This window comes from Rana temporaria, chromosome 4, assembly GCF_905171775.1.
Source record: "Rana temporaria chromosome 4, aRanTem1.1, whole genome shotgun sequence".
NCBI classification, from domain to species: Eukaryota; Metazoa; Chordata; class Amphibia; order Anura; family Ranidae; genus Rana; species Rana temporaria.
Genome location: NC_053492.1, coordinates 453,900,811 through 454,044,989, shown reverse-complemented (window position 1 = coordinate 454,044,989; position 144,179 = coordinate 453,900,811). Strand labels below are relative to the sequence as shown.

At 45.0% G+C, this 144,179-nt stretch overlaps 1 protein-coding gene across 1 annotated transcript; it reads right to left on the bottom strand.

Annotated features, from left to right (window-relative positions):
- Positions 1–25,629: 25,629 nt before the first annotated feature.
- STON1 (stonin 1) lies at positions 25,630–131,254 on the bottom strand. Its single transcript, XM_040351594.1, is given in 5 exon segments — positions 25,630–26,056; positions 33,848–34,050; positions 40,338–41,406; positions 41,408–42,267; positions 130,972–131,254. Coding segments are annotated over 5 exon segments (2,316 nt in total). The 5' UTR covers positions 131,081–131,254; the 3' UTR covers positions 25,630–25,981.
- Between the last annotated feature and the right edge of the window lie 12,925 nt (positions 131,255–144,179).

Here is a 144,179-nt window from a genome sequence, read left to right as displayed (position 1 = left end):
TTGCGCATGTGCAAATCACGCTGCGCTTTCTAAATAGTGCTGCTACTTCTGGGACCTGTGTTTGTCTCAAAAGCCAGCAGGGTGAAGGAGGGGCCAGAAATGCACATAGATCTCCAATTGGCAATCTTACCCAGAAGTGGCAGCGGGTACCTGGTTTTGACCCCTCCCCCCAAAAAAAGTGCCAAATATGGCAGTGGAGAGGGGGGGTGTGAACAAATGGAGCTTCCCCTTTTGGATAGAGCTCCGCTTTAAGCAGGAGTATCTATTGTGACAGTGAGAGGCCTGTCATTGTGAGAATGTAGGAAAATGTGACACGGAATTTGCATTTAGTTGCAAAGTTCCGGATTGTTGTTTCTGAGCAGAGAAAGCTGTGTTTTTGACTTTCCCTGGATTCTGTAGTTCTGGATCAGAACTTTCAATCCTGTGTCCAGAGTTTATCAGGTGCCTGCAATCTTTATGAGTACACAGGTGTCCTGGGTCGTTATATACTCAGATCTGAGCACAGGGATCAGAGGAGCCCCAGCCAGAAGAAAAGAGACAGATGGCCTCAGCCAGGAGACACAGGGTTTCATTGAGGGGCAGAAGGCCCCAGCCAGAAGCCAGAAGTCAGAGGGTTTCACAGAGGGGTCAGAGGGCCTCAGCCAGGAGACAGAGGGTCTCACCGAGGGGTCAGAGGTGCCCCAGCCAGAAGCCAGGAGACAGGGGGTCTCACGAGGGGTCAGAGGTGCCCCAGCCAGAAGCCAGGAGACAGAGGGTCTCACGAGGGGTCAGAGGAGCCCTAGACACATGCCAAGAGACAGAGGGTCTCACGATAGGTTAAAGGAGCCCTAGCCAGAAGCCAATAGACAGAGGGTCTTACTGAGCGGTCAGAGGGCCCCAACCAGAAGCCAGGAGACAGAGGGACTCGCCGAGGGGTCAGAGGTGCCCCAGTCAGAGGCCAAGAAACAGAGGGTCTCATCGAGGGGTCAGAGGTGCCCCAGCCAGAGGCCAAGAGACAGAGGGTCTCATCAAGGGGTCAGAGGTGCCCCAGCCAGAAGCCAAGAGACAGAGGGTCTCATCAAGGGGTCAGAGGTGCCCCAGCCAGAAGCCAAGAGACAGAGGGTCTAGCGAGGGGTCAGAGGAGCCCCAGCCACAAGCCAAGAGACAGGGGTCTTACGATGGGTCAAAGGAGCCCTAGCCAGAAGCCAGGAGACAGAGGGTCTCACAGAGGGGTCAGAAGTGCCCCAGCCAGAGGCCAAGAGACAGAGGGTCTCATCGAGGGGTCAGAGGTGCCCCAGCCAGAGGCCAAGAGACAGAGGGTCTCATCGAGGGGGTCAGAGGTGTCCCAGTTAGCAGCCAAGAGACAGGAGGTCTAGTTCCAAGAATCAAGACAGCTCAAGACTCAAGGCCAGCCCATATTTTGCTATTTGGCACTGTGCTACTTTAACTGGCAATTGCGCGGTCATGCAACTCTGTACCCAAACAAAATTTATATAATTTTTCTCACACAAATAGAGCTTTTTTTTGGTGGTAATTGAAGGAAAGGGTAAGTGAACCAACAATGCACTAGCTTAAAGTAACTTATTTAGAAAATAAAAAACAAACCTTTACAACCCCTATGCATCAGCATACCAAGACATTTTGGACAATTTCATGCTCCCAACTTTGTGGGAACAGTTGTGGGACGGCCCCTTCCTGTTCCAACATGACTGCACACCAGTGCACAAAACAAGGTCCATAAAGACATGGATGAAAAAGTTTGGGGTGAAGTTACTTGACTGTCCTGCATAGCAACCCAATAGAACACTGCAAGCCAGGCCTTCTAGTCCACATCTCAACCCAGTCTGCCCCATAAGACTGGTGCTACACTAATAGTGTAGAGCAAGCCGGGAGGGACTCTTTCCATGCTGCCCCCCTGCAAAGTGCTGCCCTAGGCCTGGGCTTTGTTGGCCTAGGCCAGGAAACAGTGTTGCAGTACCCACCAGGGATACCCACCAGCAGTGCCAGCAGTACCCACCAGGGATATCCACCAGCAGTGCCAGCAGTACCATCCAGCCAGGGATACTCACCAGCCATACTATCCATCAGGAATACCAACCAGCAGTGCCAGAAGTACCCACCAGAGATTACCCACCAGCAGTACCATGCACCAGTTACAGTCTAAATTTATTTTTTTTAAATCAGCAGCTACAAATACTGTAGCTGCTAAAAAGGACACAGTCGCTCCATTTTTGGGGGGGGGGGGGACAAACAACCCCCCCCCCCTGTTGCTCAATTGGTCGGGAGGAGAGCAGGAAGACAATAGTGAATATTGATTTGTTAATGATCCACAAGTGGGTGGACTCGGGGGGCGTAGTGCTCTGCGCCTCGAGCCCACCCTTTTTTAAGCCAATTAGAGCCAATCAGGCTCTAATCATGTGCATCAAAAAAAATAACACCCCATTGAAACCCATGCGTCCGGCTCCCTGCATGAAGATTAGGGGGCCTGCGCCTCTACATTAGACACGCTGTAGTTCTGTGCTATTTGGAATAGAGATATAACGCACAGCTGAAGACCCCCTCCCCCCATACCTCTTCTCAAAACACCATGATCTCATTAGAGGGTGTCTGTTCGCAGCGCTAGTGATAAGTGGTGCGCTGCTCCTTTTTTGAACAGCTTCTGAAAATGGAACAGAGATCTGCCTGAGAGCTTCTAACACTAAATGTATCCTGTTTTGGTAGAATTTACTCCATGTTATTGTGCGTTTTGTTGATCGGTCAGGTTGTACTTTACAGCTGGGCAATCAAAAACCGCAGATCAATGAATATAAAGCAGTTGCCGCGTTGGTAAGAATTCCAGGCTGGCCTCTGTTAGTTGTGCACAATGGCGGTATTCTGTAGTCAGGTTTATTTAAAGCGGAACCCGAGGCACAAATCAATGCAGCTCTGTTATCATTGATACCTCCTTAAATGTATTTTTTAACCACTTGCTGTCCATTGAATGTAGAGATGGGGTTATAACAAGCTCATGGTCAGCTGGGGAACTGACTTTTCTCTGCTACGTTGCCTACTGGGCACTAGTACCCCCTTCCTGCCCAGGCCAATTTGCAGCTTTTAGCGTTGTCGTACTTTGAATGACAATTGCGCGGTCATGCTACACTGTACCCATATTAAGGGCCAGATTCACAGTGGAGATACGACGGCGTATCTCCTGACACGCCGTCGTATCTCTGTTTCTATCTATGCGACTGATTCATAGAATCAGTTACGCATAGATAGCCAGAAGATCCGACAGGTGTAATTGTTTTACACTGTCGGGTCTTAAGATGCAGTACCGCGGCCGCCGCTGGGGGGAGTTTGCGTCGTAAACCAGCGTCGGGTATGCAAATTAGGAGTTACGGCGATTCCCGACGGATTTTCACGTTCGCTACGTCGCCGCTAGTCTAGTTTCCCGTCGCAAAGTTAGTCGTTTTTTTTGGTGCCTTAACTTTACACAGCAATCGTTCCCGCGTCGAAATTTTAAAAATAACGTCGTTTGCGTAAGCCGTCCGGGAATACGGAATTACGCTACACGTGTCGCCGTTTGAAAAAATGACGTCACGGCGCGCAATGCACGACGGGAGTTCGGAAACGGAGCATGCGCGGTAGGTCCAGCGCGGGAGCGCGCCTAATTTAAATGGCACACGCCCATTTAAATTGGCCCGCCTTGCGCCGGAGGCCGCCGGCGTAGGTTTTCATCGCAAGTGCTTGGTGAATCAGGCACTTGCGATGAAAAATTGCGGCGGTGTAACGTATCTACGATACGTTACGCCGCCGCTCTTCTATGTGAATCTGACCCTAAATTTTTATCATTTTTTTTCACACAAATATAACTTTTTTTTTGGTGGTATTTAATCACCACTGGGTTTCATATTTTTTTGCTAAATAAATGAAAAAAAGATTGGGGGGAAAAAACATTTTGCATAGTAGTTTTGCAAACGGGTAATTTTTCTCCTTCACTGATGGGCACTCATGAGGCTGCACTGATGGACACTGATAGGCAGCACTAATGGGCACTGATAGGCTGCACTGATGGGCACTGATGAGGTGCCACTGGTGGGCACTGATGAGGAGGCACTGATGAGGCTGCACTGATGAGGCTGCACTGATGAGGCTGCACTGATAGGCAGCACTGATAGGTGGAACTAGGGTTGCCACCTCATCCATTTAAAACAGAACACATATGAATTACACAGGTTCTGTGGCTAATTAAGGTGGTAATTAGACTCATTTGGTGCCGTACCTGCATTAAATCAGCCACAGAACCTGTGTAATTCATATGTGTTCTGTTTTAAAGGGATGAGGTGGCAACCCTAGGTGGAACTGATGGCCTCTGATTAATGGCACTGGTAGGCAGCACTGATGGACACTGATAGGCAGCACTGATAGGTAACACTGATGAGGAGGAACTGATTGGCTGCACTGGTGGGCACTGAAAGGCAGCACTGTTGGGACTGCACTGATAATCAGGACCCTGATAATCAGTGCCCTAATTATCAGTGTAGTTCTTTCACACAGTTATTGGCTCTCCTCTCCTTGGTCATTCGGCTATAGAGAGGCCAGGAAGTGGTTTAGATAGTTATTTCATGAATAAGGGCTGCCATAGCCGGGACTTTTTTGAAAATACAAGTTTGCTAACTACGTCTGGCTTCAGTTCTTTTAAGTCAAAGTGGTTATAACCCTAAAAAAATAAAAAATAAATGCACCTGTCCCTTTAAGGCACGATACACATCATAGTGCTTTTGTAGTGTCATTTATCCCTGTCCATGTTGTACAATACCTGGTTGATCTTGCCCGTTCCTGTCTTCCCCTCTGTAATCTGACCACCCTTGTAATGGCTGCTGATCCATGATAGCATGATCAGTTTACATCTACATAGAATACCAACCAGTCCTTTGGCTAATAGAAATGTGCATGCGCGCATGAATCTCTGCAGAGCGGCTATCAGGAATGTGAATGGGCATACGCAGTTACGCACGCCTGTGATATTTAGTGCTCGTGCTCAAAAATATTAGATTCCGCGCTCCTTAGTGCTCAGACAAGGTGTCCCCACATGGATGTGCACTCACTCCTCGGTATGGACCAACTATCTCTAGTTTGGTCAAATAAGCGTGTTGGGAGACCCTTGAAGAATCTTTTTGCTGACGGTTCCTGGGATGGAAATACCCTTTTTAAGGTTAGGGGGTTAGGGTTAGAACTTAGGGTTAGTGTTAGGGTTGATTTTCCGACAAATCGAGCAGGATCTTGGAAAGGTAGGGGTTTTAGGGTAAGTCACTAAGTGGAGATGGACTTAGGGTTAGGTTTAAAGTTCATAGGTCAAAGGTCAGTTAGGGGTTTCCCTTGAAGACTAAGGTTAGGACTCAGGAATTGGAATAGGGACCTCCCCCAGAGGTCAAAGGTCAGAAGGCAGGTTCCCAGAGGTCAATGGTCACGAGGCTTGGCTGACCCACCCCCACCAAAGTGTACCGCCTACCCCAACTAAGCCCGGGGAATAAACAAGTCGGGGAAAGGGCTTCATTGCGCAATAACATTTAAAAACTTTATTTTAAGACCATAAAAAACAAAAATAGGGGTGTCTGTAGCCTGGCACCCAGTGTGAATAGCAGGTGATTAATTTGGGAAATCGGCCCATAGGCAGTAGTAGACCGCTGCTGCGGTTCTGACTCTAATTTCGTTTGAAAATGGTGGGTGGAAGTGGGTCTCGATGACGCGATCAAGCCTCTACATATTGGCCTTAAAGGGGTTGTAAAGGTACAATTTTTTTTCCTAAATAGCTTCCTTTACCTTAGTGCAGTCCTCCTTCACTTACCTCATTCTTCCATTTTGCTTTTAAATGTCCTTATTTCTTCTGAGAAATCCTCACTTCCTGTTCTTCTGTCTAACTCCACACAGTAATGTGAGGCTTTTTCCCTGGTGTGGAGTGTCGTGCTCGCCCCCTCCCTTGGACTACAGGAGAGTCAGGACGCTCTCTACATTGCAGATAGAGAAAGGAGCTGTGTGTTAGTGGGCGTCCTGACTCACCTGTAGTCCAAGGGAGGGGGCGAGCACGACACACCACACCAGGGAGAAAGCCTCGCATTACTGTGTGGAGTTACAGACAGAAGAACAGGAAGTGAGGATTTCTCAGAAGAAATAAGGACATTTAAAAGCAAAATGGAAGGATGAGGTAAGTGAAGGAGGACTGCACTAAGGTAAAGGAAGCTTTTTAGGAAAAAAAATTACCTTTACAACCCCTTTAAATTTATGAAGAAATGTGATTGTATTTGTAATTTTTTTTCTGGATATGTTTTATAGCCAATAGTAAAAAATATTTACATATTTTTTTTTTAAATTGTCTGTCTTTTTTTGTTTATAGCGCAAAATAAAAAAATTTAAATAAACTGCAGAAGTACCGTATTTATCGGGGTATTGCGCGCTCCGGCGTATAGCGCGCACCCCTAATGTGGACCCGCATTCCTGTAAAAAAAAACATTTTAGTACTTACAGTTTTAGTGTCTTGCGCGGCGTCCATCGGCGGCCTCGTCGGGTCCGGCGTCAGTCTGCGGCTTCGGTGGTGTCCTCCTCGTCGGGTCCGGTGTCCTGCGGCCATCGTGGTGACCTCCCCGCTCGATCCCCACTTCCCGCGCCGAGTTTGAACCACTGCGCCGGCATATACCGAGCGCAGTACACTCGGGTATAGTCGGGCAGGCTCGGCTCCTCTCGCAAAGGACGTACAGGACGTGACCGCGAGAGGAGCCGAGCCTGCCCGACTATACCCAAGTGTACTGCGCTCGGTATATGCCGGCGCAGTGGTTCAAACTCGGCGCGGGAAGCGGGTATCGGCGTATATCGCGCACCCACGATTTTGCCCTGATTTTCAGGGCAAAAAAGTGCACGGTATACGCCGATAAATACGGTAATCGAATACCATGAAAAAATGCTGTATTTTTGGGAAAAAAATTAGATACATTTTATTTGTGTACAGTGTCACAGAGTTAGATGTTCTGGAGGTCATGTGGTTAGGGGGTGAGCAGTTGGGGGCAGTAATTGCCCCGAACCACAAATGCCCGAAACAGCTGGCGTATTCCATGCATGAAGAATTGTTTCGATTTTCCACTACTATCCTGTGATTTGTGTCGGTAATATTTCCCCATCTTACCTTCCTTCACATTTATTCTCTGATGAATACAGGCATTGGTTAACACCCATATATCTTTTTTAATTAAGGGAATAAAAGGAAGCTGCTCAAAGTTCCTCGCCCACCCCACCACTTACCCTGGCGCTGGACTCATTTGCATGTAACAAAGTCGGGTTATTATAACATCGTTTGTGCCAATCGCTTATTGTTTGCTTGATAAAGTGCCTACTTTTACTTTGATAGATTTTCTCACCAACCATCTAACATGCACTTGATCAAGCAAAAATGTGAATACTAAATACATCCCACTCCTTCATAAGCACGCTGGAGCTAAATGAAGCTGGCAGGAAAGTGCGTACTTCAGGTCCCGAGTTCCTTCAATTAGCCGGTCTGAAGGAGAGGCAGACCTGGTCAGCGGTCAGGTACACTTCTTATTACTTGAGACATTGAAGTCTCTCCAGGGAAGTGGGAAAGGAGTTTCTGGAAATGACTAAATACAACCTGTTGGGGTCAATTTACTAAGAGTTAAATAAAAATAACCGTTAATAAAATGGGGTAAAATATCACTTGCGGTATATTAGTTGTAAAAGTGTAATTCACTAAGGGCCAGATTCTGGTAGATCCGGCGTATCTCTGCGGCGGCGTAACGTATCTCATTTACGTTACGCCGCCGCAAGTTTTACAGGCAAGTGCTTTATTCACAAAGCACTTGCCTGCAAAGTTGCGGCGGCGTAGCGTAAATCACCCGGCGCAAGCCCGCCTAATTCAAATTAGGCGGGTAGGGGGCGTATAGCATTTAAATTAGGCGCGTTCCCGCGCCGAACGTAATGCGCATGTGCCGTCCCTAAAATTTCCCGACGTGTATTGCGCTAAATGACGTCGCAAGGACGTCATTGGTTTCGACGTGAACGTAAATGGCGTCCAGCCCCATTCACGGACGACTTACGCAAATGACGTAAATTTTTAAATTTCGACACGGGAACGGAGGCCATACTTAACATTGATTGCGCCTCATATAGCAGGGGCAACTTTACGCCGGGACAAGCCTAACGTAAATGTCGTAACTTCACTGCGCCGGCCGCGCGTACGTTCGGGAATTCGCGTATCTAGCTAATTTGCATACTTGACGGGGAAAACGACGGCGGCGACACCTAGCGGACAAAAAAAAAATGCAGTTTCGATCCGACGGCGTAAGAGCCTTACGCCTGTCGGATCTAATGGTTATCTATGCGTAACTGATTCTTAGAATCAGTCACATTGATACGACAGCTCGGATTAGGACTTACGACGGCGTACATGGCGCTGCGCCGTCGTAAGTCCTCTGAGAATCCGGGCCTAAGAATTTTGCGTTAAATAACGAATGCAGTATTTTTTTAGGTAATTACTGCATTTTTTCATGCAGTAATTTACCGCATTGAGCTGTTTACTAAGGAGTGGGCCGGGAAGCCGGTCGTCGAGTCCCTAACAACGGATGACTCATCAGCTGTCAGCGGGTTGCCCACTGACAGGTGAATGTTAACTACTTGCCAACCAGCCGCTGTATAACGATCGTTATGCGGTGGCGGTTTGGCTCCCATGCGCGAATCACCGTTTTAGGGCTATCGGGGGCGCGCCGGAGCCAATGCAAACATGTATGTAAACAGACAGATCCCTGTTCTGTCAGGGGAGTAGAGATCTAGTGATCAGGAACAGCGATCTATCTCTACTCCCAGTCAGTCCATTCCCCCCACAGTTAGAAACACCTCCCAGGGAACACACTTAACCCCTTGATCGCCCCCTAGTGTTAACCCCTTCCCTGCTAGTGAAATTTATGACCTGTGTGAAAGAAGCATAATGCCGAGTACACATGACCGTTATTCATGTCATGGAAAAAAAATATGTTTTTCTCGACGTGATTCCTCTCAAGCCTGCCTTGCATACACACGATCGTGATAAAAAATGCTCGAGGAAAGCGCAGTGACGTACAACACGTACGATGGCACTATAAAGTTCCATTCGAATGGCGCCACCCTTTGGGCTGTTTATGCTAATTTCCCCATCTCATAACTTGCTTCTGAGCATGCATGTTTTTTCCCCCCGTCGTTAAAGCCTACACACGACCGTTCTTCACGACGAGAAAAACAACAACGTGAAAAACGACGAGAAAAAATAGATCAGGTTCTAAAATTTTAATGCCCATTTTTCTCATCGCAAAAAATGCTCTGGAGCCTACACACGATCCGTTTTTCACTAGCAATTAAAAAAAATTGCATTTTTCTCGTCATGAAAAACGGTCGTGTGTACGCGGCATAATTCTTGTGAGCTTTTTCTGACAACTTCATGCAATGTACAAATGGGCAGATCCCTAAATAAATTCTTTGCCCTCAAATGTATAAGGATCTTTCCTGGATAACAGTGAATATTCCTTACCAAGCTTCAGTAACTCTGTGATGAGCCAATCAGGTGGACCTTTCTTCCCCATGGTTCCCAGCATGGGGTAACTGCATTCCTTTTTTTCTTAAAGGGGTTGTAAAGGAAACATTTTTTTTCATAATAAGCATCCTTTACCTGCAGACATTCCTCTTTTCACTTCCTCATTGTTCGTTTTTGCTCAGAAGTTGCTCTATTTCTTCTCTGTTCTGTTCACTTCCTGCTTGTCTGATTGTTACTCACCATCGTGAAGGGAACCGCTGAATAGTTTGGGATCGGCGTATTAAGTTACCAAATTCGCTTGTCTAGGGGTATAACTTGTGAGTGTGGATAAGGAGCGAATGTCCAGACAACAGCGTGGATTTTCCAATGCTTTATTCCAAGGCTAACATAGCCAACATCAATGTAACACACAGTAGAGAAAGGGTTGATGAGCAAGAGGAAACTGTGGTATCAGGCCTTGGATATCAAAGCATGGAGAGCCTGCTCTCAGTACAGATAGCTCAAACGTCGCCACTCCCGCCGGAGTGGGTAAAGTGTCCCCGGACAGGTAGTTAACTTTAGCCTGGCAGCCGGTGGGTCACTTGCAAATAAAGTCACTGGGAGGAAACAGGGCCTCTGGACAGGCCTGATAGGTATTTGGCAATGGTTAAAGATTAGAACTGGCGAATCCTCCCAGAAAGCACAATTTAGGGTCACCCATGGACAGTTGCAATGTACCTGTCGTGTGGCGTGGTAACCGGATCCCCGATGGTACGTCCCAACCTCGCAGACAACCTCTGTTTCTAGGTTCTCCCGAGCAGACTCCTCATTGTACAGCTGCCAGCTTAGGATCTGGAACCCAGCAAGCCGCTGGGGTCCCTCTCAGCATCAAGGTGAGACTCTGCCTGGTATGCAGCTCCGGTCAGGCGAGCCTCGATGGCGGGGCCCTGAAGGTGGATGTGTGAAGGAAAGAAGATGCGCTAATTAAATAAATAAATAAATAAATGTGTTATGAAATTCAGTGAATCAACCTCAAATTTCTAAATAAAAATATAAAATAAGTAATAGTGGGATAGAGGTGAATATATATACAATAATAAATAAGTGTCCAACAAATAAATAAGACTCCTATTAAAGGAGATCAAACAAATTATTGTGCATGAACAGTCCAAATAATAGTGAAAAGAATTTTGCAGGATAAGTCCATAAATCTGTGTAGACTTCCTCCTCCACCAAGGAATAGAAATAAATCACCGCAAACAAGTGCTCATGGATGGCACCTTACCACAAAATGTTGATCTCTTTAATCAAAAGGAGATCGTAATAAGCATGGGTTCATATAACATCAGAATCCTTTTAGGTCGATATCAGCAGATCCAGCATCCAGCCTCACATAAAATAAGCCAAAAGAGGAGATCGCCATAGTATAATAACGTTTAATAAAATCAAAGTTAAAAGACAGGCAACGCCAAATGGCCCCTTACTTGCAAGGTGCCTTAACCCGGCACTGAGGCTGGTCTGCGTTGGATGATTTGGGGGAGAGGTCCACGCTGCAGGAAGGGTGCAGCGGCGTGCGTTCCACCTGTGTGTGAGCGAGGACCAGCAGAGCCGGAACCGGAAGTCCGTCCGTAGGAGATAGCGTGACCAATGCGCCTCGACGTACGTTTCGAGATTGACTCGTCGTCAGGAAGCGTCATTGGTCACGCGTATGGGCCATTAATATAGGCCGTCCAATCAAATTGAAGTGGGAGGGACAGAAAGATAATGACAGCCTCAGTCCCGCGCCAAGCAACAGATGCATACAGCGATGCAATGGCCAATCAAATTCTATATCTACAAACAGATATAGACTAATACAATTATGTCACAACAATCCTAGGCTAACAAAAAATATTATAAGAAATTAAATAAATAAATAATGCCTATGATCGGAAATATGTCGGACAGTAATATACATAAAAATCACATTTAATTATGTTATTATAAAATCACATAAGATAAAATTAAGGAATAAAATGTAATAAAACCAGACAATAAATTCTATTCATTGGTTATAAAACAATTTAGATCAAGATCAATGTTTAAACCCAAAGGTCGCATGGTGCGCAGCCGATGCAACCATTTGGTTTCATTCTGGGACACTGTCTTTTTGAGATCTGTACCTCTCCAATGGCTAATTACCCTATCAATACCGTAAAATGTTAAAAATCGTGGGTCTCTATTGTGACACTCATCTGCTGGTCCTCGCTCACACACAGGTGGAACGCACGCCGCTGCACCCTTCCTGCAGCGTGGACCTCTCCCCCAAATCATCCAACGCAGACCAGCCTCAGTGCCGGGTTAAGGCACCTTGCAAGTAAGGGGCCATTTGGCGTTGCCTGTCTTTTAACTTTGATTTTATTAAACGTTATTATACTATGGCGATCTCCTCTTTTGGCTTATTTTATGTGAGGCTGGATGCTGGATCTGCTGATATCGACCTAAAAGGATTCTGATGTTATATGAACCCATGCTTATTACGATCTCCTTTTGATTAAAGAGATCAACATTTTGTGGTAAGGTGCCATCCATGAGGACCGTTTCCAGCGGATAATCCTCTCATGTGTACGAGGCCTTACATCTCCCATTCCACTAACTTTAGCATAGCTCCCCACTAACTAAGAAAAAAGGGGGGCGCTACATAAGGAAATAATTATATTACAAAAAATAAGGTGATTTTTTATTGCAGCTGTGCAAAGTTATGTCACGTTCATACAGCAAATGTTGTCAGAAATAGACCACCCCCCCCCCCCCCCACAGGGGGAGGTTCTTTTAGCATATTTAAGTTTAAGGGAGACGGGTGGGCTGGGGGACATTATTTTTTTATGTGATGTGTTTGTCACATTCCTACAGGGATTATTTTTTTCATAAATAGACCCCATAGTGAAACACGCTGCTTTGGCTGCCATAACCAGGTATTTATTGATGTATTCTCTGCTGGATAGACTGGTTAATTACGATCAGAGATCGGAGATCAGGTGACTAAAAGCCTCGGCATCTCCTGAACATCTTTTGTCCGAGACCCCTGAATGGTGATGCACTTTTATAAAGCTCTGCCCTCTGTGCCTTGTGTTTATTTTAATAAAACGTATGCTAGAATGTGCTATTAGAGTCAGCATGAGTCTGCTTTATATGCGGAATTACTTTTCAACAAACAAGAGAAAGGAGAGACGCTTCCTAAAATACAGTAAAACCTTGGTTTGAGAGTAACTTGGTTTGAGAGCGTTTTGCAAGACAAGCTAAATATTTTAATACATTTTGACTTGATATACAAGCGATGTCTTGATATAAGAGTAGCGTCATGTCACAACTGGGTATAAAAGAGAAGAGAGGCGCCTCTAAGTGTAGCAATATGGTTACATTTAATGAAGGTACAACATTTAGAAACTCACATGGTTGATGATTAAAATAGGCACATCTAACTATGCATGGATCCAGGGTAAAGCATTGACCATTGACGTCATCTCTTCCATGCTGCACTCCACAAGCGCTTCAAGCCTCGCTTTCAGATTGCTCTACTGCAGGGTAGTCTTCCCAATCACGATTGCAGACTGACTGTGGACAGCTTTACCCCGGATGCCTGCATACTTAGATGTGCCTCTTTTAATCATCAACCATGTGAGTTGCTAAATGTTAGACCGTCATTAAATGTACCCATATTGCTACACTTAGCGGCGCCTCTCTTCTCTTTTATACTCTGTGGCTCCTGCTGGATTTTGCTTCTAATCCCCTTGTGGAGGCTTCCATTTGTGGACGGATATTTTATGGTTACACAACCAATCACATTGTTATAATCTTTTTATATGGACTATAAACTGAAGGATTTATGAATAAATGGTTGTGGAACGAATCATTTGAGCTTCCATTATTTCTTATAGGGAATTTCGCTTTGATATACAAGTGCTTTGGATTACAAGCATGCTTCCGGAACGAATTATGCTCGCAATCCAAGGATTTACTTGTATTAACATTCTTTTAACTCATCCTAAAGCATCCCTCCACCCAATAAATAATTTATAGTATTAATTTAAAATAATAAAGTTATCAAAACTCAGCGTACCGCACAGGTGTATAACACGCACCTTCGTTTTAGAGGGAAGTTTCAGGAAAAAAAATTAAAGTGTTCGTTAACCCCCCCCCCCCCCAAAAAAAAATGTTTTTAGACTCTGGTCCCTCAAAGCAGGTTAATCTGCCCCCCCCCCCACCCCCCATCTAAACTGTAAAAAAAAATGAACTTTGCACTTCCTGTATGCCCCCTCTCTAAATAGACCACGAAAACCAGGGTTGCCCCGCCCTGATCACTGTGGTCAAAGTGCGTCCCTCTGTCATACGCTGCCCTGCTCTCTGCTCTCCTCTCTCTCTTCCCCCCTCACCTGCCTCTGTGTATGTCTCCGGCCCGCCCCCCGCCGCTAATGCTTGTAAAATAAAATCATAACATTTTCCCTGCCAGCCTCTCTAATATAAAAATTGGGGTGTATATTATTTTTTTTTGCAAATCAAATAACCAAAAAATGATTAAGTGTTGCAGATTGTGTTAAAAAAATAAGTGACACCCAAGGAAAAAACAGTACTGTACTTCTCCCAGATAGAAACACTCCGCACTTACCAGAACAATATGACCTCTTTTCTCAAAATTGGACGGTCAAAATTGCTCATGGTAAGTATATTCCCAGCTAGATATCATGTACTTGGTCCACCATCGATATGCTAAGCATCTGGACAGTTGAATATCATCATCCTTTCCTCTAAAGTGCTCCTGTGCCTTTAGGAGATCCTGTGTATATCTCATTCACAAGGGGAAGATGTGAAGGAACTCTCATAGTGTAGTATATTCGATTTTTATTAAAAAACAATTACAATTGCACTTACATCCATCAAATCAAAATCAGGCATGGAATAGAAACTAAAAATGGCAGTCTGTGTTCCAGCTGTGCTCCAAAGGCCAGAAATGACTTGTGTCAGAAAGTCCCACCCAATGTGTTTCGTCTGCACCTGGTGTCTGATGACGTTAGACATTGCTGATGGAATGCATTGGTCACCTTTTCGTTATTGGATTTGCAGCAAGCACTTTATTGGAACTTTCATGAAATCTTTAATGTGATTTTTATCATTTAAGAAGTTTGTTTGAGTTTTCACCTTAATAATGAAAAAAGTTCTCAGCCTGACCTATAGCAGAATGACAGCCGGGGCGGTGGCTTTACCATGCTGATTGAATGTCATATGACGTCCTTTACATTCCGCCGCTCATGTGCGACCCGGGGGCGTGCATCTTGGTGATAGCTAGTGAGCCGTGTCCTTTAAACACAGCACATCACCAATCAGGGTAAAGAGCCGATGATGTAGGCACTTTAACATGTGATCAGCTGTGTCCAATCACAGTTGATCACATGTAAACAAATGCCAGTTATCTGCATTTCTTTTCCTCAGCGCTATCAGTGTCTAAGGAAAGGAAAGCCGATAACCGGCTTTCCAGTTACAGGGGGCATTTACACTAATAATCAGGGCACTGATCAGTGCAGCATATCAGTGCCCATCACTGCAGCTAATTAGTGCCCATCAGTGCCACCTCATTAGTGCCCATCAAGTCAGCCTTATCAGTGCCCAACAGTGCATTATTAATATTGAATCAATTAGTATTGCACCTTTCAATAATATAGTTTGTGGTTTATTATTGTTTTTAGGATATCATCTAAGGCCGGTAATTTTTTGGGGGTATATGTAAGGGTTTACAACCACTTTAAAGCGGATGTTCCACCCCAAAAATATATTAAAAGCCAGCAGCCGTCCGCAGCAGAGCACGAGCGATCGCTCGTCACCCTGCTGCTCCCCCTCCATCCACGCTGAGGGAACCAGGAAGTGAAGCGCTGCGGCTTCACTGCCTGGTTCCCTACGGCGCATGCGCGAGTCGCGCCGCGCCCGCCGATTGGCTCCCGCTGTGTGCTGGGAGCCGAGTGTTCCCAGCACACAACGGGGGGGGGGGGCGCGATGGGATGTGACGCAATGCCCGTCTTTTGCCCGTGAATGCCGGGCCGGAAGTGGGTGCAAATACCTGTCTTTAGACAGGTATCTGCACCCCCCTCCCCCTGAAAGGTGTCAAATGTGACACCGGAGGGGGGGAGGGTTCCGATCAGCGGGACTTCACTTTAGGGTGGAGAACCGCTTTAAGTACCCGGGCTGAGAGCGGGCACCCAGTTTTCCTTTCCCTCATTTGTCAGAACAGACTTTGTGGGAAATTTAGACCTTCTCATACATTGAATATGTCTGACTTGTTCTCAGAGGTTTAAAGCACCTGCAGCTTTAGAAGTTTATTGTTCTACGTGACACTTTTGTAGACCTGTCACAATACAACTTTGGCTTCACTAATGAATCACACCTGTGGTTACTAATTGCTACAAGAATAGAAGGGAACATTTTTAGCTTATCTAGAAAAGTGACAGTAATGACTCTGCATTGATATACACAATCAGAGGACTGGTACAAAGCTCCAGGAACAAAAGTGGACCTGTCTTGGAAGACATTTTGGTGTTGCCATTTGTAAGCTTATCCATGATCTGATTTTATTAGTTAACCACTTGACCTCCGCAAGGTTTACCCCCCTTTATGACCAGGTTATGTTTTGCGATACGGCACTACATTATTTTAACTGACAATTGCACAGGCGTGCGACGATGTACCCAAATAAAATTGATCTCCTTTTTTCCCCACAAATAGAGCTTTCTTTTGGTGGTATTTGATCACCTCTGCATTTTTTATTTCTTGCGCTATAAACAAAAGAAGACTGAGGGCCAGATTCAGAAAGAGATATGACGGCGTATCTCCTGATACGCCGTCGTATCTCTGAGTCCGGCCGTCGTATCTATGCGCCTGATTCATAGAATTAGTTACGCATAGATCTCCCTAAGATCCGACAGGTGTAAGTGACTTACACCGTCGGATCTTATGCCGGATACACACGAGAGGATTTATCCGCGTAAACGGTCCTCCTGGTTGTTAGTACAACCAGGAGATCAAAATCCCTGCGGAATTCCGTCCGCGGTGACGCGTCGCGCCGTCGCCGCGATGGTGACGCGGCGACGCTGTGATAAAAGGACTTCCACGCATGCGTTGAATCATTACAACGCATGCGAGGGATGGGTTCGGACGGATCGATCCGGTGAGTCTGTACAGACCACCGGATCGATCCGCTGGAGCCGATTCCAGCGGATAGATTTCTTAGCATGTCAAGAAATTTTTATCCGCTGGAAATCGGTCGGCCCGAAATATATCCGCGGATAAATATCCGCTGGATCGTACACACCAGCGGATCTATCCGCTGAAACCGATCCGCGGATCAATTTCAGCGGATCGATCCTCTCGTGTGTACGGGGCCTTAGGCTGCAATTCCAGGCCGGCCGCTAGGTGGCGCTTTCGTATTATTACGCGAGGAATATGCGTTCGGCTTTTTCCGGCGTATAGTTACCCCATGGTCTATGAGGCGCAGCCAATGTTAAGTATGGGCGTCGTTCCCGCGACGAAATTTGAATTTTTTACGTCGTTTGCGTAAGTCGTTCGCGAATACGGATGGACGTAATTTACGTACACGTCGAAAGCATGACGAATTGCTGACGTCATTTGGAGCATGCGCACTGGGATTCAGTCGCGGCCGGCGCATGCGCAGTTCGTTTGGCGCGGGGACGCGCATCATTTAAATGATACACGCCCCCTACCCGCCGAATTTGAATTCCGACGGGCGATTTACGCTACGCCGCCGCAACTTTACAGGCAAGTGCTTTGTGAATAAGGCACTTGCCTGAAAAACTTGCGGCGGCGTAACGTAAATAAGATACGTTACGCCAGCAGAAAGATCCGCTGATCTTTCTGAATCTGGCCCTGAGAATTAAAAATTTTTTTTTTTTTAATTTACTTTTTGCTATAAAATATTCCTAATACAAAATTCATTAATTTAGGCCAAATGTTTTCTGCTACATATATTTGGTGATGATGTGAAATGTAGCGCTAGAAGTGATGTACAGTGAGAGTGTACCAATGATATATGAATGAGGATTGGTTGATAAAAATCTATCTCAAATAAAATAATCATACATAAGTGAATAAACACAAATAAAAATCAAGTCCAAAAGGTAAATCAATCCTGAAGTGAGCATAAACAGTCCACCACAAAAAAAGTGGTCATTCCCAAGCAAGTACTGGTGATGTAAACAAGCATATGGAACATCCGGAATAATATGTCATCCAATCAATGAGAGGAGTATGTACTCTTACCGGAAATGGTGGACTCGAGTGTCAGCGACAATCAACGAGTCAATCAAGCAAGGGTGACTGGATCGGCAGGTCTCCAAAGTGATCAAAGAAGCCTGAGGATCCTGTGGGTAACTAATGCCTGTGCCTCATTGTTACTTGCCATGTCACCTGCCACCTTTTGCAAATTGTCCCTTGCCACGTCACCTGCCACCATTTGCAAACTGCAAATGATGGCAGGTGACGTGGCAAGTGACAATCTTCAAATGGTGGCAGGTGACGTGGCAAGTGACAATCTGAACATTGTGGCAGGCGACGTGGCAAGTGACAATCTGAACATTGTGGCAGGTGACATGGCAAGTGACAATCCACATTTAGTGGTAGGTGATGGTGACAAGTGACAATCCACATCTAGTGGCAGGTGATGGTGGCAAGTGACACTCCACATCTAATGGCAAATGACGGTGGCAAGTGCCAATCCGCATTAGGTGGCAGGCGACGTGGCAAGTGACACTCCACTTTAGTAGTGGGTAATGGCGGCAAGTAACAATCCACATCAGGTGGCAGGTGATGTGGCAAGTGACACGCCACATCAGGTGGCAGGTGACAGTGGCAAGTGACAATCCACATAAAGTTTCAGGTGATGTGGCAAGTGACAAGCCACATCTGGTGGTAGGTGACATGGCAAGTGACAATCCACATCTAGTCACAGGTGACGGTGGCAAGTAACAAGCTGCATCTGATGAGAGGCAATGGTGAGTGACACACGTGACACACTGCATCTAGTGACAGGAGATGTGGCAAGTGACACGCCCAGGGCTCTCACTAAGGCTGCTTTCACATTGGGCAGTGGAGGTGCGGTGACGGTATAGCCACGCTATTTGTAGCGCCGCTATACCGTCGTATTTACCGCGATATTCGTGCGCTAGTGGTGCGGTTTTAACCCCCGCTAGCGGCCGGAAAAGGGTTAATACCGCCAGCAATGCGCCTCAATGGGAAGGGGCGGTATAGGAGCGGTAAACACCCCGCTCCTATACTGCTCCAAAGATGCGGCTAGCAGGACTTTTGGAGCGGTCCTGCTACTGCACTGCCTCAGTGTGAAAGCCTTCGGGCTTTCACATTGAAGTCTGCAGGCACGATTTTTTCATGCGGTATCGCAGCGCTATTTGAAAACGCCTCAATGTGAAAGGGGCCTGACTCTGCATTATGATGATTTGAACCACTTCATTATATATTAGAATGTAACCATAGAAACAATGCGCTTCAATCACCATAACACCATATCAACCATGGTGCCATGATGATTGAAGCGCCAACACCAGCCATTGCCTGCGAAAAATTGCTTACCACCAGTGTGCCCCCCACCCGGCCTGCGAAAAGGTTGGTGACCGCTGCTATGGGCTACCTGAGATCCCAGGGAACCATAAAGTTAAACAAGTTTCCTGTGTTCCTCTCCTTACATCACCTGCAAACCAGATCTGTCTTATGTCAAGCCTTCCAAGGTTCCGCGTTGGTATTAGGTTTGTAAGTGATTATAAACACTACACTAAGATAGCTGTGAACGTCTCATTTATCTTTTATCTCTGAAGTTTCCAATCTGCTTTCAAATCATGTCTTCTAGCAGAGACTACAATCTATCCACTCAGCCAGACAATTCATGCATCAAGAGGAGAGATAACGATTATTTCTTCAAGATATTTAAGAGCTCTGGTACCAAGGAGCTCATGGTGTGCCTAAGTACTGCCGGCTCCGGCTCCTGTTTGAAGTAAGAGAGGAATTGTCTAAGGTTCCTTCTGAGGGGCACTCTACCCACTGAGTACATGGGCACCACGAAATACGGAGGTTGCAAGAGAATGGGATTGGGGAGGGGAAGGTTCACAATACACAGCCTTAAATGGAATGTACTGTGGTGATGTATATATTTAGTCAGGACGTAAAAAACAAGAAGCAAAAGGTAGAATTTATTCTCTATTTAACTAAAGTGACCTTTCCCAACTTTTTCAATACAGAAGAAATAACTTGAAATACCGTATATACTCGAGTATAAGCCGGCCCGAATATAAGCCGAGGCACCTAATTTTACCACAAAAACTGGGAAAACGTATTGACTCAAGTATAAGCCTAGGGTGTCCACCTGCATGCCTCACTGTGCCTCACTTTGCCTCACTGTGTCCATGTGCATGCCTCACTGTGTCCATGCCTCACTGTGTCCATGCCTCACTGTGCCCATGCCTCACTATGCCCATGCCTCACTGTGTCCAATGTCCATGACTAGACATGGGAGTCTATGGAAGGGGTGGCCGGCTTTGAAAAATCGGTGCACTCCTGCCGTAGGTTCCCCAGACAACAAACTTTGCACACTTGTAGAGGAGAAATGGGGCTATATGTGTGCCAAGATCCAGGTCAAGGGGACCTACGACCAGCTGGTACCGGTCCCCAAAGTCACCAGAGAAATGACCGTTTAACATGGGAATCTATGGAAGGGGTGCCCGGATTTGAAAAATCGGTGCTCCCCAGTCGTAGGTCCCCCGGACAACAAACTTTGTTCACTTGTAGAGAAAGATTGGGGCTACATGTGTGCCAGGTTTGGGGTCCAGGGGACCTACGGCCGGCCGGTACTGGGTCCCCAAAGTCCAGGAGATCAGGCACATAAAGGTGACCAGAGTACAAGCTGAGGGGGGCATTTTCAGCACTGTGCTGAAAAATTCGGTTTATACTCGAGTATATACAGTAACTTTCCAGTCTCAGGGAACCCCTGCTAATATTACTGTATCTACAACTCATTCTACATTAGTGTGATGGTCAGTGGGAAGAATGCTCCTTACACTTGTGGACATTGGAAATAATTATCCCCTTACAGATAGCTAAAAAGATCAATAGTGTCAGTAGGAACTTACCCAAGAGGCAGAAATTATTCATTGCTCAAGGAACACCTAGCAACCTTTGGTGGAACCCAAGGGTTCTGTGGAATCCTGATTGAGAAACCCCGATCTAAAATATATCTCTAGCCAATTTTTTTTTTTTTTTGGGGGATAGAATGGGGATGGGTTAGACCTTCTGTCAAGGTTTAATTTCCGTCTTTGTCCCCATTAGGGATATTCACCCTTTTATTTATACTAATGATCATTTTTATTGTAGCACTGTCCCTGTAGGGTTTGCTGAGTGTTGACTTCATAGGTCTCTCTCTGGTTACTAATAGTTCCCACTTAGTGGTCCCCACTTGGTTGTGGAGGGTTCCAACTTGATTGCTGAGGGTCCCCACTTGATTGCGGAGGGTTTCCACTTGATTGCTGAGGGTTTACCACTTGGTTGCTAGGAGGCTTCCGCTGTTGCTAGGGGTTCCGTTTGCTCGTTACTCAATGACCAGTCCAGGTTATTTGTGTTTTGTATTTTATTTGGAACTTGGTTAGGAGAAGGAATGAGTGGGATACTCCAACTGGAATTATTCACAATGGATAAGGACAACTCTCACTTGACCTCACCGGATTACTTGCTGAAGCAGTCTCACTGCTTAAACCATAAAGCTACATGTATGGAGGAATTAAGTCTTCTTGCTCTCACTAGCAGCAGACTTGATGCACTACATTATCTTCAGGATACTCTCTAGCATCCCCTTTACTGACACCCGTCCACTGACTCTTCTAGCTGAAGGGGGCGGCCCTCGCTTAAAAGGCCCCAAAGACACAGATATGTCCTCGAAGTAGACAGAATCAGATCCTTCATGTTGTCTCCCATCCAGTCAGCTCTGCTGGACCTGAGCTTAAATCCCGCTTAGATTCGGCATTCCTCAATGATAGTGGTCTGGATGGTCTGGATGAGGGATGTGCACTACCCTGCCTTCCGCACTTATGATACTGAGAGACCAAGTTTAGCCTCTCAAATCTGGGCGATTGATCTCTACTCGGTCAATGCGTATCGACCGCCTCAGATTACAATTCTCTTTGATGGAAAGGAAGGTGTCCCATAAAAGTCATCTGGATGAATTCTAGTGTGGCTTGGGGACATATAGGAAGTCCCAAAGGACTTCATCACACCAGGCATCCCTGTTACTCCCAATCTCCTCCATGGTCTTCCTTGGGACATATGGATAGTTCTATCCATATTCTATGGCCACCTTCCTCTGAACCAGCCGTTGAAAATAGGAGAACCTGGGGAGTTTCTGCCTATGACTTCTCCCAAGTGGGGCATATGGGTCTCCACTTTGTTGATCAGTTTTTCGTAGGCATCATTCTGTGCTTGAGCCCGAACATAGCTGCGATGTGGGGATAGATCTGGAACCCTTGTGGCATAGGCCTTGCAGAACCCCAGATTCCTTGCACGCCTCATGCAATCGATTAGTGCTGGTGTCAGTGCTCTTTATTTCATTGTTGCTCTCAGTGACCTCTCTCTCTCAGTGCTGGTGTCAATGACCACTCTGTTAGTGCTAGAGTCAGTGCTCTCTATCTCAGTGCTGGAATCAGTGCTCTCTATCTCGGTGCTGGTGTCAGTGTTCTCCACTACTCTCCGTACACTTCCACCACTCTAGCCTTACCACTCCCCATACACTTCCACCACTCTCCATACACTTCCTCCACCACTCTCCGTACACTTCCCCCCACTCAGACATGTACGGAGCTGGAAAGTAATGTAATGACGGAGGGGAATAGGTTTAAGAAGGGATGGGGATGGCTGTTGGTGAAATTAACTGGCCCTTACCTGATTGGTGTAGTTTTGGTGCAGGATGGGGAGGAGCTGAATAAGTAGTTGTGGGTGGAGTACTCAGGCATGCAGGGGAAGTCGGTAGTCTAGCGTCCCGCCCTCCCACCCTATTCATAAAATTGGAAGTGTGTGCGGTCGCCAATTGGGGTCCTTGACGAGGGTTAAAATACATGAGGTATTTGATCAAATGTGGGGGGACCTGTCCCAGGTATGGAGTCCTCCAGGTTTGTCTAGTTCAGTCTAGACTACCTGTTATTAAGGTGGTAGGGGTCTGTGGTCAAATAGTAGTCCTCGAGGCGGTGTTGCGGCTGGGGACAGAGTCTAACCTAGGTACCACAGATTCCAAAAAGTTGAAAACGTCAAGGATCTGCAATCTTTTGTTTAACTAGAGATGGAGCATTACAAAAGTTTATTTCAAAATGTGTTTTGTGTTAATAAAAGGCCTGACGGCCATTTAAATCCAACATGGTGTCAGTGTGCTTACTGGGGGGTAAGTAGGTTGTGGGGTAAGTACATACTTGTGTTGGGGTGGTAAGTTATCTGAACTACCCTAGTCATGCATACCTTCACCACTCTCCATACACTTCCACCACTTTCCTTCACCACTCTGAGTACCTTCACTACTCTCTGTACACTTCCCCCACTCTGTGTTCCTCGGCCACTCTCCTTACACTTCCACTCTCCGTACACTTCCACTCTCCGTACACTTCCACCACTCTGCATACCTTCACCACTCTCCATACACTTTCACCACCACCAAAATTCGAAATGAAAACAAACTAATAATAACTAACTATTAAATTATAGGTATTGGAATTTCCTTTCAAATTTGTCTGGTAGTTAACGTAATAAATACGAATTTATCTGAAGTTAAAACTTATCCAAAATAACGAATGCCGCATCTAAACAAATGGAACGGAATGCATTAACCACTTACCCCCCCGGACCATATTGCTGGTCAAAGACCAGAGCACTTTTTGCGATTCGGGACTGCGTCGCTTTAATTTTACAATTGCGCGGTCGTGCGACATGGCTCCCAAACAAAATTGCCGTCCTTTTTTTCCCACAAATAGAGCTTTCTTTTGGTGGTATTTGATCACCTCTGCGGTTTTTATTGTTTGCGCTATAAACAAAAATAGAGCGACAATTTTGAAAAAAATGAATATTTTTTACTTTTTGCTGTAATAAATATCCCCCAAAAATATATAAAAAAAAAATTTTCCTCAGTTTAGGCCGAGACGTATTCTTCTACGTATTTTTCGTAAAAAAAAATCGCAATAAGCGTTTGATTGGTTTGCGCAAAAGTTATAGCGTTTACAAAATAGGGGGTATTTTTATGTAATTTTTATTAATATATTTTTTTTACTAGTAATGGCGGCGATCAGCGATTTTTTTTCGGTACTGCGACATTATGGCGGACACTTTTGACACATTTTTGGGACCAGTGGCATTTTTATAGCGATCAGTGCTATAAAAATGCATTGGTTTACTATAAAAATGCCACTGGCAGTGAAGGGGTTAAGTATGTCCCTGGGTGTGTTCTTACTGTGGGGGGGGGGGGGTGGCCTCACTAGGGGAAACACTGATCCTCTGTTCATACATTGTATGAACAGAAGATCAGCATTTCCCCCCCTGACAGGACCGAGAGCTGTGTGTTTACACACACAGCTCCTGGTCCCCGCTCTGTAACGAGCGATCGCGTGTGCCCGGCGGCGATCGCGCCCGCCGGGCACACGCACGGGAGTCGGGGGCGAGCGGGGGGCGCGCACGCGCCCCTAGTGGCCGCTCTAAGAGCTGACGTTATACTACGTGCTCTCGCCCAGGAGAGCCGACCTGCCGCCGTAGAATGACGGGGGCTGGTCGGCAAGTAGTTAATAATAATAAAAAGTTTTTATTATTATTTTTGTTATTTACTATTAATAATTCCTTACGTTCCATTCGTTTAGATACGGCATTTGTTATTTTCGGATAATTTGTAACTTCGGATGAATTTGTATTCGTTACGTTCGCCAACAGCCAAATTTAAAAGCAAACTCCAATACCTAAAATGTAATAGTTAGTAATAATTAAGTTATTAGTTAGTTATTTCAGATTTTCTAATTTTCGGGTTTTCGAATATCTGTTTTTTTTTTTAAACTTCGTTCTTAATTTTCAGATTTTCGTTCTTTTGAATTATCGTTCTTATTTTTGAACTTCCGAATTTTCCGAAATTTGGGATTTCCGAGTTTTTGAATATTCGAACTTACGAATATTTGAAAAAAAATTGTTAAATGGGTTTTTTCGTTAATTTTGATATTTCCGAATTAATAAATTTGTCGAAATTTGTTAAAAAACTAATTTGGAACAAAACGAATTGCACATTTCTAATATACAGTACATGCATATGTGTGTTTGTGCTCTGGGGTGCACACCCTAATGCAAAAGGCTGCGCACCCCAATGATATTAGATAGGGCAACACGTTTTTTAGGAGTTCACTTTGTATTGTTATGTGCAGGGCTGGACTGGGACAGAAATTTGACCCTGGACTTCATCCAGACTGGCCCACTTTGACAGGTCTCTCCCGGCCAGACAACTCCCGCACTCCCCCCCGGCCACCCAAGCCCCCTCTCCTCCTTCACTAGCCACTAGCCATTCTACGTTATTAGAGTAGAACGGTTGGTACTGGCTGTACCAGTGGGGAAGCTAGACATTATTTTTACCCCGGGACAAAGAATCAGTTCAGTGCTCTCCCTTATGGGACAAGATTAGGCAGAAGTGAGAAACTCCCAGGCCATAGCTGTTGAGTCAGTTGTCTGTCCCCTCCCCCATGCTCCTCTGTCGTCGTCCCTGCTCCTCTGGTCCTCCCCCTGCTTCTCTGTTCCCCCCAGGTGAGCGCTGCGGGAAGGGAGAGACAGAGGAGCGAAGGGGGCGGCGGTCCGCTGTCACTGAAGCCGGCCCACTGAGCCATCGGCCCACCGGGAAACTCCCTGTAGTCCCAATGGCCAGTCCATCCCTGGTTATGTGTAGATACAGTGAGTGCTGCTGTCTTTTGTTTATTTTTTTATTTTGTTTTGTTTTTTTCACACAAAAAATTTCCTTCATTATCTGGATTTGTGACACAATTAGCGGCACGGGATATTTCTATTGTTATAATTAAAATACAGACAAATTTTAGTTTCTCAATATACGGCTGTAATTATTGCTATGAATTGTACATTTAATGTTGAAACGTAGTAATGTGCACCATCAATCATCAAACCCCAGTACAGCACATTTGGATAAATACATAAACAATGCAGTGTGTCGTATATAATAAAAATAGAAAGAATTACGTTTCAAACTGTCATATAGATGACAATCGTTCGTGTGTGCGATCACTGTCATCTGTGTATTGGAGGGTAAGTCACATTTATAAGTCTCTACACCTGTACAGAGTACCCAGCAATGGAAGTCCTGTGCATTGTACAGGTCACCATGACATGTTTATAGGGAATTCAATGTATCAACAGGTTCCTCCGCTATCACTGTGTTATACAATCTCCAGCTCTGTCCAGATCTTCTCCACTCACTGGAATACGTTTCCTCTCAATCTCCACCTGCAAGAAAAGAAAACAGAAATGTTCATCAATGTAAACCACATTACAAAGAGGTTTGTACAGGGAGTCGAATTTTAGGGGCAGATCCACAGTGAGAGTACGCCGGCGTATCTACTGATACTCCGGCGTACTTTCAAATTTCCCGCGTCGTATCTTTAGTTTGAATCCTCAAACCAAGATACGACGGCATCTGGGTTCGATCCGACAGGCGTACGCCTTCGGATCGTAGATGCAATACTTCGGCGTCCGCTGGGTGGAGTTCGCGTCGTTTTCCCGCGTCGGGTATGCAAATGAGCTTTTTCCGACGATCCACGAACGTACGCGCGGCCGTCGCATTCTCTTACGTCGTCTCTAGTCGGCTTTTTCCGGCGTATAGTTAAAGCTGCTATTTTGCGTCGTATATATAGACTTGCCATGTTAAAGTATGGCCGTCGTTCCCGCGTCGAAATTTGAATTTTTTTTATTTTTTGCGTAAGTCGTCCGTGAATAGGGATGGACGTAAGTCACGTCTAAGTTCAAAAAATTACGTTGTTGCGACGTCATTTCGCGCTAAGCACGGTGGGAAATTTCGAAACGGAGCATGCGCAGTTCAATCGGCGCGGGGACAAGCTTCATTTAAATTAATCACGCCCCCTAATCGCCGATTTAAATTCCACCGCCAGACATACACTACGCCGCCGTAACTTACGGCGCAAAATCTTCCTGGATTCGACTTAAAGCCAGGTAAGATACGGCGGCGTAGCGTATCTCTGATACGCTGCGCCTATCCATTTCTATGTGGATCTGGCCCTCATTTTTTATCCAGTTCAACTCCAGAGCAATTTTTTTTTCGCAAACATGTAAAAAACGTAAAAAAAAACGTAATTTCTGGCAATAAAATGACTTAAACCCCCAGAATATTGTATATTTTCTGAAAGCAGAGGCCCCCGTAGAATAAACAAGTGACAGTGGCACATTTTTTGTTTCACATGATATTTGAGCAACTGTTTATTAAATGGAAAATTTTCAGGAAAAAAAAAATATAATGAAATTAATTTTAATGTAAAACCACAAAATATAATACACATTTTTGTTTAAAAAAGTAAAAAAAATATGAGGTTGCATTGACTAAATAGATATTAATAATTTCATGGCTTAAAATTGCGTGCGCCCGCGATTTTGCCAAAAATGATGGTGCCCAAAAATCCCCATAGGTGACGCTTTAACAGCTCATTAGTTTAGCGTTAACTAGGAGTTCTTGTGCTAGAATTATCACTTTGACATTTGCGGCGATATGTCACACGTGTGGCACGACTGCGGTTTACATGCGTGTACACACCCTGGGCTTGCCTTTGCATTTGCAGGGCTTTTTGGCAACTTTTTTTTTTCTTTTTAATATATATATTTTTGTAATATTAAATATATATATTTTTTTTTCATTTTAATAAATACAATTTTTTCCTATTTAAAGCATATATATATATATATAAAAAAAAGGGCGTCCTTTTTTTCCCACAAATACAGCTTTCTTTTGGTGGTATTTGATCACCTCTGCGTTTTTTATTTTTTGCGCTATAAACAAAAATAGAGCGGCAATTTTGAAAAAAATGCAATATTTTTGACTTTTTGCTATAATAAATATCCCCCAAAAACATATATAACATTTTTTTTTCCTCAGTTTAGACCGATACGTATTCTTCTACCTATTTTTGGTAAAAAAAAATCGCAATAAGCGTTTATCGATTGGTTTGCGCAAAATTTATAGCGTTTAAAAAATAGGGGATAATTTTATTATTTTTATTTTTTTTACTACTAAAAATCGCGATCAGCGATTTTTTCCGTGACTGCGACATTATGGCGGACACTTCGGACAATTTTGACACATTTTTGGGACCATTGTCATTTTCACAGCAAAAAATGCATTTAAATTGCATTGTTTATTGTGAAAATGACAGTTGCAGTTTGGGAGTTAACCACAGGTGGCGCTGTAGGAGTTAGGGTTCACCTAGTGTGTGTTTACAACTGTAGGGGGGTGTGGCTGTAGGTCTGACGTCATCGATCGAGTCTCCCTATAAAAGGGATCACTCGATCGATGCAGCCGCCACAGTGAAGCACGGGGAAGCCGCGTTTACATACGGCTCTCCCCGTTCTTCATCTCCGGGGAGCGATCGGGAGGGGGCGGCTAGAAACGACTAGCCGCGCCCTCGTCCCGGATCGCTCCTGAAGCCACGGGAACCACCGCATGTACCGGGGAGGTCCCGATCGGACCCCCGACCCACGTCTAGGCAGGGACGTACAGGTACGCCAATGTGCCTGTCCGTGCCATTCTGCCGATGTATATGTACATGCGGCGGTCCGGAAGTGGTTAAGTGGTTAAGCCCACACACGATAATTTTTTACAACCCGAAAAACGACATAGTTTAAAACGTCGTTAAAAAATGCAGCATGTTCGGATTTTGTCGTTTTTCAGAACCCGAAAAATGATGTGAAGCCCACACACGATCATTTTAAATTACATTTTTTAAAAACTTTGTTTTTTGACATGCCGAAGAAATGATGGTGTGTACGCGGCATAACTCAGCTCTTTTTAAATCTAAATGATCATTTGCAGGTGAAGCATCTTATGATAATCATTTGTGACTATGACGCCTCCATGCAGACAACGCAGGATTTCCACGGATATATAATGAGTAAGTGAACCCTGAGATAAAACCAGCGAGTCATTTCGTGTCGGTGAAGAGAATTCCATAGTTGTAGCTGAATGAAAACTTTCCTCCCAATAAGGCACAAGGGGTTAGACATTAACATTTAATCAGATTTTGGGTCATCGTCAAGCAGCGTCGGCCGAATACTCCAACGCAAGCAGTTTTGCTGAATGAGATCATCTTTCAAAAAATGATGACTCAAGCAACTTTCTAGTTACCGTTTCATTACGGGAAGAATGTCCTCCTCGCACTCCCACTGTTACAATTTTTGTCTGGCTGGACATTCGCTCCTCTACCCGTCTGCGCACCATCTATTAATGCGTTCTGGAAGCATTACCTTATACGACACCTGCAAGCTTCCTAGATCACACTCTCATGCCGCGTACACACGATCATTTTTCGGCATGAAAAAAACGTTGTTTTTCAAAAACGTCATTTAAAATGATCGTGTGTGGGCTTCACATCATTTTTCAGGTTCTGCAAAACAACAACAAAAATATTCGAACATGCTGCATTTTTTAACGTAGTTTTAAACTATGTAGTTTTTCGGGTTGTAAAAAATGATCGTGTGTGGGCTAAAACCTGCGCATGCTCAGAAGCAAGTTATGAGACAGGAGCGCTCGTTCTGGTAAAACTAGCGTTCATAATGGAGTAAGCACATCCATCACGCTGTAACAGACAGAAAAGCGCGAATCGTCTTTTACTAACACAGAATCAGCTAAAGCAGCCCAAAGGCGAATGGAACTTCCCCTTCAGAGTGCCGTTGTACGTGTTGTACGTCACCGCGCTTTGCTAGAGCATTTTATAAAAACGATGGTGTGTGGGCAACAACGTTTTAATGATGAAGTTGGGAAAACGTCGTTTTTTCGACATGCTGAAAAAGAACGTTTTTTTTTCATGCTGAAAAATGATCGTGTGTACGCTGCATTACAGACATTTCTTTAATACAGGAGGCAACTATAGAACAATGAGCCTTGTGCAATGATTAAAGCAGGGATCTTCTATGGCCCTTTAGCTGTTGCGGAACTACAAGTCCCATGAGGCATTGTAAAACTCTGACATTCACAGATATGACTAGGCATGATGGGAATTGTAGTTCCTGAACAACTGGAGGGCCGTAGTTTGAGGACCTCTGGATTAAAGTGTTACTAAACCCACAACAGTAAAATGAGTCTGTATATGCAGTAAAGCATGCTTGTTATACTCACTGTGGAACCTAAGGGGTTAATCCTCCAGATTGTGTAAAAAAAAAAAAAAAGCCTGTTTGATCCTGTGTTCTCTGATCCTCGATCCTGTGTTCTCTGATCCTCCCTTTCTTTTACTGTCCCCAATCCATCTGCTGATAGAACAGAGCCTTGGAGGCACTCTGCACATGCTCAATTTGGCGTGTATTGCTATAGAGGAGGGTGCATGTGATCGGCACAGGGCCGGAAAGTCAGCCTCATAGGACAGTAAAGCCGCGTACACACGACCATTTTTAATGTCCTAGAAAAAACGATTTTTTTTTCGACGTGATTCTTGTCAAGCCTGCCTTGCATACACACGATCGTCAAAAATGCTCGAGCGAAGCGCGGCGATGTACAACACGTACGACGGCACTATAAAGGGGAAGTTCCATTCAGATGGCGCCACCCTTTGGGCTGATTTTGCTGATTTTGTGTTCGTAAAAGTTTGGTGAGAAACGATTTGGGCTTTTCAGTCTTTGCGCTTTTCAGTCTGTTACAGCGTGATGAATGTGCTATCTCCATTACAAACGCTAGTTTTACCAGAACGAGTGCTCCCGTCTCCAGTGCCGATCCTGACCTCCCTGGGGCCCTAAGCAAAATGACATGGCACATTAAAAATGAGAAGCGGGGGGGGGGGGGGTGTTCTGCTGTCGGAAATGACATCTTACATTAAATTGAGAAGCAGGGGGTGCTGACTTCTTACCTCTTCTCCCATGCAGCCAGTGAGTTGAGAAGCGGGGTGAGGAAAGGACTTCTCACCAGGCGGGGCCTCTAGTAATTTGGGGGGCCCTTCGGAGGTTTGCGGGGCCCTAAGCGGCTTGCATAGTGAGCCTATAGGGCGGATCGGCCCTGCCCGTCTCATAACTTGCTTCTGAGCATGAGCGTTTTTTCCCCGTCGTTAAAGCATACACATGACCGTGAAAAAACGACAATGTGAAAATCTAGGGCCAGATTCATGTAGATCAGCGGATCTATAGATCCGCTCGATCTACGTGATTTAAGATCCGCTCCCGCAAGTTTGGGAGGCAAGTGGGTAATTCACAAACCACTTGCCTCCAAACTTGCGGCGGGGGATCGTAAAACCCCCGGCGGAATTTAAATTCCGCGGCTAGGGGGAGTGTACTATTTAAATCAGGCGCATTCCCGCGCCGATTTAAATGCGCATGCGCCGTCCGGGGAATTTCCCAGCGTGCATTGCTCCCACTGACGTCGCTAGGACGTCAGTGGTTTCGACGTGAGCGTGACTTGCGACGCGCGTGTTTGTGAATCGGCGTACGCAAACGACGTAAGAAAATTCAAACTCGACGCGGGAACGACGGCTATACTTACCATTGGCTGCGCCTCATAGAAGCAGGGGTAAGTATACGTCGGGAAAGCCACTACGGAAACGTCGTAAGAAGACTGCGTCGGGTCCGCGTACGTTCGTGAATTTGCGTATCTCGCTGATTTACATATTATTCAACGTAAATCAGCGGGAACGCCCCCGGCGCCATTTTTAAATTGAAAATAAGATCCGACAGTGTAACAATGTCGGATCTTAGCCATATCTATGCGTACCTGATTCTATGAATCAGACGCATAGATAGGACCAATTTCAGGTAGTGTAAGTCAGAGATACGACGGTGTATCTGGAGATACACCGTCGTATCTCTTTGTGAATCTGGCCCCTAGAGCGCGTTCTAAATTTTTAATGGCCATTTTTCACGTCGAGAAAAATGCTCTGGAGCCCACACACGATCGTTTTTAATGACCAATTAAAAAAATTGCATTTTTCACGTCATGAAAAACGGTCGTGTGTACGCGGCATCAGAGGAGAATGAAAAGTCCACCTACAAGTTTTAACCAGTGCTCAGCTGCACACTGATAGACGTCACAAAACTGCTATATACTGCTGATGAGAAAAGGTGTGTGGGCTCTGGATGTGAAAAATGGGCATTAAAAATGGGCATTAAAAATTTAGAACGCGCTCTAATTTTTCGTGTTGTTTTTCACGTCGTGAAAAACGGTCGTGTGTAGGCTTTAACGACGGGAAAAAACCGTGCATGCTATATACTGCTGATGAGAAAAGGTATTTAGCACGGGACAGGTGTGGAGGGAAGCTGGCAGCACTGCAGGGAGGAGACGGGGGTGCCAGGAAGCAGGGGGAATCAGCACTGCATGGGGTGATTAGGGTGTGCCCAGGCACACCCAGCACACCCTGTGCACACTCCTATGAATATAATAAAGTGCACAAAGATTTTTACCACTTAAGGACCCCATTATTCACGCCAATATACGTCATCAGAATAGCACGGCTGGGCACATCGGTCGCCGGAGCGGAAGAACGGGGAGAGGTGTGTGTGTAAACACAGCTTCCCCGTTCTTCACTGTGGCGATTTCATCCATCGTGTGTTCCCTTATATAGGGAAACACAATCGATGACGTCACACCTACAGCCACACCCCCCTACAGTTAGAAACACAAATGAGGTCATGCATAACCCCATCAGCGCCCCCTTGTGGTTAACTCCCAAACTGCAATTGTCATTTTCACAGTAAACAATGCATTTTAAATGCATTTTTTGCTGTGAAAATGACAATGGTCCCAAAAATGTGTCAAAATTGGCCGAAGTGTCCGCCATAATGTCGCAGTCACGAAAAAAATCGCTAAAAAATAATTTTTTATATAAAAATGCAATAAAACTATCCCCTATTTTGTAAACGCTATACATTTTTTGCGCAAACCAATCGATAAACGCTTATTGCGATTTTTTTTTTACCAAAAATAGGTAGAAGAATATGTATCGGCCTAAACTGAGGAAAAAAAACGTTTTTTTATATATTTTTGGGGGATATTTATTATAGCAAAAACTAAAAAGTATTGCATTTTTTTCAAAATTGTCGCTCTATTTTTGTTTATAGCGCAAAAAATAAAAACCGCAGAGGTGATCAAATACCATCAAAAGAAAGCTCTATTTGTGGGAAAAAAAGGACGCCAATTTTGTTTGGGAGCCACGTCGCACGACCGCGCAATTGTCAGTTAAAGCGACGCAGTGCCGAATCGCAAAAACTGGCCGGGTCCTTTAGCTGCCTAAAGGTCCGGGTCTTAAGTGGTTAAACGGTAATACATAAATTAATGAAATAAACATTAGTTAAAAAAAAAAAAACAAGGATCCTGAAAGCATCAGGGTGCTCTATAAGTGCATCAGAGGATAATCCTGTACGCACGCCTATGTCAATTAGAATGAATTAAATAAGCATGCTACACAGCATTGGGCGCCATATCCTATGTTTTAAGCCTTTTTCATTGTAATTTCTGCTTTTCTATTTGCAGTAGCAGAAATCTTGTACAAGATTTTCCCCCCATCAAATTTTAAACCACCTTAATAATACAAATGCTTTGATAAAATGGCAGAATGTTTCCCATATTGTCTATCTCTATTGATCCTACACGATGGTTTCATGTTTGTGTTTAAGTGTCTGGAGAGCGGTATCTTCAGCGTTCCTGCGCACATTAAAATTACAGACACTTTGGAGCTGACAGCCATTTGCGAGGTTTGCACACATTTGCTGAACTGTATGTTTTGCACTTGTTTTTGAACATGGAAACAGCTGACACAGGAAAGCAGAGGCGATGATGAACTGCCTATATTTATGCAAAAGCGTTAAGCGAATGTTTTATATTAGACAGCATTGCATCGCCGTGTCTCCGGCAGAATTGCCTGTTGAGAAGTGGCTGCCGCCGAATCTCCCATTGATCCGAAATTCTCACCGGTAGTAAAATTACAACCGTCTGGATCTAATCAGAATGCATAATGCTCCACCTGACATTCTTATGACTCTCTCGATAACCATTCATCTGTAATGTAAACCATTCGAAATAAATGTGCAAATCAATAATACCTGTATGTTGTAGCAAGCTTTCTGCAAGACGTGTTTATGGGGCTGGATATCACTCTCGATGCCCATCGATTTCACCTCCGCCCCGGAGACGCATGTAGCCGGCGTGACAAACTGCACCGTCGCCACGGGATTCCAGTTACGGGGAATCTCCTGGTCTGATCCCAGCTCAAGCTTGCAGGATAAACTGTGTGGTTGATCTGGACCTGTGGAAACAGAAAATAATGGGATCCAACAGAAGAATTCTTTCTATGGTGGTGCGCATAGGGTAAGAAACAAGACCAACCTGGAATGATACCAACTATATGAGCAATTGTTGGGGCTCATACACACTGCCGCAAAATATGTTGTGTTAAGATCCGTAATGTGAACAGAGCTGTATGTTATGTTACACACAGCTACGTGCAGCTTCATATCCTGGGGCTGCGTTCAGCTTGATAAACAAAACAGAAAAATCCACATCCATGGTCCTGTATATAGACTGTATTTAATGCTGTATGCATGTAAAAGTGTATGCTCACCTTAGCCTGCATCCTAGAAATTTAGGATACTAGGCAACAGGAGCCTCCTGCATCCTAGAAACCTAGGACACCAGGTGATAGGAACCTCCTGCATCCTAGCAACCTGGGACACTAGGCAACATGAGCCTCCTGCATCCTAGAAACCTCGGACACTAGACAACATGAGCCTCCTGCATCCTAGCAACCTGGGGCACTAGGCAACATGAGCCTCCTGCATCCTAGAAACCTCGGACACTAGACAACATGAGCCTCCTGCATCCTAGAAACCTCGGACACTAGGCAACATGAGCCTCCTGCATCCTAGAAACCTCGGACACTAGGCGACAGGAGCCTCCTGCATCCTAGAAACCTAGGACACTAGACAACATGAGCCTCCTGCATCCTAGCAACCTGGGACACTAGGCAACATAAGCCTCCCGTATCTTAGCAACCTAGGACACTAGACAACATGAGCCTCCTACATCCTAGCAACCTAGGACACTAGGTGACAGGAGTAACCTAGGACACTAGGCGACAAGAGCCTCCTGCATCCTAGCAAGCTAGGACACTAGGCAACAGGAGTCTCCTGCATCCTAGCAACCTAAGACACTAGATGACAGGAGCTTCCTGCATCCTAGCAATCTAAGATACTAGGTGACAGGAGCCTCCTGTATCCTAGCAACCTAGGACACTAGACAACATGAGCTTCCTGCATCCTAGCAACCTAGGACACTAAGCGACAGGAGCCTCCTGCATCCTAGAAACCTAGGACACTAGACAACATGAGCCTCCTGCATCCTAGCAACTTAGGACACTAGGCGACAGGAGCCTCCAGCATCCTAGAAACCTAGGACACTAGACAACATGAGCCTCCTGCATCCTAGCAACATAGCACACTAGACAACATGAGCCTCCTACATCCTAGCAACCTAGGACACTAGGCGACAGGAGTCTCCGGCATCCTAGCAACCTAAGACACTAGATGACAGGAGTTTCCTGCATCCTAGCAATCTAAGATACTAGGTGACAGGAGCCTCCTGTATCCTAGCAACCTAGGACACTAAGTGACAGGAGCCTCCTGTATCCTAGCAATCTAGGACACTAGGCAACAAGAGCCTCCTGCATCCTAAGACAGTAGGCAAAAGGAGACTCCTCCATCCTAGAACACTAGGCGACAGGAGCCTCTTGCATCCTAGGACACTAGGGGACAGGAGCCTCCTGCATCCTAGCAACCTAGGATACTAGGTGACAGGAGCCTCTTGCATCCTAGGACAGTAGGCTACAGGAGCCTCTTTCATCCTAGCAACCTAGGACACTAAGCAACAGGAGCCTCAGGTATCCTAGAACCCTAGAACACAAGGCAACAAGAGCCTCCTGCATCCTAGCATCCAATGACACTAGGCGGCAGGAGCCTCCTGCATCCTAGCAACCTAGGACACTAAGCAACAGGAGCCTCCGGTATCCTAGCAACCTAGGACACTAGGTGACAGGAGCCACTTTCATCCTAGAAACCTAGAACACAAGGCAACAAGAGCCTCCTGCATCCTAGCATCCAAGGAAACTAGGCGACAGGAGCCGTTGCATTCTAGCAACCTAGGACTGCTGACTTTACATTTTTTGGTGGGGGGACTGAAAAACATCTGTGAGCTCCCAAACCTCTCTTTTTCATCCTCGCTTCCAATTTGTTTGGAATAAGCAGTGGACATAAGTGACAGTGTACAATGGGAAAATGTATTTTGTTTCAGTTTTTTTTTTATTAACCTGTTTTTATGTTCCAAAGAAGTTAGTTAATCACAAAACCAGTAGGGTATTTTTAAATAAATCTGTTATTCTGGATCTCATTATATTCTGACTGCTTGTCAAGGTCCATTGGTGAGGTGGGACCCGGATCAGAGGAGTCAATCATTACTAGAATTCTGGATTTAATTTTTTTTTCTCCCATAGCTAGTGAGACAAAGTCTTGTTGCCAGCATTACCTTGGCACTGAGCCTTTCACACTACACAGAGGTAACAGATAAAATGGAGATGTGAATTACAACAAAAAAATAATATAACCAATAATTGTATCTTCATCCACCTGTTAGCATTGTACTTTGTATGTCGGTAGTGCAAGAAGGAGGGATAGTGAGTATATATAGCACGTAAAATAAGTATTGAGCACGTCATAATTTTTCTAGGTAAATATAGTTCTAAAGGTGCTATTGACATGACATTTTCACCACGTGTCGGTAACAAAAAAAAAAAAAACGTAATGACACAGGGAAAAAGTAACATGAGAAGAAAGGGAGGTGCAAAAAGGCATGAATAGCCAAGACACCAGCTGAAATCTATCAGTAATTAGAAAGAAATCCTGCCCCTTGTCAGTGTTCATATCAGCTGGTTCAGTGTTGACTGATGACCTATAAAAAGGTGTCTCATTACCAAGGTGTCACACAAGAAACATCTCATGATGGGTAAAAGCAAAGAGCTCTCTCAAGACCTTTGCAACCTTATTGTTGCAAAACATGCTGATGGCATTGGTTACAGAAGTATTTCTAAACTTCTGAATGTTCCAGTGAGCATTGTTGGGGCCATAATCCAGAAGTAAAAATAACATAATTTCACCATAAACCGGCTACAACCAGGTGCTCTTTGCAAAGGATTTCTCACAGAGGAGTGAAAAGAATTATCAGAAGAGTTGTCCAAGAGCCAAGGACCATGGCCTGTATGCACGCTCACCACGCAAGACTCCATTGCTGAAGAAATAAGCATGTTGAAGCTTGTGAAATACTGGGAGAATATAGTTTGGTCCGATGAGACCAAAATTGAACTCTTTGGATTCCATAACACACACCATGTTTGGAGGTCACATGGCACATCACCCCAAAAACCAACACCCCCATACCAACAGTGAAGTTTGGAGGTGGGAACATCATGGTGTAGGGCTGTTTTTCAGAATACGGTACTGGCAAACTTCATGTCATTGACGGAAGGATGAATGGAAAAATGTAACAAGACATTCTTGATAAAAATCTGCTGCCATCTATCAGGATGATGAAGATGAAACGAGGGAGGACATTTCAGACAATGATCCCAAACACAAAGCCAAGGATACTCTCAATTGGATTCAAAGAAAGAAAATAAATCTCGTAGAATGTCCCAGACAATCACTTGACTCGAATCCAATAAAAAAAATTATGGAAAGAACTAAAGATCAGAGTTCATAGAAGAGACTCACTGAACCTTCAAGATTTGAAGACTGTTTGTGTGGAAGAATGGGCCAAAATCACCCCTGAACAACGCATGCGACTAGTTTCTCCATACAGGAGGCGTCTTTAACCGCTTCCCGACCACCGCACGCATATTTACGTCGACACAATGGCACTCCTGGGCCGAAGGACGTATATATACATCCCCATTAAGGAAGCACCATTGGCATAGAACACCTGGCATTGGAGCATGGGTAGGCAGACAGAGGGGTAAGGGTGGGAGGACGAGGATCAGATTGAGCCCTCTCTCCTCTCCTTTCCACGTATGGGGTTGGGGCCTATGCGCACATCTATGTACTTGGTGGCTGTGGTACTCAGTTACTTGGGGAACTGCAGTCCATTCTGAATAATGTGTCCAGGTTTCAGGCGGTCTAAAACCCAGACACACGATTCAAAACCAGGACACAGACAGGTGGTTCCCCTAAACAGTACTGGCAATAGGGAAAGGTCCCTGACGAGGAGGGAAAGCGTAGAGTCGTAACTCTCCTAAAAGTTTTCCCGATTGGGCACGAGACAGCCAGGCCGCATTCTGTCCTCTCAACAGACATTGTCAGTCTGATATGCACCCTGTTGGGCATTCTTTGCACCTGGTTTGTGAAAGAAGGCAAAATATTGCGCTAATCTAAAAAGAAATAAACAAAACTAAGGAACCAGCTGTTACACAACAATGTGACAAAGATTATATAGTGATGTGAAGAAAATATGTAGCGCTAATAGTGCAAGAGAAAAAATGATGTCTCACTAAATGAGTGTATAATCACTGTACTGAACCAGTGATATAGGTAACAACAACCAATATTGAGTGAATATATAAGTTGATGAATCAAAAAACACAAAAAGGTATCAAAAAACAATAGTATTATGTCCATCAATATGACTTGTGGATAAATGATGAACAAACATATGACCACGTAGATCCTCATAGGCAGACAATCATTCCTTCCATCAAAAATAAATGTGAATGCGCTTACCGGAACCAATGGATCTACCTGTCAGCGACAGCAGATCATGTAGGCATGAGAAATCTCGGGGGAAATCAGCTCGACTTCACTGAAGACCGTGCAGTAGAAACCACAGGCTGGATGATAGTAGACCAGGAATCTTCGATGAAGGGCCCCTAGATGGAAGATATCCTGGAACAGTATGCCACAACCGGATCACCCGGATATCCACCCTGAATCCAACGGATGGAAAGATGGTAATTGAACCCCTTAAGGGGATGAAGGCACAACAGGACTACTCCACAAAAAGCTCCAAAGGACATATGGGGAGAAATAAAAAAACAGAGCCCCAATCGTGCAGGTCAAAAGTATAAAGGTTTTATTATAATAAAACCAAAAAATTAACATTAAAAATTACCATTAAAAGTGATCACACATCCAGTTGAAGTCCTGTAGGACGAAACGCGTAGGGCTTGGTTTTTGCCACTTCCCATATTGCCTCTTTAAGGGGTTCTATTACCATCTTTCCATCCGTTGGATTTGGGGTGGATACCCGGGTGATCCGGTTGTGGCATACTGTTCCAGGATATCGTCCATCTAGGGCCCTTCATCGAAGATTCCTGGTCTACTATCATCCAGCCTGTGGTTTCTACTGCACGGTCTTCAGTGAAGTCGAGCTGATTTTCCCAGAGATTTCTCATGCCTACATGATCTGCTGTCGCTGACAGGTAGATCCATTGGTTCCGGTAAGCGCATTCACATTTATTTTTGATGGAAGGAATGATTGTCTGCCTATGAGGATCTACGAGGTCAAATATTTTTTCACCATTTATCCACAAGTCATATTGATGGACATAATACTATTGTTTTGTCATACCTTTTTGTGTTTTTGATTCATCAACTTATATATTTACTCAATATTGGTTGTTGTTACCTATATCACTGGTTCAGTACAGTGATTATACACTCATTTAGTGAGACATCATTGTTTCTCTTGTACTATTAGCGCTACATATTTTCCACCTGGTTTGTTAAATGGACGTCCATAGAACTTTTTTTAGGGGGGGCATCACTTTAAAGTCACCCACCCGTGCTCCGCCCACTTTCAACAAAAGAGACTCCTTATTTATTTTTAAAGGGCAAACGGCAGACTTTATCCACTTAACCCCCGAGCCTGTTTTTCAGATTCAGCGTTTACAAGACTAAAACATTTTTTTTTGCTAGAAAATCACTTAAAACCCCCAAAAATTATATCTTTTTTTTTTCTAACACCATAGAGAATAAAATGGCGGTCATTGCAATACTTTTTGATACACCGTATTTGCGCAGCGGTCTTACAAGCGCACTTTTTTTGGAAAAAATTCACTTTTTTGAATTAAAAAATAAGACAACAATAAATTTGGCCCAATTTTTTTATATATTGTGAAAGATAATGTTACGCCGAGTAAAATGATACCCAACATGTCACGCTTAACATGTGTTGCCGTTACCGAGATATCCATCTTTAAAAAGAGGACGTACATATACAGTGGGCGGTCGGGAAGTGGTTATTCTAGGCATGTGCTATGTACAGGGTGCAGATTCCAGGCATGTACAACCCACGCGCATGCCTATGGTGGACACCTTGCCCCCACCTGCGGACGCCCATGGTTTGTTGTGAACTGTTGCCGCATTTATTCAATACAAGTGTTATACTGCACCTGACTGTGTGACTTATTGCCGATGTACCACCCTATACAGGCTTTTTTTACATAGATCAATAAATATGACCACCATTTTTTTCTTCTAATGAAAATTTACTTACTAGAATTTTTATCTGGGAGTCTGTCCATCTTCCATACAACAGCCTTGTAGGCATACTCGTACTTAGCTGTGCCGATTGTCACTTGTATTACAGGCTCAGATTCAATTTCATATGTGGACCCTAGGCAAGCTCTGCGGTTCATCTTGGTCTTCAGGGACCTCTGTCTCTGAAGACTTGCCGTCCATAGTGCTTTTACCCACGGTGCAGGAACTGGGAAATGGATGGTTATATTCTCACAAAAATGTGTCTGCGGAGAAGCCAAGACTCTAGCAGACATGTTCAGGAAAGCTTGAAGCTCCACATAGGCCCCCTGGACCACAACCAAGCTTTTCAAAGAAAAAGGAAGTTCTTCTACTATACAAGGAGTTTTAAACCGCATCAGCTCAAACCTACATCCGTCTACGGGGGTGAATTTAACTATCCTGGACTTACTAAATTCGTGCTTTTTAACACATTTATGGAAATGATACTCAGAAATATCGATCAGTTTTTCATCATTGTCCTTTCCAAAGTAATTTTCCGACACTCTTTGCAGCTCGGAGTCGTTCATGGTCAAGAAACACTCTACACCACTGTTAATGAAACAAAGACAGTACACTTGAGACAGCACTGCCTTGTCTTGTAGTTTTCCATCTTTGGTGACTTCTGCCCAAAAATTGTCCACTACTTCCACCGACATTTCCGGCTCTTCATAAGTTCTCTTTTGCTTCATTACCGGCGAGATCATCATCAACTCTTCCTCTATCGTCACGATAAAATCGGTTAAATCGCAGTAATCAGTGGTGCCTAATTTTAACATTTGCTCAATTTCGGCTTCGTGGACCACGTCGAGTTTCGGGTGGTATTTCCTTTTCTCGGCGTAAGTTACATTTTCTATCTTAACGGAGTGTATTTTCTCTGAAACTCCTAAGTTTTCCAGCTTGGGTTCTGAAAGCCTGCAGAATTGATGAAGCTGAAACTCTTTGAAGGGTTTCTCAAGGCCCTTTTCATAAAACATTTGCAGAATTCCACCAGACAGAACTTTCAGGTAAATAGGTCCCCACTGCCTGGAAGACATCATGTTTTTTTTTTTCCGGAATCCTCAACATGAAAGGCCACCCATCTTTCTTCTGACTTCTAAAGAGGCTTTGCGGAATAAATGAAGGTCTATTTCTTTCGGCACAGGCAAGATGAGGCTTCGAGTTGTCAGGTGGGTCAGTCTTTAAGTGCTCAAGCCTTTCACACACGTAGCTGAAAGAACACTGGTTAAGGCTTCTCTGGTTATTAGATGTGTCTTTCTCTGTTGCGTTGTTTTCTTGTTTTGCAGGAATTTTATCTTTTATCTGAGAGTCTATCGCATTACCTGCGTCGACGGAACAAACGATATCTGTGATGTCATTGTTCCAAAACGGGCTTGAAAACGCGCAGTTGTTCTGTGATTGATGTAAATGCGGACTCCTTGAGCTACCTAAATAATTCATCGTTTTCAACTTCGGACTTGAATCATGTAGACTTGAAAACGCAGGTGATGGAATGCTTGATGTTTGGTTTGCTGCCAGCAAAGTTGATGTCTCAGACGACGAAGAAGGTTGAATCAGTAGAACCTCGGGAATGGGGTACAAGTTTGAAGATCCTGCCTTAGGGGTGCATGGAGTGGCTGGACTGTCTTTCATGGGTGTGCACAGAGGGGAATTATAAGGAGGTCCGGGGCTCATGAAATCAATGATGGGAGATGTGTGAGGAGTGTTGGAGTTGGAGGAAGACGCGCTGGTCTGGTCATGTGACAGACTCAGTTTCAGGCCTCTTGATCTAGGAATGTAATGGTTGTCGCGTGGAAACACGAGCGACTTCTGGGGAGTTTGGAACGGATTGTCATCGTCAAAGGTCACCCAACTTTCCGGATTTGTTGAGCACATTTTCTTTGTGTTGATTGTCTGAACGTCGGAATTGCCTAGGAAATACAAGAAAATGCAATAAAAATGTTGTAATAAAATGCAAAGTATTTTTTTTTTGTATGTTTTTCTGTTTGTTGGTTTGTCTTAGCTACTTGCCGACCAGTCGCCGCAGTTATACAGCGGCAGGGCGGCTCACCTGCGCGAGAGCCCGTAGCTCTATGTCGGCCACTAGGGGCTCGATCGCCGCCGGGCACCCGCGATTGCTCGTTACAGAGCGAGGACCGGGAGCTGTGTGTGTAAACACACAGCTCCCGGTCCTGTCAGGGGGAGAAATGCCTGACCGTCTGTTCATACAATGTATGAACAGAAGATCAGTGATTTCCCCTAGTGAGGCCACCCCCCCCTACAGTTAGAACACACCCAGGGAACATACTTAACCCCTTCCCCGCCCCCTAGTGGTAACTCCTTCCCTGCCAGTGGCATTTTTATAATAATCAATGCATTTTTATAGCACTGACCACTATAAAATAGCAAATGGTCCCAAAAATGTGCCAAAAGTGTCTGAAGTGTCCGCCATAATGTCGCAGTACCGAAAAAAATCGCTGATCGCCGCCATTTCTAGTAAAAAGAAAATATTAATAAAAATGCCATAAAACTACCCCCTATTTTGTAAACGCTATAACTTTTGCGCAAACCAATCAATAAACATTTATTGCAATTTTTTTTTACGAAAAATATGTAGAAGAATACGTATCGACCTAAACTGAGGAAAAAAATAGTTTTTTGATATATTTTTTAGGGAAATTTATTACAGCAAAAAGTAAAAAATATATTCATTTTTTTTCAAAATTGTCGCTCTATTTTTATTTATAGCGCAAAAACTAAAACCCGCAGAGGTGATAAAATACCACCAAAAGAAAGCTCTATTTGTGGGGAAAAAAAGGACACCAATTTTGTTTGGGGAGCCACGTCGCACGACTGCGCAATTGTCAGTTAAAGCGACGCAGTGCCGAATCGCAAAAAGTGCTCTGGTCTTTGACCAGCAATATGGTCTGGGGCAGTGGCGGCTGGTGCTCAAAATTTTTGGGGGGGCGCAAAGCAAAAAAAAAATTGCAGTCTCACTGTGCCCAAACGCAGCCACTGTTACATGCCATCAAATGCAGCCACTGTGCCATCAATTCGCACCACTGTGCCATCAATTCGCACCACTGTGCCATGCCATTAAACGCAGTCACTGTGCCATGCCATCAAATGCAGTCACTGTGCCATCAATTCGTACCACTGTGCCATCAATTCGCACCACTGTGCCATGCCATTAAACGCAGTCACTGTGCCATCCATTGTCACCACTGTGCCATGCCATTAAACGCAGCCACTGTGCCATACATTGTCACCACTGTGCCATCCATTGTCACCACTGTGCCATACATTGTCACCACTGTGCCATGCCATTAAACGCAGCCACTGTGCCATACATTGTCACCACTGTGCCATGCCATTAAACGCAGTCACTGTGCCATCCATTGTCACCACTGTGCCATTCGATTAAACGCAGCCACTGTGCCATACATTGTCACCACTGTGCCATGCCATTAAACACAGCCACTGTGCCATCCATTGTCACCACTGTGCCATACATTGTCACCACTGTGCCATGCCATTAAACGCAGCCCCTGTGCCATACATTGTCACCACTGTGCCATGCCATTAAACGCAGCCACTGTGCCATACATTGTCACCACTGTGCCATGCCATTAAACGCAGCCACTGTGCCATCCATTGTCACCACTGTGCCATCCATTGTCACCACTGTGCCATCCATTGTCACCACTGTGCCATGCCATTAAACGCAGCCACTGTGCCATCCATTGTCACCACTGTGCCATGCCATTAAACGCAGCCACTGTGCACTTTAATGGTCGCCGCTGTGCCAATTGTCCCCACTGTGCCCTGTAAATTGCGTTCTCCCCCCCCCCCCGCCCGCCACTTACCTTTACTGGAGTCAGGCATCCACGTCCCACGATGTCTTCTCCCGCCCTCGATGACTGACAGGCGTCTCAGCCAATCAGGTTACAGGTAGCCAGAACCGGCCAACGTGATTGGCTGAGACGCCTGTCATCTTATTCAAGGGGCGTACAGTCTGTGCGCTCCGAGAATAAGCTTCCGGGACCCGAGGGCTGTATTGGGAAAGCCTATCAGAGCTGTTGGCTTTGATAGACATTTCCCTACAGCCAACCAGCTGGCGTTATTCAGATGGCCGGACATTGAGCGCCGACCATCTGAATAACAGCAGCGGCGGCGAAAATAACATAGATTCGTGCAATGCATGAATCTATGTTATTTCACTCAGTGGCGGTGAGAGCCAGAGGGGGCGGCGCTCCAGCGCCCTCTATGGACGAACCGCCACTGGTCTGGGGGTTAAGTGGTTAAACCTAATAAAAATATCTTAAAAAAAAAAAGTATAACTAAAGGCAAAACTTTTCTAAAGCCGTGTACACATAATTGGTTTGTCCGATGGTCTTTTTTCCATCTGTGTTAAAAAATTAGAACATGTTTTACATTTTTCCTAATGGATAAAAAAACGATCGTCTGTGTGGAACTCCATTGGAGAAAAATCCACGCATGTTCAGAATCAAGTTGACGCATGCTCGGAAGCATTTAACTTTTTTTTCAGCTCGTCGTAGTGTTTTACGTCACCGAGTTTTGGCACGGTCGGAATTTAGTCTGATTGGCCGGGATTCAGATACATTGGCGTATCTTTGAGAGGCAAGTACAGTATTCACAAAGCACTTGCTCCCAAAGTTACGTCGGCGTAGCATAAATGGGCCGGCGTAAGCCCACCTAATTCAAATTGGCAAGGCAGTGGGCGTGTAGTATTATAATGAAGCGTGACCCCATGTAAATGCATGGCCGAACGAACGGCGCATGTGCGCGCATGCTCACGCATGCCCAGTATCACGTCGAATTTACTTCCTAAGATACGCCGGCTCAATGCCTGTGACGTGAACGTAACCTACGCACAGCCCCATTCACGTACGACTTACGTAAACAACGTAAAAATCTACGCTTGTTCCGACGTCCATACTTTGCATTACCTGCACCTCATATAGCAGGGGTAACTTTACGCCGGACGTAAGCCTTACGTAAACGGCGTAGCGAAATCCGACGGGCGCAAGTACGTTTGTGAATCGGCGTATCTAGGTCATTTGCATATTCGACGCGTAAATCTACGGAAGCACCCCTTGAGGCCAGCGTAAATATGCACCCAAGATACGACGGCGTAGGAGACTTACATCGGTCAGCTGAAGCCATATTTCAGGCGTATCTAGTGTTAGCAATCAGGCGCATAGATACGACGGCGCATCTGGACACTTACGCTGCGTATCTGTAGATACGCCAGCGTAAGTGTTCTCTGAATCTGGCCCATAGTGTGTAGGCAAGACTGATGAAAGTCGCCCAAAAGAAATACAGGAGCTTCTTTTGGGGCGACGGGCTTCCCGCGATTCTATTTGCGCGTTTTTACCACGATTTGTCATCCTCATATGCGGAAATGTGAATGGAGCCTTAGGCTTAGTGAATGAGCTGAAGCTCTGCTGACTTCAATTAGCCACAGGTGTAAAAGTAACGCACGTGATTGGGTATTCTTTGCAAAGTGAGCTTTCACCACATTCACTGTGGAATCTATTTATAAAACATTTGTGAGACGAACATCACTTACATTCGCGCAAGCTGGACTGATTCTGGCTGTCATTTCTGAAATAAATTCATTCTTATGATCTTTAGCTCCATGGAGTGGCCTATAGATTAGTTTTCTGAAATATATCAATGAGAAAATAAACTGCATCTTGGCCACTAGAGGGAGCCGACAATCAGAGGGAATATTCTATTACAGAAATGATGGCCACAATTAAAGTGGTTGTAAACCCCCCCCCAAAAAAACTGCAAGACTAGCATACTAGCTCATTATGAATTACTTACCTTAGATTGAAGCCGTCCTCGTCTCCCCCTCCGGACGCAGACATCTCTCCGGAAGGTATCGCCGCTCTGGCACTGTGATTGGCCGGAGCGGCGAAGACGTCACTCCGCGCATGCTTGCGGGAGCCGGCAAAGCCATTGAGAAAACTGGCATTCTCAGTGCGCCGTTGTCTACAGCGCGCATGTGCCGTAGACAACGGTGTATTCCTTTTGCCAAATATCTCCTAAACCGTGCAGGCTTAGGAGATATTGGAAACACCTACAGGTAAGTCTTAATCTAGACTTACCTGTAGGTGTAACTTACCACAGATCACACTGGTGCTGTGCAGGAACCACATGCAATTTGACCAGGAATAGCTCTTGCATCACATACGATTCTGCTGCAGTGCGATTTGAGACATTCGTTCTGTTCTCACATTGCACCGCATTCCCACCAAACTCCTACAAGACCCTCTTTTTATCTGCACCAGAATCGCATCGCGTCGGTGTTCACAATCAAGCGCACTGTGTTTTGCAAATAGATTTCGGGGTGTCAACAGCAATCGTGTCAGGGAAGGTAAGTGTCAGGGAAGACAGGGAAGGTAAGTGTCAGGGAAGACAGGGAAGGTAAGTGTCAGGGAAGTGTCAGGGAAGACAGGGAAGGTAAGTGTCGGGGAATACAGGGAAGGTAAGTGTCAGGGAAGACAGGGAAGGTAAGTGTCAGGGAATACAGGGAAGGTAAGTGTCAGGGAAGACAGGGAAGGTAAGTGTCGGGGAATACAGGGAAGGTAAGTGTCAGGGAATACAGGGAAGGTAAGTGTCAGGGAAGACAGGGAAGGTAAGTGTCGGGGAATACAGGGAAGGTAAGTGTCAGGGAAGACAGGGAAGGTAAGTGTCAGGGAAGACAGGGAAGGTAAGTGTCAGGGAATACAGGGAAGGTAAGTGTCAGGGAATACAGAGAAGGTAAGTGTCAGGGAAGACAGGGAAGGTAAGTGTCGGGGAAGACAATGAAGGTAAGTGCGGGGAAGACAGGGAAGGTAAGTGTCGGGGAATACAGGGAAGGTGCATGTCAGGGAAGACAGGGAAGGTGCATGTCAGGGAATACAGGGAAGGTAAGTGTCGGGGAATACAGGGAAGGTGCATGTCAGGGAAGACAGGGAAGGTAAGTGTCAGGGAATACAGGGAAGGTAAGTGTCAGGGAAGACAGGGAAGGTAAGTGTCAGGGAATACAGGGAAGGTAAGTGTCGGGGAAGACAATGAAGGTAAGTGTCAGGGAATACAGGGAAGGTAAGTGTCAGGAAAGACAGGGAAGGTAAGTGTCAGGGAAGACAGGGAAGGTACGTGTCAGGGAAGACAGGGAAGGTAAGTGTCAGGGAATTCAGGGAAGGTACGTGTCAGCAGGACAGGGAAGGTAAGTGTCAGGGAATACAGGGAAGGTAAGTGTCAGGGAATTCAGGGAAGGTACGTGTCAGCAGGACAGGGAAGGTAAGTGTCAGGGAAGACAGGGAAGGTAAGTGTCAGGGAAGACAGGGAAGGCAAGTGACAGGGAAGGTAAGTGTCAGGGAAGAAAGGGAAGTTAAGTGTCAGGGAAGAAAGGGAAGGTAAGTGTCAGGGAATTCAGGGAAGGTAAGTGTCAGGGAAGACAGGGAAGGTAAGTGTCAGGGAATTCAGGGAAGGTAAGTGTCAGGGAAGACAGGGAAGGTAGGTGTCAGGGAAGACAGGGAAGGTAAGTGTCAGGGAATACAGGGAAGGTAAGTGTCAGCAGGACAGTGAAGGTAAGTGTCAGCAGGACAGTGAAGGTAAGTGTCAGTAGGACAGTGAAGGTAAGTGTCAGCAGGACAATGAAGGTAAATGTCAGTAGGACAGGGGAAGACGGGGGTATCAAGAAAAAATGTCAATTGTCTTGGAAGGGCGGAGTGGCAGATGGACTTCTCCCTGGAAATCTCCTTCCCTATAAGCAGTAATAACTTTGTTCTTTTCTATTACTTTGTAGCAGAACTTTGTGGTATTATTTTCTATATGTTCCATTTTTCCATCTCCTGTGAATAGGAGAAATTGGCTCCAGGCGCTTTCTTCATTACACCTTATTACAATGTCGCAGCTCCGGCGGAATGATTATAGAGGTTTCATGCAATTTAGGTCAAAACATTACTTTGATACTTTTATTGTTAATGAGGATTTTGCTTTTCTCAGAATAATCCCGAAGATGAAAAAAAAGGAAAGACCCGGATGAAAACTTTATGCCAACAATGATCCCATAGAAAAAGTGAAACGAGATCCGGAGTTTTTAGTGCTGAAATGTCAGCTCCGGATTATTTGTTTTTTATCTTTTTTGGTCCCCAACAAATTGGGTTAGGGCTCTTTTACACAAGCTTTGGTCTCTGAAGAGCAATTCACTTTCATATTGCTCTTCAGAGATCATAAGGAGGCATTGTATCACCACCTGCTTTAACCCCTTGATCGCTTCGCTAGGGGTATATTTCCTGCTGCAGGACCTCCGGCTGCTGGGGCATCGGTCGGGGGGCAGTAAATGCACAACTCCATCACAGGCTTTTACCACCTCCAGTACTCTGCGTCCCGAGCCCCCCCCCTCTTTTGAAGCCTATTAGAGCCTCAGGCTCTAATCATGTGTTTTAAAAAAAAAAACAATTGGAATCCATGTGTCCGGCGTACGGTTTCCACCTTTTCTTCAAATCACAACCTGAACACTTTAGCGGTGCACATTTTAAAGCATGCTTTCCAAAATTTGTCTGCAAAAAATCCGACAACAATTGTCTGATGGAGCGTAAAAACGGTCGGATTTTCCGACACTAGCCTGTCCTCACACAATTCTTTTCGGATAATCCGATCGTGTGTACGAGGCTTTAGCCTCTTAGAAGTAATAATAAGACCCTGCCTCGATCTCTGTGAGCGTGTGCGCGGGAGGCGTGGACTCAATGTCCGCCGGTGTGCCGCGATCGGCTCACGGAGCTGAAGAACGGGGAGATGTCAGTGTAAACACAACGGGCCAGATTCTCATAGATCCCACGTTGGCGTAGTGTAAGCCATTTACACTACGCCGCCGCAAATTACTTGAGCAAGTGCCGTATTCGCAAAGCACTTGCTCCATAATTTGCGGCGCTGTAGTGTGTATGGCCATGTAATTCAAAGGGGGCGGCTTGTATTCAAATTAAGCGCGCCCCCGCACCGATCAAACTGTGCATGCGCCGGGTGGAAAAATAGCCCAGTGCGCATGCTCCAGCTCACGACGGAAAACGTCAATGACGCTGACGTGAGCGTCATTGACGTAAAGTCGTATTCGCGAATGACTTCGTAAAACGACGTAACCGACGGAAAAAGACGACACTGACCTGACGCCATACTTAACATGGCATACGGCGGACTGGCGTAAGGTTACCCCTCATATAGCAGGGGTAACCTTACGTTTACGACGTAAACCTTACGCAAACGACGTAAACGACGACGACGCGGCGCAAATTCGTTCGGGAATCGACGTATCAGGCTCATTTGCATAGTCAAATGAGAACTGAACGTAAACGCCACCTAGCGGCCGGCGTCGCATTACATCTAAGATCCGACGGTGTAAGTGACTTACACCTGTCGGATCTTGGCCGTAACTATGCGGAAATAATTCTATGTGCCAGATTCACGTAGCTCAGCGGATCTATAGATCCGCTCGATCTACGTGAATTAAGATCCGCTCCCGCAAGTTTAGGAGGCAAGTGGCTAATTCACAAACCACTTACCTCCAAACTTGCGACGGCGGATCCTAAATCCCCCGGCGGAATTCAAATTCCGCGGCTAGGGGAGTGTACTATTTAAATCAGGCGCGTTCCCGCGCCAATTTAAATGCGCATGCGCCGTCCGGGGAATTTCCCGGCGTGCATTGCTCCCACTGACGTCACTAGGACGTCAGTGGTTTCGACGTGAGCGAGACTTGCGACGCGTGTGTTCGTGAATCGGCGTACGCAAACGACGTTGGAAAATTCAAATTCGACGCGGGAACGCCGGCTATACTTAACATTGGCTGCGCCTGATGAAAGCAGGGGTAAGTATACGACGGGAAAACTGCTACGGAAACTACGTAAGAACACTGCGACGGGTCCGCGTACGTTCGTGAATTTGCGTATCTCGCTGATTTACATATTATTTATCGTAAATCAGCGGGAACGCCCCCGGCGCCATTTTTAAATCGAAAAAAAGATCCGACAGTGTAACACAGTGTAACACTGTCAGATCTTAGCCCTATCTATGCGTATCTGATTCTATGAATCAGGCGCATTGATAGGACCAGTGTAAGTCAGAGATACGATGGTGTATCTGTAGATACACCGTCGTATCTCTTTGTGAATCTGGCCCTATGAATCATACGCATAGATACCCGGGGCCAAAAACAGAGATACGACGGAGTTTCCTGAGATACACCGTCGTAACTCTCCTGAGAATCTGGCCCAGAATCTCCCTGTCCTTCCCCTGACATGTCACTGATCGTCTGTTCCCTGTCACCAAACCCATTGACAGCTGATGACTCATCAGTTGTTAAGGACGCTACAGCCGGCTTCCCGACCCCTCTCTTTAACCGCTTGCTGACCGCCACACGAGTATTTACATCGACAGAATGGTGTGGTAGCGCGCGCCACCAGCGGCGAGCTCGCAACCCTGTCATGAGCTCCGTGACCGTGCCTGCAGGACTCGATGTCCTCCGGTGTCCTGCGATCGGGCCAAAGAGCTGAAAAACAGGGAGATGTCAGTGTAATACAACATCTCCCCGTTCTTTCTAGTGACATGTCACTGATCGTCTGTTCCCTCTCATCGGGAACAGTGATCAGTGACGTGTCAAGGCAAGCCACGCCCCCGAACAGTTAGAAGCACTCCCTAGGTTACACTTAACCCCTTCAGCGCCCCCTACAGGTTAACCTCTTCACTGCCAGTGTCATTTTTACAGAAATTAGTACATTTTTATAGCACTGATCGCTGTAAAAATGACAATGGTCCCAAAATGGTGTCAAAAGTGTCCGATGTGTCCACCATAATGTCGCAGTCACGATAAAAATCGCTGATTGTCACCATTACTAGTAAAAAAATATATATTATTAAAAATACCATAAAACTACCTCTTATTTTGTAGACGCTATAACTTTTGCGCAAACCGATAAAAAAAAACGCTTATTGCGATTTTTTTTTTTTTACCAAAAATAAGTAGAAGAATACATATTGGCCTAAACTGAGGAAAAAAAATGTTTTTATATATATTTTTTCGGGGGGTATTTATTAAATAAAAAATAAAATTTTTTCAAAATTTACATTTTTTTGTTTATAGCGCAAAAAATAATAATCGCAGAGGTGATCAAATACCACCAAAAGAAAGCTCTATTTGTGGGAAAAAAAGGACGTCAATTTTGTTTGGGAGCCACGTCGCACGATCGCGCAATTGTCAGTTAAAGCGACGCAGTGCCAAATCGCAAAAAGTGGCCTGGTCTTTGGCCAGTGAAATGGTCCGGGCTGAAGTGGTTAATGTACAACTCTGTTCAGACAAAAACAAAACCTTCAATAAAACCTGAAAAAAAATTAAAAGTACTTTGGATGTTATGATACCTTTACCTTACAACTCTGTACTATCTAAAAAAGATCCTTCAATAAAATCTGAATTAGAATAAAAAACAAATAGAAAAATACTTTTGGATGTTATGATGCCTTCATGTACAACTCTGTACTATCTGTACTTCAAAAAAAAAAAAAAACATTCAATAAAACCTTAAAAGAAAATACTTTGGATGTTATTATGCCTTTATGTCTTTACCTTAACCACTTGAGACCCGCGCTGTAGACGAAAGACGTCCACAGCACGGCTCTCAAGTGCCGGGTGGACGTCCCTGGACGTCCTTCTATTTGCATTTCCCGCGCGGGCCGCTGGCCGGCGCATCGCTGAGAAGCCGATGCACGTGCCTGGCGGCCGCGATGTCCGCCAGGTACCCGCGATCAGCGGTGACAGCAGGGACGTGGAGCTCTGTGTGTAAACACAGAGCTCCACGTCCTGTCAGGGAGAGAGGACTCCGATCTGTGTCCCTTGTACATAGGGACACAGCATCGGTCACCTCCCCCACTCAGTCCCCCTCCACACAGTTAGAATCACTCCCAGTTTACACATTTAACCCCTTCCTCGCCCCCTAGAGTTAACCCCTTCACTGCCAATCACATTTATACAGTAATCACTGCATTTTTATAGCACTGTTCGCTGTGTAAATGTGAATGGTCCCAAAATAGTGTCAAAAGTGTCCGATACGTCTGCCGCAATATCGCAGGCCTGACAAAAAAAGAATCGCAGATCGCCGCCATTACTAGTAAAAAATAAAAAAAAAATCATAAATCTATCCCCTATTTTGTAGGCGCTATAACTTTTGCGCAAACCAATCAATATACGCTTATTGCGATTTTTTTTTACAAAAAATATGTAGAAGAATACGTATCGGCCTAAACTGAGGAAAAAAAATCGTTTTTTTTTTTTTAAAAAATGGGATATTATTATAACAAAAAGTAAAAGATTGTGTTTTTTTTTGTTCAAAATGTTCTGTCTTTTTTTGTATATAGCGCAAAAACGCAGAGGTGATCAAATACCACCAAAAGAAAGCTCTATTTGTGGGAAAAAAATTATAAAAATATAATTTGGGTACAGCGTTGTATGACCGCGCAATTGTTATTCAAAATGCGTCAGTGCTGAACGCTGAAAATTGGTCTGGGCAGGAAGGGGGTTTAAGTGCACAGTAATGAAGTGGTTAATGTACAAATCTGTATTATCTGTACTTCCAAAAAAAAAAAAAACCTTCAATAAAACCTTAAAAAAAATACTTTGGATGTTATTATGCCTCTTTACCTTAATGATCAACTCTGTATTATCTGTACTTCCAAAAAAAAAAAAAACTTAAAAAAATACTTTGGATGTTATGACACCTCTATGGGCCAGATCCACATACATGTAGAACGGCGCAGCGTATCAGAGATACACTACGCCGCCGTACCTTACCTGGCGCATTTTCAAATCCTCAGCGATTTTGCGCCGTAAGTTACGGCGGCGTAGTGTATTTCTGGCGGCGGATTTGAAATTGGGGGGGTTGGGGGGCGGGTTTCATTTAAATGAAGCGCGTCCCCGCGCCAAATGAAATGCGCATGCATCGTCAAGAAATTTCCCGCCGTGCTTTGCGCGAAATGACGTCGCAACAACGTCATTTTTTTAACTTAGGCCCCATACACACGAGAGGATTTATCCGCAGATACGGTCCAGCGGACCGTATCCGCGGATAAATCCTCTCGAGGATTTCAGCAGATTTCTATGCGATGGCGTGTACACACCATCGCATTGAAATCCGCGCTGAAATCCTCTGGCGATGACGTGTCGCGCCGTCGCCGCTATTATGACGTGGCGACGGGCGCGACGCTGTCATATAAGGAATTCCACGCATGCGTCAAATCATTACAACGCGTGCGGGGAATCCCTTTGGACGGATGGATCCGGTGAGTCTGTACAGACGAGCGGATCCATCCGTGGGATCCGATTCCAGCAGATAGATATTCTGTGCATGTCGACAAATATTTATCTGCTGGAATTCGGAAATATCCGCGGATAAATATCCGCCAGAGTGTACACACCATAGAATCTATCCGCAGAAACCCATTCGATGGGATTTATCTGCGGATAGATTCTATCGTGTGTACGGGGCCTTAGACGTGAGTTACGTCCATCCCTATTCACGGACGACTTACGCAAAAAAAAAAAAATTCAAATTTTGACGCGGGAACGACGGCCATACTTAACATGGCAAGTCTATGTATACGCCGAAAAAAATACCAGCTTTAACTATACGCCGGAAAAAGCCAACTATAGACGACGTTAGAAAATGCGACGGCCGTGCGTACGTTCGTGGATCGTCGTAAAACGCTAATTTGCATACCCGACACGGAAAACGCCACCCAGCGGACGCCAAAGTTTTGCATCTTAGATCCGAAGGCGTACGAAGACGTACGCCTGTCGGATCTAACCCAGAAGCCATTGTATCTTGTTTTGAGGATTCAAACTAAAGATACGACGCGGGAAATTTGAAAGTACATCAGTAGATACGCCGGCGTACTTCGTCTGTGGATCTGGCCCTATGTCTTTACCTTACAATTCTGTACTTAAAAAAAAAAAGAACCTTCAATAAAATATGAATTAGAATAAGAAAAATACTTTTGGATGTTATGATGCCTTAATGTACAACTCTGTACTATCTGTACTTCAAAAAAAAAAAACCTTCAATAAAACCTGAATTGAAAAAAACATAAAAGTACATATTTTTATTATTACAAAATGATGCTAAAATATACATTAAACTGATCACATTCATACTCGGGATGGGAATAACATCATGGTCCATGCCATTTAAAGCCCAGATATCATTTTCCCATAATTACATATCACGCCTGTTCTATGTTAAGCGATATTATATATTCCAACCCTTATTGTTGTGCTAAAAAACACGCTATGGCTGCATTTCAGAACCATCATTTCAAAAGGGACAATTTCGAACCCTGCAGGAAATCGTGTTTAAATGTAGAACGGGGGAAAAAAAATAAAAAAATAAAAAACATTTGCAAAGCCCTGTTTATCAGTGGTGTTTAATGGAAAAAGGAGCAGACACAATAATGAAATGGCCCAGATACACAACCATCAGAAAGAGCCATATGCATAAATATTAATGCGGCTAATGCTACCCTATTAGTGACTAGAAAGTTGCTTTTCCTTACAGTCATAATACATAATACCAAAGGGTTTCATTATTTTCACATACATAAAGGCATGTTGCGAGACCGGAATAACAAGTGCTGAAAATACATTTTTCATTTTTTTTCTTCTTCTTTTTTTTTTTCTTTTTTTTTCGGATTTGGACTTTTCCATCCAAAATATATGAAATATCTCCACAATCAATTATTTAGAGGCAAATCTCTTTAAATCACAAAGCGATCGGCTAGAAGCTGCGATGGCTGCACCTGGGTCCTGGTATGTAAATAGAAGATTTCCGTTGCCAAGTTTATTAAACCGTGAAGCAAATCTGTACAACAGAAATACGGAGGATTCCAGGGCACATACGTTATTTTTTTATTTATTTTTTCCTCTTTAGATACTGCATAATATATTTCTCCATAATGAGCAGTAATGCTGGAACATAAAATAGTTCTTCTAGAAACAATGGGCCAGATTCAGAAAGATCAGCGGATCTTTCTGCTGGCGTAACGTATCCCCGATACGTTACGCCGCTGTAACTTTGGGAGCAAGTTGCCCCCTTTTTACGGCGGCGTAACGTATGTGTTGCGGCGTAAGGCCGCGTAATTCAAATGGGGATGTTGGGGGCGTGTAGTATTTAAATTTGTCTTGACCCCGCGTTTTTACGGGGTTTTTTTTAACGGCGCATGCGCCGTCTGTAAAATATCCCAGTGTGCATTGCTCCAAATTACGTCGCAAGGACGTATTGGATTTGACGTGAACGTAAATGACGTACAGCCGTATTCGCGAACGACTTACGCAAACGACGTAAAAATTTCAAAATTCGACGCGGGTACGACGGCCATACTTAACATTGAGTACGCCTCATAATAGCAGGGGTAACTATACGCCGGAAAAAGCCGAACGCAAACGACGTAAAAAAATGCGCCGGCTGGACGTATGTTCGTGGACTAGCTAATTTGCATACTCGACGCGGAATTCGACGGAAACGCCACCTAGCGGCCGGCGGAAAAAATGCATCTACGATCCGACGGCGTACTAAGACGTACGCCTGTCGGATCGATCCCAGATGCAGTCGTATCTTGTTTTGTAGATACAAAACAAAGATACGACGCAGGAAATTTAAAATTACGCGGCGTATCAATAGATACGCCGGCGTAATTCTTTTGTGAATCTGGCCCAAGATGCTGAAATAAAAAGTCATTTAAACAGCTGGTGGTGGATACTGTACTTTTGTATTATTAAGGACTTAAACTCTAGGCAGATATACAAAAAAATATTATTATACAGTGGAACCTTGGATTATGAGCATAATCTGCTCCAGGAGAATGCTTGTAATCCAAAGCACCCGCATATCAAAGCGAGTTTCTCCATAGAAGTCAATGGAAACGAAGATAATTTGTTCTGCATTGACTTCTATGGCATGCAATTCCGCATTTGGCCAGAGGTGTGGGGGGGTGCCGGAGAGCCTCGGAAATATTTGGGGACAGCTCAGCTGATCTAGGAAATCCTAGAAAAGGCTCGAAAACACTCGGGAACAAAGTATTTCAGAGTGTTTCAGAGTATTTCCCAACGGCTTTGAGCGGCACCGCACCTCTGGCCAAATGCGGTACTGCACACCCCATTAGCTTGAATTCTGCTCGATTTGCGAGACAACACTCCCAAACCGAGTCAGGATTTTAAAAAAAAGTTTGCCGCCTTTCAAAACGCTTATTAACCGCGTTACTCGTAAACCAAGGTTCCACTGTAAATGATTATGAATGTATTTAAAATATTAACATGTTTTATTTGCTACAAGTTTTGTAGTATGTAAGAATGTGGTGTAATTTTTAATTGAAACTAGTACTAGCCTTTTGTAATCCCCTGCACAGCAGCACTCGGACTAGGAGCCGGAAGTACTAGGCGCAGTTCCCAACTGTCCCTGATTTCGAGGGACTGTCCCTGATTTGGAGCAATGTCCCTCTGTCCCTCTTTCCGCCTCATTTGTCCCTAATTTTGGTCTGATCTATATAGTTGTATAAAAAATGCACTTTGTATCTTTCAAAATGTTTTTCCCAGTGCTAAACCTTTCATCTCATTTCTAAATTGCTGCATTTGTAAATTTTGAAAGCCAGTATAAAAGATCATGTTTTTTTTGTAAAATTCTCTTTTAAGGAGGTCATGTCCTATGCCTGCATAATTTTGCTAATAGGTGTCCCTCGTTGTCATCTCAGAAAGTTGGGAAGTGTGGTACTAGGAGCCTAGCTGAATGAGAACATGCTGGCAACAGGAATGAGTGAGCTCATCAGACTGTGGTTGTTCCTGTTGGAAGAACAACAGCATGGTTGCTTATAAACTGACAATACTGTATAACTAACTGCATATAACTATCTGTGCAGCAGGTGGCGCTGTAGTATTATAGTGTTATAATGTGTATTCTATGATATAACAAATGTATTGTCTATCTTTGTTCAGGGCACTTGTTTGTTGTTCCCGTTTCCTGTTCCATGATAAAGAAATGCTGTAAGATACGTTCTGCTATTTCTCCATAAAAGCAAAGCTTTGCTGCAAACAACAAGCTTCCCGTGCATTATATTAATACTCTGCCAACACTTCCTTCATTGTCATTAGGGTTGCCACCTTTTCTTCAAGCCAAACCCAAACACCAGTGGCGGTGCGTCCATAGAGGGCGCCTCTTCTCGCTCTCGCACCGCCACTGATTACAATACATAGATGCATGCATTGCATGAATCTATGTATTGCTGCCGCTGCCACCGATTATTCAGATGGCCGGCCGGGTGGTGAGCGCCAGCCATCTGAATAACGGCAGCTGGTTGGCTGTGTGGAAGTGCCTATCAGAGCCGGCGGCTCTGATAGACTTTCCGAGTACAGACCTCAGGCTGTATTCGGCTTCCAGATACTTATCTAAGGGACTAACCTGATTGGCTGAAGCATCATCGAGGGCGGGAGAAGACATCGAGGGATGTGGAAGGAGGATGGCCGACCCCAGAAAGGTAAGTGCCGGGCGGGGGGGCATTTTACAGGGCACAGCGGCGACAATTGGCACAGTGACAGTGGCAACAATGGGCACAGTGGCGACAATGGGCACAGTGGAGGTGGCATCAATTGGCACAGTGGCGACAATTAAAGGGCACAGTGGCATCAATTGGCACAGTGGCGACAATTAAAGGGAACAGTGGCGACAATTGATGGGCACAGTGGCTGCGTTTGATGGCAAGGCACAGTGGCGACAATTGATGGGCACAGTGGCTACGTTTGATGGCATGGCACAGTGGCTGCGTTTGATGGCATGGCACAGTGGTGACAATTGATGGCACAGTGACTGCGTTTGATGGCATGGCACAGTGGTGACAATTGATGGCACAGTGGTTGCATTTGATGGGCCCAGTGGCTGCATTTGATGGGCCCAGTGGCTGCATTTGATGGGCCCAGTGGCTGCATTTGATGGGCCCAGTGGCTGCATTTGATGGGCACAGTGAGGCTGCAATTGTTTTTTTTTTTTGTTTCGTTTGTGCCCCCCCAAAAATTTTGAGCACCAGCCGCCACTGCCAAACACTTTAGCGACCTGGGACACCTTTGAGTGCCCCAAGGAGAGTAGTAATATGGTGTGCATAGCGCACCATAGAAAAATTCTCTTGCTTACATCTTCACCCTGCACCCAAGTGATGCCGAACCTGCCCCCGGACAGCCGCCCACAGTTTCTGGATGGCAACAGATTTGTGTGCAAGCTATCTTGGTTACTTGGGGAGCCACAGCACAGTCTGAATAATGTGTCCGGGTTTCAGGCCGCATGAAACGCGGACACATGATTCAAAATCTGGACTGTCCAGGTGAATCCCGGACAGGTGGCAACCCTAATTGTCATGGAGGCCTGCTGAAGATCAACAGTACTGAGTTGTAACAAAGAAAAACATTATAAGCAGAAAGCAAGTATTTTTTTATTTTTTATTTAATCACTTTAGCTGCAGAAGGTTTACCCCCCTTCATGACCATGCAGATTTTTGTGATACGGCACTGCGTTATTTTAAATGACAATTGCACAGTCATGTGATGCTGTACCCAAATAATAATGTCCTTTTGTCCCCACAAATAGAGATTTCTTTTGGTGGTATTTAATCACCTCTGCGGTTTTTATTTTTTGCGCTATAAACACAAAAAGAGCGTAAATTTTGAAAGAAAATGACTTTCTGCTATGAAACATATCCAATCATTTATTTATTTTTAAATCAAATTTCTTTATCGCGTTTAAAAAAAAAATATTATTATTTATTTTACCTTTTTAATTTTTTTTTTTTACACTGTTCTTTTAAAAAAAAAAATGTGTCACTTTTTTATTCCTATTACAACCCTTGTTTGGTATAGAAAAAAACGTGACAGGTCCTCCTAATTATGAGATCTGGGGTCAAAAAGACCTCAGATCTCATATTTGGACTAAAATGCAATAAAAAATAAATAAATTGTCATTTGAAAAAAAAATGGCCCTAAAGAACTACGGGCGGAAGTGACATTTTGACATCGCTTCCGCCCTGCTATGGTATGGAGACGGGTGGGGGCCACCTTCCCTTCACTCATCTCCATACCCAGCCACAGGAAGGACCCAATCGCCTCTGCTGCTGACGACTCCGGTAAGCGGCGGAGGGCACGGGAGAGCGGCAGGGGGGGGGCCCTCTCCCGCCACCGTTAACGGTGATCTGGCGACGAATCGGCCACAGAGACCACCTTTATCGGAAACCGGATCGCCGGCTGAAGACTAGCTGCTGCCATAACAGAAATATCCCTTCCTCAAACAGCCGACATATATCGCGTTCGGCGGTCCAGAAGTAGGGTGACCACGTGTCCCGGATTGCCCGGGACAGTGCCGCATTTTGCAGATCTGTCCCGGGTCCCGGGCACCTTCAATCCAGGTCAATACAGTGTCCCAGAATGAAACTGACACAGCCACATGATGAGCCAACAGGTGGAAATTGTCTGTTTCCCAGCCCAGGGTGTTCGCCCTGGCAAATGCACTGCGCCCAACCAGTAAAAGCTGGTTCCCCCCTCCCCTAGTCCATTCCAGACCCTTTGGGGGCTTCCAGATTCTGATGCCTGCATGCCATCACAACCACCAGCCAGGGTAAGATGGGGACAAGGTGCTTTGGGGTGGGGGGGCAGTGCCCGAGGGGTCTGGTATGGACAAGGGGGAGGGGGCACTATGTTTTTTGTGCTTTTTTTTTTCAATAGCCGGATGCATGAAATTGAAACCGTGAGTCAATTTAAATGTGATTTGACTTGTGTTATTAGAAATTTTTACTGCATTTTTGCTGCAGCATGTTCCATACATGGTACACATGCACCACTTTACAGGCAGACTAAGGGAACCCCCCAGGCACTATATTTAGAGGAATTGTTCATTTTTATTGTTGCACTTTAAGCATAATTAGAATCACTGCTCCTGAAAATGTTTAAAAACATTTTTTGCATTGATACATGTCCCCCAAGGCAGTACCCCAAAATAGGGGATAGCATTCTGACATTTTTTTTATTTTTTATTTTTTTACTAGTAATGGCAGTTATCTGCGATTTTTGTCAGGACTGCGATATTGCGGCGGACACATCGGACAATTTTGTCACAATTTTGGGACCATTCACATTTATACAGCGAACAGTGCTATAAATATGCACTGATTACTGTATAAATGTGACTGGCAGGGAAGGGGTTAACACTAGGGGGCGAGGAGGGGGTTAAATGTGTGCCCTGGGAGTGATTCTTACTGTGGGGGAAGGGGACTGACTGGGGGAGGTGACCAATCAGTGTCCCTATGTACAAGGGACACACCATCGGTCTCCTCTCCCTGACAGGACGTGGATCTGTGTGTTTACACACACAGATCCATTTCCCTGCTCTGTCACTGCCGATCGCGGGTACCTGGCGGACATCGCAGCTGCCAGGCACGCGCATCGGCATCTCAGTGATGCACGCGCCCCCCAGTGGCCGGAGGACCCACGGCCGTAAAAAGACAGCCTTTCGGCATTGTAGAGCCACCTTGTGGCCGTCTTTTTACAATGGCCCGGGTCTGAAGTAGTAAAAGGGATACATTTTTCTTGAGCTTTTCTTGTGCTAAAGATGCCGATAATGACTGAAAATCCATTCCTGAACCCGATAGAACACCTTTGGGATGAATTAAAGTGAAGACTGCGATCCAGGCCTTCTCGTCCACATCAGTACCTGACCTCACAGATGCACTTCTGGAAGAATGGTCAGACATTCCCATAGACACACTCCTAAACCTTGTGGACAGCCTTCCCAGAAGAGTTGAAGCTGTTATAGCTGCAAAGGGTGGGCCAACTCAATATTGAACCCTACAGACTAAGACTGGGATGCCAATAAAGTTCATGTGCGTGTAAAGGCGGGCGTCCCAATACATTTGACAATATAGTGTAGGTCATGAAAAACATCCAACGTGTTGCGGGGGGGACAACAACAACAATCCCCCTTCATCAGGGCTACAAGAATAACCATAAAATCTAGTTATAACGATGAAGGATTGTTTATGTTTTATGTTTATTCTTGAGCCCTGATGAAGTGCTGTTGTCCCAGAAACGCAGTGGATTTTTTTCTTTTTTACCAACAATTACAATTATCTTGGATTCTTTCAGCCATTTTTGGTCTGGCGCGCCTTTCTGTAACTCAATGGATTGAGCTGCCTATGACTTTAGTAGCCTTTACCTGGGAATACGGTGATCGTGCCAACATGCGTTTTTCCTTGAAGGTGATTTTTTTTTGTTTGTTTTTTGTTTTTTTTTCATCAGATGCTCACCTTGAATGTTATAGATTAGTCACATGTGTATTAGACTAGTTGTTCTGCATCTAGGGGACAGACACTTTACACCGTAAATCAGCGGTAAGGGCTCGCCGTGATAGTACGCCGCGCCATGTGATTAGATCTTCACTGGCTCTCCTTCAAATCACACTTTCAAAGACAAAATCCCCCATAAATACACATCATCCTAATTTTGAAGACAGTGTGGAGAACATTAGAGAAAACACTTGTTGCCTTGGTAACCGGCGTTTGATTTGCAGCCGGAGTTACCATCTCAGAGACAATATAATTCATAGAGAAAGCCTTAAGAGATAACTAGGGAAAAATGACATCAATATAATCTACCTATTGGCCAATAAATATTGTTATAACAATGCAATAGCATTAAAATAGTGTAAAGCAGCGCATTATCTGTTTAATGCAAACGTGGGAAATCTGTGCTTAAAGCAGTATTAACCACTTAAGACCCGGACCAATATGCAGGTAAAGGACCAGGCCCCTTTTTCCGATTCGGCACTGCGTCGCTTTAACTGACAATTGCGCGGTCGTGCGACGTGGCTCCCAAACAAAATTGGCGTCCTTTTTTTCCCACAAATAGAGCTTTCTTTTGGTGGTATTTGATCACCTCTGCGGTTTTCATTTTTTGCGCTATAAACAAAAATAGAGCGTCAATTTTGAAAAAAAAACAATATTTTTTACTTTTTGCTATAATAAATATCCCCCAAAAATATATAAAAAAATATATTTTTTTCCTCAGTTTAGGCCAATACGTATTCTTCTACCTATTTTTGGTTAAAAAAAAATCGCAATAAGCGTTTATCGATTGGTTTGCACTAAATTTATAGCGTTTACAAAATAGGATAGTTTTATTGCATTCTTATTAATAATTTTTTTTTTTACTACTAATGGCGGCGATCAGCGATTTTTTTCGTGACTGCGACATTATGGCGGACACATCGGACAATTTTGACACATTTTTGGGACCATTGTCATTTTCACAGCAAAAAGTGTTATAAAAATGCATTGTTTATTGTGAAAATTACAATTGCAGTTTGGGAGTTAACCACTACGGTGAGAGAAAGGGGTAGATTCACATAGAAGATACGCCGTTGTATCTCTGAGGCGGCGTACACACGGTCGAACATGTCCGCTGAAACTGGTCCGCGGACCAGTTTCCGCGGACATGTCCGACCGTGTGTACGGCCTAGCGGACAGGTTTCCAGCGGACAAAAGTTTCTTAGCAAGCTAAGAAACTTGTCCTCTGGAAACATGTCCGTCGGACATGTCCGATGGTTAGTACACCTAATCGGACATGTCCGCTGGTTATGACGTGTAACCAGCGTCCCGAAATTTCCCGCGCATGCGTCGAATTGATTCGACGCATGCGTGGAAGCATTGCACGTCGGTGTCTTCTACGTCACCGCGTTCTCTGTCCACGGGGATTTTGGTCTGATGGTGTGTACACACATCAGACCAAAATCTCCCAGGAGACATGTCCGATGAAAACGGTCCGTGGACCGTTTTCATCGGATATGTCTCCTCGTGTGTACGAGGCCTTAGTGTGCGGGGTCGTATCTATGCGCCTGATTCATAGAATCAGTTACGCATAGATTTCCCTAAGATCCGACCGGCGTAAGTGTCTTACACCGTCGTATCTTAGGCTGCATATTTACGCTGGCCGCTAGGTGGCGCTTCCGTATATTTACGCGAGGAATATGCAAATGAGCTAGATCAGCCGATTCAGAAACGTACGTCTGGCGGCGCATTTTTTTACGTCGTTTACGTTAGGCTTTTTTCGGCGTATAATTACCCCTGCTATATGAGGCTTAGCCTATGTTAAGTATGGCCGTCGTTCCTGCGTCGAGTTTTGAAAATTTTACATTGTTTGCGTAAGTTGTTCGCGAATAGGGCTGGACGTAATTTACGTTCACGTCGAAAGCAATGACGATTTGCGGCGGAATTTCGAGCATGCGCACTGGGATTTATTCACGAACGGCGCATGCGCCGTTCACAAAAATAAAACACGCCCACAACATCCCCATTTGAATTAGGCGGGCTTACGCCGCCACACATACGTTACGCCGCCGTAACTAAGGGCGCAAGTTGTTTCTGAATACAGAACTTGCGCCCTAAATTACGGCGGCGTAACATATCTGAGATACGTTACGCCGGGCGGATAGATAGACCATTCTATCTGAATCTAGCCCAAAGAGTTTAGCTTGACAGAAGGGAGCAGAGCAATAATAAATTACATAGTGTAACACAACAGTACTGGCCAATACGAAAATCAGACGTCAAACCGTTGTCCGACAAAAATTTACTAGCCTGTCATCCAACATTTGTTGGCCGAAAGTTGGACAACAACTGTCAAAAAGGAGCGTACTAATGGTCAGATTTTAGGACATTAGTCTGTCAACAGACAATCCCCTGCCAACAGGGCTGGTGCAAGGATTTTTGACACCCTAGGCGAAACCTAATTTTGCCGCCCCCTTGGCTCCACCCCTGACCCCACCCACTTTGCCCTGCCCATGTATACCCCACCTTTCTAACGAAGCGCCCATCAAATGCATCCTTACCAGCGCCCATCAAGTACAGCCTCACCAGCGCCCAAACACAGTGTCACCAGCGCCCAAATACAGTGTCACCAGCGCCCATCAAATGCAGCCTCACCAGCGCCCATCAAATACAGTGTCACCAGTGCCCAAATACAGTGTCACCAGCGCCCATCAAATGCAGCGTCACCAGCGCCCATCAAATGCAGCGTCACCAGCGCCCATCAAATGCAGTGTCACCAGCGCCCATCAAATGCAGTGTCACCAGCGCCCATCAAATACAGTGTCACCAGCGCCCATCAAATGCAGCCTCACCAGCGCCCATCAAATACAGTGTCACCAGCGCCTATCAAATACAGCCTCACTAGCGCCCATCAAATACAGTGTCGCCAGGGCCCATCAAACACAGCCTCACCAGCGCCCATCAAATGCAGCGTCACCAGGGCCCATCAAATACAGTGTCACCAGCGCCCATCAAATACAGTGTCACCAGCGCCCATCAAATACAGCCCCACTAGTGCCCATCAAATACAGTGTCGCCAGGGCCCATCAAACACAGCCTCACCAGCGCCCATCAAATGCAGCGTCACCAGCGCCCATCAAATGCAGCGTCACCAGGGCCCATCAAATACAGTGTCACCAGCGCCCATCATATGCAGTGTCACTAGTGCCCATCAAATACAGTGTCGCCAGGGCCCATCAAACACAGCCTCTCCAGCGCCCATGAAATGCAGTGTCACCAGCGCCCATCAAATACAGCCTCACCAGCGCCCATCAAATGCAGCGTCACCAGCGCCCATCAAATGCAGTGTCACCAGCGCCCATCAAATACAGCCTCACCAGCACCCATCAAATGCAGCGTCACCAGCTCCCATCAAATACAGTGTCGCTAGGGCCCATCAAACACAGCCTCTCCAGCGCCCATCAAATACAGTGTCACCAGCGCCCATCAAATACAGCCTCACCAGCACCCATCAAATGCAGCGTCACCAGCACCCATCAAATGCAGCGTCACCAGCACCCATCAAATGCAGCGTCACCAGCACCCATCAAATGCAGCGTCACCAGTGCCAATCAAATACAGTGTCGCCAGCGCCCATCAAATGCAGCGTCACCGGTGCCAATCAAATACAGTGTCGCCAGCGCCCATCAAATGCAGCGTCACCAGTGCCAATCAAATACAGTGTCGCCAGTGCCCATCAAATGCAGCGTCACCAGTGCCAATCAAATACAGTGTCGCCAGTGCCCATCAAATACAGTGTCGCCAGCACCCATCAAATACAGCCTCACCAGCGCCCATCAAATGCAGTGTCACCAGTGCCCATCAAATACAGTGTCACCAGTGCCAATCAATGCAGGGTGGGGGATATTTTAATACACAAACACATTTAAAAATTTTATGTCAATGATCATGAGAAGGGTTCAGGGGTCAGGATACTCCAAAATGACACTAGCGATTAACAGGAGGACAATCTTCAACCTAAATCCTCATAAATGAAGTTACACAAGAAGTTGTCATCACATATATACAATATACAACAGTTTTTATTCACCACACCAGTGTCACCAGGTGACGGTCTTGGGCTCAGCAAACTTCTGACAATATAGTACTGTGTACCTGCTGTTTTCGTGCCTCTTCCAGGCTCCATCTGACCCCAAACCCGGGAGCCGCTGCCAGTGCCATGCTATATCCCATGATGCACCATCCATGTCTGCTCTAGACAGGAGAGCATGAGGGGGGGGGGGGGGCGCGCTGTGCTGCTGGACACTGTAGAGAGAAGTGAGAGAGGCCTGTGGACACAGAGAGGAGAGGGGGGGCGGCTGCCTTGTTCTGAACGGAGAGTGTAGAGGGGGATTGCTGGACACATGTGACTCACATGTGTCCATAGATTCCCCTCTACACTCTCCGCTCAGATCCAGAACAAGGCAGCCGCGCCCCCCCCCCCCTTCTGCTCTCTGTCACAGTGTCAGAGCGAAGAGCTCAAACCAGGTGGGTGGTGCGGTGTCGGCGCTGCTGCTTGACATGTCAGGGCGGCTGCCTGGTGGATAGTGCAAGCTCCGTGGAGGACAGTGCGGCCGGGCGCTCTAGGCGGCAGTGCGCTCTAGGCGGTCGCCTATTCCGCCTAGTGGTAGCGCCGGCCCTGCCTGCCAACAACCATACCCTGTGTACCAGGCTTTAGTGAGCAGAGAAATGTTTTGTTTGTTATATAATCCAGCTGTCTTTATCTCCAAATTCCTCTTATTATTTTGAAATGCAATTATGGGCCAGATTCTCGTACTTTTCCCGCGGCCATAGCGTAAGCCATTTACACTACGCCGCCCCAACTTACTGGAGCAAGTTCCATATTCCTCAAGCACTTGCTCCGTAGTTTGCGGAGGCGTAGTGTAAAAGACCCGGCGTATCCCCGCGTATTTCAAAGGGGGCGGCTTATATTTAAATTAAGCGCGCCCCCGTTCCGTTCGAACTGCGCATGCGCCGGGCTAAAAATAGCCCAGTGCGCATGCTCCAGTTCTAAGCGGAAAATGTCAATGACGCCGACGTGTGCGTCATTGACGTAAAGTCGTATTCAAGAACGACCTAGGAAAACGACGTACCCGACGGGAAAAGACGACGCGGACCCGTCGCCATACTTAACATGGCCTACGTGGGACTGGCGTAAGGTTACCCCTCATATAGCAGGGGTAACCTTACGCTTACGCAAACGACGTAATCGACGGTTACGCGACACGATTTCGTTCGTGAATCGGCGTATCAGGCTCATTTGCATAAACAAATGAGACCTGAACGTAAACGCCACCTAGCGGCCGGCGGCGAATTACATTTAAGATCCGACAGTGTAAGTGACTTACACATGTCGGATCTTCAGCGTATCTATGCGAAAATGATTCTAGGAATCCCTCGCATAGATACGCGGGTCAAAAAAGAGAGATACGACGGAGTTTCCTGAGATACAACTCTTCTGAGAATATGGCCCTATGTCTGAAGATATCCTCTGCTTATGCAAAAAAACAACCACAAGCATTGTTATTACTGCACATGCATCTTGACTGCATTGCAGTAATAATTAATGGAGAAGGTTCAATTTAAAACTCTTTAAAACACATAAAGGAATGTTCTTTAAGATACGGTACCATTCATTTCAGAAGATATACTTGCTGGAAACAACATCAAAGACAGATCAAGAAGGATTTTTTTAATCACACTCTGCAACAAACTCATCACAGTCTACTGTACTCCATGGGGTGCTGCAGTTAACAGCAACTCTGTACAAGTAGAAATTGATGAAAAGTCCGGCACTTGACTCCACAAGTAGCTTGGTTACAGTCAAAAGCCTAAGGCCTCTTACACACGACCGAGAATCTCGTCAGGAAAAACCCGTCGTTTTCCCTGACGAGATTCTTGGCAAGAAACTCTTGCCGCCCGAGTGTACAGACTTTCGTTTCAAAAGAACCGCGGTTCTCTTGAAAGGAAAGAACGCAGTGACGTCATCGCGTACGACGAGCATGCGCTCGTCACATTCGATGCCGTCGCCGCCATCTTGCTTCATCCTACCTATGCCGTGGAAGCTACCGCGCATGCATCAAAGTAATTTGAAGCATGCGTGGGTTTCCACGGCTACAGGTATACACACTGGGCCAGATCCACGAAGCGCGGCGCTTCTTTACGGCCGGCATAGTGTATCTCAGATACACTACGCCGCCGTAACTTACAGCGTATTTCCCGTATTCTCAAAGAATTTGCGCCGTAAGTTACGGCGGCGTAGTGTAACTGTGTCGGCGTAAGGGCGTGCAATTCAAATGGATGAGATGGGGGCGTGTTTTATGGTAATACGTCTTGACCCGACGTAAATTATTTTTTTTCTGAACGGCGCATGCGCCGTCCGTGGGGGTATCCCAGTGCGTATGCTCGAAATTAACCCGCAACAAGCCAATGCTTACGACGTGAACGTCATTCAACGCAAAGCCCTATTCGCAAACGACTTACGCAAATGACTTACGCAAAATTCGACGCGGGAACGACGTCCATACTTAACATAGGATACGCCTCATATAGCAGGGGTAACTATACGTAAAAAAAGCCTTACGGAAACGACGTAAAAAAATGCGCCGGCCGGACGTATGTTCGTGGATCGCCGTATCTAGCTAATTTGCATACTCGACGCGGAAATCGACGGAAACGCCACCTAGCGGCCAGCGTAAATATGCACCTTAGATTCGACGGCGTACTAAGATGTACGCCAGTCGGATTTAGCCCAGCTTCAGGCGTATCTTGTTTTGTGGATACAAAACAAAGATATGCCGGAGCAAACTAGAAGTTACGCCAGCGTAAAACGCTTCGTTGATCTGGCCCACTCTCCGGTTTCTTGTCAGGAAACAGGCCGACAAGAATCTCGACGAGAAAAAAGAGAGCAGGTTTTTTTCTCGTTGAGATTCTGGCCAGATTTCTTGACGAGAAACCTGAATGCCTCATACACACGAACGGGCATCTCGGCAAGAAGCAGTTTTCTTGCTGTTTTTTGCCCGTTTTGCCTGTTTTTCGTGAGACATGAATCACCCCTCAATTTGTTGTCTTTATAAAAGAACTTAGGGATGTGAGACCTCCAGATGAACTGATGAGAAGAAGGGAAACACAAGGGATATATGAATTGACAACCAAAAGCTGCCTGGGGTCTAGAAACTAATAAACCATTATAACATGTGAAGTAAATGATGTCTGGCTTGTGACTCCATCAGACATTTGTTGTCTGAAAGTTTGAGAGCATGCACAGCGAACATTTGTCCGTTGAAAACCCGACAACAATTGTCCGATGGAGCATACAGACGGTCGGATTGTCCGATAAAACACGTCCGTTGGACCGTTGTTGTCGGAAAGTCCGATCGTGTGTATGGGCCTTTAGACACAACAGAGGTTTTGGTTTCAGATCTGGGTCCTGACTGAGACATTTTTAAGATCCCCCGCACCTCCTTTCCATGACTTCCTACTGTCCCTCTTTTAGAGGGATTGTCTCTCTTTTGCGACCAAATCACTTTGTCCTTCTCCCCTCTCTTATTGTCCTTCCTTTTTAAACGAACCTATAAAAAACAGTTTAACTTCCAAAAGTGTTATTCTTCAATAGGGATGAGCCGAACCCCCCCCCCCCCCCGGTTCGGTTCGCATCAGAACCTTCAAACGAACCGAACGTTCGCGCAAACTTTAGAACCCCATTAAAGTCTATGGGACTCGAACGTTCGAAATCAAAAGGGCAAATTTTAAAGCATAATATGCAAGTGTTTGTCCTAAAAAGGGTTTGGGGACCCGGGTCCTGCCCCCAGGGAACATGTATCAATGCAAAAAAAAAGATTTTAAAAACTGACGTTTTTTCGAGAGCAGTGAATTTAATGATGCTTAAAGTGAAAATAAATGTGAAATATTCCTTTAAATATCGTACCTGCTGGGTGTCTATAGTATGCCTGTGAAGTGGCACGTGTTTCCCGTGTTTAGAACTGTCCCTGCACAAAAGGAAAAAAGTCATTTAAAACTGCTTGCGGCTTTACAGTATGGTCTGGTCCCGGCAATATGGATTAAAATCATTGAGAAAAATGGCATGGGTGTCCCCCCCCCCCCCAGGCCATTACCAGCCCATTTGGGTCTTGTATGGATATTAAGGGGAACCCCACACCCGATTTAAAAAAAGGAAAGGCGTGGGGCCCCCAGGCCCTATATACTCCAAGCAGCAGGTGTCTTTTTGGTAGCTTTATTTCACCCAACACTGCAAAACAGGTAGATAGGAGACGATGGGTGAAAAAGGAGAGTTGCAGATTCAGGCTTGAACAATAAAGAAGCAATCCTGCTTCAAACAGTACTTTTACTTTCGTCGCCCCTCAGCCGAGGGGGTATAGTGTACCTGGACAGGCCTCTCACACCCCGACCTGGCAGCCAGGGTATCACTCGGAGCACTGGGAAGAAGAACAAGTCTCTGCCACAGACCTGGTGCAAATGAATACCGGGAACAAACCTCTGCCACAGGCCCTTCCCCCAAACTTAGGATTATGAAGTGAATCTTCCTCAGTGAAATCAGCGCCTGAATCTCCCCTCAGGTAGTCTCTCAAATGGTCACCGACTGACAGGTTGCTATCGAACAAACTGTCAATGTCCGGTCACCTCGATCCCTGATGGATTGTCTAGGCCCTGTTGGATTGCCTGCCTCCGGGCTCTCCTCAGACTGACTCCCCACCGAACAGCACAACTCGCTTGGGATCTTCTCTCAAGGTTTGGGGAACCCAGTAGATCACTGGGGTCCCACCACAGCTTCAGTTGCTCCGGGCCAACACGGTCCCGGAACCAAGGACACCTTGCAGCACATGCGCCCCGGCCTGGTAGGCCATATCGCCGGGGCCCGTGATGTGCGCACACCCTGAAGGTGGGTGCCGCACCCGGAACAAGAACCCCGCCTAATGGCGTCTGCTCCTAAAGTACCCTCCCCCAGCATGCCCCGCGGGGGAGGAAATCCTCTGATTGACTGCTGGAGAGAGGCACCCGAACCTGGACCCCTCTGGTGCCACCTGTCTCCCCGAGGCGGTAAGGCACCTCTGGAACACAGAATGAAACCACAGCGCAGCCCAGCTAGAAATGAGGCCCAATTTGCACAAATTAACCGGATGAGAGTTAAGTAACTCTCTCATCCCCCTCTAAATTTGAAATATCACCTGGACTGAAAGTACACAGGCTCTACACTAGCACTAGACCTCCGGTGTAAATCTAAAGTGGTAACCTGTAATGGCTTTTAAAGTGTTGCCTATGGATAGTAACATTTACGTCATAAACCATCCAGTCCCTGATTGTGCTTGCTGACTCACAGGAGCAATCTGCTGCCCATGGACAGTATCTTTAACCTCAATTTGAAGTAGCGTGTAAGAGTCACCATGTGTCACAGCAATACAATATGGCTTTTTAAGCATACTTTTTCTCAGTCATAAAAGCATTCAAGTGTACCATAATAAGTCATATACACAGTGGCATCACTAGGGTTGGTGTCACCCGGTGCGGTAAAACATGGTGTCACCCCCCCCTCTGTCTAGGCTGCCCAGCACCAAGCAGGCAGCGCACGGGCACGGGGCGCACCCCAAACCAGCCCCTGTAAATGATAGTATAGGGCAGTATAGTGGCAGGTTAGAGTAGTATAGAGTGGTATAGTGGCAGGTTGGTGTAGTGGGGTGGTATAGGAAAGGTTAAGGTGGTATAGGGCATGTTGGGGTGATATAGGGTAGTTTGGGGTTGTATAGGGCAAGTTAGGGTTACATAGGGCAGGTTGGGGTGGTATAGGGCAAGTTAGGGTGGTACAGGGCAGGTTGGGGTGGTATAGTGCAAGTTAGGGTGGCATAGGGCAAGTTGGGATGGCATAGGAAAGGTTGGGGTGGTACAGGGCAAGTTAGGGTGGCATTGGGCAGGTTGGGGTGGTATAGGGCAAGTTATGGTGGCATAGGGCAGATTGGGGTGGTACAGGGCAAGTTAGGGTGGCACAGGGCAAGTTAGGGTGGCACAGGGCAAGTTGGGGTGGCATGGGAAAGTTTGGGGTGGTACAGGGCAGGCTGTGGTGGCACAGGGCAGGCTGGGGTGGTGCAGGGCAGGCTGGGGTGGTACAGGGCTGTTTGGCGGGGTACAGGGCAGGCTGGGGTGGTATAGGGCTGTTTGGGGTGGTACAAGGCAGGCTGGGGTGGTACAGGGCAGGCTGGGTGATACAGGGCAAGCTGGGGTGGTACAGGGCAGGCTGGGGTGGCACAGAGCAGGCTGGGGTGGTACAGGGCAGGCTGGAATTGCACAGGGCAGGCTGGGCATGTCAGCAGAAAAAAAAAAAAAACGGGATGGTGTCACCCCTCTAACGGGTGTCACCCGGTGCGGACCGCACCCCCCTAGCAACGCCTCTGCATATACAGTAATACTGGCAATGACAGTCAATGAAATACAAATACTTTTCTATACCCTAACAGGTAGATTCACATACAATTGCCTAAAATTAGGACGGCCTAGCCTAGTCTTTTTAGGCCACACCGCCGTAAATTATTTAGGCTATTAGTGATTCTCAAACCACTTACCTTCAAATTTTCGGCCGCGTAGCCTAAAACGAGCGGGCGTAAGCGCGCCTAATTCAAATGACTGGGAGGGGGGCGTGTAGTATGGAAATGAGGCTTGACCTCACGTTTTTTGACGTTTTTTACACTGCGCATGCGCCGGGCGACTACATTTCCCAGTGCGCATTGCGGCTAAGTAGGCCGTACGGGCCTATTAATTTTGACGCATAAGTAAAAGACGTAAATCTCGATTCGCGGACAACTTGCGCAAACGACGTAAAAAATTCGAACCTCGCGGCGGGAACAGCGGCCATACTTAACATTGTTATTCCACCTCATAGGTGGAATAACTTTAGGCGGCCTATCGCGTACGGAAACGACGTAATGCGACGGTGTAGGCCCGGCGTACGGTCGTGAATCGGCGTATCCCCTCATTTACATAATCTAGGCCGGCCTCAATGTAAGCGCCACCTAGACGTAAGCCAAAACATTGCAATCTAAGATAGGACGGCGCAAGCCATCCTATCTTAGATATGTTTAAGTGTATCTCTGTTAGAGAATACACTTAAACATAGGTCGGCTTAGATTCAGAGTTAGGTCGGCTTATCTGTAGATAAGCCGGCCTAACTCTTTGTGAATCTACCTATAAATGACCCCGATTGCATCCAGCCCACCTGCTCTGCTACCTGACACATACAGAGACTCAGAGCCCTCTGCAAAGGGACAACTTGTACTGTTTGTCCTTCACACATGGCTTTGTATGCAGCAAAATTCTGCAGGAAAGATCAGCTTTGGTAAAATAAATAGTACAACTCCTCACAAAGCGCATTAGTATGCGCAGTATGCCTTTCTAATTGTAAGCCATCAGTGCAGTATAAGAATAAAGTCATAATAAGAAGAATAATTAAATCTAAATATAAAGACTTAAAATGTGCGCCAGATGTTGTGACTTTGAGAACTGTGAACACAACAACTAAGATTATGGCTCAGTGATTTTAAAGAGACAGAGCAGAAATATTCTTTAGGGCTCACCCATACCATAGCGCATGCATTAGCACGTGTACAACACACCCCCCCGACATGTGTTTTTAAATTGTGTTGCACTGCAATGCATTATTAGCACGTGTTACAGTTCCTTTTCTTACCCCCATTTCTTTCTGTAGCACCCTCTACCTTTAGTTAGGTGCTAAGTGTAGGGTTTTGTGTTAGCTGCCAGTGCAGGTAAATTTAAGCAGGCCTATGCTGCAAGCTAGGCCTGTTTGTTTTTGACCTGGGGGCAGGGGAGTGGTTTAGTGTAGCAGTAGGTGACTGACATGTACTTCAGCTCTTGGGCGCCTCTCCTGTTTCTAGTTGAGAATGTTCTGGAAAAGGGGCAGGGCTGAGTGCTGGAGTGACATGGGGTACATGTGAGGAGCTCTGACCAATCCCCATCTAGGATTGGCAGGGGGCTGGCCTCCTACATATACCCACAGTTAGCCTGCTGGGGGAGGAATTGTCGGCTGGGTGAACTGAAGGATGGAGTGCTAGACAGTCGTGCTAGAGGAACACCCCTATCTGGGGGGGGGTGTAAATCTGGCAGAGGAGCTTGAGAGCTGGGAGCCTCTCCTTCACCGTCATGGAGAGGTGTCCTGGAACAGGACCCTAACCCTACCCCTACACCATAAGCCTAAACCCTAACCCCTAACCCTCACCCTAACCCCTACCCTAACCCTAACCTTAACCCTAACAACAGATCGTACGACTTTTTTCGCTTAACCATTTAAGACCCGGACCTTTAGGCAGCTAAAGGACCCGGCCAGTTTTTGCGTTTCGGCACCACGTCGCTTTAACTGACAATTGCGCGGTCGTGCGATGTGGCTCCCAAACAAAATTGGCGTCCTTTTTTCCCCACAAATAGAGCTTTCTTTTGGTGGTATTTGATCAACTCTGCGGTTTTTATTTTTTGCGCTATAAACAAAAATAGAGCGACAATTTTGAAAAAAATGCAAGGGGCTAGATTCAAGTAGCCCGCCGTAAGTTTGTGCCGGCGTAACGTATGTTATTTACGATACGCCGCCGCAACTTACACGGGCAAGTGCAGTATTCACAAAGCACTTGCTCCGTAAGTTGTGGCGGCGTAGCGTAGATCAGCCGGCGTAAGCGCGCTAAATTCAAATTTGCTAGCAGTGGGCATGTTTTATGTAAATAAAACATGACCCCACGTAAATGACACGAACGGCGCATGCGCCGTTCGTGAAAGAATCCCAGTGCGCATGCTCGAAATTCCGCCGCAAATCGTTAATGCTTTAGACGTGGACGTAATTTACGCAAAGCCCTATTCGCGAACGACTTACGCAAACGACGTAAAATTTTCAAATTTCGACGCGGGAACGACGGCCATACTTAACATTGCGTAAGCCTCCTAATAGCAGGAGTAACCTTACGCCAAAAAAGCCTAACGTAAACAACGTAAAAAAATAGCGCCGGGCATACGTACATTTGTGAATCGGCGTATCTAGGTCATTTGCATATTCTACGCCGAAAACGACGGAAGCGCCACCTAGCGGCCAGCGTAAATATGCAACTAAGATACGACGGCGTAAGAGACTTACGCCGCTCGTATCTTAGCCTAATTTAAGCGTATCTGGTTTCCAGAATACACAAAAATTTACGACGGCGTCAATTCAGAGTTACGACGGCGTATCTACTGATACGCCGGCGTAACTCTCTCTGAATCTAGCCCAATATTTTTTACTTTTTGCTATAATAAATATCCCCCTAGGGCGAGAGGGGAAGTCGCCTAGGCGGCCAAAGATAGGAAGGAGGAAGTGGGACAGGAAGTCCCACTAAAAAGATGTTACCCACCCCCCCAAAAAAATTACAAGCCAAACGTGGCATGTCAGGGGACGAGGAGTGCTTAAAGCGAATGTTCCACTTTTGGGTGGAACTCCGCTTTAATAACACACCGGTGTGAACAAAAAACGATAGAAATGATGGTTTGCCTTGTCCTTGTGTTGGAACGGCATTGGGCTCTGTTGCTGAAGGATAGTGGCGGGATCTTGTCTTTATCGGGCCAAGACCAGCTCCTGCCTGCTGGTGATAAACATTAATTGAGACAAGAAGATAGATTAATGAGTGGAGGGGAAGATACGGCATTATTTAATAATGAACTTGCTCTATCACCGGCACCATACTCACTGCAAGTCTAGCAGTACAGAGTCTTATGGAAAGTTCTTACAATAGAGGTTTTGGCAGAGAGGAAAGCTTGTTGTTGTCAATAAGTGATCCATCAAGGGATTAAATCATAGACGTGCCAAGTGATTGCTGTAAATACTCAGAATGCCAAATATCTGAATGAGGTTAAAAACTGTTAACCTACATGATGTTTCCAATGAAAAGCACCATCCACCTATTGACAGATGTGCTGTATTTAAAGGGAATCTGTCAGGCAGAAAAATCCCTGTCTGAGAAGGTTCTAATGCCGCGTACACAGGGCCGATCCGCCCTATATGCTCACTATGCAAGCTGCTTAGGGCCCCGCAAAGTTGTGGAGGGCCCCCCAAATTACTAGAGGCCCGCCTGGTAAAAAGTCATTTTCAGCCCCTCACCCCGCTTCTTAACTCGCTGGCTGCATGGGAGAAGAGGAGAAGAGGTAAGAAGTCAGCACCACTCGCTTCTCACATTAATGTAAGATGTCAAGGTACGCATTTCTCAACTTTAATCTTTATTGTGACATGTCACTGTCCGCAGCGCCCCCCATGTGTTTGCGTGTTAAATAAAAGTTTGGTAAGAGACGATTTGCACTTTTAAGTCTGTTACAGCTTTAAAAATGTGTTATCTCCATTACAAATGCTACTTTTACTCCCGTCTCATACTTTAATCTGAGCAAGCGCGGGTTTCTTAGCATACAGACGTTCGAGTTTCTCGTTGAAAACCAGCCCGACGAGGATCTCGACAGTTTCCTCGACGAAAATGTACACACGACCGGTTTCCTCGGCAGAAAAATATCTCCCAGCAAGGTTCTTGCTGGTTTTTGCCGAGAAACTCGGTCGTGTGTACGAGGTCTCAGCTGTAGATCTCTGCAGTTCATCCAGAGTGATCATGGGCCTCTTGGCTGCATCTCTGATCAGTCTTCTCCTTGTATGAGCTGAAAGTTTAGAGGGACGGCCAGGTCTTCGTAGATTTGCAGTGGTCTGATACTCCTTCCATTCCAATATTATCGCTTGCACAGTGCTCCTTGGGATGTTTAAAGCTTGGGAAATCTTTTTGTATCCAAATCCGGTGCATTGCCACGAAATGAGATTTGCCATGGAATGAGATGGTCCGCCTCCATCACATCCTATTGGCTCACTCCTGTCACGTGACATATTTAAACGTCAAGTATTGACGCAAACATCAGTCTCAGCTAGGCTATCATAGGGAGAGGATCTCCTCTCCCTGTGATAGCTGAAGCTGCACGGAGCTGGTGCACGGAGCTCACATGGCCTCTGTGGCCCGATCCTGAGAGTGGAATCGATGTTCTCCTTCATTACACCCCGCAACTACACCCCGCGCCCGCAGCTCTACTCCCCGTCCCCCGTTAAGGCTCAGGGAACGGGACCTAGCGTAGGCTACGTTAGTAGCGTAAACCTGCGCATGCGCAGTAGTAAATTTAGCTTACTCGCGCATGCGTATGGCATGCGCAGGTTTACGCTACTAACGTAGCCTACGCTAGGTCCCGTTCCCTGAGCCTTAACGGGGGACGGGGAGTAGAGCTGCGGGCGTGGGGTGTAGTTGCGGGGTGTAATGAAGGAGAACATCGATTCCGCTCTCGGAATCGGGCCACAGAGGCCATGTGAGCTCCGTGCACCAGCTCCGTGCAGCTTCAGCTATCACAGGGAGAGGAGATCCTCTCCCTATGATAGCCTAGCTGAGACTGATGTTTGCGTCAATACTTGACGTTTAAATATGTCACGTGACATGAGTGAGCCAATAGGATGTGATGGAGGCGGACCATCTCATTCCATGGCAAATCTCATTTCGTGGCAATGCACCGGCTTTAAACTTCTCCACAACAGTATCTCGGACCTGCCTGGTGTGTTCCTTGTTCTTCATGATGCTCTCTGCGCTTTAAACGGACCTCTGAGACTATCACAGTGCAGGTGCATTTATACGGAGACTTGATTACACACAGGTGGATTCTATTTATCATCATTAGTCATTTGGGTCAACATTGTATCATTCAGAGATCCTCACTGAACTTCTGGAGAGAGTTTGCTGCACTGAAAGTAAAGGGGCTGAATAATTTTGCACGCCCAATTTTTCAGTTTTTTATTTGTTAAAAAAATTTGAAATATCCAATAAATTTCGTTCCACTTCATGATTGTGTCCCACTTGTTGTTGATTCTTCAAAAAAATTTACAGTTTTATATCTTTATGTTTGAAGCCTGAAATGTGGCAAAAGGTCGCAAAGTTCAAGGGGGCCGAATACTTTCGCAAGGCACTGTATACCCTAATGCCGCGTACACACCATCACTTTATGTGATGAAAAAAAATGACGTTTTTAAAAACGTCACTTTAATTGACTGTGTGTGGGGGAAAACGTCGTTTTATGTCTTGTAAAAAACGACCAAAAAAAAATGAAGCATGCTTCAATTTTATGTGTCGTTTTTCAAAAGTGCACTTTTTACTTCACAGAAATTGACCGTGTGTAGCAAAAAACGTCGTTTTCTAAGACGTTTTTTCATCCACGCATGCCCAGAAGCTACTTATGAAGCAAGCTTCAATGGTAAAACGTGGTGGAACCTAACCTCACTTTGCAAGATCATTGTGAGAAAACGATGGTGTGTAGGCAACTTCGTCTTTGAAAATTGAAGTTTCAAAAACCTCATTTTTTACTTCACAGAAAGTGTCATTTTTTTTCATCACATAAAGTGATGGTGTGTACGCGGCATAAGAGGCCAATGCCCCTCTAATGCTTATGCTACAATCTAGCCAATAAATGATCTCACCCTAAATCCAAACTTCTGCTTTTGTCAATGACTAGCATAGTACAACATACTGATGATAGTTTAGGCATTTCTACCAAATAATCAATTACAATGGTTTATTGTCAAGAAAACTCCCTATCAGCAGCCAACATGAGATTTTTCACTTCAGCAGTGCAGCTAAGGGTAGCCATGCATCAAGGTTCTCACGTTCTCACCTTGCTTTAACCTTGCTGGTCGCTTTAGCAATACATAGCTATGACTACTACGGCTCCATATAGTCAATAGCTTTGACCCCTCCATAAAACACCTGCTCCCTTTATACCTACAATGGAGTTCTTTGTTTCTGAAGGTCTGCCGAGTTTTCAGAGAACAATATGGTTTAATATTAGAACACGGCTTTCTATCTAAGAAATTCAAGGTTAATGTAAGCTCTGCAGAAATTCAGTTATGCTTACTTTGGAACAAAAAACTAATGAGAAATCGTTTTTCATTACAGGTCTGAATTAAAAAAAAAAAAAAAAACACATATAATGCTAATGTGTCCGGTTACCGATTCCTGGTGCTGCCTGCACACCACAGAGGTATTGGCCTCATCTATAACAACTCAATAATGACAGTCCTAAACATTGGATTTGTTTTCATTTGACAGCTTCAGAAACATTTAATTCCTATTTTTATGCTTTTTGGTGTATGAAATGCAGCCGTCTACTGCCAGCTAGTGGTTCGAAGTGCAATTATAGTGTAACAACTGTTATATGGCTGGTACTCATATACACTAAAGGCCAGATTCTCGTAGATTCCGGCGTAGCGTAGTGTAAGCCATTTACACTACGCCGCCACAACTTACTGGAGCAAGTGCCGTATTCTCCAAGCACTTGCTCCGTAATTTGCGGCGGCGTAGTGTAAATGGCCCGGCGTATGGCCGCGTAATTCAAAGGGGGCGGCTTTTATTTAAATTAAGCGCGCCCCGCGCCGATCGAACTGCGCCGGCCGTAAAAATAGCCCAGTGCCCATGCTCCAGCCCACGACGGAAAATGTCAATGAAGCCGACGTGAACGTCATTGATGTAAAGTCCTATTCGCGGACGACTTAGTAAAACGACGTAAACGACGGAAAAAGACGACGCTATACTTAACATGGCATACGGCGGACTGACGTAAGGTTACCCCTCATATAGCAGGGGTAACCTTACGCTTACGGAAATGACGTAAACGATGACGAGGCGGCGCAAAATCGTTCGGGAATCGGCGTATCAGGCTCATTTGCATAGACAAATGAGAAATCGTCGTAAAATCCACAGGGGGAATTACGACCCGCCGCCGCAAGTTTTGAGGTAAGTGTTTTGTGAATTACCCACTTGCCTCAAAAACTTGCGCCGGCGGATCTTAAATCACATAGGTTACGCGGATCTAAAGATCCGCTAACCTATGTGAATCTGTCCCTTAGACTATAACTACCTTCCTTCCATGGGCCAACAACACTACTAAATTGAAATACTAAGCAGCGTTTTCAGCCTTGGGTGTTGAATCCACAAATGGATTTCAAGACAAAGCGCCAGCATTACCTATGTAGTTCTTCAACACTGAGCTCCTGGTCTCTCACTAGACCCTCTGATTCACTGACTCTAAGGGCCAGATCCACAGCCAGGCGGCGTAACTTAACTTTTCCCATTTAAGTTACACCGCCGCAAATTTCCCAAGTTAGTGCCCGATCCACAAAGCACTTACCTGAAAATTTGCAGCGGTGTAACTTAAATCCGTCCGGCGCAAGGCGTTCCTAATTTAATGGGGCGAGTCCCATTTAAATTAGGCACGCTCCCGCGCCGGACGTACTGCGCATGCTCCCGACGTCATTTTCCCGACGTGCATTGCACAAAAATTAAGTTACCCTGAGTTTTGTGAATCGCGCCGGGTAAAAAAAGTTGCGTCGGGAAAAAAAAAAGATACGGCGGGAAAATAAATAAATAAATAAATAACAGCGTCGCGGGAAAGAAGGGTCTACTTTTACAAGGTGTAAACAGTTTAGGCCTTGTAAAAGCAGCCCTAATTTTGCGTTTGCAAACTAATACTTACGGAGAAAAAACGAAGCGTAAAAGCTTTGTGGATCTCCGTAAGTGCTAATTTGCATACCCGAGGCGGCATTTCGACGAGAAATGCCCCCAACAGCGGCCGAGGTACTGCATCCTAAGATCCGACAGTGTAAGTCCCTTACACATGTCGGATCTTCTGCCTATCTATTGGAAACTGATTCTGTGGATCAGTTCCAAAGATAGAAACAGGGATACGCCGGCGTATCCCTTTGAGGATCTGGCCCTAAATCCCTATGTAGCACCCTGGGGTTTAGTCAGGGAGCTACTCACAAATTTACTTGCCAAGAGTAGTTATCCTGGTCGATTGATTAAACATCTATTAATTTCTGCCTAAGTTTGGCCTTGTAGTACTTTTCTCTTCTACCACTAGGTGGTCGGGCGCTTGGTGGTACTAGATATGAGAAGGGCAACCCAAGGTCAGGTTATGAGTATATGGAGTATCTCAGCCAATTGGCAGGGGTTATTTTTACCTGCTGGGAGACCCTATATATATTCAGGTGAGGTCAGGTGATCTATATTCTGTGCTATCTGAACGGCTGTCTGTGTCGTACGCCCCGGGCTGCTAGGCCAGAGATTGGGCCTATCACAGGGGCATCTGGCTGCCGAGCTGTGTGAGGGCCTTTCCAGAAGTAAGAGGGCAGCGCAGGGTTGGGACTGCGGCTTTCAGTTCAACCAAAGGTGACGGTTCTGTTGGCCGAAGAACATGTTAGTGGTTGGAGGTAGAAGGGAAGCTGTCGTCACAAAGGGACCAGCCACTTTTACCAGGGACCACAGTAAGTAACCGAACAAGTACCTGAACCATTTTCTCACCGAAAGGGCACAGTGGATAATCGGGAAACTTCAGGCGTTGATCAAGTCAGGGACCCAAGCTGCGGAGGAGACGCTTGCAGAGCAGCCTTGTGTGTCAAGCCAGGGACCTCGCCGGTAAATAGGGGTGAAGCCTGAGAAGAATCTGGAGTGCCAAGCTAGGGACCCAGCAGGGAAGTGGGGGTGACACTTGAGGGGATACCACCGCAAAGATTGGAGGAGCTCAAGGGATTCATAGTCAGTGAATCAGAGGGTCTAGTGAGAGACCAGGAGCTCAGTGTTGAAGAACTACAAGAAGCAGTTGTAGCAGTGGCGGTTCGTCCATAGAGGGCGCTGGAGCGCCGCCCCCTCTGGCTCTTACCGCCACTGAGTCTAATAACATAGATTCATGCATTGCACGAATCTATGTTATTATCGCCGCTGCCGCTGTTCTATTCAGATGGTCGGCGCTCATGTCCGGCCATCTAAATAACGGCAGCTGGTTGGCTGTACGCAGGGGAGGGCTGGCAGCCTTAGGCCTGGGGGGCAAGTCCAGTCAAGTGGCCCATTGAACCATCGAATCGGCTCACCATCCATCTAAACCACATTCTCTGCACAGAGAGGGAGAGAAACTGCTCCACATTGCCGCAGAGCGAGAGACTGCTTGACACTGCCTGCACACAGAGGGAGACCGCTTGACACTGCCTGCACACAGAGGGAGACCGCTTGACACTGCCTGCACACAGAGGGAGACCGCTTGACACTGCCTGCACACAGAGAGAGAGAACGCTTGACACTGCCTGCTCAGAGAGAGAGAGAGACCGCTTGACACTGCCTGCACAGAGAGAGAGAGAGACCGCTTGACACTGCCTGCACAGAGAGAGAGATACCGCTTGACACTGCCTGCACAGAGAGAGCGCGAGACCGCTTAACACTGCCTGCACGCAAACAGAGACCGCTTGACACTGCCTGCACAGAGAGAGAGATACCGCTTGACACTGCCTGCACAGAGAGAGCGCGAGACCGCTTAACACTGCCTGCACGCAAACAGAGACCGCTTGACACTGCCTGCACACAGACAGAGACCGCTTGACACTGCCTGCACACAGACAGAGACCGCTTGACACTGCCTGCACACAGACAGAGACCGCTTGACACTGCCTGCACCAAGAGAGCGAGAGATCACTTGACACTGCCTGCACAGAGAGAGAGAGAGCGAGACCGCTTGACACTGCCTGCACAGAGAGAGAGAGATCGCTTGACACTGCCTGCACAGAGAGAGAGCGAGACCGCTTGACACTGCCTGCACAGAGAGAGCGAGAGAGCGAGACCGCTTGACACTGCCTGCACAGAGAGAGAGATCGCTTGACACTGCCTGCACAGAGAGAGAGCGAGACCGCTTGACACTGCCTGCACAGAGAGAGACCGCCTCCACAGAGAGGTGGTCACTTTCTGTGGGGGCAGTGTGACGCTGTCACTCTCTGTGGGGGCAATAATTGTGGAGCAGTCTCTCAGAGAGAGACTGCATGATTACCCCCAGAGAGACTGAGAAAAAGAGCTCACACATTCCCCACACCCAGTACACAGGCCCAAGAGACGGCAGAAAGATGAAGACTAAAAATTTGCTGCTACACTAAGCGCTACCTGTAGAGGGCAAGCCAAGCAAGCAGAGTAGCCGAGAGTCACAGTAAGAGCAGCAGGCTAAAAACGTAAGTCCTGCTGTCTCCCCGCCATGACCACCAGATTTCCCAGGCTGCAGGCTCCTCCTATGTCTATTGCAGGTAGTGAGAAAATCGCATGCAGGCGCACGCTGGTGCCCTGGCCAGTTTAAGGGCATGGTGGACCTGCAGTGGGCCAGGTTTAGGAGTGGCAGGGATATGAGGTAAGTAATGTCATATGCCAGCTCTCCTCTTAATGTCCATCGTCTTGCGTTTCCAGGAGCCTGTGCTGGCTTGTGCCCAGGCTTGGCCACAGCCCCACAGGTGTAATGCTAGGGAAGCCTGGCATTTGATTTACCAAGCTTCCGTAAGAGCCGTGTGTCGGTGTGTGCTCTGAGGTAAAAGTTTTCAAGTCATCAGAATACAGTGATCACTGCAGGCAGCTATAGCAGCCAGTAGCGATCGCTAAAAAAAGAGACACACTGGTTGTACTGAATCAGTTGATAGATTGAATTCTGTACAACTAGTCTGTACACAGATTGATTGAAATTTCTTCTGAACCCGCAGAATTTCAATCTGTCTGGTGGCCTAAGTCCACCAGTCTCTGGGTTTAATAATATCCTCAAATCTTCTGAAAGGGGCACTCCACTTAGGTGTAAAAATTCACTTTGAACTCCATCGTATTACCAGAACTCTCTTTAGAGTACTTTCACACTGAAGGCGCTTTACAAGCGTTTTAACGCTAAAAATAGTGCCTATAAACTGCCTCTCATGCCTCCCTAGTGTGAGTTTGAGTGCTTTAACATTGGAGCGGTGCGCTTGCAGAACGTTCTGAAAAGTCCTGCAAGCACCATCTTTGTGGCAGTTTGGGATGGCTGTATACACCCCTCCCAAACCGTCCCACCCATTGAAATGAATGCAGCACGGGTGGTTTTAACCCAACTGTAAAGCGCTGCTAAAGTTAGCAGCGCTTTACCGCTACCACCCCAGTGTGAAAGTACCCTAAGGTATTAAATGTGCAAACAATAAGGTGAGAGCACATCTAATACCTACAGAGAGTAATGGAAATATGGAGTTCAAAGTGAGCCGTAGCATGCATTAATGTGAAAAAACATGAACCTTTACAACCCCTTTAAGGGTGTTCTGGCCCTAACCCCCTTCCCCCCAAAAATACAAAAAGGACTGTCAAAAGAAATAAAACCTCTTTTACATCCAAGAAGTGTCTGGCGCCCAATGACTTTCACCATCTTTGCACCCACTATGCCTCAAAACCCTCTATTTATTGAAGGATGTCAGCTTTCTTTGGCCTTGGAGATCCTCATTAGACTGGGAGAGGTTAAAGACTTTGCTACACCTACATCAGCACAGTCCCCTCTGCTCATCTCTCTAACCCCTGTGCTCATGGGAATTGTAGGCTAGGGTGACCAGACATCCCCGGTTTCAGGGACAGTCCCCAGATTGAGGACACTACCCCCGGACCAAGTCTGTCCCCGGTCTTGTCCCTGGATTGGATTTGAACAGGGGCTGGGCCAATTTCAAAGACAGTCAGTGTATAATTTAAAAAAAAAAGAAATCTGAATTACAAACCCCCTTTCTGTCGCTTCTACTAGCTTAGGGGGTATATTTTTCTCCATTATCTGTGCCCCTTTCTGATGATCATGTGCTGGTCGTAGCGGAGGGAATATTTCTTCAGTTTTGGGTGCATGGCCTTTCAGCTTCGCTCGCATGTTCTTCTGCCTTGGTCAGCCGCCTGCCTGTTTATCTCCGTGCCTTCCCAGGAGGAGTGATCTTCCTTCGCTCCCCACCCAGTAGTAGCCGGGACCCGGAGAGTAAGAATTGACAGGCTGTGAGGCGGGTGCCGGCGGCGACGGGCAGAAAATCCCCGGATTTAATTTTAAAAATCTGGTCACCTTGGCCCATATTCTCTCTAAAAATTTGCGGGCTGCGCTTAAGGCACTTACACTCCGCTGTCCCAACTTACAGGAGCAAGTGTTGTATTCCCCAAACACTTGCTCCGTAAGTTGGGACGGCGGAGTGTAAATGCCCCGGCGTAGCCTGGCGGATCTCCAAGGGGGCGGCTTGTATTCAAATTAAGCGCGCCCCCGATTCTAATGAACTGCGCATGCGCCGGGCTTCAAAAAGCCCAGTGCGCATGCTCCAGTTCTCGGCGGAAAACGTCAATGACGTTGACGTGTGCGTCATTGACGTAAAGTTGTATTCAAGAACGACTTACGGAAACGACGTACCCGACGAAAAAACACGACGCGGACCCGACGCCATCCGTAACATGGCCTACGTGGGACTTGCGGAAACTTACTCCTCATATAGCAGAAGTAAGTTTCCGCTTACGCAAACGACGTTAGCGACGGTTACGCGACGCAAACTCGTTCAGGAATCGGCGTAAAAGGATCATTTGCATACGCAAATGAGTCCTTCACGTAAATGCCATCTAGCGGCGGCCGGCGTCATTACATTTAAGATCCGCCAGTGTAAGTGACTTACAGATGGCGGATCTTAAGTGTATCTATGCGAAAATGATTCTAATGCCGCGTACACACCATCACTTTATGTGATGAAAAAAAACGACACTTTCTGTGAAGTAAAAAATTACGTTTTTGAAACTTCAATTTTCTAAGACGAAGTTGCCTACACACCATCGTTTTCTCACAATGATCTTGCAAAGTGAGGTTACGTTCCACCACGTTTTACCATTGAAGCTCGCTTCATAAGTAGCTTCTGGGCATGCGTGGATGAAAAAACGTCTTAGAAAACGACGTTTTTTGCTACACACGGTCAATTTCTGTGAAGTAAAAAGTGCACTTTTGAAAAACGACACATAAAATTGAAGCATGCTTCAATTTTTTTTGGTCGTTTTTTACAAGACATAAAACGACGTTTTCCCCCACACACAGTCAATTAAAGTGACGTTTTTAAAAACGTCATTTTTTTTCATCACATAAAGTGATGGTGTGTACGCGGCATTAGAATCAGTCGCATAGATACACGGGCCAAAAAAGGGAGATACGATGGAGTATCCTGAGATACTCCATCGTAACTTCTATGAGAATATGGCCCCTTATGCCGCGTACACACGATCAGTCCATCCGATAAGAACGGACCGATGGACCGTTTTCATCGGTTAACCAATGAAGCTGACTGATGGTCCGTCACGTCTACATACCATCGGTTAAAAATCCGATCGTGTCAGAACGCGGTGACGTAAAACACAACGACTTGCTGAAAAAAACGAAGTTCAATGCTTCCAAGCATACGTCGACTTGATTCTGAGCATGCATGGATTTTTAACCGATGGTTGTGCCTACTAACGATCGTTTTTTTCCCATCGGTTAGGAATCCATCGGTTAAATTTAAAGCAAGTTGGCTTTTTTTTAGCCGATGGTTAAAGCGGTGTTTCACCCCTAAAAAACAACTTTATAGCATCTCATTCAGCATAGTAGCGCGAGCTACAGTATGCCTTTATATTTTTTTTTGGCGCCGTACTCACTGTTTAATAGCGTAGTAAAATTTCAGACTCCCCGCGGGGAATGGGCGTTCCTATTCAGAGGGCTCGTGATTGACGGCCGGCTATGGCGCGTCACGCTTCACGAAAATAGCCGGAGTAGGTCTCGGCTCTTCCCGGCGCTATACGGCGCCTGCGCACAGACATCGGAGCTGACTGCGCAGGCGCCGTGAAGAGTAAACACCTATTTCAGCTATTTCCGTGAAGCGTGACGCGCCATAGCCGGCCGTCAATCACGAACCCTCTGAATAGGAACGCCCATTCCCCGGAAACTTTCGTACGTGATTACACAGTGAGTACGGCGCCAAAAAAATATATAAAGGCATACTGTAGCTCACGCTACTATGCTGAATGAGATGCTAGAAAAAAAATTTTTTAGGGAGAACCCCCGCTTTAAATAACCTATGGGGCCCACACACGATCGGTTTTGACCGATGAAAACGGTCCATCAGACCGTTGTCCTCTGTTTAACCTATCGTTTGTACGAGGTCTTATTGTAGGCCCATGAAGATTATCTGCTCTAGGCAGGAGCAATGATCTGAAGACACTTTGCACACTGAGGAATGAGGAATGAGGAACATTAGAGGAAGGAAGAAATGGCATTTGCTCTGGTATTTAAGGGAACATGCTACATCTGAGAATTGTTAAAGAGAGTTTACATCTACTTTAAGCATGGAACACAAATCTCCAGACCACATATCATCCATGTTCTCATTTACTCATCTAATCACAAACATGTGTGGTATTTAGTTCAGCAACGCAACAGGAAATACCATTCTACAGCCCAAAATAAAATGAAGACAAAATCTGCTTTGGGAAATATTAGTTTTTCTTTAGAACATTTCATCCCTTTTTATAAAAGGCTTTCTTTAATATAAACACGGAAACAGAAGATTTCTGATAAATTTGGCACATGCTACTTTCAGATTATACAGCTGGAACATTCCTGATAGTTGTAAAATAAATTATTATATGCACCATCTTTTGCTGAATATATATATATATATATATATATATATATATATATATATATATATATATATATATATATATATATATATATATATATGCCATGCAAGAATTTCAGAATTGGTTCTGAGTAATCAGCTTAACATATCCACAGTTAGATCACCTTCAGAACGAGAACAGAGAAAATTGGAAGAAATAAGCTACATTTTGCTTAAATAGCTTTTTCAATTGGCATTTTTCTGGCTTAAGAGCAATTGCAGGGGAAAAAAATAGAAAAAAAGTCTACAATTTCAGGAATTCCAGCAATGAAAGGAAGTAAACTGTGGCTTATTTCAGGGATGTCATTACACAGACAGTTGGGGGTAGAATAGATTTAGTCCCTTTCTTATGTTTAGTTTAATTCATTTTGAAACAAATTACATTGGTTGAGTTTGATCCAATTCAATTTTGTGTAGTTTTTTAATGTTAAAAAATGGCCTAAAAGGTAAAGCCCTAAAAATAATAAAAAAAACCTTAATGCAACACACAGGTTATAGAAGCATGAAAACTGATGGGAAAGATTACTGTATTTGCTGGCGTATAAGACTACCTTTTACCCTTAAAAAAACTGGCCAAAAAGCAAGGGTCGTCTTATATGCCGGGTCAGCTGCTCGTATGCCAGCTGGATGTGCGGTAATATCGGCTACATACAGTATATACCGCTTAGGCAAACCCGGTGAGCGATGTATTCAAATGAATACAGAGCCTGCTCGGATTGGAGTAACAACCTCTGCCAATCCGAGCAGGCTACATACAGTAGCATGCTCGGATTGGCTTTGAGAGTCAGAGAGGCATGGGCTGATGATGTCACAGCCTCTGCCAATCCAAGCAGGCTTTGTATTCATTAATAGAATACATCACTCGCCGTGATTGGCTCCAGCTCCAGCAAGAAGGAAGAAGAATATGGCTCCAGAATTAAGAAATATGAAGCATTGGAAGCCTCGGAAGGGGGGGTCGTCTTATCCGGTGAGTATAAGACAACCCAAAAAACTGTAAAATTAGGGGGTCGTCTTATACGCCCGGTCGCCTTATACACCGGCAAATACGGTATGTATTCTTGTATTAATAGATCTTGGCTGTAATTTTTTCATTCTTGGTGATCCCAGATTGCCAGATTGCCTAGACCTCCTGAAGAAAGGGAAGACCCTGGCGCACAATCCATTTCTGAATCTTGGGTTGAAGTCTGTACAATCATTTACATTGGCAGGATGAGTACCACTGTTCTTTGGCAAACCAGTAATATAAATTGCAATCAGATCAACATGGGTTTGTGAAAAAATGAAGAGTCAAAGACTCTGGGTCGGACTTTGTAGGCAAGGTGGACGAGAGTATAATAAAAAAAAATATTTTATTAATAACAAATCGCTCACAAACAGTTCAAGTATAGAAAGAGTTAAAAAAAACATACATTGAACACAGAAAGATACATAAAACTATGATGTGAACAGAAGGTTGACACCAAATGGACAGCAGTGAGCCCCTGTGAGTCAACGCACTTTGCTATTTCGCTTTCTCAGGACACACTTGGGGATGATCGAAAAGAACAGGTCTCACTATCTTATCAGCTCACAATTAACGCATATGGGAGACACCAGATTGGACCTCAAAGCTCATCATATGAAGCCTTGAGGTCCAATCTGGTCCTTCCTCTTCATATGGTGAGCCTTGAGGTTCAATCTGGAGTCTCCCATATGCGTTAATTGTGTGCTGATAAGAGGGATGATCGAAAAGAACAGAACAGGTCTCACTATCTTATCAGCACACAATTAACCCGTATGGGAGACTCCAGATTGGACCTCAAGGCTCATCATATGAAGCCTTGAGGTCCAATTTGGTCCTTCCTCTTCATATGATGAGCCTTGAAGTCCAATCTGGAGTCTCCCATATGCGTTAATTGTGTGCTGATAAGATAGTGAGACCTATTCTTTTCGGTCATCTCCAAGTGTGTCCTGACGAAGCGAAATAGCAAAAGGCGTTAACTCACAGGGACTCGCTGTTCGTTTGGTGTCAACCTTCTATTCATATCATAGTTTTATGTATCTTTCTGTGTTTAATGTATGTTTTTTTAACTCTTTCTATACTTGATCTGTTTGTTTTTATTATACTCTTGTCCATCTTGCCTACAAAGTCCGACCCAGAGTCTTTGACTCTTCATTTTTTCACAAACTCGATCCTATACGAATGTAGCTTTAGGAGTGGTGTTCTATTTTTTGCAGATCAACATGGGGTTGGAGGCAATGGGAACGTCTTCACAACATAACACAGAATCCAGGTTACACAGTTGAATAGTATAGATGTAGTCTAGTGTTTTGCTTACTTCCCTTTAAGCCTTGTACACGCGACTGGTTTTCCCGGCAGGAAAACTGCCAGGAGAGCATTTGGCTGGGAATCCTGGCCGTGTGTATGCTCCCTAGCATCCAGACGGGAAAAATAGAGAACCCTGCTGAGAAAACCAGTTGTCTGTATGCTTACCTGTCCCAGGTAAACCTGCACATGCTGGATAAGAGTTCAACACATGCGCGGTAGCATTCAAGTTTAGTGTGGGGTGTACCAAGATGGCAGCGACGGCATCGAATGTGTCGAGCGCCGACTCGTCGTAGTCGATGACGTCACCGCGTTCTTGCCATTCAAAAGAACGGCGGTTCTTCATGCCAGAAGTTTTCAGGAGGAAAGGGTGGAGGCAAGCACACGTCATTATCGCTTAGGTGAGCATTGAGAAAGTGGGAGTACATGTCAGAAAAGGTAACCAGTCCCTGAAAAGAAAAAGCTGCAAAAGTTTAAAGGCTAGGGTGAGGAAGATGAGTTGAACTCTCCTTTCTGGGTGAAGGCCAGAGGGCACATAATTAGTCACCAATATTGCCTGTGATCTTCCTGTAGCAAATCTTTACCTAAATACTGACTTACCATGCCTTGTGTCTCTGTGTTAAGGGGACCATCTTGGTACAGGCAAAGTTTTGCTTCCTCAATTTAGAGCCTTCAGAAAGAAGAACATTAAGCACCACAATAGTGACATCACCAAACCTCACTCCAAATCTCACTCCAAATCTCAAAAGACTACCAGTAGCCTAGGCACCATCCATACTAGGAAGTGCACTGCTATTTTTCAGAAGACATTCAGTCAAACTTTTCTGTACTGCTTGTGAACAATTACTATTTTTGAATGTTCCATATAACAAAGCAAATCTTCACTTTTTGAGTTCAGGTCCAGTTTAAAGCCCTACACTGGCTATAAAATAAATAAGAACTGATAATAAAGTTCAGATATAATTTAGAGGGACTTTTCATGTTTTGTGGGTCCTTGTTACCATATTACCTAGACCCCTTTCAATGACAGGATAGACTTTATTGTCCTTCAGACTTTTGGGGGGCCTGGACTGTGGCCAGCAGCAGTGTATTCCTGGCCTCAGTGGGCATAAACTTGACCACATTTAGTATTAGTTGAGTACTAGGGGGAGGTTAAAGGTATGTAACATATTCACCATAATTGGATAAAACACGTCACATAAAATATAGTTTAAAAGGTTAAAGTAAAATACAGTATACACATCCTACACAATATTCATTAGGAATAAAATGATATTCCGGGGGGGAAGGGAGATGGGGTCTATATGAAGACAAATATATATTTATACACATATGGGAAGAAGGTAACACATTTGGGGTTATAGGGTGGTTAAGAGGGCCTACATGCAGATCCTGTAGCTAAAGTATAATGATATGTGGAGTTGACTGAAAGGGGGAGGGGGAAAGGGGAAAGGAGAAGAATTAAACTGGAATAAAATGTTAATGGGTTATATGAAATAATTGATCCAGCAATATTAATATACAAATATTATGAATACTTATGAATTTCCATTAATGAGAGAGTAGCTCGCAACATAAATGGAGAGAATTTAGATACGAAGAGGGTAGAAGTATGTATATTTATAAGTATAAGGGGGAGATTTAGAGGGGTGGGCGGAGGGTTGAGAGGGGGTTGAGAGAGAAGAGGGAGATGGGGGCGGATGGTAGGAAAGGAAAAGACAGTGGAGAATAAAGATTAGTCAAATATTGGGATAGAGATCAGAAAGGGAAGGAGAGGAAAAGGGGAGCTGGAAGGAAAATAAGATATAAAGGGTTAAAAATGGGAAATAAACAAGGGGAGGGGAGGAAACGGGAGCTCAGCCACTCTTGCTATTGGAGGCCAGTACCCCAATCCTCGGCACCTACTGGAAAGTAGAAGTCCCAAGTAGGAGCCGTAATATATAACCACCTGAGACCCCTATACAGGAGGGTGTGTTTTTTGTTTTTTTTCTCTCGCTGTTGTTCTACCGAAGTGCGATAGATGGACAAAATACGTATTACTTCCTTAAATGTAAGAGAACTTAATATCCCAGAAAAACGCAAGATATTATTAAATGAGCTAAAATCCCTATACACAGACATAGGATTTATCCAGGAAACACATTTTAAAGAGGGGGTATATCCCTATCTTCAAAAAAGAGATTTTTAATACAGCTTACCTGTAAAATCTTTTTCTTGGAGTACATCACGGGACACAGAGCGGCATTCATTACTATATGGGTTATATGGAGTACCTTCAGGTGTAGACACTGGCAATCTCAAACAGGAAATGCCCCTCCCTATATAACCCCCTCCCATAGGAGGAGTACCTCAGTTTTGTAGCAAGCAGTATGCCTCCCAAAATGGTCCTCAAAAAAGAGGGGTGGGAGCTCTGTGTCCCGTGATGTACTCCAAGAAAAAGATTTTACAGGTAAGCTGTATTAAAAATCTCTTTTTCTTTATCGTACATCACGGGACACAGAGCGGCATTCATTACTATATGGGATGTCCCAAAGCAATGCTTACAATGAGGGGAGGGAGAACATCTCCAAGACAAAAGGATTTAATTTAGAGATATACTCAAATCATAATAAATCCAACTTAGTTGAGAAAAATAAAATTTTTAAATTTAACTCGAACAAGAGGAGCCCCCGGAATCCGAGGGTCTCAAACTGCAGCCTGCAGCACTGCCTGCCCGAAGGCAGTATCAGTATTCCTTCTTACGTCCAACTTGTAGAATTTTGTAAACGTGTGGACAGAAGACCAGGTTGCAGCCTTGCAAACTTGAGCCATAGAGATCTGGTGGTGTGCTGCCCAGGAGGCACCCATGGCTCTAGTAGAATGAGCCTTTAATGATACTGGAGGAGGCAACCCTTTCAAGCCGTAGGCCTGAGTGATTAATTGCTTAATCCACCTAGAAATGGTGGACTTTGCAGCTGCCTGCCCCTTCTTGGGCCCATCCGGTAGAATGAACAGCACATCTGTCTTCCGGATCTTCTTTGTAGCTTTAAGATAGGCCTTCATGGCCCTGACAATATCCAAGGTATGCAGCAACCCTTCCTTTCTGGAAGTAGGTTTAGGGAAGAAGGATGGTAATACCAAATCCTGGTTCAAATGAAAACTGGATATGACCTTCGGAAGGAAGGAAGGATGAGGGCGGAGAACGACCCTGTCCTTATGAAAAACAAGATATGGTTCCTTACAGGATAAGGCTGCCAGCTCCGAAACTCTTCTTGCGGAAACTATGGCGACCAAAAATACTAACTTCCTTGTCAGTAGAACCAAAGGAATATCAGCCAACGGCTCAAACGGTTGTTTCTGTAAACTTGACAGAACAAGATTTAAATCCCACGGACAAAGCGGGGATTTAACTGGAGGTCTAATACGTAAGACCCCTTGAAGGAAGGTCTTAACCAGCGAGTGGGTGGCCAGCGGCCGCTGAAACCACACTGACAGAGCAGAATCTGTCCTTTGATTGTGCTTAATGCCAATCCTTTATCCACTCCTAGCTGGAGAAAACTTAATACTCTATCGATGGTAAATTTGCGAGAAAGCCATCGCTTGGACTCACACCAGCCTACATAGGCCTTCCAGACCCTGTAATAAATCACCCTAGAGACCGGTTTCCTGGCTCTGATTAGGGTAGAGATTACTTTCTGAGACAGACCTCTACCCCTGAGAATCAGGGATTCAGCTTCCAGGCCGTCAAATTTAGATGCCGTAAGGCAGGGTGGAGGATCGGACCTTGCGATAGCAGGTCTGGCCGTAGAGGAAGAGTCCAAGGGTCTCCCACTACCATCCTTAAGATTAGTGAGTACCATGCCCTTCTGGGCCATGCTGGAGCTACCAGGATGACTGGTATGTGCTCCACCCGGATCCTGCGCAGCAGGCGGGGTAGTAACTGGAGCGGGGGAAACGCATAAAGAAGTTTGAACTGATGCCAAGGGCAAACCAACGCATCGGTTCCGCAGGCCATCGGATCCCTTGAGCGGGACATGAACCTGTCTAGTTTCTTGTTGAGTCTCGATGCCATGATATCCACGTCCGGCACTCCCCATCTTTGGCAGAGTGCTTGAAAGACTAGTGGATGCAGAGACCATTCCCCCGGCCATAGAGTCTGGCGGCTTAAGAAGTCCGCCTGAAAGTTGTCCACTCCTGGAATGAATATTGCCGATATGCAGGGCACATGAGCCTCTGCCCATAGAAGAATCAAGCTCACCTCTCTCTGAGCGGCTTGACTCCTGGTTCACCCTTGGTGATTTATGTGTGCCACGGCCGTGGCATTGTCTGATTGAATTCTCACCGGGAACCCCTGCAATTTTGACGTCCAAGCCCTGAGGGCTAGTCGAGCAGCTCTGAGCTCCAAGATGTTGATGGGCAACTGCTTCTCTGGCTTTGCCCAAGTACCTTGGCGAGTGCAACCATCCAAAATTGCTCCCCAGCCCGTCAGGCTGGCGTCTGTGGTCACTATCTTCCAAGCCACTGGGCTGAAAGACCTCCCCTTCAGTAGATTCTGAGGGTCTAACCACCAACACAGACTTTGTCGGACTCTTGATGAGAGCGGCAACGGGATATCCAAGGCCTGTGGCCTTCTGCTCCATGCTGACAGGATGGCTGCCTGTAGGATGCGAGTGTGGCTCTGGGCGTATGGTACCGCCTCGAATGTGGCCACCATCTTGCCTAGTAACCTCATACATAGGCGAATAGTCGGTTCTTTCTTGCTTAGAACCAGTAGGATTAATTCCTTGATGGCTTTTACCTTCCTCAGAGGTAGGAACACTCCTTGTTGTTCTGTGTCTAATCTCATGCCGAGATATTCCAACTGCTTTGTGGGCTGGAAAGCTGACTTTTCTCGATTTAGGACCCAGCCGAACCTCTCGAGGTATTGGACCGTGAGGGCCACTGCTCGCTCCAAGCCGGGAGACGAGTGATCTATGACTAGGAGGTCGTCCAGGTATGCTAGGATCGTGACCCCTTGGATCCTTAGTTTGGCTAGGATTGGAGCTAGGACCTTCGTGAACACCCGGGGGGCCGTAGCCAACCCGAAGGGAAGCGCCACGAATTGGAAGTGACGCGAAGCCACCATGAAGCGTAGATATCTTTGATGTGGCTGATAAATTGGAACATGAAGGTAGGCATCCTTTATGTCTATGGACGCCATGAAGTCGTCCTTCTGGAGTGTGGCAGCTGCTGACCGCACGGATTCCATCCGAAATGAGCGGATCTTTAGATATGCATTTACCATCTTTAGGTCCAAAATTGGCCTGACATCTCCATTGGATTTTGGGATGATGAATAGGTTGGAGTAGAAACCCAGCCCCTGTTCCAGGACTGGTACCTCTACTATTACTTCCTGGGAAAGTAGATGATCTAATGCCGATCTTAATGCGGCTCCCTTTTCCGGATCGTTTGGAATCCTCGACTTCTGGAAATGAGGAGGAGGAAACCTTAGGAAATCTAATTTGTAGCCTGTGGCCACGGAAGACCGTACCCACTCGTCGGGAATGCTGGCTTCCCAAATCTCTGAAAAGAGTCGCAGCCTTCCCCCCACCTTCGTGGGTGGGGGCGCCCCTTCATAAGGTTGGCTTGGGGGCTGGTTTTGCTGGTTTGCGAAACCACTGCCTTTTGCCTCTAACAGCCTGTCCTTGTGATCTGCTGTTGAAGCCGAAGTTTGCTTTTGCAGGAGGCCGTCGATACTGCTTGGCATTAGAGGGCCCCTGCCCAGGGGAATACTGTCGTTTAAACGCAGGTCCCTGAACCTTCTTCTTAGTTGGCAAGAGAGTACTCTTGCCGTTTGAAATGGTCTGAATGTATTTATCTAGGTCTTCTCCGAAGAGTCGTCCTCCATGGAAGGGGAACCCTACCAGGAGCTTCTTGCATGGGGGCTCAGCCTCCCAGCTTTTTAACCATAAGAGTCTTCTCATATGGATAAGGGATAACGATAAACGTGACGCTTGCTGGATAGAATCCTTGATTGCGTCTACCGTAAAACATATGGCCTTAGGGACATCCGAAAATTTTTCTGCCTGCTGGGCCGGAATAAGTTTAAGCATCTGCTTAAATTGATCCGATAATGCTTGAGCGACCCCAATCGCAGCCACAGCTGGCTGTACTACTGCCCCTGCAGTAGTGAAGGAGTTCTTAAGTAGTGCTTCCAAGCGCTTATCAACTGGATCCTTGAACACCTGTATGTTTTCTACAGGGCATGTTAACGATCTGTTAACACATGAGATGGCTGCGTCCACTGCAGGAGTAGCCCATCTTTTGGAAAAATTTTCTTCCATAGGATATAGGACAGAGAACCTTTTAGGTGGTAAGAAGATCTTATCTGGCTTGTTCCAATCTTGGAACAAAATTCCCTCTAATAGAGGATGGATCGGAAACACAGCATTGCTTTGAGGCGCCCTCAGTGAGCCCAAAGCTGAAACCGTCGATACCTGGAGATCTGGTACTGGCAAGTTGAATGTCCTATGGACCAAGTCCGACAATCCTTGAATCCACCAGCTCTCCCTCAGGGAGACTGCCCCAGACTCCTCTGTATCCGGGTCTTCGATCCCTGAACCTACTTGGTCCGTGTCCAAGAGGTCGTCCAATTCCCCTGAGGAAAGGACCTCCTCTTCTGAGGGTCCGCGCTCGGGCGACGGAGATCTATTCCGCTTACTGCCCCGCATAGCTGCGGATATCATTTTTCCCATGCTTTTCTGCATCTCTTTTAAAGAGGTGAGTAATACCTCCTCCGTGACCATCTTAGGGTTGGACTGACCCGCGTCAGCTCCAGCCCCAGATCCCGATGGCCCCAAGGCTCCCTGTAGGGAAAACAGCGGCATACCATGGTACAATACCGAGGTACACCTGCTACCTATTGGTATTTGGAACTATAAAAGTTAATTGTCCAAACACCTGTTTGGGGGATAAAAAAAAAATGCTTCCTCTCCCCTAGATGACTTTTTTTTTTTTTTTTTTTCGTTTTTGTTTCAAATCCAGGAAAGAAAAAACATTCTGTCCCCCTGAGTAGTATTGCAAAGAAAAACTATGAGATGGAAAAGAAACAGCCTATTTCTAGGCTTGACAAAACAGTCCTCTGAAGACTGCAATATCCTTTCTGGCCACTGTGTGTCCTCGGCGCCCCGTGCTGCCGCTCTGGTCTTTCTCCTCAGTTCCAAAGTATTGATGGAACAAACAAGGAAGGGCCGCCCCTTCCTTTAAGCCACTGACCCGCCCTTCCCCCCCAGCAACCTCAAACAGGAAATGCCCCTCCCGACAGGGGGAGGGGGGGGGATTTTGGGAGGAAGGGACCTCTCTGTTCCAGCTGGAACCATGAGGAGGTCAGCGTTTTGCCTGCTTGCAGGCTCTGAGGAGGAAGACTGAATGGAGCATCGCCTGGAGGCCTGCAGGTAAGCAAAGCTCTCTGACACACACATATATTTTTATATAACACAGGCCCCACTCAATGCTTTTCCAACACTACAAGGGAGGTCACATCTTATGGGGAATATACATATAGAGCCATCCTATCTTTATGATATGTGACTAGTTTGCCAGATGCAGTGCATAACTTTAGGCATGTCCCCTGTGACCCCCCAGAAAAAAACCTGCTAAGAACCAAGTTCCGCAAGTTTTCCCCTCACTTACCTGCTCCATGCCGCAGGACTTTGCCAAGCAAGAGGCCCAATCTTCCCCCATCTCCGTGGGGATGTCTAGACCTTCAGGCCCTGGGTTCCTATGAAGGATCCACTGTCCTGGGCCCATATAGCACCCTGGCAACAGAAAACTTTAGGTACCCAAAGGTTTCTAAGTTCTGGGCCCAGGGTCCAGCTCTCTAAAAAGAAAAGCATTATGGGCTATACCCCAAGGGTTTGGGGTCCGGTTACTGACCACTTTAGCGCTGAGGCTTTTTTGGACAGAACCGGTAGCTCACCTAATCCCAAGGATGCGGAGGCAAGCTAAACCATGACTAACACCTAAGACACTGGCGTAAAAACTGAGGTACTCCTCCTATGGGAGGGGGTTATATAGGGAGGGGCATTTCCTGTTTGAGATTGCCAGTGTCTACACCTGAAGGTACTCCATATAACCCATATAGTAATGAATGCCGCTCTGTGTCCCGTGATGTACGATAAAGAAATATGTATTTCCCGAATGTATATCAGGCCTCAAATCAGGAAACTAAAAGTAAAGGAGTGGCTATTTTAACATCAAACAGAATACCATGGTCTCTAACGGATATACATGTGGATCCGGGAGGGAGATCTATTTTTCTTAAAGGAGCAATAGGCAGAGAGAAGGTAACATTAGCTACTATATATGCACCGAATGTACATCAAGACAGTTTTTTAGTTAAGGTGCTATCCTAATTGATGAACTTTAGAGAGGGAAAGTTGATATGTGGCAGAGACTTAAACATCCCCTTGGACCCAAAAGCTGGGGGGTTTCATCGGTACCGAGTGAAATTAGAAAACGAATTATACGGAAATTACATGAATTACAGCTAGTAGATGGGTGGCATATCTTACACACAGGAGAGAAGGATTATACGTACTATTCGAATCCAAATCAAACATATTCAAGAATAGATCTCTTTTTGATACCCCATCAACTGCAACACTTAGTACAGGAAATCTCAATAGGGAACATAACATGGACAGACCATGCACCAGTCACGATGGAGGTGACTTTGGGGGGTCGTCAGAGTGGAGATGGAGGTTAAACCAGAGTTTACTACAGAACCCCCAAATAATGGAAGATGTAACAAAAGAAATAATGTGGTATTTCAAGATAAATGATAATGAAGAATGTGACCCAGGAATAATATGGGAAGCCCATAAATCTGTAATTCGAGGGGTCCTAATTAAACATGGTTCCCGTGTTAAAAAGGCAAGAGAAGAACAAATAAAAGAACTGTTAGAAATGATACAGAGATTAGAGATACAGCATAAAAAGAAGACAGAAATAGGTATAGGAATTGAATTAACACATTTAAGAATACAAGTAGCAGATCTCCTTCGATATAAGGCCGAAGCGGTTTTACAATACGCAGAAAAGACTACGTATAATTCAGGAGATAAATGTGGGAAGTTATTAGCAAAAAAAATTAAAAAATTACAGACACGGTGGTATGTCCCATTTATTAAAACAAAAGCAGACCAAAAACGTTACCTTTCAAAAGAAATAGTGCAAGAATTCAGGAAATACTATGCCTCTCTATATAATCTCCAAGGGACAATGAACCCCTCTGGGTCTGTGGAGAAATATTTATCATCTTCATGCTTAACTAGACTAACATCTCCAGAACGAAGAAATCTAGAAAAAACAATTACTTTGGAAGAAGTGCAAACAATAATGAAAACAATAAAACATGGTAAGGCGCCAGTCCCAGACGGGTTCAATATACAATACTATAAAAGTTTCAGTACACAACTGGGGACATATATGACCAAGGTATTCAATGCAGTTGGACAAACAGGGTCGCTACCACCGGAGGCTGTAATGGCGCATATTACGGTCATCCCGAAAGAAGGAAAGGATCCAGGGATATGTAGCAGTTACAGATAAATATCTTTACTGAATGTTGACCTAAAAATAATGACAAAGATCCTGGCATGCCGCATACAGCCCCTGCTATCAAGATTGATCCACCTAGATCAAGTAGGGTTTATACCAACTAGAGAAGCGAGAGACAGTACTATTAAAGTGTTAAATTTGATATACCAAGTAAATAAAAAAAAGATATCGAGTGTTTTCTTGAATACGGACGCAGAGAAAGCATTCGATAAAGTTAATTGGGAATTAATGTTGGAGACCTAAAACAAATGGGTCTAGGAGAGCGGATGGTACAGTGGATAGCGGGAGTGTATGCGGGGACCACAGTTAAATAAGATTAGACAGAATAAAGATATTGTGGCTATTGAACTCGGGGCAAGGGAATATAAAGTGTCGGCATACGCAGACGATATGCTTTTCTCTTTAGCAAAACCACAAATTTCGTTACCAAATTTAATGAAAGAAGTAGAACGTTATGGGAAGATGTCGAACTTAAAAATACATTTCAGTAAATCGAAGGCGATGGGGGTGGCACTCCCTGAGTCCATCAAAAGAGGCCTGGAATATAGCTTTAAGTTTAAATGGATGACTAGGGCACTGAACTATTTGGGAACACAAATGCCTCCAGATTTAAAGGACACTTTTGAGTTAAACTTAAAACCAATACTCGGTACAGTCAGAACATTGTTAGATGGTTGGAGTAGAGGGATGCATTCATGGTTTGGGAGATGTAATATCTTAAAAATGAGTGTAGTGCCAAAATGTCTCTATCTTTTTCAAGCTCTACCAATTCAGATCCCCATGTCTTACTTTAATCAAGTTCGAGCTATATTTACGAAATTTATATGAGCCAGTAAACGGCCAAGGATTGGCAGGAAATTATTGACCCTACCCAAAGGCGCTGGAGGAATATCAGCACCTGATATGTTAAAGTACTATCAGGCTGCCCAGTTGGGAAGGATAGTTGATTGGAGTAGACATGGGGATCAGAAATTGTGGATTACCATTGAGCAACAAATGTGCCCTGTACCCTTAAATAGGGCATTATGGTGTTATTCGGCACCCCATATAGTTCAAACTCATCCTACGATAGGCTCAACCCTATGGAAGGGCAACAAAGTATGTCATAATCCGAAATTCTCTACTAAAAATTCCCCCCTTTATCCGATTGTAGGAAACCCAGAGTTTCTCAAATATTTAAGAAATTAAGAGAAAAGGGTAGATTTCAAGCTTCACATTTCTTAGGAGAAAGAGGATGGCTAACAATAGGTGAATTAACACAAAGTGGGGGGCGTTGTGAAATACTGGTATGGCAAGCGCGGCAGGTTCGACATTTTTTGGAAACTCTGGGTAATGCAGAAAATTATAATCGGACACTAACAAAGTTTGAGGAATATTGTGGGGGGGATGAGCCACTCTTCCAGGTGGTTTCCAAAATGTATACACTGTTGACTGCACCCCCAGAAGACTTTAAAATGTCATGCCTGGCCAAATGGGAGAGAGATTTAGGCCAAACTTTCTCCCCAGCACAATGCCAGAATATTATAGATCTGTCGTTAAAATCTTCAAGGTGTACGAAAATACAAGAATTAAACTATAAAATATTAACACGTTGCTATTACACGCCAGCGCTTTTAAACAAATTTTTTTCAGAAGTCTCAGACAGATGCTGGAGAGGTTGTGGGGAGAAAGGGACAATGATACATATATTTTGGGGCTGTCAAAATATAAGACAATTCTGGCAAACAGTTCAGAGAATTACTCAATAACTTACGGAATATCAGATTCCAGATGACCCTGCTTTTTACCTGTTACATCATATACAAACTACACCGAAAAGATATATGAAGTCAGTGACGTGTCATTTGATAAACGCGGCAAAAAGCTGTATTCCAATAAACTGGAAAGATCCTAAAGCACCTTCAATTTCAATGTGGCTTATAAAAGTAAGGAAAATAGGAATAATGGAGAAACTTTTGCCAATGCCGATAGATAAGAAAGAACAAATTAAAATTATATGGGCACCTTGGGAGTCATTTGTACAATCAGAGGAAGGTAAAAAGTTATTAGGGGTGCAAGAATAAGAACTAGTCGGATAGGGAGAGAGAGAAAAATGGAAGGTTGTCTGGACAGCGTACACTGGAGAAGACAGCGGAGGGGTCGGGGTAAAATCCCCCCCCCCCTTTTTTTTTTGCCCTTTCTCTGTTCCGTTGCTCAGCACGGTTCGGAGACGGAAAGTAGAGGAGATGGGGGTCTTGAGGAGGGGATAAGGGAAGAGGGAAGAAAGACGGAGTTAAAGAGGGAATCAGCTTAAAAATTAAAAAGTATGGAATATATGGATTAATTAGGTTGGGAGATTATGGGCCAGATTCAGAGAGACTTACGATGGCGTATCAGTAGATACGCCGTCGTAAGTCCGAATGAGCGCCATCATATCTTTGCGCGCATTCTTAAACTGAGATACGCCTCACTTTTGCCAAGATACGACTGATGTAAGTCTCCTACGCCGTAGTATCTTGGCTGCATATTTACGCTGGCCGCTAGGGGCGTGTATGTGGATTTACGCGTTGAATATGTAAATGAGCAAGATACGCCGATTCACGAACGTACGTACGCCCGTCGCAGTAAGCTACGCCGTCTACTTAAGACATACACCGGCGTAAAGATAAAACACCTCTATAGGTGGCGCAGCCCATGCAGGGTATGGACGATGGAACAGCCGTCGTATTTTATGTCGTTTGCGTAAGCTGTGTGTAGGTTACGTTCACGTCAAAAGCATTGAGCCGACGTTGTTTCGTAGGGAGTATTTGCGACGTGATTCTGAGCATGCGCGCGCATGCGCCGTACGAACGGCCCTCATTTACATGGGGTCACGGTTAATTTAAATGTAGCCCGCCCCCTACATGCCTACTTTGAATTAGGCAGGGTTACGCCGGCCCATTTGCGCTATGCCGACGTAACTTACGGAGCAAGTGCTTTGTGAATACTGGACTTGCCTCACTATGTTACGTGGGCGTAGTGCAAATGGGATGCGCTACGCCGGCCAAAACATACGCCGCTCCACGTGAATCTAGGCCTAAATAACCGGGGAAGAATTTATGTTAAAAGAAGGAATAGTACTTTGTTTTTGTAATTTTTCCCCGATATTTTGGACTTTAAGTCGGTATGGATATATTTTCCCTTGACGTAATATATGAAATGTAATATAGTTGAAGAGGAAGATGTAATGTATTATCCATATATGATGTCTGAATTGTTTTGGAATTTGTCTGATTTTCTTTTTGTTTTATTTTTATGTATTTCTTTTTTTCCTAAAACAAAAATAAAAATAGAGAATTAAAAATAAAAATAAAAAAAAGAGTATGTTCCATCGTTGGTATCAGTGGGAGAAATGGTGCCCCATTGTTGGTGTCAGTTGGCAGAACAGTGTCTCATACCAGTGAGGGACCCAAGAGCCAGATAAAGGCAGGCAAAGGGCTGCATTCGGCCCCAGGGCCACATTTTGGAAAACACAGCTTTATGGTGTTAATGCCCTTTATAAATCTTTTTGATTCTTGGATTTTAGCCAGTCATTTACACTGGCAGCATGGGTGCTTTTATTCTTTGCTAACCCAGCAATGCCATTACTATCAGATGAACATATGACATTTTAGGATGTGGGAATCTCTCCCCAAGATGACATGGACCCAATTTTACCTAGACCAACCATGCTCAACCAGAGTTTCGAGAAACCCTAGGGTTCCCCCAGAGGTTTCTGGGAGTTTCTTGAGCTGTGACTGATCTACCTACCATTTGATTGCACTTACATAGTTCTAGGGCCAATGCCATTCCAAAAGAGCCAGCAGTATGACACCAATGATCTGTTTAGCTGTGAGTAAAGGCCCATACACACAATCTGACTTTTTGACAACGGTCCGACGGACGTGTTTGATTAGACAATCCGACCGTCTGTATGCTCCATCGGACAATTGTTTTCGCTTTTTCATAGGACAAATGTTCGCTGTGCATGCTCTCACACTTTTCGGCAACAAATGTCCGATGGAGGATAATCTTATCGTGTGTACACACGTCCATCGGACTAAAGTCCAAAGTACAAACACAGAATCAATGCTAACGTTCAGACATTGCCCAAAGGGTGGCGGTAAAGAGCTGAAAAAACATGTGATTTGGTGAAAGTTGTCTGAAAATGTCCTGCCGTGTGTACGCAGAACAAGTTCACGGCCAACGTCCATTTGGACCAAAATCCACGGAAAAGTCCAATGGAAGTGCGATCGTGTGTATGAGGTTTTAAGGGTGGCATTCGGACCACCACTGTAAGGTCTTCCCATGTAAGGTGCATTCTCCCCACTGACCCTTCATAAATTGACTTTAGCAAGGGTTCCCCCTAGAATTGAAAATAGTTTCAAGTGTTTCTTGAGGGTAACATAGGCCCAGATTCTCAAAGGACTTACGTTGGCGCAGCGCCATGTACGCCGTCGTAAGTCCTAATCTGAGCCGTCGTATCTATGCGACTGATTCTTAGAATCAGTTACACATAGATATCCATTAGATCCGCCAAGCTACACGCCCCCTACCCGCCAAATTTGAATTCCGAAGGGGGGATTTACGCTACACCGCCGCAACTTTAAAGGCAAGTGCTTTGTGAATAAAGCACTTGCCTGAAAAACTTGCGGCAGCGTAACGTAAATCGGATACGTTACGCCGCCGCAGAGATATGCCCAGTGGACAAGAATCTGGGCCATAGTTGAGAAAGGCTGATGTAGACGTTCTCATATCACCTTGACAAGGGGATTATAGTTTTGAATTTGTATCTCTAGATACACTCATATTTGTAAACCAAAGCCCAACAAATCTGGCCTGGTGACTTGGAGCCAAAACCAAGCTCAAGCTTAACTGAGTTCCAGAGTTTGAAACTATCGTTGACACTCTCCGGCTGTTCCTCAGTGGACTTTCACAGGCCTATTCATACATTAAAATAGTACGGGAAAGTGTGCAAATAATTTTCCTAGCAGCAAAATAAATGTACTTGCTCAAAAAGCCTGAAAAGATGGAGTAAATTTATATTCCAATGAACATTCTTACTTGGTTCTACAGTTGATTACCCTAGTTTTATAGTTTCATGAAACCCTTCTATGAGAACACATTCCATTTCCAATTGTTACCATTCTGAATGTAGCACTTTTATCTGTGCAATTTCTGAAAATGAGAAACATGAAGGGCACAAAGTTTTGTCACGTAGACTTATTATCCCGTATGATCTAAATGTATCATATTCTTACACTTAAATGTGAACTGGTATATTTATATCAAAGTAAAGGTAGCAAGAAAAAGTCACATCTTTTCTTTTGTATTCTTTAGCAAACTACAGAGACTTTGGAAAAGTAGCAGAACAGAATCGTTTTTGGAGAAGGATTTATAATTTCTGAAGCCACCTGAGGCTAGAGTTCAGTGCTTGTTAGGATCCAGAAAAACCTTGGAGCCTGAATGCTGAAGCCTCAACGGAGTCTGCGCTGGCAAGCGTGGAACTCTGCCAGATCTAACCCAAGTAAAAACCAGAGCCTAGCAGCAATTATAGTAATTAAAAGTAATAAATATGCTAATTTTAATGGCAGCCATCTGCAGATGACTTTAGCTCCCAACAATGTCCTTTGAAAGGTGATGCTTGCTGTAATCATACAATGTGCTGGGGGGGAACCCTACATGTACTTTCACTGAGGCATCCCCACCTAGCTACATATGGAGGCTCCTGGTAGGGGTATAACTAGAAATCATAGGGCCCCATAGCAAAATGTTGGTATCATCCCTCCAATGGTGTCACCCGGGTCACCCCGGCCACAACCCCCCCCCCCCCCGTAGTTTGATCAAGTTTATTCTTAAGGTCTTAAGCCTCGTACACACGACCAAGTTTCTCGGCAAAAAACAGCAAGAAACTTGCTGGGATTTTTTTTTTGCCGAGGAAACCGGTCGTGTGTACATTTTTCGACGAGGAAACTGTCGAGGATCCTGTCGAGCCAAAAAGAGAGCATGTCTTCTTTTTCCTCGACGGGAATGGAGAAACTTGCCTTGTCAAGTTCCTCGACAGCCTAACAAGGAACTCGACGAGGAAAATGATGTGTTTCGCCCGTCGAGTTCCTCGGTCGTGTGTACTTGCCTTGTCGAGTTCCTCGACAGCCTAACAAGGAACTCGACGAGGAAAACGATGTGTTTCGCCCGTCGAGTTCCTCGGTCGTGTGTACGAGGCTTTAGAAACATCTGTATCCTTGAACTTGTGCTGCCCATCTCTTTGTGCCAAAATTATCCTAATGAAAAAATATAGCAAACACTTTCTTCACGAAAATAGCAAAACAGTGCAAAACAGATGACAGTCTCCCACTCCCTTCCTACCTCCTGTCCAGACTCCAGAGCCTCCTTATGTGCCGAAAACGATGTCCCTTTACAGGTGTACTCGAGCATTCTGCCCCGCCCACTCTGCTCCCACCCACTCTGCTCTCTGCTCCTGCCTCCTGCTGTATGTGACTGCGTGTATCGGGACACGGCCGGACTGTGTGGGTCGATATGTCGGTAGTTCCGCCCCTGGCTCCTGGTATAAAGTAGATGCAAATCAGTTCTAGGAGTTTCTACTCTAAATGAAGACCAGTTTGATGACAGTTGTCAGCAAAACAAGTGTCCGCATTGGAAGATTTATTTTTGCCTCCTGGTTAGGTGACAACTCAATAATTTTGGATTTCCTATCATATTCCATACTGGAGAAAATGGTCACCAGAATATAGAGGATGAATCTTCCTAGTGGGGATACAAACAGCAACCTAAAAGAGGTTCAGACCCTTCCCCACTCTTTCTAAAAAGACCACCTGCGATCACTTCCCAGAGAGTAGGGATGAGCCGAACACCCCCACCCCCCCCCCCCCCCCCCCATTCGGTTAACACCAGAGCCTGCAAACAGACCAAAAGTTTGTGTGGACTTTAGAACCCCATTAAAGTCTATGGGACTCGAACGTTTGAAATCTAAAGTGCTAATTTTAAAGGCTAATTTGCAAGTTATTGTCTTAAAAAGTGTTTGGGGACCCGGGTCCTACTCCTGGGGACATGTATCAATGCAAAAAAAGTTTTAAAAACGACCGTTTTTTTGGGAGCAGTGATTTTAAATGACTTTTTATCCTTCAGAAATGACACTTTGTGCAGGGACAGTTCTAAGCACGGGAAACAAGCGCTGCTTTACAGGCATACTATACACACTCCCCCTAGGTACGAAATGTAAAGGAATATTTCACTTTTATTGTTTCACTTTAAGCATTATTAAAATCACTGCTCCCGAAAAAACTGCAATTTTTTTAAACTTTTTTTTGCATTGATACATGTCCCCTGGGGCAGGACCCAGGTCCCAAAACACTTTTTATGACAATAACTTGCACATAAGCCTTTAAAATTAGCACTTTAGATTTTTCCCATAGACTTTTCCAGGGTGTTCTGCGGCTTTTCGAATTTGCTGCGAACACCCCAAATAGTTCGCTGTTCGGCGAACAGGCAATGTTCGAGTCAAACATGAGTTCGACTCGAACTCGAAGCTCATCCCTACCAGAGAGGCAGTGATCTGCCTATGTAAACAAGGTAGATTGCCGTTTTGACAGGGATAAACACAGGGGGCCGGATTCAGATACATTGGTGTATCTATCCGTGTGGCGTAACGTATCTCAGATACGTTACACCGCCGTAAATTAGGGCGCAAGTTCTGTATTCAGAAAGAACTTGCGCCCTTAGTTACGGTGGCGTAACGTCTGTGGTCCGGCGTAAGCCCGCCTAATTCAAATGGGGATGATGTGGGCGTGTTTTATTTAAATTCACTGTGACCCCATGTATTTGACGTATTTTACGAACGGCGCATGCCGTGAGAAAATCCCAGTGCGCATGCTCGAAATTACGCCGCGATGCTTTAGACGTGAACGTAACTTACGTACAGCCCTATTCGCGAATGACTTGCGCAAATGACGTAAAATTTTCAAAACTCAACGCGGGAACGACATCCATACTTAACATAGAATACCCCTCATATAGCAGGGGTAACTTTACGACGGAAAACGCCTAGCGTAAATGACGTAAAAAAATGCGCCGGGCGGACGTAGGTTTCTGAATCGGCGTATCTACCTAATTAGCATATTCATTGCGTAAATATACGGAAGCACCACCTAGCGGCCAGCGTAAATATGCAGCCTAAGATACGACGGTGTAAGACACTTACGCCGGTCAGATCTTAGGGAAATTCTGGCGTATCTAGCTTTCTGAATACAGAAAGAAGACACACCGGCGCTTCGTAGCACTTACGCGGCGTATCAATAGATACGCCGGCGTAAAGGCTATCTGAATCCGGGCTAGGGATCTTGTGTTCCTACTAAGCAGGAACACAGATCTCTGTGTTCATCCAGTCAGTCCATCCACCACACAGTTAGAAAGCACCCCCTAGGCACACATGTAACACTTTCTCGCCCCTGGTGTTAACACCTTCCCTGCTAGTGTCATCCAAAGTACAGTAACAGTGCATATTTTTAGCACTGATCACTGTAATAATGTCACTGGTTTCTAAAAAAGTGTCAGTTAGGCCTCGTATAGACGGACGGACTGTCCGCTGAAAACGGTCCGCCGGACCTTTTTCAGCGGACATGTCTGCCCGGAGATTTCTGTCTGATGGTTGTACACACCATCAGACAGAAATGCGCGCGTACATGATACGCGGTGATGAGGCCGCGCCAATGACACGGAGACGTGCGCGGCCCTGGAAGTTCAATGCTTCCACGCATGCGTCGAAGTGATTCGACGCATGCGAGGGATGGCAGCCGATCGGACATGTACGGTGAGTCTGTACAGACGACCGAACATGTCCGACGGACAGGCTTCCAGCGGACATGTTTCTTAGCATGCTAAGAAACATTTGTCCGCTGCAAAACGGTCGGCTGGACAAATGTCCGCTGGAAACCTGTCCGGTCGGCCGTACACACGACCGAACATGTCTGCTGAAACTGGTCCGCGGACCAGTTTCAGCAGACATGTTCGGTCGTGTGTACGGGGCCTTAGGTGTTTGCGATCTGTCCTCCGCAATGTTGCAGTCCTGCTAAAAATCGCTCATCGCCGCCATTATTAGTTAAATAAATAAATAAATAAAAATGCCATAAAAATATCCTATAGTTTGTAGACGCGATAACTCTTGCGCAAACCAATCAATATACGTTTATGGGAAATTTTTTAACCAAAAATATGCAGCAGAATACATATTGGCTTAAATTGATGAAGAAATTAGATTTTTTTTATATTTTTTTTAAATTGGATATTTTTTATAGCAGAAAGTGATCAAATACAACCGAAAGAAAGCTCTATTTGTGGGGGGGGGGGGGACATCAATTTTATTTGGGTACAGCGTCAGTTAAAATACTGCAGTGCCATATTTGCAAAAAATTACCTGGACTTTAGGGGGGTAAAACCTTCCGGGCTGAAGTGGTTAAAGCTGAACTGAAAATCGTCCTTTTGGGATTTTTTATTAGTTCTGTACCAGAGAAAATGGTCACCTGGCCATATACTCAGGGGATGATTTACTAAAACTGGAGAGTGCAAAATCTAGTGCAGCTGTGCATGATAGCCAATCAGCTTTTAACTTCTGCAAGGTAGACAGACAGAATAGTGTAATGATTCTGTTAAAAAACGAGTAAATACCTATTAAATTAATTCATCTATATCACCTCCGGCGTTCTAGTTTCTGTTCTCTCATTCACTTCCTGGTTTGCATTGTTCGTTCATGTAAGAACTACATATCCAAGTATGCATTGTAGAGACGTAGAGAGCGTCCTGCCACACAGATGTAGTTCCCAGGAGGGGGTGAGCACGTTACTGACCACCGCAGTAAAGCCTCCCTTCATGGTGGTCAGTAAAATCAGACAAGCAGGAAGTGAACAGAACAGAGAAGAAATAAAGCAACCTCTGAGCAAAAACAAACAATGAGGAAGTGAAAAGAGTAATGTCTGCAGGTTAAGGATGCTTATTATGAAAAAAAAAATATTTTCTTTACAACCCCTTTAAAGGGGTTGTAAAGGAAAAAAGTTTTTTTCCTAAATATCTTCCTTTACCTTAGTGCAGTCCTCCTTCACTTACCTCATCCTTCCATTTTGCTTTTAAATGTCCTTATTTCTTCTGAGAAATCCTCACTTCCTGTTCTTCTGTCTGTAACTCCACACAGTAATGCAAGACTTTCTCCCTGGTGTGGAGAAAGCCTCTTGAGGGGGGAGAGGGTGTGATGGATTAGGGTAAAATTACCATTTTATGTTAAGTCTAATTTTAGTTATTAGAACCACAGCAATGTTTTCCCTTTTTATATTCTTTTAATTTCTTTTTATATCTTTTTGTGTAGTTATATTGTTTTTTATATTCATTATATGCATGTATGAAATATATGTATCACAATAAGTGTTTATTTTCCTTAAAGAGTTTATATCAGGAATGATATATGATGGTTTTTAAAGTTACGACTGCAAAATGAAGGACAAAAGAGAGCTGTTTGTTCAGATGCCATTTCTTTCCCTCATGTTTCAAACGTGTTTAACCCTTCCCCCCTCTTCCTGTCTTCATCTCACTGGAGGAAGTTATGTCCCTGACCAGAGAACTGTTTTCCAAATAAGGACTTTCATTCCTTGCCCTTTGCTCCTGGACTTTAGCAATGCGTGCCATGTGCTACAGACGTTACGTTACAAGGAGGGGAAGGGTCAGTGGGTGTGGGTGTATAATGTGAACCAATCAAATGCATGTATTTGTGATTCTATGCTTTTAATAAAAGGAAGCTGTGTGGGCCATAGCCCTTCTCTTGCTGGTGAATGCTGAAAGAGGTGAGATGTGATCTTTTTTGTCTCACCATATTAATTTAATGCAAACAGCAGAATGGGTTAGCCCTGAGGTTGTATCAGGGCCTCATCCTCATCAGGGGCGAGCAGGCAAGTCAGGACACTCTCTACTTTGCAGGTGGAGAAAGGAGCTGTGTGTTAGTGGGCGTCCTGACACTCCTGCTCGCACCCTCCCCCCTCAAGAGGCGTTCTCCACACCAGGGAGAAAGCCTTGCATTACTGTGTGGAGTTACAGACAGAAGAACAGGAAGTGAGGATTTCTCAGAAGAAATAAAGACATTTAAAAGCAAAATGGAAGGATGAGGTAAGTGAAGGAGGACTGCACTAAGGTAAAGGAAGCCATTTAGGGGGAAAAAAATGTACCTTTACAACCCCTTATATTATATCTTGGCCAGGAAGTTATATTATCTGATATCTAATTTCTTATTCTATTCAGAGAACTTTCTACTACCATTTTTTTTTTTTTTTTTGTATAAAGTTAAAATAAATACACAAAAGCCTTGAAAATAATAACCACAGCATCAGTTAATGCGGCTCCCCGTAAATCTAGATCTAAGCCCACAACTGGAACAATTGTATTCAATATTTCAGTGGGAATTAATAGGTTTGTGTGAGTTCTGAGCCTAGAAGAGCACATTCTGCTGTCAATGATAATAGTTTCTGAAGCTAAACTTCAGCCTTGAGCTATTAAAAAACAGTGGCAGACATAAAGTATTGAACATTTTACCGGATTACGTATGTCTGGAGACTATTCAACTAATAGCACAGCATTTGAAAATAAAGAAGAGAAGTGATGGAGTTTTTTTCTGGGAGCCTGACTACACAATGAGGGTATGAAATTAGCTGGCTAGCGGCAAAAGCTGTTAAGCCCGCTGCAGCGACGTCACTAATGTACTAGATGCTTAGGAAATGCATTATTAACCGATAATGAGCACATGAGATATCTAAGACAGTATCTGAGCTTCAGGAGCTGGAGTAAGACTGTGCTCTGTATCTCAAGAAAGTAATATGCGTCAGCTCATAGCGGAATTCATCTTTTTGCTAAGCTGCCTATACTAAGCTGAGATCAGTTTGGGTGTCGCTGCAGGTTCAAGTCGCCATCGCTCGTTTAAAGCCCAAATTCTGACAAAAACAAGTTTTCTTATGTGTTGTGCCTGCACTGCACAGGTTAACTGTCAGTGACGGCCTGTCCATAGAGGGCGCTCGGGCGCCGCCTCCCCTATCCGTGCGTCCATTGCCCTGATCTACAGATCAGGGCACTGGACTATGGATTCCAATGTGGTATGTGTTTTTTTTTAAGCACCTGATCAGAGCCAGAGGCTCTAATAAGCTTCAAAAAAGGGTGGGCTCGGAGCACAGAGCATTGAGCTCCGAGTCCTCCCAGTTGTGTGATAATAGCAAATACATGTAGCGCTACCCCCTCAGGAGCTGCTGGTTGTTGTTGGGATCGGCATAATAAGTTACCTCAGTGTTGTCTAGGGGTGTATTTGATGAGCAGAGTAGTGAGCAAAATAACTCTCCCATTCCCACTAACTTTAGCGCAGTGCCCATACTGAAAGTAAGGGGGCGCTGCATACATTTTTGCTATTTTCACACTAAAGTTCCTTCCTGCCAATCAGGAGGCAGGTCGTGAGATCTCTTTCCCGATTGGCCAAGGCGTCAGGCAATCTTATTGGATGCCTAGCGCTTAGGCAGAAGAGAGAGGAGACACGCGGCAGAGGAAACAGCTGGGGGAGTGGACACCGGAGTCGCTGCCTACACCCCCGCCGTTTGATGGGCACAGTGGCGGCAATTGATGGGCACAATGGCAGAAATCGATGGGCACAGTGGCAGTGTTTGATGGGCACAGTGGTGGCAATTGATGGGTACAGTAGCTGCGTTTGAGGGTACAGTGGCAACAATTTATGGGCACAGTGGCTGGAAAAAGAGAGAGACCCCCCAGATGGGACTTTAAAGGCCAAACTACAGTATAGGTATAAAAAATATATGTTTATTCGGACAAAGTGGACCTGTTGACATTGGCACAGAATGCACATAGAGCACCTAAGTACATAAAAACATAAAAAGCATATTCCATAGCCATATGGAATCACCAAAAAATATTAAGGCGTATGCCGAGTGGCAAAAAGAAAAAAACATAACACAATACAATACACAACAAAAAACTGTAACATCAAATACACTCTTCAAATGGTAGATAATGCCCGACGCGTTTCTGGTTCTTATCAAACCATCATCACGGGCTTCAGGAGTGGGTTTTAAGTGAGATTTGGCATTCGCTGATAAGGTAGGTGTAGGTCTCCCCAATGTTGTTCATGTGCATAGATTAAATGCACGAGAAGGTAAATAGTGGTAGCTTCGCATGGAACACTCCCAGAAGAATATATGGAGCTAGGGTAAGGTCCAAGCCCTGCTGATTGGTATACAGACAGGTGGTTGTCCAGATGCCCATGGAAATCCTAGGACACAATTTCTGTGTAGGTCAAAGTAGACCTGGGAGGTTGTGAGGATCGCTCAAGGCGTTATCCCCAATGTGTGGATGGGTGCCAGTATGAGCACAGTGGCTGCGTTTGATGGGCACAGTGGCTGCATTTGATGGGCACAGTGGCTGCGTTTGATGGGCACAGTGGCTGCAATTGATGGGCACAATGGCAGCAATTGGTGGGCACAGTGGCAGCGTTTGATGGGCACAGTGGTGGCAATTGATGGGTACAGTAGCTGCGTTTAAAGGCACAGTGGCAGCAATTTATGAATTTATGGGTACAGTGGCTGCGTTTGATGGGCACAGTGGCTGCAATTGATGTTTTTCTTTTCAGTTTGAAAAAAAAGAAATTTAAGCACCAGCCACCACTGATTCTAAGCCTTTTTGTACATAGCAGAATTCACCTAGAGGAGAGGCATCCCCTGCAAAGCTGAAAAGGCAAAGTGCCTGAGCCGATACAGTGCACAAGACCTCTTCCCCATGACTTCCCTGTTCTTCATTCATTACATGACAAAACACAAGAGATGAGCAATGAAGGGTCCCTGTGCCCTCTACAGCGGTGCAAGAGGCTACCTTGCTTGTGTCTGCAGGACTAGCTGACTGCATGACTCCGCACGGCCTGGTATTCTATTGTATTAATAATGTAAGACAGAAAAACGGGAGGGGGGATAGCAGTTGGTAAAAAGGAGTACCTGGTCCCAAACTGGCACTGAGGGCCATTCATTTTTAACTATGCCACCGGTCATGGTGCGACTGCTTTCCATCTTAACGCTCAAAATCAAAAAGTACGCCTTGTTATCCTAACAGCGCGCAATGAATAACTTGCTGTTGTTGTTAAATACTAAAGCTTGAAGGCAATTCGGGTTCATTGTAATGAGAACCGGAGAAGCAAAGGTACTGTGCAAGTACGATTTGCTTTACTAATCCATTTAGAGTTCATTTATAACACAGAAACATTGTCCAATTATTTTGCCCCTGCTGCATACCGCTCCTCTCAAAATGGTGCCATGTTAATTAGCTATAAAATGACTTCAGCTCTATGAGGACATTTTGTGGAATCAGTAGGAGTGAGACAAGCAAAGTTTCCATGGTGTTTTGTAGCGTAATTAATGTATCACTGCCTTTGTTTCCCCAGGTACAGCACACAGAAAAGCAGAGAAATGCTTTCAAATCCCACACAAAACAAACGCTTATTAGATCCGATTTTGTTCAAACCACAAAACGAATTAGATGTGTCTGCTCAGGTGGCCAAACAACGACACATAAATAGACATAAGAGGCTCTTCTTATACATTATAGAACTATTGGGGAAATTTAGAGGTCCTTAGTGGTCACACATGTAAGATCTACATTGTTGAGTACTTTATAAGGAGAAATTTGCCTGTTAACCCAAAAACCCAAAGAGTGAATTGTGCCAATAGATGACGCTTGTAGACTAGGGATGGGTAAACAGTTCGGCCCGAGCATGAGTTCGGGCCAAACATTTGCCTTTTCAGCCATTTGCCGAACAACCGACTTTGCAGGATGTTCGCCCCAACGTACACCCTGCAATACACTGAGCACTACACAGTGCATTCTGTGCCCCGATTGGGCAAAGCTTTGCCCAATCGGGGCGCAGTGTAAGCTGGTTGTTAAAGAGGGGTCGGGAAGCCGGCCGCAGCTTCCTTAACAACCGATGAGTCATCAGACGCTTACCCCGACTTGTTCATTCCCCGACTTAGTTGGGTAGGTGGTACACTTTGGTGCGGGTGGGTCAGCCACGCCCTGTGACCTTTGACCTCTGGGAACCCGACCTCTGGGGGAGGCCCCTGTTCCAATTCCTGAGTCCTAGCCATATTCTTCAATGGGAAACCCAAACCCTGACCCTCACCCTAACTAATCAATTTGTTTCCCCGCTAACAGCTAAATAAAAAGAAAAAGTGTTGGTAAAAAAAATAAAGAAAAAAATGTCATGTGCTCGCCCCAGTCCATACCAGACTCTTCTGGTCTGGCATGGATTTGGAGGGGAACTTCAAATAGAGGTTCCAATCAATCATTTCATCATTTAATACTTTTGATTCTGGGAATTCTATAACCCCCTCTACCCCATCCAAGTTTAGTCCCTCAATAAAATAAGAAAACCAAAGCTGATAGACGGGGGCACCGCTACACTGTTATGGGATAGAAGCAGTGGAGAGCAATTACATGGGGTAGTTGGAAACAATGACTGGGTAGGTTCCCCAGTGCACCATCTAAAATGTTTGGGCACCTGCATCACACTGGCCCCAACTGTAGTAATGACTGAATGTTAATTGCACTTGGACCACCATGGTAAAGATGCCTCTGTAGAAAGTGTGTAGTGCTCTTATTTAGGCCTCGGGCCTGCGAAGAAATCCAACATGTGACTGTACTGACAACCAGGGGGGACATGCTAGGGCTTTACAACCTGAACACTAGAGGGGTCCTTCTACAGTGGTGCCACCCAAAAAGGAAGTCCACAGATGGATCCATACCGTGAAGGTGTTGAGAAGTAGCACCATTATGCTTACGAAAGTAAAGTTAATTAATCCAACTAAGGGGCTTATTTCAAGTTCAAATGGTGTAAACTAGGTACAATAAATAATAAGATGTCCAAAACACGGGTAAGTTGTGTAACATTTTATAGTTGGTTCTACATCCTAAATGATAACCTCAATGTTCCGGTTTCCTCTGAGAAGTTTCAGCTTACAGGACAAACTTTCTTTCCTACAATTCTTCTTACAGGGAGATTTATTACATCCCGTATGAACAGGAAACAAAGTGTTTAATTAGAAAGATTCATATGGATTTCCTGCAAGATAGAATAATAGACACAAGCCAAGCTAAAGTATGCAGAAAATAGACAACTTTTTGTTGCTGGCTATCTAAACCTATAGGAAATACAAGAGTTGGAAAGACTTAGTAGGCGAACTTCTTAGGAGAGCCAGTCAATCAGCAACTGTGTCTGAAACCTGGTTCTCGCCCACAGCAGAGATCATGTGATGAGTGCTTTGGCATTTTGTCACCTGGTTGACTCTATAGGAAGCCTAGAGAACCAATTTGTAGGTAAGAAAAGTATTTTTTGTGTTTCTTTTTACTATTTATGAATTTAGGGTGGCAAGATGTTGTGGGGGGTATAATTTTAGACCAGGTCCCTTTTAAAGCAAACTTTCACTTAAAAGCGAAAGTGCCAATCACCTTCCTCTTCCCCTATCCCGCAACCTCTAACAGATTTGGCTTAAAGGGGGGTGATTAAACAGAAACTGAGCCTAGTCCCTACACATATGACAAATCCCTTGTACCCACAAAATACTGTATATACTCGTATAAACCGACCCGAATATAAGCCGAGGCACCTAATTTTACCACAAAAAATGGGAAAACGTATTGACTCGAGAATAAGCCTAGGGTGTCCATGTGCATGCCTCACTGTGTCCATGTGCATTCCTCACTGTGCCCATGCCTCACCGTGTCCATGCCTCACCGTGTCCATGCCTCACCGTGCCCATGCCTCACCGTGCCCATGCCTCACTGTGCCCATGCCTCACTGTGCCCATGCCTCACTGTGTCCATGACTAGACTTACATTTAACATGGGAGTATATAGAACCTACGGCCAGCCAGTACCGGATCCTCAAAGTTACCGGAGAAATTACCGTTTAACATGGGAGTCTATGGAAGGGGTGCCCAACTTTGAAAAATCGGTGCTCCCCGGCCGTAGGTCCCCCGGACAACAAACTTTGCACACTTGTAGAGGAAGAGTGGGGCTATATGTGTGCCAAGTGAGCCGGTACCGGGTCCCCAAAGTCCAGAAAATCAGGCACAAAAAGGTGACTCGAGTATAAGCCGAGGGGGGCATTTTCAGCACAAAATAATGTGCTGAAAAACTCGGCTTATACACGAGTATATACGGTACTCCTAATTACTGTGCCACAAGTGACAGTCTCACAAACATGCATAAACCTCAGGACAAGGGATCATTTTAGAAAATTAAAACTTTAATTTACATATGCTTGTCTGCTCACAAAAATATATAATGTTGTCTTACTCAGCCTACCTTAAAGTAGAACTTTATTAAAGCCAGAAATGTTTGAGATAATGAACACTTTGGTCAGGGCTATGTAATGTACAGTATATGTATATCTAGTGCAGGAATTAGGAGTAAAGTTGCCCATAGAGTAATTTTTTAAATTAAATTAGATAAAAAAAAAAGGGGTCCAAGCTCACAACAGCACCCGTAGTTCTGGCTATGATGGGGCCCCCCTGCAACTGTGGCCCCTGTGGTGCCCATGCATTAAGATGGCCCTGCATGGGGTCAAATACAAATGTTCAGGTTTCCAAGTTTGCACACTGTTGCCATTAAGAATACACCCTCCTTGTTTGATTTTTTTAGTTAATTTTTTGGGGTGAAGAATGCAGCAGGAGGTGCTGGAAGAAGCAACCATGGCCGGGAACTCATAGAACTCCCAACAGAAAGGAACAGATTGATGAACTATGGCAGGGAGATGTCACTGCTAATGTTGGGTACACATGATCGGAATTTCCGACAACAAAAGTTTGATGTAAGCTTTTGGTCGGAAATTCCGACCATGTGTAGGCCCCATGGGACTTTTTCTATTGGAATTTCCGACAGCAAACATTTGAGAGCTGGTTCTCAAATTTTCCAATGGGAAAAGTTCTTTTTCGGAAATTCCAATCGTCTGTATGCAATTCCAACGCGCAAAAAAACATGTGTGCTTGGAATCAATTCGACACATGCTCGGAATCGTTGAACTTTTCTCGGCTCGTTGTAGTGTTGTATGTCACAGCTTTCTTGAAGGTCAGAATTTTGTGTGACGAAGGGAGCTGCGGTGGCTCAACGCGATTGGCACTGCGCTGACAAGCCATTCACCTCTGCAGCTAGGGGTTCGGATCCCGGTCTCGGCTACATGTGAATTGAGTTTGGTGGTCTCAGCCCGGCTCCCGGTGGGTGTGCTATGCGAGGTAAGCCTGCGCTTAGTATGCCCACCCCCCTCCCACAAAAAACACCACACTTACACGCACTCGAAATTGGGTTAACATGCACGCACTTTGACCACGCGGTCTCTAAAAAGAGAGGTGAAGGACTAACAGGGCTGGTTGAGCGGGCTAGATCCTCTTACTCCCTTATAGGGAGTCCCTCTGCCCCGTTGGGCTTCAAAGCGGAGCAGGTCGGGTGGGCTATGTGGGAGGACCCCCTTACGCTCCCGCCATTGCCACCCGGGGCATGGAGAAAGGTGGCAGAATGCCTCTGGGGGAGGCCTCCCAACTCCTGCAGTCCGGCGCCTCTCTCGAGTACACGCACAAAATACAAAAAAAAAAAAAAGAATACACCCTCATTCTTTGATTTTTTTAATTCATTTTTTGGGGTGAAGAATGCAGCAGGAGGTGCTGGAAGAAGCAACCATGGCTGGGAACTCATAGAACTCCCAACAGAAAGGAACAGATTGATGAACTATGGCAGGGCTAATACCGCGTACACATGATCGGAATTTCCGACAACAAAAGTTTGATGTAAGCTTTTGGTCGGAAATTCCGACCATGTGTAGGCCCCATCGGACTTTTTCTATCGGAATTTCAAACAGCAAACATTTAAGAGCTGGTTCTCAAATTTTCCAACAGGAAAGGTTCTTTTTTCGGAAATTCCAATCGTCTGTATGCAATTCCAACGCGCAAAAAAACATGTGTGCTTGGAATCAATTCGACACATGCTCGGAATCGTTGAACTTCATTTTTCTCTGCTCGTTGTAGTGTTGTATGTCACCGCTTTCTTGAAGGTCAGAATTTTGTGTGACAAAGGGAGCTGCGGTGGCTCAACGCGATTGGCACTGCGCTGACAAGCCATTCACCTCTGCAGCTAGGGGTTCGGATCCCGGTCTCGGCTACATGTGAATTGAGTTTGGTGGTCTCACCCCCGCTCCCGGTGGGTGTGCTATGCGAGGTAAGCCTGCGCTTAGTACGCCCACCCCCCTCCCACAAAAACCACCACACTTACACGCACTCGAAATTGGGTTAACATGCACGCACTTTGACCACGCGGTCTCTAAAAAGAGAGGCGAAGGACTAACAGGGCTGGTTGAGCGGGCTAGATCCTCTCACTCCCTTATAGGGAGTCCCTCTGCCCCGTTGGGCTTCAAAGCGGAGCAGGTCGGGCGGGCTATGTGGGAGGACCCCCTCACACACCCGCCATTGCCACCCGGGGCATGGAGAAAGGTGGCAGATTGCCTCTGGGGGAGGCCTGCCTACTCCCAACCCCTGCAGTCCGGCTCCTCTCTCGAGTACACGCACAAAATACACTTGTAAAAAGAAAAAGAAAAATTTGTGTGACCGTGTGTATGCAACACAAGTTTGAGACAAAATTCCATCTGAGAAAAATCCACTGGTTTTCTTGTTGAAATTTCCGATCGTGTGTACGCGGCATAAGAGTTTCCAAAACATATTAGAAGCCAGAAGCTGACTCAGTCCACCAGACTCAACCTATATCTAAAAATATCACTTTTGGGTGGACTGACCCTTTAATAACAAGATGCAAACAGCAACTAACAGTCTCTCTTCGTCAGCACATTCCTCTTTCTCTGGAAGAGAGAAGAAAAACTATTGTGGGAACATTTCAATAATTTGGTGTATGATGAATTCTGAGCCAAGTTACGCAAGAAGATCAGACCAGTTCCAAAAGTCCTGCTGGCCTTCTATCTTATTATCATTTATTAAGATATCTTTTTTTAGATGAAAAAATCGTAAAGTAACACGACTAGTAACAGAATTGGCTGAAACTTTGCACACTGGAAATGTTTCCAAAAATAGCAAAACAGCGCTGAGAAATGAGGGCAGGGATACTAATTTGCATTCCACTTACAAGAGACGTGGAAGGGAAGTTGTTTAGGCAGTGTAGTGCAGAACACTATGTTCAGCGCCGTAGTTCTAAGACACAGAACACGTTTTTGAACTTCCAAAGCAGCATTTCTCTTATCGTATGAATTTTCTTAAACGTGTCACTATGAATGAAGGGCTATAACCACAAAGAAGACACGTTTTTATCTCTATAAACAAGGGTTCTCCAAACTTTCGAAACAAAGGGTCAGTTAACTGTCCATCAGACCTGTGGTCAGTAGGGGGGGGGGGGAATAGTGCCCCATCGCTGGTGTCAGTCAGAGGACTAGTACTCCATTGTTTTTTTTTTCAAAAAACAAAGTAAGAAGACACACTATATTACCAAGGGCCAGATTCTCAAAAGAGATACGACAGCGTATCTCCAGATACGCCGTCGTATCTCTGAGTCTGGGCGGTCGTATCTATGCGCCTGATTCTTAGAATCAGTTACACATAGACTTCTATTAGATCCGACCGGCGTAAGTCTGTTACGCCGTTGGATCTTAACTGCATATTTACGCTGGCCGCTAGAGGCGTGTACACTGATTTACGCCTAGAAATATGTAAATCAGCTAGATACGCGAATTCACGAACGTACGCCCGGCTGACACAGTACAGATACGCCGTTTAGGCTTTTCCCGGCGTAAAGTTACCCCTGCTATATGGTGGCGTACATGCGGCGTACCAATGTGAAGTATGGACGTCGTTTTGTTTTTTTTGGCCTTTTTACATACGAGGTATTAGCAGTGACATCTCCCTGGCATAGTTCATCAATCTGTTCCTTTCTGTTGGGAGTTCTATGAGATCCCGGCCATGGTTGCTTCTTCCAGCACCTCCTGCTGCATTCTTCACCCCCCAAAAAAAATAAAAAAAAAATGGAAAAAAAAAAAGTATGGACGTCGTTCCCGCGTCAAATTTTGAATATTTTACGTCGTTTGCTTAAGTCGTCCGTAATAGGGGCTGGACGTCATTTACGTCGAAAAACGTGGAAAACAATACGTCATTGCGGTGTACTTTGGAGCAATGCACACTGGGATATTCCACGGACGGTGCATGCGCCGTTCGTGAAAAACGTCAATCACGTCGGGTCACAAGTTATTTACATAAAACACGCCCCCCTGTTCCAAATTTGAATTAGGCAGACTTACGCCGGCCCATTTACGCTACGCCGCCGCAACTTACGGAGCAAGTGCTTTGAGAATACAGCACTTGCCTGTCTAAGTTGCGGAGGCGTAACGTAAATCGGATACGTTACGCCCGCGCAAAGATACGCCGATCTACGAGAATCTGGCCCTATATTACCAGAAGTATTGGGACACCTTTACACACACATAAACGGTAATGGCATCCCAGTCTTAAAGCGGAGGTTCACCCTAAAACAATTATATACCGTTACATCCAGCATACTGCTGACATGTACAGTATGCTGGTATTTTTTTTTTTCCGCTTTACATACCTTCTTATTAGTTCTTTTCACCCGTCTTCCGGGTTCTCACTGCCCCAGGGAGTAGGCATTCCTATGAAGATGCGTAGATGATTGACGTGCGGGTAAGGCGCGTCACGCGTTCCGAAAATAGACGAACTAGGACTCGGCTTTATACGGAGCCTGCGCAGTCAGCTCTACACGGCAGGCGCAGGCGCCGTATAGCGCGGAGTCCTTGTTCGTCTATTTTTGGAATGCATGACGCGTCTTACCCGCACGTCAATCATCTACGCCTCTTCATAGGAACGCCTACTCCCCGCGGGAGTGAGAACTCGGAGCCGGGTGAAAAGAACTATAAGACAGTAAGTACAGCGAAAAAAAAAAATACCAGCATACTGTAGATGTCAGCAGTATGCTGGATCTAATGGTATATAGATGATTTTTAGGGTGAACCTCCGCTTTAAGCTGGATACACACTTTACAATTTTCAGTGGATTTTTTCCTTCAGATTTACCAAAACCATATAATATGAGGTCAAACCTTAAAGCGGTGGTTCCCCCTAAAACACATTTCTAACAATAGATTCGTAAGACCCATTACACTGCGGGTAGGCTGTTTTTTTTTTTTTTTTTTGGTACATACCGAGATCTCGGCGTCTCGTCCCTTGGCGGTGGGCGTTCCTATTTGATTGACGTTCCTCGGACGGGCGAATACGTGACGTCACGACTTTCCGACAGAAGCCGAACGTCATTGCGCATGCGCCGTATAGAGTCGGCTCTATACGGCACCTGCGCAGCGACGTTCGGCTTCTTTCGAGAGGGTACTTAAGGCACAGACGCCATTCTGGCGGGGTCTTTCGATCCTGACCTGATGGCCCTCCTGGCCTCAAGGATGTGTTAGCAGTTTTTCCGGTCTCGGGGCCTGCTGGCCCGAGGCTCCGTTACTGAGAGTAGGCCCAAGAGTTTCTGGGGCCTACTGGTCCAAGGGTGTTCCTGTGCTGTCTTGCCTGGTGGAAGAAGCCGAACAATTGGGGACTCAATTGGAGGACGCATCCTGGTCAATTTACCTCACAGTGCTGCCGGCTGGCTGAAAGATCCTGGTACTGTGTAGCTGTGTCTTTGGAACTTTGCAAAGTGTGTGTGTGGCTACACAGTCCTGTGGAAGAGGACTGTGCAACGACTCGACTGCACTCATCAAGTCTGTGGCAGAGGCTTTTGAACAAGCTTCACACCGGCTGCTAGGTCAATGAGAGAGGCCTATCCGGTGGTTGGTGAATCCAGTGTGGAAACGGTTTGTCCATTGGATCCAAGAACGTACCCGTGATCCGCAAAGCAAGGTACCTAATTCTCCCCTAACCCTCCATCCCTCCGTCTGAGTTTGTTTAACCACTTAACGCCCGCCGCATGCCTATTTACGTCCACAGAATGGCACGTACAGGCAGATGGGCGTATATATACGTCCCCGCCTTCTAGCGGGTGGGGGGTCCGATCGGGACCCCCTCCGCTGCGCGCGGCGGGTGGATTCCCGCGGGGAGCGATCCGGGACGACGGCGCGGCTATTCGTTTATAGCCGCCCCGTCGCGATCGCTCCCCGGAGCTGAAGAACGGGGAGAGCCATATGTAAACGCGGCTTCCCCGTGCTTCACTGTGGCGGCTGCATCGATCGAGTGATCCCTTTTATAGGGAGACTCGATCGATGACGTCAGTCCTACAGCCACACCCCCCTACAGTTGTAAACACACACTAGGTGAACCCTAACTCCTACAGCGCCCCCTGTGGTTAACTCCCAAACTGCAACTATCATTTTCACAATAAACAATGCAATTTAAATGCATTTTTTGCTGTGAAAAAATGTGCCAAAATTGTCCGAAGTGTCCGCCATAATGTCGCAGTCACAAAAAAAAACGCTGATCGCCGCCAATAGTAGTAAAAAATAAATAATTAATAAAAATGCAAAAAAACTATCCCCTATTTTGTAAACACTATAAATTTTGCGCAAACCAATCGATAAACACTTATTGCGATTTTTTTTACCAAAAATAGGTAGAAGAATACGTATCGGCCTAAACTGAGGAATTTTTTTTTTTATTTTATATATGTTTTTGGGGGATATTAATTATAGCAAAAAGTAAATAATATTGCATTTTTTTCAAAATTGTCGCTCTATTTTTGTTTATAGCGCAAAAAATAAAAACCGCAGAGGTGATCAAATACCACCAAAAGAAAGCTCTATTTGTGGGGAAAAAAGGACGCCAATTTTGTTTGGGAGCCACGTCGCACGACCGCGCAATTGTCTGTTAAAGCGACACAGTGCCGAATCGCAAAACCTGGCCTGGGCATTTAGCAACAAAATGGTCCGGGGCTTAAGTGGTTAATAAAACCTTGGAAGAACAGAGACTAAGACCCCTTTCACACTGGGGAGTTTTTCAGGCGGTACAGCGCTAAAAATAGCGCTGCTATACCGCCTGAAAAACTCCTTCACTGCAGACTCAATGTGAAAGCCCGAGGGCTTTCACACTGAGGCGATGCGCTGGCGGGAGACAAAAAAATCTCCTATCAGCAGCATCTTTGGAGCGGTGAGAGGAGCTCCTTCACCGCTCCTTCCCATTGAAAACAATGGTAAACCGCGGCAATACCGCCCGCAATGTGCCTCTGCAGAGGCGCATTGCGGGCGGTATTAACCCTTTATCGGCCGCTAGCGGGGGTTAATACCGCACCGCTAGCTGCCGATTCCCGCGGCAATCCCTATTTTTAGCGGCGATATACCGCCAACGTGGCTCCAGGTCCAATGTGAAAGGGGCCTTAGTGTTGGTGCAGACATTTGTGAATAACTCTTCAAGAAGGACCCCTAAGACGAACGTGGTGAACCGTGAGGTAACAGCAGGCCCAAAATATAATCCAGCAGATCCTATGGGGGTAGTGCTACATATGCAATCAGGTAGGCCCTGGCACTACATGGTTTTGGTAAGTCTAAAGGAAATCTGACAACAAAAGTTGTATAGTGTGTATGGGGTCTAAGTCTGTAGGGTTCAATATTGAGTTGCCCACCCTTTGCAGCTATAACAGCTTGAACTCTTCTGGGAAGGCCGTCCACAAGGTTTAGGAGTGTCTATGGGAATGTTTGACCATTCTTCCAGAAGCGCATTTGTGAGGTCAGGTAATTGTTAACAGGAAAGGAAAGCACTTTTATCCCCGAAGAGAGATACAGAGTCTCTTCGGCCATGAAAGGCTACCTGCTAACAATTATAAGTTGAGTTCAACTTTATTTAAATAAGGCAATACTAAAAAGTTGATTTCTAATTGGTTGCCACTGGGTGTCTCAACGTTGCACATTGCTCTGTGGTAAACAGACGCTACCATGTTAATTAACAGATACATACATCCCCCATTCATTTCTGAAGAACGCTAATCTCATTACAGCTCCAAGATTATTAATTACCAGACAATCAATAAAGTGATTACTGGAATAAACCAACCAGCATCAACACTGTAAAATGTCTGTCCATAGAGCAAACCTGTGCTTTTGCTTCAATGCACCGTTCCTTAGTCCCCCTCCCCCACTAGAAAATACCCAGAATCCCGAAGCTTGGCTCTCACTCATCTACCTCTCATGTGACCAACGCAGAGCTTTCTTCCTTTGCTCCTGGTGACTGAAGTGTGAAGGAAAGCCGGGACATTAAAGCAAACCTGTTGCCTTGTGGAAAAGTGGGAAAGACTGCGCTAGAACCCAAAATGAAAGAAAAGCTGCTAGCACTCAAACAAACAAAGTCTGGCATAAATGGTGGATAATTAGTGCAGCGCTAATAATTAACAATATAAAACGTGCGTACTAAAACTAGCACAATGTGAATTGTGAAGTATAAACAAATATATAAATAATATGAACTGGCAAAAAAAGTTCAGAGAAGCGAGTGAGCTTCAAATAGCAATATAAGAAAAGTCCATGTGAAGAAAAGCGCAATGAAAGGAAAATCTTCCCATTGGTTGTCTCGGAAAGGAAAACAAGTTGTCTGCCAATTATCAACCAAACCTGTTGCCTTGACTTGAATGAGCAAAGCAAAAGTTCTCTTAAAGGGGTTGTGTATGAAAAATAATATACAGATTGCTCTGGGTTATCACTATGACCAGAGATATGTGTTTCACTCATCACTGTCCAGTTGTCATTGTTCACGCAACTCTCCTATCATAGGTGTGCGCAGCCTATTGCATTAGGGTGTGCACCCCAAAGCTCTAACACATGTATATATACACAGTGGGGCAGATTCACAAAGATCTGCACCTGCGCAGCGTATCTGAGATACGCTACGCCGCCATAACTTACCTGGCTTTGGTTTGAATCCTGAAAGAATTTGCGCCGTAAGTTACGGCGGCGTAGTGTATCTCTCGTGGCGTAAGGGCGCGGAATTCAAATGCGGCGAGTAGGGGGCGTGTTTCATTTAAATGAAGCGTGTCCCCGCGCCGAACGAACTGCGCATGCCCCGTCCGTCAAAACTCCCAGGGTGCATTGCTCCAAATGACGTCGCAAGGACGTCATTGGTTTTGACGTGAACGTAAATGGCGTCCAGCCCCATTCACGGACGACTTACGTAAACAAAATAGAAATTTTCAAATTCAACGCGGGAACGACGGCCATACGTAACATTGCGTACGCCACCAGATAGCAGTTTTAACTATACGCCGAAAAAAGCCGTACGTTCGTGGATCGTTGAAAATAGCTAATTTGCATACTCGACGCGGATTACGACGGGAACGCCACCCAGCGGACGCGGAAGAATTGCATCTAAGATCCGAAGGCGTACGAAGACGTACGCCTGTCGGATCTAACCCAGATGCCGTTGTATCTTGTTTTGAGGATTCAAAACAAAGATATGACGCAGGAATTTTGAAAGTACGCCAGCGTATCGCTAGATACGCCAGCGTACTTTCTTTGTGGATCTGCCCCAGTGGGTATAGAAAAGAATCGCATTTTGTTGCTTTGCAGCCTGAAATGAAGGCAGACAGTTTTATCCAGATATATTTACTCAGAGCAACTTATAACATCTTATAATATGAAAGGTAAAAGGATCACCCCTTTCCTAAAAAATTACTTGTAAACTCAATCTCAATAGCGCACAAAGCCATTTGACTTTTAACTGTGCTCAGATATGGTCATTTTGATTAGCTCAGCATGAAAAGAGCTTTCCTAGAGCATTTTCATCCCTGGTTGGGCAACTGAAGAAAACACTCAACTATTGGTGGCACTGCACTGTCACCAGGATTACGTCGTGGACAAGCACAAGTCAGGAGTTGGATACATAAATAATGTAAAGGCTTTATCAATGCCTAGAAGCATAGTGAAGTATATTATTAGGAAGTGGAAGGTATTTGGTACAACACAGATCTTCACTGGATCAGGACGTCACTGCAAACTGGATGAAAGAGCTGGGAGGAAACTGTTCAGAGAAGCTACCAAGAGGCCTACAGCACCTCTGACGTAGTTGCAGGAATTTATGACTGAGTGGTCATTGTGTGCAAGTGACAACAATATCACAAACGTGGCTTGTATGGGGGGGTGTTGCAAAAAAAAAAAAAGCCACTCCTCAAGAAAGTCCACATGCAGTCGCCACTGAGCTTTGCCAAAATGCACCGTGAAGATTCTGAGGTCACATGGAAAAAAAGGTGTCAGATGAGACTAAAATATAATTTTCTGGCATTAACACCAAACTAGGGGCCAAATCCACAAAAGGGATATGCAGGCGGAACTGCTGTTCAGCCTGCGTATCTCTGTTACTAACTTTGGAAACGATCCTCAAAAGGATTTTTCCAAAGTTAGGCAGAAGATCTGACATCTGTAATAGACTTACACTGTCGGATCTTAGGATGCAGTACCGCATCCGCCGCTGGGGGCATTTCGAGTCGAAATGCCGCCTAGCGTATGCAAATGAGTACTTAAGCAGATCCACAAAGCTTTTAAGCTTTGTGTTTTCTGCATAAGTTACGATTTGCACGCGTAAAATTAGGGCTGGTTTTACAATGTGTAAAGTTAGCACACCATGTAAAACCAGACCTTTTTTTCGATCGCCGCGATTTTTTTTTAAATTTGAATTTTTTTTCCCGGCGCGTAAATTTTTTTTCACCCGTCGCAACTTTATTGTCCCGTCGCAATCCACAAAGCCCGGCGTAAATTACGTTCGCGTGCTGCACGTCGGGAAAAATGACGTCACACGCATGCGCAGTACGTCCGGCGCGGGAGCGCGCCTAATTTAAATGGGAATCGCCCATTTAAACTAGGAACGCCTTACAATGGACGGAGTTAAGTTGCGATGCCGCAATTTTCCGGGTAAGTGCTTTGAGGATCGGTACTTAACTTCGGAAAATTGCGGCAGTGTACCTTAACTTTGAAAAGTTAAGTTAGGCTGCATGTCTGTGGATTTGGCCCTATATGTCTGGCAGAAAACCAATACAGCTCACCATCCAAAAAAACACCATTCCTACAGTAAAGCATGGAGGTGGTAATATCCTGGTATGGGGGGTGTTTCTCTGCAGCAGGGACTTGAGCACTTGTCAGGATAGAAGGAAAGATGGATGGGGCAAAATATCATCAAATTCTTGAGGAAAATCTGCTGCCCAGGGCCGCCATCAGGGGGGTACAGGCAGTACACCTGTAAGAGGTGTATAATTATATATATATAATTTTTCTTTTTTTTTTATAAAAAAAATAAAATAAAAAAAGAGGGGGTTGCCATCCGGGACCTCCAGGGGCCCGGATGGCAACCCCCTCTTTTTTTATTTTATTTTTTTTATAAAAAAAAAAGAAAAATTATATATATATATATATATATATATATATATATATATATATATATATATATATATATATATATATATATATATATATATATATATATATATATATTAAAGGGCTCAGAGGGCCCCATGTGGCACCCCCCCCTTTTTTTTGTTATTGTTTTATAAAAAAAAAATATATATTTTTTTTTTATTTATTTATATATGTATAATTATTATTATTATTATTATTATTATTATTATTTTTTTATATATATTTTTTTTTATTAAAGGGCTCAGAGGTCCCCAGGGCCCCATGTGGCAACCCCCCCTTTTTTATTTATTTTTTATAAATGTTTATTTTTTAATTTTTGTTTATATATTTTTTTGTATTAAAGGGCCAAGAGGTTTATTTTTTATTTTTTTACTCAATTTGCGGCAGCCCCCCCCCGCTTCTCAATTTCAGGCGGCAGAACCACCCCCCCCCCTCGGTTCTCGGCTCCAGGGGGCCCATCCCTGAAGCTGTGTAAGGGGCCCTGCCTCTGCCAGAAAGTTGTCAACGGGAAGAAGGTTTACCTTCCAACATGACAATGACCCAAAGTACACAACAACAATGACCACACAGTGGTTGAAGAAGGAAAAGGTGAATGTCCTTGTGTGGCCCAGTCAGAGGCCAGACTTAAACCCCATTGAAAATCTGTGAAATGACTTGAAGACTGCAGTCCACAAATGGTCACCATCAAATTTAACTGAACTTGAGCAGTTCTGCACAGAAGAGTGGGCAAATATTGTCTAGATGTGCAACGTTAGTAGAGACAAATCCCAACAGACAAAAGGGCCGTAATTAAAGCAAAAGGGGGTTTAACAAAATACTGACATAAGGGGGTGATCCTTTTTTCAACTCAGTGATTATGATTGAGCCACCCATTGTCCTCTATGGGGAGGTGGGTGTCAGCGTCCACTGACACCTGTCTAGCATCTGATCTGACAAGAATTGATGAAAACAGACTTATACGTTCACCATCCGTCCAGCGGGTCAGCTTGGGTTACAATCGGATGGAAACGGACATGCAGTCCGTTTCCATCCAACCACCCAATCGAGAAGAGCGGGCTTCATCCTTGTCCGTTCTGCCTAAGGAGGCGGACAGGACCTGTCATTCGCCTGCTCAGCGAGGATCATTGGAGAGATCCCCCGCTGAGCAGGCAGACTCCACTCAGACAGATCCACCCCCTGTGTAAGGGGCCTAAGAAATAAATGTAAACAAACATTTTAAAATGTATTACCACATGGACAGTTTTAGTAGGGCATTGGGCGCGTCAGTAGGGCACAGGTTGGTGTCAGTAGGATGGCGGGTGGTGACAGTCAGTAAAGCAGTGGACGTTGTCAGTAGGGCAGTAAGCTTTGTCAGTAGGCAGAGGACAATGTCAGTAGTCTTTTATTTATTTATTTTTACAATTCTTTTTAAAGAATTGTTCACAATATTGTTTTTTATTTTATTTTTTTTATTTTTTTTAGGGAAGGCTTTGGTGAAATACAGGTATCAGGGGTCTAAACAGATCCCTGATGTCTCACTTTTAAAACAGAGAAATGGACTGAGGACACAGATTTCCCAATTCCTTTCTCTGTAGTCTCAGCTGCACGTGGTAGATTCACAAAAGGAGATATGACGTTGTGTCTCCAGATACGCCGTCGTATCTCTGAGTGCGGGCAGTTGTATCTATGCGCCTGATTCATAGAATCAGTTACGCATAGATTTCTATTAGATCCGACCGGCGTAAGTCTCTTACGCCGTCGGATCTTAACTGCATATTTACGCTGGCCGCTAGGGGCGTGTATGCTGATTTACGCCTAGAAATATGTGAATCAGCTAGATACGCGAATTCACGAACGTACGCCCGGCCGACGCAGTACAGTTACGCCGTTTACGTTAGGCTTTTCCCGGCGTAAAGTTACCCCTGCTATATGAGGCTTATATGCGGCGTACCAATGTTAAGTATGGACGTCGTTCCCACGTCGAATTTTGAAATATTTACGTCGTTTGCGTAAGTCGTCCGTGAATGGGTCTGGACGTCATTTCCGTTCACATCTAAACCAATACGTTCTTGCGGCGTACTTTGGAGCAATGCACACTTGGAAATTCCACGGACGGCGCATGCGCCGTTCGTGAAAAACGTCAATCACGTCAGGTCATGTTAATTTACATAACACACGCCCACCTCTTCACAATTTGAATTAGGCGGGCTTACGCCGGCCTATTTACGCTAGGCCGCCGCAACTTTCATTTGAGAATACGGCACTTGCCTGTAACAGTTGCGGAGGCGTAACGTAAATAGGATACGTTACGCCCGCACAAAGATACACCATTCTACGCGAATCTACCCCTGAATCTATGGGAAGTATTCTGACAGCCGCATTTTTGTTTTGTTTTTTCGTTCAACCCACTGGTTATACGATTACTAATTTACGGGCTGCCTTACTGGCCAGATCCCTGGGTGAAAAAAAAAAAAGCAAACTACGGCTAATTAAGGAAACTAAAGAAAGCAAACCAAGCAAACTAATGCGACATCACATCTAAAAACTGCAAAATAACAACATTTGTGTTCTGGGGTTTAATACCATTTTAAATTGGTTACATCTCCGCCTGTGTTTTATTTCTTACTAGACTTGGAAAGAATCTTTGCTATGCACAGTTAAAAAAATAAAATAAACACAGAATAACCGTAAAACCACAACTAATACAAGGGAATCCTTGTAGCCTAAGCAAAACAACAACTCCATAATTCATTGGGAAAAAAAAGAAATAAATAAAAAATTTGCAAACATCAGATTAACTTTATATATATCTATATAGATATATATCTATATATATATATATATATATATATATATAGATATATATATATATAGATATATATATATATATATATATATATATATATATATATATATATATATATATATATATATATATATATATATATATATAAAGAAGAGGAAAGAAAATAATTAAACGGCATTACTAAAACAAATAAATAAAATAAGCAAATAAATAAATAAAAATATCATATAAATAAAATAAATATATAATAAATATATCAAATAAAAAAAATTGTATATGATATATATATATATATATATATATATATATATATATATATATATATATATATATATATATATATATATATAATTTCTATGCCTATAATTATCCGCCTTTCTTTGGAAGTATGTTTTTTATGCATGAATGCAAAGAAAATAAAACTTTAGGCATTTAACAAATCTGAACATTATGAGCATCTGTTATAAACAAGGCTCTGAGAAGAAAAAAAAAAGTGGTTGAGAACTTACACAAGCATTTAATCTGCATGCACTCCAGTCTTCCAGTAAAAATGTTCAGCCCCGTGGATACTGAAGTTCTCCAGCTGTGACCGTGAATCACACAACAGCAGAGCTTCATAAAATGGCAGGAGGAACATGAGTTTTATCAGAAAGCTAAATCAGCCATAAAGGCTGTACCAGTGGGAAGGTCATCTCAGGGCTTTGGGCTATAAAGTACTGCCAAGCTTTGTGTGGAGCTTCGCATAACCCAATATGCATGGATTAATACACCCCCCTCGTTTGTGAGCCATCAATGCTCCCGGTAGACGCACACTTCATTAAATCTCTCCGCTCTCCAGTCCTTCATATTTATAGTGTTTTCAGTAGCGCACAATACGATACCCACAAAATTGAGATAACTCCTACCTCAGGTTGTTCGCGGCCTGAATTATTATAGCTTTTTTTCTTGGAAGATACATAGTTAGTCTGGTTGAAAAAAGACACAGGGGCAGATTCTCGTAGATCGCCGCATCTCTGCGGCGGCGTAACGTATCTCATTTACGTTACGCCGCCGCAAGTTTTACGGGCAAGTGCTTGATTCACAAAGCACTTGCCTATAAAGTTACGTTGGCGTAGCGTAAATCCCCCGGCGCAAGCCCGCCTAATTAGGGGGCATATCGCATTTAAATTAGGCGCCGAACCTAATGCACATGCGCCGTCCCTAAAATTTCCCGACGTGCATTGCGCTAAATGACGTCGCAAGGACGCCATTGGTTTCGACGAGAACGTAAATGGCGTCCAGCCCTATTCACGGACGACTTACGCAAACGACGTAAATTTTCAAATTTCGACGCGGGAACGACGGCCATACTTAACATTGACTGCGCCTCATATACCCAGGGGCAACTTTACGCGTCGCAAATCTAACGTAAACGTCGTAACTTCACTGCGCCGACCGCGCGTACGTTCGGGAATTCGCGTATTTTGCTAATTTGCATACTCGACGGGGAAAACGACGTCGGTGACACCTAGCGGCAAAAAAATAATTGCATTTAAGATCCGATAGCATAAGAGCCTTACGCCTGTCGGATCTAATGCTTATCTATGCGTAACTGATTCTATGAATCAGGCGCATAGATACGACGGCCGGACTCAGAGATACGACGGCGTATCAGGAGATACGACGGCCGGACTCAGAGATACGACGGCGTATCAGGAGATACGCCGGCGTATCTCTTTTGAGAATCCGGGCCACAAAGTCTAGTTCAACCAATAAAAAGGGGAAAACAAAACAATTTTTATTTTTTTTGCAATCCTATATATACAATCCTATACCCTCAGTCGATCCAGAGGAAGGCAAACAAAAAAAAAAAACAGCAAAGTATGATGCAATTTGCTCCATTAGGGGGGAAAAATTCCTTCCTGATCCTACGAGAGGCAATTGGATATTTCCTGCATCAACTTTACTATAAATGTTAGTATCCAGTTGTATTATGTACATTTAGGAAATAATCCAGGCCTTTTTCAAAGCAATCTACTGAGCTGATGTCAGGGCTGGGCTTTTAGCAGCTCTCTTCTCTGTGCTCAGCTGTTGGATCATTGTCAGCACTTAGGGTCCTTTCACACCAGCGGACCGTTCGTCCGTTCATTACAAGTCTGTTAACGGACTTGTAATGAATCCCTATGGGAACGCGTCCGTTAGCGGATGGAGCATCCGCTAGCGTCTGCGTCCGTCGGGATCTGCTTTTCCGAACGGAAGAAACCCTATTTTTCTTCCGTTCGGCGGAACGGACCGGATGCAGACGGACAGACGGTCCGTCTGCATCCGATCCCCCATAGGGGACAGCGGAGCAGAGACAGGACAGGGCATCCCCGCTGAGCTTTGGCGGACACACGGAGCGGACCCAGAAATGGTCCGCTCCGTGTGAAAGAGCCCTTATTGATTCCTCAGCGGCTCACCTGGTTATCATTATCTGCCTGTCAGTTCTAACTACAGCCACCCCCTCCTAGCTATTTAAACTGCCTTGTTCATTCCTTTCCTGCCTTTGCCTGGTCAACATATCTGCACTTTCTCTGCTGTGTTCCTGTGAAAGACTTTGCCCGTGTGACGTCCCTTCTGGTTCCCGTTCCTGTTTTTCTGCCTCCGACTACGCTGATCTCTGGTTTCCGGATTACTGGCTTGTCTGACTACCCGCTTTGGCTTCCTATCACATTAAAAGGTGTGATTTTTTCTGTCTCAGTCTGATTCATGGTTCCTGACAGATGGCCAGAACCATCTCTGCAGGGAGTCTATTCCACATTTTCACAGCTCTTACTGTGAAGAAACCTTTCCGTGTTTGGAGATTAAATCTCTTTTCCTCTAGACGTAAATAGTGTCCCCTTGTCCTCTGTGATGACCTTAAAGTGAATAACTCAACACCAAGTTCACTATACAGACCACTTATGTATTTGTACATGTTGATCATATTTATTCGGTTCCTCTAATCTTTCCTCACAGCTGAGCTCCTCCATGCCTCTTATCAGTTTGGTTGCTCTTCTCTGCACTTTCTCCAGTTGCCAGATATCTTTTTTGAGAACTGGTTCCCAAAACTGAACTGCATATTCCAGATGAGGTCTACTATTGATTTGTACAGGGGCAAAATTATATCTCTCTCTGGAGTCCATACCTCTCTTAATACAAGAAAGGATTTTGCTCGCTTTGGAAACTGCAGCTTGGCAATGCATGCTATTATTAAGCTTATGATCTACCAGAACACCCAGATCCTTCTCTCCCATTGATTCCCTCAGTTGTACTTCCCCTAGTATGTATGATGCATATGATGCATGCATTTTCTTAGCCCCCAAGTGTATAACTTTACATTTATCAACATTAAACCTCATTTGCCACAGTCGCCCAATTAGACAGAGCATTGTGGTCGGCTTGTAAGTTGTCAATATCCTGTAAGGAAGTTATTTCACTGCATAGCTTGTATTGAAAGTAGTACAAAGCCTTTGTAGGGTGCAAAACTATTCTCAGAAATTGTTAAAGGTATTTATATAGGACGGACAATTTACACCAGGGGTGCCCAACCTTTTGCAGAGCAAGGGCCACTTAAGCGACTTGGTAACCAGTTGCGGGCCACAATGAGCAAAGCAGGTGGATGGCAGCCCACTCGACTCTATAGAGCCCACTGTACTCTCAGCACACCAAACTCGCAGGTAATAGAAGTCTATGGCTCAGTGCAGGTAACCCAGTGGTGTATTTAGGTTTCGTGCTGCCCTAGGCCTGACTAAACTCGTGCACCCGCTAATTTAAATATGAGCCACCCCTTCCTGTCAAAGCCACACCCCTTTATGTTTAAGACCCGTCCTGAAATTTTTGAGTGGGGACACTAGTTCTTAGGGCCTGGGCGGGGGGGAATGGATTCCCTTAATTTGCATAGATTTCCTCTCCTTTCTTGTTTGGCTATGGGGCAGGAAATGAAGGGAAATCTCTTCAATGATACGGAGATGGTAAAAAATAAACTAACAGGGGCTATAACCCTCCCTTACTCTATCCAAAATGAAAAAAAAAAGTGTTGCCTATAGTTCTACTTTAAGCACAAGTTTCTGATAATTTTATGGAGAGGACTAAGAAGATATAGCCATGCCAATGGTGCAGCAGAAAACATATAGCACAGTGAGGAAGGTTTGTGGTCCAGGATGATAGGACAGTCAAAATTAGAAGCAGCTTGCGTTACACTAACAGTGTAGCGCAAGCCGGCAGTGACTCGTTCCGTGCTGCCCCCCTGCAAAGTGCTGCCCTAGGCCTGAGCCTTGTTGTCCCAGGAGATCGCCTAGAGCGAGGGGCCGCCTAAGGCGAGAGGAGAAGTCACTGAGGCGGTCCCTGGGCGGAAGGAGGAAGTGGGACAGGAAATGACATGCCAAATGTGGCATGTAAGGGGGTGAGGAGTGCTTAAAGTGGAACTCCACTTTTGGGTGAAACTCCGGTTTTAAGGGGGTAAATACTTCCGGGGTTGGTAAGTGAAGTTGAAAATCCCACGGCCACTAAATCAAAGTTTGAAAAAATGGGGCTTTAATGGCTGATGCAGACAGCAGTAAAACAAGGGCCCGGATTCAGAAAGAATGGCCTAAGTTTCTGCTGGCGTAGCGTATCTCATATACGCTACGCCGCCGTAACTTAGAGAGGCGAGTACCGTATTCACAAAGAACTTGTGCCCTAAGTTACGGCGGCGTAGCATAAATGGGCCAGCGTAAGCCCGCGTAATTCAAAGTAGGCTGGTAGGGGGCGTGTTGTATGGAAATCGTGACCCCACGTAAATGACGCGCCTAACGAACGGCGCATGCGCGCGCATGCTCAGTATCACGTCAAATTTTTTCCCTAAGTTACGCCGGCTCAATGCTTAGTCGACGTGAACGTAACCTACGCCCATCCCCATTCACATACGACTTACGCAAACAACGTAAAATACAACGCTGTTCCGACGTTTCCGACGTCCATACCTAACATGACTTACCCCTGCTTTATGAGGGGTAAAGTTACGCCGGACCGACGCCTTACGTAAACGGCGTAGCTAAATCCGACGGGCGCAAGTACGTTTCTGAATCGGCGTATCTACCTCATTTGCATATTCGACGCGGAAATATACGGAAGCGCCCCTAGCGGCCAGCGGAAATATGCACACCAAGATACGACGGCGTAGGAGACTTACGCCGCTCGTATCTTGGCAACAGTGAGGCGTATCTGATTCTATGAATCAGTCGCAAAGATACGACGGCGCACATTCGGACTTACGACGGCGTACGTGGAGATACGCCGTCGTAAGTCCTTTGTGAATCTGGCCCAAGATAGTAAAATGTTTTGGCCAGGGTTCTACTTTAACTCTTGACTGTTATTTTCGAAGGATCACATATGTATAAAATACATAGCAAACAAAGAAGCGCACGCTTTGTATGGGCGACTCGTTCTGATCCGGTCAGATCACGGCATGAATATTTTACAAACAAGATGCAGACACAATAGAACACAACGGCCTATACAGATCTGCTGCGCACCGTGACTGTCACATGACCTTTGGAGTGAATAACGGGAGTGGCGCTTACACAGCAGAATTCTCTTTTTACATTTGTCCAGGGACCTTTGTGTGATGGATTCCAATTAACATATCCGATACAATACAACTCTGCAAAACAAGCCGACATAAAACATCTCAGCCAGAAGCCGCATTATTAAAGTCGTCTGTTACAATTAAAAAAGATCTATTATTTCTCTTTTAATTTCTGGAGCAAGCATAGTTTTTTTTTTTTTTTTTTTTTTACAGATCTCTTGGGCTAAAGGCAATTATCTATTGCATGGCAAATGTACAAATAAACAAATCAATAATGCAGCAAAAATAATCTGAGCACAGCCTGGTAAGGCCTCATTCACACTGGCACTGATACGCATGACTTTATTCTAAAGGCATATAAATGCATGTAATAATTTTAATAGCATACAGTGGGGGGTATTAATAAATAAAAAAAAATGTTTGCATAGCTGTTCATGCAGAAAAATTGCTGGTACGTTTGTTCAGTGTGAATGGGCAAATTAAATGTTCTCCTTATATTTCCTCAACAAGACAAATGTTATTAATTCATAAAAAAATAAACAGTATGGGAACATAATGCATTATTGTCACCTAAGATGCTTAAAGGGTAACTCTATTTTCATTGGGAAAAAAAAGAAAAAGAAAAAAGGAATTAAAAAATAATAATAATGAAACGTATACAATTGCTACACAAGCAATATTGTAATTTTATTATTATTATTATTATTATTATTATTATTATTATTATTACTATTATTATTATTAAACATAATGTAGCATATACAATTGCTACACAAGCAGTATTGTAATTGTATTATTATTAAAAAAGAAAATAAAGTAGCATATACAATTGCTACACAAGCAATACTGTTATTTTTTTATTATTATTATTATTATTATTATTATTAAAAAATAAATTAGCATATACAATTGCTACATAAGCAATACTGTCATTTTATTAATATTAATATTATTATTAATCTATTAAAAAAAAATAATGTAGCATATATAATTGCTACACTAGCAGTATTGTAATTTTATTATTATTATTATTATTATTATTATTATTATTAATAAAAAAAATAATGTAGCATATACAATTGGTACATAAGCAATACTGTAATTGTATTAATATTTTTATTAATCTATTTAAAAAAATAATGTAACATATACAATTGCTATACGAGCAATACTGTAATTTTATTAATATTAATATTATTATTAATCTATTTTAAAAAAAGAATGTAGCATATACAATTGCTACACAAGCAGTATTGTAATTGTATTATTATTAAAAAAATAATAATGTAGCATATACAATTGCTACACAAGCAATACTGTTATTTTTTTTATTATTATTATTATTATTATTATTATTATTATTATTATTATTATTAAAAACAAAATTAGCATATACAATTGCTACATAAGCAATACTGTAATTGTATTAATATTAATATTATTAGCATATACACTATTGTAATTTTATTATTATTATTATTATTATTATTATTATTATTATTATTATTATTAAAAAAATAATGTAGCATATACAATTGCTATACGAGCAATACTGTAATTTTATTAATATTAATATTATTATTAATCTATTTAAAAAAAAGAATGTAGCATATACAATTGCTACACTAGCAGTATTGTAATTTTCTTATTATTATTATTATTATTATTATTATTATTATTATTATTAATAATAATAAAAATAATGTAGCATATACAATTGTTACACAAGCAATACTGTAATTTTATTATTATTATTATTATTATTATTATTATTATTATTATTATTAATAATAATAATAATAAACAAAATGTAGCATATACAATTGCTATACAAGCAATGCTGTAATTGTATTAATATTAATATTATTATTAATCTATTTAAAAAAAATATGTAGCATATACAATTGTTACACAAGCAATATTGTAATTGTATTATTATTATTAGCAATGGGACACTATTCCTTTGACTGATATTAATTATGGCGCACTATTCCCCCTATTGATATAAATGATGGGGTACTATTTCTCCTACTAACACCAATGATTGGACACTATTCCCTCCATGGATACAAAATATGGAACACTATTCCTCCCACAAATACCAAGGATGGGGCGCTATTTCTCCTACTGACACCAACGACGGGGTGCTATTCCTCCCCCTAATATTATAATACTGTTTACTGCCACTGACGCCAGGACAATTTCTACTCAGTCCGGCCCCCCTAAAGTCTGAAGGACATTAAATGGCCCATTGTTTAGAAAGTTTGGAGACCCCTGGTCTACTGTAACACCTGTGGCCTGCGGGCAACATAAAGGTTTCCACTTGGATCATTATTATGCAACTCAACAGTGGACACACCCAGTCACAAAATACAGTATACAAATCAATGGGTGTGCACAGGGGCGGACTGACTACTCATGGGGCCCCTGGGCGATAGAAGATTATGGGGCCCCCGGGCTTACAGATGGCCACCACGCCAGGAGGCATTGCATAGGCAGGGCAGCTAAAATCTCAGGATTTTCACATCAAAAGCATGTTGGTTTTGGACATATCAGGGACAGATTTTTACATACCGTCCCTGGTTTTATTGAGCCTGGCAACCCTGATGGGGGGCCCCCTAGTGGCATGGGGCCCCCGAGAATGCCAATGGTCAGTCCGCCCCTGGGTGTGCGGAGTCCTGCCAACTTCAGTGCGAGTACCTTTAACGCTCATGTGCAAAACAAAGAAATGCCGCTGATGTTTTGTACATTTACCGGCGATATTTGCCCAAAACGGGGGCCCTCTTTTAATTCCTGATACAATTCATTAGACAGATATACAAATGAGTATAAAAAACTGTTGGTGTTGCCCACAGCAACCAATGAAATCCTTACTTCCATTTTCCAATAGGCTTTAGAAAAATGACAACTAAAATGTGTTTGCTGGAGGGCTCAGCAGAGTCTGTTCTGTCCCACCGCCAGCATAAATCAGCTCAATGGTTTCCAGCTGTTGTGTCACCTTCACACCCAGCACTCCAGATGACGTCCCCCCCCCCAGCCACAACCTGCGCCAGGCCGGGGCTTTGTTCTTTGTTCTGGAAGGAGAGAGGAGCTGAGAACATATGGCTCTAATGTATGAGAAGGAAAGCATCTGCATTGCTTACAGCAACCAATCACTTCCCTCTGTTTACATTGCAAATAAACCTCTCAGAGAGGAGAAAAGGCTTCTGGGTACACGCCATACGACACGCCAGACCTGTAAAGGAACACTTTGCTTGCCATACTGTGGTTTGTAAAGTGACACTAAATTATGTCCTTTTTCTCCAAAAATAACCTGTACACATCCATTGCCTAATGGCCCTATGTAGGTAGATTCAGAAAGAGTTAGGCCGGCTTATCAGTAGATAAGCCGACCTAACTCAGAATCTACGCCGACCTATGTTTAAGCGTATGCTCAAACAGAGATACGCTTAAACATATCTAAGATACGACGGCTTGCGCCGTCCTATCTTAGATTGCAATATTTCGGATGGCCGCTAGGTGGCGCTTCCATTGCGGTCAGCGTAGAAAATGTAAATGAGTTGATACGCCGATTCACGAACGTACGCAGTAGTTTTACGCTGTTTCCGTAAGGCATTAGCAGGCCTAAAGTTATTCCATCTATTAGGTGGAATAACAATGTTAAAGTATGGCCGCCGTTCCCGCCGCGAGATTCAAATTTTTTACGTCGTTTGCGTAAGTCGTCCGCGAATCGGGATTTACGTCGTTTACGTCCACGTCAAAATCAATAGGCCCGTGGGGCGTACTTAGCCGCAATGCACCCTGGGAAATGTAGGCGCCCGGCGCATGAGCATTAAAAAAAAAACGTAAAAAACGTGAGGTCAAGCCTCATTACCATAAAACACGCCCCCCTCCAAGACATTTGAATTCGGCGCCCTTACGCCCGCCCGATTTAGGCTATGCCGCCGTATATTAGCAGGCAAGTACATTGAGAATCATGTACTTGCCTAGCTAACTTACGGCGGCGTAGCCTAAACAGGCTAAGTTACGCCGCCGCAAGTTTGCACCCATGTACCTGAATCTACCTAATGGTTTCTTACTGCTTCTTCCTGCCTTCTTGTAACATCCTCCACGAGATCCTGAACCTCTCTTTCCCCCTCACTTCTGTTTTGTTTGCAATGAGCAGTGCATGTTAGTTGGGGTCATGTGCACTTCCCTATGCACACTACAAATCCCATAGTCCATCTCAGGAGTGAGCAAGAGAGGGTGGCTACATTCCAAAATACAGTGGGACCAACCTCGACCAGGAAGTCTACTCACAGCAGCAAAAAAAGGGAATTTGGAGATTTGGAGAAGGCTGAGAGCAATAGCAGGAATACAAACTAAGAAAGCCACATAGCATTCTCCATTGCTAGGACCCAGGGGGCAGGAGCTGCCTAGCATCCTGATGTTGCTTTGACACAGGCTGCTTCTTAAGGAAGCTTGGTCCATTCATTGGGAAGCCACTTGGTCTTCCCATTGGGAAGCCATATGGTCCTTTCATTAGGAAGCCCCTTGGTCCTTCCATTGGGAAGCCGATTGGTCCTTCCATTGGGGAGCCGCTTGGTCCTCCCATTGAAAAGCTGCTTGGTCCTTCCATTGGAAAGCTGCTTGGTCCTCCCATTGAAAATCTGCTTGGTCCTTCCATTGGAAAGCTGCTTGGTCCTCCCATTGGAAAGCTGCTTGGTCCTTCCATTGGAAAGCTGCTTAGTCCTCCCATTGGGAAGCCACTTGGTCCTTCCATTGGGGAGCTGCTTGGTCCTTCCATTGGAAAGATGCTTGGTCCTTCCATTGGAATGCCACCTGGACCTTCCATTGGGAAGCCACTTGGTCCTTCCATTGGAAAGCCGATTGGTCCTTCCATTGGAAAGCCGCTTGGTCCTTCCATTGGGGAGCTGCTTGGCCCCTCCATTGGAAAGCTGTTTGGCCCTTCCATTGGAAAGCCACCTGGTCCTTCTATTTGGGAGGTGCTTAGTCCTTCCATTGGAAAGCCACCTGTTCCTTCCATTGGGGAGCTGCTTGGTCCTTCCATTGGAAAGATGCTTGGTCCTTTCATTGGTATGCCACCTGGTTCTTCTATTGGGAAGCTGCTTGGTCCTTACATTGGGAAGCCGCTTGGTCCTTACATTGGAAAGCCACTAGGTCTTTCCATTGGGCTGTCAACTGGTCCTTCCATTTGGAAGCCGACTGGCCCTTCCATTGGGTAGCCACTTGGTCCTCCCATTGGGAAGCTGCTTGGTTCTTCCATTGAATAGCTGCTTGGTCCTTCCATTGGAAAGCCACCAGGTCCTTTCTTTGGGAAGTTGCTTGGTCTTTCTACAAAGGTGGCCTTTTCAAAGAAGCCATCTAGTGTCCTTCTATTGCAAGGATACAAGCAGCTTCTCAAAGAAGCAAGCTAGTATGCTTTGCATTTAAGGCACAGACGGCTCTTGCGTCCCTCCGTTGCTAGGATACAGATGGCTTTTGCGTCCCTCTGTTGCTAGGACATAGCCAGCTTCTAAAGAAATCTTCATAGCATTCACTTGTTGCTAGGACTCAGGTAGCTTTTCAGTAAAGCTTCCTAGCATCCTTCTGTTGCTAGGACATAGGCAGCTATTGTACGCCAATAGACTACATCTGTGCTGTATGCACAAACTTTACCAAGTGTACAGCATAAAATATGCCCCATATGCAGGGCCTCAGATGCAGATTTTTTTTATTTTTATGGCATGCACCAGGGACCCAAAGGAAACAATACATCTGCATTCAGAGCTGTGCATAAAAAAAATAGGCTACAATTAGATATGCATCTGTAGCACCCTCCTAGGTAGGTGCTAGAATAGAGAGAGTATAGTTTTTGTTTTTTCTGCTTACCAGGAAGATGGTCAGGTGAAACTGTGCTCTCTGCCTACCAGGGAGCAGGATCTATTGCAGAGATATGCAATTAGTGGACCTCCAGCTGTTGCAGAACTACAATTCCCATGAGGCATAGCAGGTCTCTGACAGTCACAAGCATGACACCCAGAGGCAGAGGCATGATGGCACTTGTAGTTTTGCAACAGCTGGAGGTCCGCTAATTGCATATCACTGATCTATTGGTTAGGTCTGCTCATTGTACCCAGGTGCAGCTCAGCTTGTTCTGACTGTCCCCCACTGGTCCAATTGGGAGGCCTATTGGACAGTGGGAGGGGACCTGACAAGTGAGCAGGCCCATCGGAACAGGAGAGGCAATGCAAGCAATTTCTTGGGGCCCCGAACTGGCCTGGGGCCCCCAAGCAGGGCCCTTGCGGTCACAGGCGTTGCTAGGTGGGTGCGATCCTGCTGGAGGAGTGACACCATCATGAAGCTGCGTTTGATGGGGCACAGTGGCTGCGTTTGATGGGGCACAGTGGCTGCGTTTGATGGGGCACAGTGGCTGCGTTTGATGCGGCACAGTGGCTGATTTTATGGTACAGCGATGTTTTTTTGCAAATGTTCAATTGTTCGTATTTGGATCGCTGTGCTGTGGTTAGTGTAGGCTTTGCGGGTGTGCGCTGGTGGGTTGGGGGCCTCCATGTCCATTTTGCTTGGGGCCCCCAAATTCCTTCAAACGGCCCTGCAAGTGAGTGAACAGGCTTTGTTACAGCCCTGGCAATTGGCAGAGAGAAAGTGCTGCAATGCACTTTCGAGAGCTGTCGGGTTGACTTTTTGGCGAACTGGTGAATGGCTGCTGGGACCGCCTCCTAGCAGCCAATCACCTCCCATCTAACATGACAGGCAGCTACCTCTCTGGTCCTGCCCATGGTCCGGGATTGTCCCGCGTCCCACCGTCCACTCCTCTTCTCTGCTAATAGGGGAGGAGGCAGGGGACAAAAGCGGCGACTAAATGGCGCGATCGCCGCGGTCCGGAAAGAGCAGCAGCTCGGGCCGGACGCGGGGCCGCCATTTAGTGATGCCCGATTTAGTGCATCAAGTCTGCTGCTAATGAGAGCAAGAAGACTTAACCCTTCCATACATGTGGCTGTAGGGTCAAAGCAGTGTGACTGCTTCTACTACCAATCCGGTGAGGCCAAGTGAGAGTTGTCCTTATCCTTTGTGAATACTTCCAGCTGGAGTATCCCACTCATCCCTTCTCCCATCCAAGTTCCTAAATAAAATACAAAAACACAAATACCCTGGACTGATTATTGAGTCACGAGCAAACGGGAGTAAGAGTGGGACAAGCGGGAACTCCTAGCATAAGGTGACCAGATTTTTAAATTGAAATCCGGGGACATATTTTTTTTTTTACTAGTAATGGCGAAAATCAGCAACTCTCTGCCCCTCGCCGCCCGCCTCACAGCTTGTCAAGTTTTATGCTCTGGGCTACTACTAATGGAAAAAAATAGACCCCCACCCCCCCAAGCTAGTCGGAGCGGCGGAGCGGGGGGGTGAGATTCTGTTTTTTTTTTTTTTATTAATTCTGCACTGGCTGTCTTTGAAATTGCCCCAGCCCCTGTTAAAATCCAATCCGGGGACAAAACCGGGGGCAGACTTGGTCCGGGGACAGTGTCCTCTAGCTGGGGACTGTCCCCGGAAATTGGGGATGTCTGGTCACCCTATCCTAGCAACCAAGCGGGAACTCCTAGCAACCAAGCGGGAACCCCTTGCAACCAAGCGGGAACCCCTTGCAACCAAGAGGGAACACCTAGCAACCAAGCGGAAACCACTAGCACCAAACTGGGAACCCTCCGCAACCAGCTGCAGGTAACAAGAGAGAGGCCAATCAAGTCAACACTTGCAAGCCCTACGGGGACAGTGCTACACATCTATACCTGCTGCTCCTCTAAAAAAACTATCCATGTTTAGATCACTTTTCAGAGGTGATCGATAGGTGCTGAGGAGGTACCGGATTTAACCCAAATTTTTAAGCCCAACAAATGCACTACAACTGCTATTTATGGGACGTTGGTGGCACTTATCTGTTCACTTGAATGGGCTGCATGATATGGTATGTTATATAGTTTTTAGCACAGCTGTGAAGTGAAGCAATGTGACAGCGACATGAACACCATATTTCCCTGTCATTGCAGTTTAAGGAGTTGCTGTTGGAGGGGGTGCTAAAAACTTACATTCATAATGCCCCCCTAACCACGTCTAAACTTAAAGCGGAGTTCTACCCAAAAATTGAACTTC